The 144,179-nt window shown below is 43.6% G+C and overlaps 1 protein-coding gene across 1 annotated transcript; it reads right to left on the bottom strand.

The window, feature by feature from the left end:
- Nucleotides 1-57,387: 57,387 nt before the first annotated feature.
- On the bottom strand, nt 57,388-139,048 carry LOC147442906 (transmembrane 9 superfamily member 7-like). The gene is made up of 7 exons (XM_086528898.1): nt 138,725-139,048; nt 61,450-61,614; nt 61,047-61,159; nt 60,858-60,966; nt 60,664-60,776; nt 59,855-60,008; nt 57,388-59,492 (listed from the first exon to the last, which is right to left on the bottom strand). Exons 1-7 carry the CDS (start codon nt 138,866-138,868, stop codon nt 58,335-58,337), a joined length of 1,956 nt encoding a protein of 651 aa, XP_086385024.1. The 5' UTR covers nt 138,869-139,048; the 3' UTR covers nt 57,388-58,334.
- Between the last annotated feature and the right edge of the window lie 5,131 nt (nt 139,049-144,179).

Genomic DNA, 144,179 nt, shown 5'->3' with positions numbered 1-144,179 from the left:
GAATCTTCAATCTTAAAGAAGTTAAGGTGCATTTATTTTTGAAAATAAGCAAAAGAGAAGCATGGAAAGTAAAGGGGATCTTGAAAAATTAGCCTATGTGTGTATAAGATTTGTACCTAGGAGAAACATAAAATAATTATTTTTGAAGCCTTTTGGGAAGTTGAACCTTAGAAAGGCTTTAGGCTTGCCAAAGTTGCAAAAAATCTTCAATCGTAGTAAATTAAAGTTTTTGTATACGATCTCAAAGGAGAATCTTTGTGTTTCATTTGTGTGTATACACATACGCAGACATACACACACAAACCGTCAAGAAGGGGACATTGCATGTGTACATAATCTTGGGAGCTTGTGTGTGAGCTTGGGCATTGGTGACTTCACATTGGAGTTTTTGCATCGGTGATTTTGAGCAAGGGAGTGTGTAACACACACACACACACACACACACACACACACACACACACATGCACGTGTGCACATGCACGTGTGCACATGCACACACACATGCACATGTGCACAGGCAGACACACACCACAAAGAGTGTGTAGCACATTCACACAAAGAAGCCCAAGGAAGCTCGGACATTGGTGGGGCAACCATAATACTCTTCCGTCATACTCTCCCTTGGAGGGCCATAATTGGGATTTTGATAGTGTACTCTACAAAGATTTAGATTGTGGCTTTGGTTTATTGAGCATTGGCAAACCTGACCCTACATCTGAAAAATTTTAAGCAATGATAAGTGACATCAACATTTAGGCTTGACACTCTTGTCCGACAATAAAAGACGACATCAACATCTCCTCCCTTGAAATTGGAGATTCACTTCATCAAAGAGAAAGCAGCATTGGCTCTTGATTTCCAGCACAAGCAAGTCCACTCTTGGCATCCTCAACATCAGCTTGTCAACAACACCTCCAAACTGCTCCACATTGATTGTAGTGGAAGCAATTGAGGAGAGGACATCCATATCTCTTCTCACATATCTTAAGAGATATTTTCCTAAGCATGTTGCTCAGAGGTGGAGAGTTGGCATCGAAAACATACGTGGAGAGCATTGTAATTACATTCAAGGATTACTTTCCAACTGTGGTTTTATTGTAGCACTTTTTTTGCTGACAGACATTCTGGCCAATGTTTCTACTGACAAGTTGCGGTTTTTAGTGTGGATTATGATGCACAAATGATGTGCTCAATTATGGGAGTCCGGGTTACTTCAAACATTATTTATTATACAATTTTGTGTAGTTTTTTCTATGTATGCATGTGCAGATACTAAGTGAGCTTGTTACAACTTGCAGTTGGTAAACTCACAAGTTTAATGGATTTTGGACAAATATATTTGTCCATAGATCTGGTCGTTCAAGGGTGAGTAAGATTTTTAGGATGGTGGTAGATTATGTATATCATATGTGGAGTTTCTAATGAGACCTACTTAGGTGGGGTTGGTTTAGGAGTCGAGGAAGACTCCCACTTTGACAGTGATTGAGTTTGTAATACGTTTTGTTAGTTTTGGACATAGATTTGTGTTCTTGTACCCACTCTTGTAGGAGTGAGATTTGTGTATGCTCATAGTGGCTATAGCTTATAAGTAGTCACAAGTTCTAGATGTTACTTGTTGCAGTTGTAGATTGTGCATGTAGCTCTATGGGATGCATATTTGAGCATTGTGTTTGCTCTCTACTTATGCATATTGTTATGCATTTTATGCTCTTTTGAGACTTGCTTATCCTTAGATTGTTTGTGCATGTATTTTGCTTAGTATAGCAGAGATTACTCTGTTGTAGTATGTTGAGTCTTGGATAATGCTACTATACATGCTTTGTTACAGCTACATTGTGCATATGCAAGCATTGGATTGATGTAGTGGTCAAGCAATCTCCCACTTTGATTCCATTTTTGTATGGCTTACGATTGAGATTTTGATTGAAACTTTGCTCAATTTACCATAGGGATACTGTGCTAAATTTCTCCCAGGATTTCTTGCATAGTTTTGGTTTCTTGGCATCCATATATCAAATACGTGTGATATTTAATAATTTTGATAGTGAGGACTCATGAGAGACGATAGTCTCACTATTGTTAATATATGCGATGATGGCATTGTGGTCACACATGGCACATTAGACATTGCTGTTTCAAACATATGAGACAATATAGAAAATGTATGCATCCTGCATGTGAGATTTTGACATAGGCTAGAAAGGTGGCTTCATATGCCATCAATGGAGATGTCATGTTGACATCTAGAATTCCTCTTGCTCATATGTCTTCCAAAGGTGGCACTTCTTCCTATTGGTTGCTAGATGCATTAGGAGAAATATGAACCTTGCATGGGCCTTGTAAGGAATCCTAATTTTTAGGGATTAAGGCTAATGGTGTGTAGGGTTAAGGGGACAAGGGCATTCAAGAAGCTAGTTTTGAGTAGGCTTTTCTAGCCTTTTTTTTAGACACATGTAGGATGTGGACCTAGGAGGTCACCTTCTCTCTCTAGCTTTTTGAAAGTGAAGGGAGTAAAGAGGTGTGGCCACATCATCAAAAACGTGGATCACTAAGAGCCAAAATTTGACTTTTTAAAAAAAAAGTTATTTTTACTTATTTTTGACCTAAAACTCCCCCCCAACATATATCCATATCAAAAAAGTATTTTTTGACATTTTTTTAAACTTACAAGCACTAAAAGTCCAATTTTTCAAAAAAAAAACTCCCCCCCCAAAAAAAAACCTTTCTTCTCTCTTCCTCCTCCCTCCTTTCTCCCTCTCCTCTCCCTCCCTGCCCCTTCTCTCCTCCTCCTCCCCTCTCTCCCTCTCTCCCACTGTCCCCTTCTCTCCTCCCATGTTCCTCCCTCTCCCTCCCTGCCCCCTTCTCTCCTCCTTCTCCACTCTCTCTCTCTCTCTCTCTCTCTCTCTCTCTCTCTCTCTCCCCCACTACCCCCTTGTCTTCTCCCATGTTCCTCTCTCTCCCTCCCCCCTCTCTCTTTTCATCCTTTGCTTCCGAAAGGCTGCAGGTTAGAGAGGCCAAGTGTCACCACTTTTCCTCTAAAACAGTCTTCTTTGTTACATCTTGCAGGTAGGTGCTTCAAATCCATGCTTATTAGGGGTGGTAGTCTCATCCTAATGTATATTTTTATATTGTTTATTCCCAGCTAGATATAAATACTTGCAAATTTGTACAACATATACTTAACAAGTGTCTTCATTATATAGCTTGCAAATGTTGAATTCATACATGTTTTTGTTACAAGGTGACCTCTTGCTATGCTAGTTGAGTGGCGTTGTTTGCAAGAACGGCTCAAGGAACTGGCATAACATGAAGCTTTTACGGTGGCACAAAGCTCTCCTCAGCGGCAATGTGGCTCCCACTACACCAAAACTCATTATACTGACATGAAGAGATCCCTAGTAGGACAATGCAAAACCTTTTCATCAGCAGCAACACACTCTTTCCTAACATGAGGGCACTCCTACCAAAGATATTTTTATGTGATAGGTCACCCCAGGAGCATACCATGTCATGGAATGGATGTAAGAACTATGACCACACTACTCCTTGTAAAGTGTTCACAGATGTATGTTTATCAAAGTTAATGAGAAGAAATTTGGACTTTTTTGTTTGTTGATGTGTAAGAGCACTCTAGGTCTACCATATTTTAGATTGTTTGATAAGTTAAATAAAATTTGTAGTCATTTAAAGTGTAAGTTTGTTTTTGTTTGGTAAGATTGTACATGAGAAGACATAATAAAATATAAGAGATCTTGACGGAATAAGCCTCGATTAGATTCCTACCATGCACTAGTGACACCAGACCTCTCCTTGAACCTTTTGATTTCTATCATTGTGGGAAGTCTAAGGGTGGTCTATTTTCAAATTTTTAGCAATAACTTTTTTTAAAAGGAAATTTTGGTTATTTTAAAGTTTGTACACAGTCTAGGAGTTCATTCTGATTGTTTTCCTTCAGTTTCAATTTTTGATCGAGGGCACTCCTTGGAAGCCACTTTTGAAGGTGTTAGGGTGAGATTTGGAGAAAGTTTTGTATGTAGAAAATGGAGTCCTTAACACAATAAAAAACATTGGTTCTCTGAGTATTTTCAGATTCCATGGTTTTAATGCCCGTTCGAGCCCGTAGATTAAGAAAAAAGTAAGAAATGTCTGTTTTACATCATTTTTTAAGAAATTGCCAACTTGCACGTTGATTTTTGGAAAATCCGAGTAGGATATGATTTTTTTGCATCACACGATAGTCGAAGAGTGCGACGAGATGAACAAATTTATGTGAGACAAGCCCGGACAGATTCAGAGCCAATTGAACACTAGAAGCTCTTGAAAACAGCCTAAAAGTCCAACACTTAAGACCATGCATAAAAATAAATCTTGTACTTGTCATTTTAGGGCCCAAGGGACCCTCAACATGAGGGGCCACAAGGGCGCGCAAATCAGCCATCCAAAATTTTTGGATGGCTGATTTGCGCGCCCTTGTGGCCCCTCATGTTGAGGGTCCCTGGGGCCCTAAAATGACAAGTACATGCTTTTTTTGATGCAGAGCCATGAGATAGAATTGGGCAAATTGATGTATTCATAGCAAACTCCCCCCCCCCCCCCCCACAATGGCAAATAGCTAAACATTGTATCATGCCATGCATTAAAAAAAGCTTGTACTTGTCATTTTAGGGGCCCAGGGACCCTCAACAAGAGGGGCCACAAGGGCGCGCAAACTGGCCATGAGATAGAACTGGGCAGTTTAATGTGTTCATAGCAACCCCTCCCCCCCCCCCCCAAATGGTATATACCTAAACCTTATATCATGCTTATCAACCATATTTTACTTCCTTGTGTCCATCCCCTGTTCTTGGAAATATCTTGGTCCCTATTTGTGCCTGGATGGGCATTCTATGCGCCGTTGTGGTCCCTCTTGTTGAGGGTCTCTGGGGCTTCAAAATGACAAATAGGGGCTTTGTTTTAATGTATGGCCATGAGATAGAGTTGTAGTGTTTGATGTCCGGAGTATTCACTATGTCAAATTTTCCTATATCATGTGCGTTCACCACAATGGATTGAAAGTAGCCCTTATAGGCCTTACCTACACATGTTTCTGTAACTTTACAAGAATATAAATTCCCTTCTGTTGAACACATGTGCTATGTTACATATACTTTAGTGAACTCGCAAGGTCAAAGGCCTCACAAATTTTGTGCACTCAGAACATTTAGCACTAGAAATCAACCAAACAAGGAGCCAATTTTTACTTCCTTGTGTTCACCTCGTGTTCTTGGAAATGTTTTGGTTAAGCCATTTCTTTGGTATTTAAAACCACATGTGACCCCTATTGTTATAGTATCCGACCAAAGGTTTCTTGATTAGCAGTTATAAAGGTTCGAGTGATACATATCTTCTATGTTAACAATGCATGTATCTATAATTTATGTTTACACTTTCTCTATCCAAATGAGCTACATAGTAAAAATCAAATCCGCAATTCAACAATTAAGTTCACAAGGTGATAGCTATTGGTATGATCTTTAACAATACCAAATAAATAGCTACCAATAGCGAATGAATAGGGATATTTAAGAAGGTTTGATACCAAAAACTTGTCAACACTACTCAAAAAGGTGGAAACTCAAAGGCTTTATAATATATATGATGAAACAAGAATCAATAATAATTCACCCCTATATATCTACACCTCCATCTCAAGTTTTCATTTCTCTAAGTCAAGCTTGGCATAGGCATAGTATGGAAACAATAACATTTTGGAAAGCAAGAATTTAGCTTTCTCAACTTTTGAAATGTTGCTATTGATATATATTCAACATCCCCAAATGAGGACATCTTGACAAAGGTTATGATCCACTTAATAAGAATAACCATTAGTGATTAAACTGAAATCAAAATATTGCATGAATTTCTTCATGGTGGAATGATTAAGACTTGAAACTTCAAACATCTTACAGGCAAATCAGAATATCCAAAAAAATCAACAATATTTCTCAAATCTGTATGAAACTCCAGTAATCTAAATAAAATACTCTCACTCAGTGCGGCACCATTTAACAAAAAGAAATATTTATATTGCATTTATAGAGGAATCCAGCCTCATAAAAATAATTACAAATGGAGACAATGTTGTTGCTGTTAGGCTTCTCTTACAAGTATTTGTCTTTCTCATCTAGAGATTCATATACACGAGTATTTGTGTGTCTATGACACTAGGGAAGATAGTAGTACTATAGGGATGGCTTTTCTAAGAGCTCCTAGAGAGTACCTATTGGTTCAAGATTCTACAAGAATCCTACTATTCTTATAAAAATCTTTTAACACGGTAGTGAAAGGTTCCTCACGGAACAAAAATAGGGTGATTTCCATCTCTGCACATGGTTGCTTGCTCATGTCCTCTCAAAACAAGTTGACTCTGTAAGTAAACAACAGATTATGTGAGCACAAAGTTATAAAGTACAAAATGATATCATTCTAATAATCTAATGACAACTATACAAAGAATAAATTATAAGAAAAATCTTTGATGACTCTCCATAGATAACACAACTTACTTACATTGTGAGACTCAATCACATGCTACAAAACTATAGATGGCGCACCAAAGCCATCAACAAAATAGCACCACCCAATGTTATGAGGTGTGAAGCCTAAACATTGAAAGCCATAAAGAGGTTAATTCCCTCCAGCATGATAAACTTAAAGATGGAGATGATCTTAAGCTCTGAATGTAAGCTACAAGGGTAGTTTTCTCACCATTCTATCTTTATGTTGGAGATGAATCCTTGCAATGCCCATGCACTATTCACACCTCCTGTTCTTGTGGTATGCAAGTCATGTGAGTTGATGCTTTTTCCACCTTCGGGAGTAGAGGTTTCCATGTAGTGCGAGTGAATGAAAGTAGAAGGAGGAGAATCTTGTTTCATGTTGTAATGGAGGTGAGAGAAGGGAGAGGAGCTAGCTTGGTGTGGAACTATGTGGTGGGCAAGGGGAAGAGATGGGGAAGAAGCTTGCTTGGTGCTACAATGGAGATGGGAGAAAGATAGTAGAGAGATAATGTTGGACTATAGGGGGTGCATGTGGTTGTTGCAGCCATGGAGAGCTTGGAAAAGGGTTTGTAGAGAGAGAAAATCACTTTTAGCTATAGAATAGGTTTGGAAAGACTTTGGAGGGTGGAGAATGATGTTTTGAAATTTTTTGAAAAAATTTAATTTTTTGGAATTTTTTAGTGCACGTTTTTGACTTTTGGAGATCAAAAATACTTTTTTGACCATGAAATAGGTTAGGGGACCTTTTAAAGAGGGAAAACTTGAAATTTGAAATTTTTTGAAATTTTGAAATTTTTAGTGTATTTTTAAATCCAGGCCAAAAAGTGGGGGAAAAAAGGTCAAAGTGGTTCCCCCCCCTCCCCCCCTTTCCCCTAGTCACCTCCCTTACCTTCTCACTAGGTAAAAGGCCATTAAGAGGTGTAAGGCTACCTTGTCCCCCTACTTTTTTGAGGGTATAGAGTGTGTCCACCACCCTCTTCCTATTGGCTGGCCTCTAATTAACCTTAATCCCAAAGGGCCCCTAAAGGTTTCATATTTTTCCTAATGGAAGGCAACATTTTCCATGTCACACCACATCATGAGTGGTTTAGCACTTTCTCTAATGGGAGCTTTGGTCATGTGAGAGAGAGCGAGACGTAGGGATGTGGGGTGGAGCTCCTAAAGCTCACTGTATGAGCACAATGCGAGAATAATAGAGAGATCCTTATTCTTTGTATGTATAAAGAATAAGGAGATAAATGTGGGCAACTGGACGCTGGCCGGCGAACACGGGCAAAGCACAATGAAGCACACTGCCTTTACCTAGCATTCTCCCACTAAAGGCTAAATGTCAATAACTGGCAAGAAGACTAGCCTACAACTAGTATATACAAGAGGTGAGAAAAGACGAATCTCAACCTATGCCCACTGGCTCACTCCAAACACGTGAGTGCAATGTAATTGTTCTAGAGTAGATGCAACATACATACCATTAGGGCTAGAGCCATGATGACACTCCTGATGCAGGTATTAAGTGATGACTTGCATGGTTCCACAATGCACAATGCCAGTGTTAGTCATCGCACAACTGACAACTCCCACTCCAAATGCACCAGGTTCCAACCACATAAGCAAGATCAGGTCTCGAGACAAAAAAGACAGACATGAGAGAACCAAAAGCCGACAAAGCATGCACTATGTGCGCCAACCTATCCCTATTAGCAACCTAAATTCCATATGAATCCTCATCATCACACCTGACTATGCATCACCATGTCAGCATCGTCTGGCAAAGGCATATCTACTACGAATGATTGCAGAATCAAAATCAGCACCACTACAATCACACACAGCTGTTTGAAGGACACTGTCACCCTCAAATGTATTAGACACATCATAGAACAATGCATTAGTCTCTAGTTCGACTAATGTCACCTCAACTGATAACTGACCAAGCTGTGCATCCCCAGAGATACCGTGTCTGCGTGAACATCACCACAAGAAAAATGCACAACCTGCTCTCTATACATCACATTTGCAAGAGAGACACGCCTTGTCTCTCACTCCAAACATGGCTGCAAAGACACAGAGACTACACCACCTCGTGTGTCAGAAATATGCAAAGGGTACATCAGACCACTCCTTGACTTAAATGAAGATTGAACCTGCAAAAGATATGTGTGGCACATGCCAAAGGAGGATGTGCAGGTTTAGAGGGGGTGGATGTCATGCCGTGACACGTTCATAATGTGAAATTTAAAAATCTACCTTACTCTCAATGCTTTTGTTATGTGGGACCAAATGCTATGATGTACATAGTGTGATATATGGGAAAATGGTTACCATAGTTGTAGGCATATACATACTTTGCCGGGTAGGCGAGGTCGGGAACGTGGAACCATCGCATGTTTTAACACATTAAAGCATGCATAATTATCTTTAGGAATGTACAAATGTCAAGTGTTTCAAAGTGGCACGCTCGTTTTTCCTAGAAAGTTCAATGCTGGCGATGTTGGCCAAAAATAGCAGGTTTCATAGGCAGGCATAAAAGACATGTCCAAAGTGCTTACAAATGAAAAAATGAGGTTCAAAATGAAATTTCCAATGGATTTTTCCATAAATTTAGGAATTTTTTCCAGCTCGTTTGGGATTTTTACGGACAAAAAGGGACATTTTTGGGCTTAAAAATGGCCATAAAATGGTCAAAAATAGCCTAAAATTACCTCAAAATGCCACATCAACCATCTGTGCAATTGGGAGAAGGCTACACCTAATCTTCACACACACAAGAGTTTTGAGTTAATCTTGGTTTCTTTTCAAAGTGGAGCTTTCATGGCTGGAGTTTTGTTCTTTTTTAGTGTGTTTTTAGCTTCAAATCATCTATGCCTTGCTTGATTTTTCTACCAATCCTCACAATCAAAGGCCCGAAGCTTTCCTAGTCGCACTGCACACTTCTTGACATCGTATTCACCGTGGTTTCCAAAAATCCCAAAGGTAGTAGTATATTGTCTCATTGGGCTAGCCATCACCACGTTACCATGTCCAAAAAATTGCCATTGTCATCGAGAACACCAGAGTTCGAACACTACAACATCAATCTACTTGCTCTCAACTTGTTCAACCGATCACCGCTTTTGACCTTGTCCTGGTGGTCCACATTTGGACTGGACGTTATCATCGACCGTCCAGCTAAGTACAAACTATTTTGTTATTTTCCTTATTTTCTCATTAGTTTTGCATACCAAGCATATGCATTTCTATACAGCCATTAAAAAGAGAGAAAAAAAGAAAAAAGAAAAAATAATTTTAAAAAAACAAAAGAAAAGAAAAAAAGAGAGTAAAGCACATATCTTGGCCCATGTGCCACAACCACCCACTGTTAATGAACAACTCGCAAATTTGTACCAATCACTTGCATATGAATGCATGCAAAGTCACGAATTAGAAGATAACCTGGGTTGCCTGCATCGAATCTACATCTGATTCAGAGAGAAATAAAATTAGCAAAAAATCTTTCACATTTAAAGATTTTGATGGCACTAAAGATGCCATCATAGTACTGGAATGGGTTAGTTAACTGGATGACTACTTCCATGATGAAGAATTCCTCGACCATGACATGGCTAAGTGTGCATTGAATCACCTTACCGGTAGCGCCGTGCTATGGTGGAATGCCACCAAACAGCACGGTAGAAGACCTCGCACCTGGCGTACATTCAAAAAGTTTTTACTACCCTGGCCACTTTCTATCCACACAGTACAAAGCTAAAGCATGACGCCGATGGGATTTAATTTGCCAAGGTAGAAATGAAGATATAGACTCTTACACTGATCATTTTTGGAATTATCTTATTTAGCTTCAAGCTATCGAACATGTCAGCCGCAGAAAACTAAAGCATAAGTATATATCTGGGTTAGAAGTGCAAATTGGTGCTGAAGTGGACATGTTCACTGTCAAAGGCCATCAATTTGGCACTCAATGTGGAGAAAAATAAAGGCGGGCATCAACTCCATGTTGATCAAGCTACTAACACTAACTATAACAAGAAAATTCCTTCCTCTTCTAACTTTGACAGGAACAAAAAGTAGACTCCTACTTTCTTCAAGAGACGCTGTTGCTGCATTTTGAGAACTCCGTTTTTTGAAAAAAATTGCACAGGTGTGCTTGAGATAGACTTTCATAAGAGTGTTTATACATGTGTTTTTGGGTTTTTATGATTTCTTTTTCAAGCACATGTACATGTGCAAGGCACATCGCTAGCGTAGCACCAGCTGTCGGGTTACTGTAGGTGCCCATTAGTGAGTTTTTGGAAGTGAGACTTGTATATAACTAAAATCATGTAAAAGATTAAAAGAATTTAGCCAAACTCTAGAAATTTATAGGGTTTAGCTCGTTGTGCCTCCTTGATGGTTTCTGATGCAGTTTTTTGCCTCGCCTTGCCTGCTCTACGTCACAACCTCCACAAGTGATGACTTATGATGCATTAAAGAAATCTTTCCTTGAGAAGTTCAAGAAGGTAGATGACCCAATAGATGTATGGCACTCCATTGAAGGGCTTGTGCAGGGTTATAGCCAAAGCCTGTAGAGGCCTTTGTCAAGGAGTTCAATGCTTTGTGGAGAAAATGGCATGTTGTTTTGGACAGTGATGCTCCTCCTCTTATGCTTAATTAGAAGTGTATGTTTATGAAAATTTTGAGGGCTGATTTGACATTGAAGGTTGAACTTAAACGACCAAAGACTTTTGAGGATGCAGTGAAGGTCGCAAAACATATGGAATGGAAGCTGGAGAGATTGAGAGAGCTTGGACTATAGGGTGATATGGAGCCAAAGGTTTCTCTGTAATATTTTATTATGATGGTTCTCTTGGGGAAGAGAAAAAATCATATAATGAGGAGAAATACGCTAAGATGAATGTACACATCATGCCATCCTTGTTGTTTATGCCACTCAATGGTGTTTCACACGCAAAATATGATTTCTCTACCAATGTGAAAGTTAATGAGAAGGAAAAGGATGCAATTAATGAAGTCCTAAAGAATGATCATGATGAGAATCAAGTTGTGGATGACATTGGTGATGTGTCCAATGTGAAAGATGAGCATGTGGGTGATTGGAAAGTGGATGTTGAGTGTCCCATTCCTTTATGTGAAGTATTTGGGAATGATTTGCAAGTCAATAGGATACTTATATGGAAGTGAATGATGTTAACACTAGAATGGTAACCTAACAGGACATAAAAGTGTCCTTTCAGGGTTTTGGGAAAAAAATCCAAAACCATAGTAGATCCACTCATTTTGAAAAATCCTTTCATGAGCTTATAGTTCAATAACTAATACATATGGAAAAAATGAGAAACTTGTAATTTTTCTCATCCCTTGGTCACTACAAGCCTCCAAAGTTGATGGACCAGTGCATTTTGCCCAAAACAGCAATTTCTTACGGTTGATTGCATATAAATAAGAGTGGGGATTTTTGTAGGACATGAGATAAAATGCCCCGTTAACTTCAATGGGTTGGTGACCAAAATGTATGGTTGATTTTACGTCACTAATCTTTTTTTGGGCAAAAAAAATAGGTACAAAAAAGTTTCATTTTTGCCATTCTGCGGACCTATCATCAAAGTTTCTATAGTCACGCTCAATACAAATACTATATACATGTTTTCTTAGTTCCCTTTGGGCCTTTGGATTCAAAAGGATCCATGGAGCATGTCAAAAGGATAATGAATCTCTTACAATTGAAACCTTGGGGGCAATGATAAAGTGCTAAATATAGCAAACATGAAAAAACAGGGTTTAGCATTATGACCTCTAGAAACCCATAGAAACTACTCAATATCTAGCCAAGTTTGTAGTCTATGATTAGATATGGTTATTACCTACAAAATACACACAATTGGCCTAAGAAACTAGAAATATTGAGAAAGTTATACTTGCTACTCTAAAATGTACCGTATTTTTCAGTAATCAAAAAACTCAACCATCATCAGATACTATGCTATATAGCATATTAGGTCCCCCAAAACTCAAGAAAGATTAGATTTATGCTATACATTACACTTACACAATCAAAATTGAATCTGAATATCAAGAAAGCCACCAAAAAAATCATAAAAGTGCTAATTTTGGCTAAAAAACAGGATTATGCAATTCTTGTAAATTGGTCATAACTTTCAATTTTAACACTTAGCTCTCCCTACAAGCATCAGAAAATGTTGAGAACTATGAAGACCTAACCTCTAGCCATCTAAACCTCACAAACATGAAGTTTAGAGTGGTATAGTTGCCAAAATTTGAAAAAAAAGCCAAAAATAGGACCCGTTTTTTCACACAGTTTAGGTTCAAAAATGTTGTGCAAGAGTAAGGTTAATGGTGAGATCGATACTCAAAAAAAAATGCTAAGTTTTTTTCAGCTCATAAGGCAACTTTGTGGATATATAGCACCTAGAATTCATTTTCATACTCTTCAAATAATTCAAGAAAAATGGTCACTTAACAGGACACAAAAGTGTCCAAGGACATAAAAGTGTCCTGTTACCATTCTAGTGTTAACGAAGAGCTCTCTCAAATGGATGCTATTGTTAAGTATTTTCCAATACATGATGATGCTATTGAGCATGTTGTGGACCTTGTTAGTGAGGAGATTGTCCATGAGGACTCACGTGATTGCATTTTTAGTTGGAGGTATTTGAGGATATGTAAATCCATGAAAATGTAATCTTGATGCCTCATGAGATGGTTGATGCTACTTGCTTGATCCTTATGCTGAGGATAGGAAGCTATGTGTAGAAGATGTCTTATAATCAAGCATGTTGTGGTTGAATTGGTGGATCGATGCTTAACAAAGAGTGGGGAGAGTGAGATGGATATGCATGAGGATATGAGATGCTAAAGGCTTCTTTGCATAATGTAGCAATTAAAGGCTTTGTCTGTGTTGTATCTGTGAGACTACTTTATGCCTAAACAGGATTTGGATTTGACATATGGTTTATGATTTGATATTGGGAGCATTGATATGGTTGACTTTTTACATGAGTTTTGTTCTTTTGTTGTATGGACTTTTGAACCAGGTGGACATGAAGTCTTTTACTACTACTGAGCATGAATGCTCTAGCAGACTAGGGGTTTGACAAACTATGTTGCGCATATTTTGAGAACCTCGTTTTTTGTAAAAATTGCAAATATGGGCTTGGTATATAATTTCATAAGAGTGTTTGGACATCTTTTTTTGGGTTTTTATGATTGCTTTTGCAAGCACATGTACATGCAGGACACGTCTCTAGTGTCGCACCAGTTATCAGGTTACTACAGGTGCCTGTTAGTGAGTTTTTGGAAGTGAGAATTGTATATAACTAAAAATAATGTAGAAAGTTAAAAAATTTCAACCAAACTCAAGAAATGTTTAGTTTCTAGCTCGTTGTGCCTCCTTGATGGTTTCTGATGCAGTGTGTTTTGCCTTGCCTTGCCTGCTCTACATGTAGTTGTGTTGGGACAGCTCTCTGTTTGCGTCAATTTTTCATGTAGCGGCATGTAGATTCAATTTTGGTCATCTTCAGCTTTCTTTCTAGTCATTTTTTAAGATTTTTCCTAAGATTTAAAGTGCCCCAATTGGAGTTGTGCTCTTCAAGTTACAACTAGTTCTCTACAGGGTTATGGCTATGGTGTAGACAGATTGGGAGGACCTCTATCTATGAATTGTGGAATTGATGGTGAAGTTGTGGGTTTGTGATGTTCAATTGTGAAAGGTAAGGCCCTTGTCTTCATGTGAACCAAGACGATTTGTACACACAATTAATCCCAATCACTAGACAAAACATATACATTATGGTAAGCACAAAATTACAATTCCAAAGAACAATTTGTAACATGTTTGGTCGGCAAAGATTGAACGCCATTAACTCATATATTAACCCTTTCATATTACCCATGATACGATACGACCATAGACTTGATGTTTCCATCTTTGTGTTGTTTTGACATTCTCGTTTGTGTTCTTTCTTTGTGTGTGTGAGTGCAAGAGAGAAAGAATGGGCTTGTTTGATTTCTTTTCCTTCCAAACCCTAGACTTCACGGCATCTATGGTATAAATCCTTCAAACAGTTTTTGGAGTTCTCTCACAAAATGTCACAAGCAAAAGCCCGGTGCTTTCCTGGCAAGACCACAAATTCCTCGACATAGTTTTGGTGAACCTGATGCGAATTTTCCAGGGTGAGATTTTGTGGGTAACCATGGGTGATCATGTGGAGCAACAGGGTATGAATTTTGACCCAGCAACAATGAAAATGTTTTAAGCATTTGCAATGTTTATGCAACAAAAACATGCCACTAAAAGAAGGGAGATTTCAGCAACCAAAGCCATACAAGCGGTCGCCAATAGAATGGATCAATTCAATGCCAAAGATGTAACCAAGTACTTGCGCAAGTATGTGAAGGAGATGGAGCTGCATTGCATGTCAGAAGGTGAGATGATTCAAAGCTTTGAGCTAGTTGTTGCTCCAAAAATTAGAGAACATGTTGGGGAAATTAAAGATGGGCATGGGAGAAACTCGGAAGAACTCAAAGTAGCTTTAACACTAGGTTGGTAACCTAACAGGACATAAAAGTGTCCTTTCATGGTTTTGAAAAAAACCTCCAAAACCATAGTAGATACACTCATTTTGTAAAATCCTTTCATGAGGTTATATTTCAAGGCCTACTACACATGTAAAAAATGAGAAACTTGTAAAATTTCTCATCTTTTGGTCACACCAAGCCTCCAAAGTTGATGGACCAGGACATTTTCATCAAAACAGTCATTTCTTACGTTTTGTTGCATAAAAATAAGATTAGGGATTTTTGTAGGACTTGAGATAAATTCCCTAGTTAACTTCATTGGGTTGGTGATTAGAAAATATGATTGCTTCTCACTCACTATTTTTTGTTTTGCCAAAAGAAAAAGGTACAAAAAGTTGAATTTTTACCATTCTGCAAACCTATCATCAAAGTTTCTATAGCCACGCTCAATACAAATAATGTATGCATGTTTTCTTAGTTCCCTATTGTCCTTTAGGTTCATAAGGAGCCATGGAGCATGTCAAAGGAATAATACATCTCTTACCAAGGGGAATCTTGGGGACAAAGATGAAGTGCTAAATACAACAAACATGAAAAAACTAGGTTCAACATTATGAGTTGTAGAATCCCATAGAAACTATTTAATATCTAGCCAAATTTGATCCTTATGACTAGATATGGTTACTACCTACAAAATGCATGTAGTTGTCACAAGAAACTAACAATATTGAAAAAGTTATACTTGATATACTAGAATGTTTCGTTTTCTTCTATAATGAAAAAAATCAACCATCGTTGTCTACTATGCAAAATAGGGTATTAGGTGCCCCAAAACTCAAGGAATATTAGCTTTATGTTACAATATGCGACATATAAAATCAAAACTGCATTTGGATATCATGAAAGCCACCAAAAAAATCATAGAAGAGCTAAAATTGGCTAAAAAACAGGATTTGACAATTTTTGTAATTTGGTCATAACTTACAACTTTAACATTTATTTCTCCCTAGAAGCATCAGGAAATGTTGAGGACTACTAAAGATAGTTCTCTAGCATTATAGACCTCACAAACATGAATTCTAGAGTGGTATAGTTGCAAAAAGTTGAAAAAAGCCAAAAATAGGACCCGTTTTTTCACACAGTTTAGGTTGTGACATGTTGTGCAAGGACAAGGCTAAAGATGGAATTGATATTCCAAAAAAATGTCGAGTTTTTTTCAGCTCATGAGACAACTTTCTAGATATATAGCACTTGAAAATTCATTTTGAAACTCTTGACATAATTCAAGGAAAATGGTCACTTAACAGGACATAAAAGTGTCCCATTACCAATCTAGTGTTAAAGGAGGAATATTTCATGGAGGACTCTGAGAGAGTGACCAAAAGAACATTCTTAGAATGGTAGTCAAGACAAAGCAAGGACTATCAATCATAGAGCTACTTAGGGAATTTGAGCAGTGCTATGCACAACTCACAAGGATAGAAAAGGCCACACTAGATGTAGAGAAGATAGATCTTTTCTTACAAGATGCAAGTAAAGATAAAGATGCTGAGTAAGGACTAAAGACCGATTGGAATGAGGTTGAAGGTGCTGGTCTCACTGCTTGCCAAACGACAACAAAGAAGGGACAAGATGGTAGTAAACACTACAAGTCTTTCAACCTCAACTTCTGACAAAATGGTAAAGCCTACTTTTATAGCTCCTAAGGTTGATGAGTCCATGCTAGATGAGCTTGTGAGGGGAAAGCGGACTTGGAGGTGAAGCTTGCAAAGCTTGAAGAAAAAGACCAACCATCGGGGCCACTTCCTAGGCAAAGACAACAGCTCAAAGAAGGTTTTGTTATTAGATTTATTTGGTATGATAGTACAGACCATGTAAGAAGGGATTGTGGTTTCCTATTCCAGGATTGGATGATCTATTGGAAAAACTCAAACAGACAAACATCTTTAGCAAATTAGACTTTAAATAGAGGCATCACCAAGTTAATTTTTTGAAAAAGATGTTTGCAAAACTGCATTCAAAACACAAACAGAGCACTATGACTTCCTTGTCATGCCACTTGGTCTGACAAATGCACCAGCTACCTTTATTCATATGATGAACCAAATTTTCATTTGCCATCAAGACTTTGTCATTGTATGTTTTGATGGCATTCTAGTGTTTAGTAAATCTGAGTAAGAACATAAGGAGCATTTAACACGTGTCTTTGATCCTCTATCACAAAACCACATATACCTAAATCCCAAAAAGAGTTCATTTTTTCAATCTAAAATAGACTATTTGGGGCATATTGTATTGGATAAGGGAATACATGTAGACCCCAAGAAAATTGGAGTTATACAATCATTGCCTAGACCCAAAAACTTGCATGAAATACGTTCTTTCATTGGTCTATGCAGTTATTACAAGAAGTTTGTTCGTAATTTTTCTTACAAATCACACTAATTGACTCTCTAATTGTTAAAGAAAAACACCCTATATGTATGGAATCATCTATAAGAAAGCTCATTCATTGCAGTAAAAAATGCTCTTACTAGGCTCAAAATGGAATTTCTAAGGATGGGATGGTAGGCAAAGTGGATAGAAGGGCATGTGAATGGGCAAGGGGCATAAAACATTCATTGTCTCTTCAAAATTCTCAAAAGACTAAATCCCTACATTCATACTTTGATACTTTGGACTCTTTCACCACCTTGTAGAAAACATTAGTATTTTTGAAAAGGGAGGAAAAAGTAGTCTTCACTAAATGGGGTATAATTTGCCCATACAAAACCGGATTGAAATACCTTTAACACTAGACTTGTAATGAGCCACAAAACTGGTTGAAGCTACAAAAATGGCTCACATCAGGATTCTAGTAAATGAAACATAACTTTTGTATATGACATCAACATTTCATGAAACTTCTTAATTATGGATTCAAGATATGAATAAGGTTTCTAAATACACACATTACATGAAAAGCTCAAAAAAAAAAAACTTCTTTCAAATTAGTAGATTTTACATAAAACTGCATTTCAACACTTAGCATGGAGAAGTAAAAAATGTCGACAGCCTTTGTATATGGGTTAAAAAAGCTTGGTACATCTATCACATACCTATTGAGGGAATTTTCAAAGAAGTTTGGACCTGCTTAACAATGATTTGATTTACTTTCAAAAGAAAATAGAAAAATTTTGTCCATCCGCACAAAATTAGTTGTACAAGATGGCAATGAAAAGACACCTTTAGACCTTCAATTAACTCTGTACTATTTTTTATCAACTCGTATTGAGTGTTGGTCATAATTCCCTGAAACCATTTTCTATTTAGATAACTAGCATAGCGTTGAGAAGTTTTTTACAAAAGTCTCAAAAAGCCACAAAAGTGGCTGATTTTTTACAGGACTAGTGTTAATGAGAAAATTAGCTCTTTTTCAAGGTCGCCAACTTTGTAGATCTTATTTTGAGAGTATAGAGGTCATTTGATGGGATTATTAGAGAATGTTTCAACTTTTAGGAACCTCCACTAGTATTCTATATTTATATATTACTATGCTATCGAGCTTTTTCTTATCAAGATCATAAATAGCCAAAGCCAAATGAATTCTATTCCATTTATCTATACTTGTATTGATCATGCATTGATGCTTTTAACTAGAAGAGGAGAATGATATATGATGATCAAGGAAGCCACTAAGTTGCTTGGGTCATGGAGATCGTAGCCTCCACACTTCCAGATATCGTCAAGCTTCTCTTTGTTGTAGAGGGTTGCAAGGGCATGAGTAATGAAAAGCCTTTTGATGGGGGGTTGGCTTGATAAAATTTGGCCCTCAATCTTGTATCGTCTCATGTGAGTATTATTTTCATTAATTTTAAATATAAGCATGCTTATTTGAATATGTACATGGAAATGATGGTTGATTATGAACCTAAAAATGTAATATATGCTAAGGTGAGTTTATATCAAAATCAAGGTAAAGCTAATTAACATTTCAACCAAACACCTATCATGAATAGTCAAGCTTGACCATGGTGTTTAATGCGTTAGCTGAGCCCCCGATCCGGACCAAGGACGAACACTCATCGTTTACGGCATGGACTACCAGGGTATCTAATCCTGTTTGAGAGTGCTCCTCGTTGCAAGAAGAGAGAGAGAGAGAGAGAGAGAGAGAGAGAGAGAGAGAGAGAGAGAGAGTGTGTCAAGTGCCTGCATAGAAGGCATAAATAGTATCAACACACACAACCTTGGCAGGCATTGTCTTGTTGCTCCAAGCTCGTTTGCATTCAACCTGTTAGTTATGACACCAACAACTACTTACATAGATCCTTGATTGGATCCACATTGGCATCGATGGCTTCCTTTAATTACAACCACCACTCCTTAGACTTGTTGTGTTTGACTTGCACCCTACTCATCTTCAAGCCAATTCCATTGCCCTTTGATTGTCTGCAAAATTTGCTAACCCTTTTGAATTATGGGCTTGAGGGGGTCACTATGTATAAATTGTTTGCATTCAGCCCATAAGTTATGACACCAACAACTACTTACGTAGATCCTTGATTGGTTCTACATTGGCATCGATGGTTTCCTTTAATTACAACCGCCACTCCTCAGACTTGTTGTTTGACTTGCACCCCTACTCATCTTCAAGCCAATTCCATTTCCCTTTGATTGTTTACAAAATTTGCTAACCCTTTTGAATTATGGGCTTGAGGGGGTCACTATGTATAAATTGTGTATATCGCGTGCATTCAAGAAATATTTATAAAACTCTTTATCTATGAATTTTTGGCAAATAAAATATATCCTTTTTCTATCCAATTTGTAAATTTTTTTCCCAACTCCATTTTATGGTACCCTTCTGTATGTGAAAATGTGAGAAAAAAATAAATTTAAGAACCCCTTCTGCTGCACTTATGTGATAGTCGCATAATTATTAAGTGAACACCCCCCCCCCCCTTGAGATTATGGGTGGTGGTGAAGGAAGAGGGAATAGTAGGCAGGTTCAAAGTGAAAGAAGAAAGATATAGAAGTGGCCTTGCAAGTAGTTTCCAATGAATGGGGATGACTTATCAGGCACTTAATGAGCATGCCCCAAGGTATTCAAATTAATCTTTTTGCTAGTGAAGGGGAACCTAGCTAAAAGAGGTGTGAGAAGGGGACTCCCTAGCAAAAGCTAGCATTTTATGACATATGGTGGTAGCGTGGCACTCACAATGCCCTTATTTTATGTATGTATGTATTGTTACTATATACATGTGGTAGTGATGTGTGTGAACACACTTAGGACCGCCAAGGCAGTTTTTCCCTCACTAGGAGTTTTTTTTCCCGTGCATTGTATACATGCCCATCACTCTAGGTCTATCTGATATTTCCATTGCACACTAAGTAATACACTCTCTGTTGTGTGCCTTGAGCTTCCTTCATCTTCTTCAAGGTGAGTGTAGCTCTAGCATACGCCTGCTCACTTTCTTCAAATTTTTTGAGCTTTGGCGAGCGCTCACAGGTCGACAAATATTTGAGAAAACTCGAAGAGCCTGGTCTGCTCAGAATTTTGATTTGGGCTCATATCGGCCTCCGTTTTCACTACAAGCAGTACTCCACATACCATTTTGTCATTTTGTGTAGAATTTTTGTCATTGCCATTTTTTGCATAACAGGTCCCTTACAGTCTTCTACGGTTTGTGTAATATAGCATGTGTTCTTCCTGCTATGTTTATCCTCTTTTCGAGAAGTTTTCACGTCAGGTGCAGGCATTCGCCATGGCCGACAACAACACAGGTGTGTTCAAGATATTTGCTGTTGAGAAAAATTGGATGGGGACTGTGGGCTTACATGATGCAACATGTTCTTGTGTCAAAGGGTGTCTAGAATATTGTGCAGAGCATTGATGTACATCCTAGTTCTAGGGATGTAGGCGATGTTGAGAATATTGCAAGTCTTGTTACAAGGATTGTTGTCATTAGAGTTGTTTTGCCTATGGCAGAGCAAGCTCGTTGGGATGTAAAAGATGCGCAGGCTCATGCATTGATTGCGTTGTCTGTGAAGCGCACTATTACTCCTCACATTCGTTCAATGAATTCTACAAAACAGGCTTGGGATATTCTGGCTGGTCTTTATGCAAGTCGCAATAAGGCAAAAATTGTGTTGTTGCGTAAAGAGCTAGAGTCAAAGATTATGCATGAGGAAGATGATATGGACACTTTCCTTGCTGGTGTCAAGGATATCAATGAGCAACTTATTTCTACAGGTGAAGTCATTTCAGACAGTTCGCTTGTGCAGACTGTTTTTGATGCCTTGCCAGACTCTTACCAGACTTTTGCTAGTAAAGCCGCAACTACACTCATGTGGAAGGAAGAGACCAAATATTGGAAAAATTCGGCTAGGCACTAGTCTCCTTGGGGACCCATAGTGGTGGGCTTGGGCCTTAACAACCATGGGATTGGAATAGCTAGGAATCTCAACAACAAGGGCTTTGACACCTTGGAGTCGTTTTGGGATTTTTCAAAAGAGGATTGGCAATCCTCGGAACATCTAAAGAAAGACAGTAATCTCTCACTCCAGGAAGATATTCTCATTGGAACTAGAGTACTGGGAAAAGTTTCAAGTTACCCTACCCCCCCAGTCCACTCCATTGGATTGGAAAACTTGGAAGTGGCCTCGAGAAAGGCTTTCTAGCTTGCCCAAAACCGAAACAATTTATGAGATACTTTGCTCTTCAGAGGATTGCGACGAACACCTCAACAAGGTTTGGTCTAGAGAGTGGTTTGCAAGTAAATGGAGACAAGTGGTTGGAAACATCTGGAAGGCCAAATGCGAAGAGAGGGACAAAGTATTCCTATGGAAAGTTCGTTCTGATTTCATGCCAACCGGAGATAAGGCTAAATCGAGAGACTTAGGGGAAGGCACCTGTTTAGATGCAAACACCCGAATGAGACCCTCACACACCTATTTTGGGGTTTTCCAAAGATCAAAATCTTCACACGAATAGTCTGCAAGTGGGTGTACACTCATTTGTTCAGGCAGGACCTTGCAATGGGTTAGCGACGCATCGACAATGAAGATCTCCTAATTGACATATGCATAAAAAGAGCTAAGGTGTTGAGAGCCATTTGGGAATCCATAAATGCGATGCTTTTTCAAACAAAGTATGAACCTATGGACACAACTGTAGTTCTAGAAACATGCTGGTGGAAGCTCCTTAGTAGAAGGAATCGAAATTCCAAGCTTCGGAGCAAGAAAAAGTAATCGGGGAGATGTGACCTTCTTTGATGTTTTTTTCCCCCGAGAACCCTCTCTAAAGGATATGCCCCCGGGATGATTGTAACATTCTACAATTAGTGCAAATCAAGCTCATCTTAGAACTTGAAAGAAAAACACATTTTTTGAATGGCTTTTTACTTTGGAGAGACCTAATACTACTATATACTATTAGGTAGATATTAGTGTAGCATTAGAATTTTGGACTCTGGAGCCATTGAGCCTTTGAGGTAAATGGAAAGTCAAAAGGTTGCTCTCTCAAATGAAAGGACAGAATCGGAAACTGATCGAGAGCTCCTGTTCTTTTTGTGCTAACGGGGTGATCAGTAATGGAAATGGGAGACATCATTGACGAGAATGGGCAGCATTTGGTTCTGCGGCTGCGGGACATGCCAGAACGTTGTCTGCTGCGCGTGTTCAGCTCCCTGGCCAACGTCGAAGACAGGGAAGCCGCCGCCCTCACCTGCCGCCAGTGGGGCGCCCTAGTTTTCTGCAAGCCTGCGACCGGGCTCCACATTCTGCACCCCTTCAGCCCCCGCTACATAACTTACCTGCCAAATCATTCCTTCACCTTAAAACCGACCTCTGTATATCAGGTACGCAGGCTGAGGCGGCTAAGGCGGGACTTACCTGGCCAGCTTTCTGATGCGCTTTCTACATGTCGTACAGCCTCATCGCTCACCATAGAGGGCTTCTTTTGGGCGCCTTCCGACATTCGTATCCCCCTGCCGCAGCCGCAGCCGCCCAGCTTAATGGCGCGCCTCACCACCCTCCACCTCAAATATGTCTCCTTCATCGACCCGCAGTGGGCCACAGCCCTTACTTTAGCTTGCCTGTCTCTCACACATCTCCACCTACACCACCTCCAGCAAGTCGAGCAGCGTGATAGATTGCCAACCATCACTGACACTGACCTCGCCACCCTAGCCCTGGGCTTTCCTCGCCTCCTATCCCTCTCTTTGTTTGATTTCGGATTTTATTACAGGGTCACAGACGCCGGGATAGACTCCATCCTGGCCAACTGCACTGCATTGCGCGAGCTCTCTCTGGATGGTATAAGCATGGTAGGTGTTGGGCTGCGGCGAGGAGCCGCCCTTGCTTCATTGTCTCTCAGGAGTTGCACTTTGCGTGAGGATGGCCTGGAGGAAGGTTTACGAGATGGGTCCGGCGCCAACCTTCGCTGCCTCGCAATCAGATCCGTTTACACGAGAAAAGCGCCGGATGCTGCGCCTGCTCCAGGCGCAGGCTCTGATCATCATGACGGCCAGCGCCCCGCGAGCGGGCTTGTAAGCATCCTTGCCCGGTACTGCAGCGGGATCCAGACGCTTCATGTAGAAAACTATCACGAAGAAAGTGCGCGCGAACTTCGGGAATTTTTGGATTTTGAGCTGCAGCGCATCGACATGCAGCAGACATTTCCATGTTTGCGATCTCTCTCTCTGCGGCAAGTCGAGCGGGACGAGGGGATCGAGGCTGCATGGCATGGCTGGAAGGCTATGGTGGCCTCGTTGCCCTTGCTGGAGGAGCTATGTTTAAGCCCACTTCTGCACAGATCTATGCTTCGAAACATTGCAAGAGGTGAGCTACTGCCCAACCTACGCATCCTCACTATAACCACAAGCGAGTACGAGAGACGCTCCAATATTGTATTAGAGAGGCTGGATCAGCTGCAGCTATTGCGAGCTCAGCGACCAGCCGTCGTGATTAGGCTCTACGACGACGGCCTCTGGTCATGGGCTCAGCACCCTGAAGATCTCTTTCAACAGCTCCCGGGAATGCAGCCCATCTCTATTAACGAGACTTCTGCATCATCATCATCATCGGGCGCAGCAGAAGCCAGTGAAGGTATAAGGAGACGCTGCACATGTCGTCGATATTGTCAGCGTATCAGCATCTCTAATACGGACAAATACAGGGAGGACCCCAACCGGGTTTCTTTCCTACATAACGAACTCTCAAGCTCACTTTGCCAGCGTATGCAACTCGCTTGGAGAGAACCACTGAGAGAGTTCCTTGCCTATTACAGGAAGGATAGGGACGGCAGAGCTTTTTGTGCTTAATTCCAAATTACACCCGCTCAAGAAGAACTTGTTGTTGCCTTAGGTTACTTATTGTTTTGTCACCACTTTTCATTGGTTAATCGTTGAGAGTTTTTTGTGCTTAATTCCAAATTACACCCGCTCAAAAAGAACTTGTTGTTGCTTAGCTTTCTTATTCGGTTGTTTTTATTATTTAAAATTTGAAGGGTGACTCTACTTTTCATTTGGAAAGCCTTAAAGAAACGCTCCTTTATTTGCCAATGCAAGAAGTCTTCATGTAACTCTTTAAAATGAAGGATAACTGTCGCTTATGTGACACTCATTAAAGTTCAATTCTTTCAAAATATAGCATTGTTTTTTTTTATAGCAAAATTATCTCACAATTGTGAGAGAATTATATTAATCAACCCAAATATTACAAGGTCCTGTCATGCTCGTGTTGAGTCATGACATCATCTAGGGACCATAATTACATCGGCTATCAGGGCAACCATCCCAACCAACTCGTTCTCTTATCCTTGATACATAAGGTCCATTAACATGTTCTTCTGAGATCTTTTAATTACTGATAGCCAAGATTTTTCCCCGTTCTAAGCATACCCTCTGCTGACAACAAGGCACAAGTACTCTTAGACCAATCCACCGAGCGTTGCTTGCGTCCGAGCGTCCATATTAGCACTTTGCTTTCTTGTATAATTTCTGCGAATCTTGCCACCTCATGGCCTCCTTCAAACACACGACGGTTTCTTGTCTGCCATACATTATGTAAGAAGAAGTACCTGACGATTTGAGTGCTGATGAGGATGGTAGGACCACCTTAATTCTTCCCTCCCAAGGAATAGATCAGTCTTGTAAAAACCAATTTTCCATGTTCTTTGGACTCACTTGCATATTTTCCTCGCGAGGCCTTTGATAGTTGGGCAATCCATGAAGAGGTGGGCTAGATCTTCACTAGCCAACCTACACCCCAAGCATCGATCTGACCCAATCCCTTTTTCCTGAATCTTTACCCCCGTTGGTAGAGCACCCCAAATTACCTTCCATAAAAATACCTTTATGTGTTGCGGAACCTTTGGCTTCCAGATGTTCTCCATTACTTGCTCCCACCTTTCCTCCAGCCATTGTTTTTTCCATATCTTGTTAAGGGGACTAGACCAATTCTTTTTATGCATCATTGTATGGTAAATGTCTTTAGGATGGGGTTTCCATAAGAGACTACTTCCGGGCCATTTCCAGGCGTTCCAGCCAAACTCCGAATCACAAATAGGCATCACTATATTGTCAAGCTCTTTCCTCACTTTGTGGACCAGCAAGACCTCCAAGCTATTCAGTTGGTACTGGGTAACTAGAAGGTCAATGGTTTTCTAAATCTTGTTGTCACTGTTCTAGAAGTGCCCCAGTCAATTGAGACCCTTATTATTCAGCTTCCTGGCTGTCTCTATCCAATAGGGAATTTGTGGCGGATCGACTACTTTGGAAAGCCAGGGGGACCAATGCAAAATGGAGTTCTTGAAGTATATGGTTTTTCCCCCCACTTTAAGACTCCTGCTGCTCTATTGCATTTTCTTACCAATTCTCCTGAGCTGCACCCAATCTTAGGGTAGTCCACATCGGGGCTAACAGCTTGTCATGAACCTCTATACCTCTCCACTTTCCACCTTTCGAGCCAAGTTTAGCTGCTTCTATCATATCTTTGATCATGATAGCCCAAACTTGATCCTGTTTAGCCAAGGAAACAACAAATTTGGCGCAACAAGCTTCTGCATGGGCCATAGGGTTCAGAATTCCGAGGCCTCCTTGATTCCTCGGTCGAGCAACTGATTCCCGATGGGCCCATTGCCATGGCCTAGAGGATTTCGTGTTGCTTTTCCATAAAAACCTTTTCAATTGTTTTAAGAACTCTTTCCAGTGACACTTAGCCATCTTGAGAAGCGGGCTAGTGAAGGCAATATAAGCAATCATAAAGGCATTTATCACTTTTATCCGACTTGGGAATGGGAGAAGAGCATACTCCCACCTACTCATTTTTGTTTTGGTTTTTTTAAGCACCCACTCAAATCTTTGCTTGTGAGTTACGTCCACCGCCAAGGGGGCTCCCAGATGTTTGAAGATATTCCCTTTTGTGACAATCTCCCCCGATCAGTCAGAAGGTCAAATGAGTCATTTTTCGACAGGGAGATCAGCCTTGACTTCTTTATATTACACTGGGACCCCGAAGTTACTGAGAATATTTGTATAATCTCCAGAGATTTCCTGATGACCTGGGGGCACGCCTCGTCTGCAAAAAGTTTTGGTAGGAGTTGGCTATTTCCTGGCAAAGCTAGGCCTTGCAACTCCCCTCGTTCCACACTAGCTTCGAGCGTCATGATTAGAGGATGTGATCCTATGGCTAAAAGCAGGGGGGCCAAAGGGCATCGCTGCTTAATAGACCTTTTGACCTCAAAAGAGCCCACAATTCTATCGTTGAATAGTAGCTCTGACTGGCTTCAAGCTCCCGGTACACTTACCAGACGACATAGGCACAGTCCAAACCCTAGAGCTTCCATGACGTCTTCTATATATGTCCATGTTATTATGTCATAAGCCTTATCCAGGTCTAGCTGTAATAGTACACACTCTTTCTTTGTGACAGTTGCGTACTCGATGTCCACCATTGCTGCCAAGATGTTATCGTAAATGGACCTTCCTTTGATGAACCCATGCTGATGGGGAGAGATGATCTTGGTTAGTGAGGGGGCTAGTCTGAGGGCTACAACTTTAGCAATAATGTTGTAGGCCACTGACATCATTGTTATAGGGCACCAGCGTTTCAGTTGAGAACAACAAGTCTATTTGGGGATGGGTTTGATAAGCCCTCTCTTTACACTTATCTCCAACGACCCTTCGACAATGGCTTTATTGACCAACCTTGTGATTGGGACCTTGAGATCGTCCAAAAATTCTCTATAGAATTCCACCGTTATCCCATCCCAACCAGGGGACTTTTCCTTGCCAAGGGCTTGCAATGCTAGTGAACATTTGTCTTCGAAAAATGCCCTTTCCAAGAAACTAGCTTCTTACGGTGGGGAATCTTCTTCTTGACACTCTGAAGTAAGGACCCTCTGGCTTCTTCCACTTCTTGGGACTGGATCTCTGGCCATCCAATGATTTGACTAAGATAGCTCAGCATCAGACCAGCCATCTCATCTTGGTTATGAAATGATGTCCCTTTCTCACCATCGAGCGAGCGGACGTGGCCTCGTCTCTTCTTGATTTTTAAAGCCCTAAAAAATGAGCTTGATTAGAGGCTTATGGTTGAAGGGCAGTCTCCCTGGAGAGAAGCCTTGCCTTTTTTATATCTTCTAACTTCTCATTAGCAAGGTTAGATTTGGCTTTGAGCCATCGTTTGTGCTCATCCTCAATAGCAAGCCCATTGGATTTTTTGGAGGTAAGCAACTGTACCTCCGTTGTAAGATGCAGAAGGTGTACCTCCCTAACGTTCTTGATTTGGGGGCCTGAGGTTTTGATTTCTTTCTGTATGCTCTTAGCAAAGAGGTCCCACGCATTGTGTTTATTGAGGTCGACATCTTTTTTGAGCTTACCTAGTGCTTTCTTGATTAGATTCCTGAAAAGAGGGTCTCTGAATAGGTGTGCCCGTGTTATTTACAGTTTTTTCCCACCTCTTGGGGTCTGCTCCTCCCCTGTATTCTTCTTAAAATGTATGTGCAGAGGTATGTGATCCGAAAGGCTTTTTGTTGGGACTACCTTCATCTCCATCAATGACGGTATCCAGTCAGCTTGGTGTGAGCAATAGCATTTGTCGATCCTGGAGGCAGTGCGGGCATACTGGAGGCTTGTATAGGTGAGCCCATGTGCTGTTCCATGGGCTGATTTCCCATAGGTCCATCATCACCCATTTGTTGCACAAACTTTTTCATTTAGACCTTTTCGAGCCAGCCTGGCATACTGGAGGATCCTGTTCTATCCTTGCTCTTTTCTACCATATTGAAGTCGCCAACCTGCAACAACCACTCACCTTCAATAGGAGTATCTCTAAGATGCATCCATAGTTTAGCTCTGTCTTTTGCATTGCAAGGGCCGTACACATTCACAATGGTGAAGGGATACCCTTCCCATCTGATTCTAATCCCCAGGATTCTGTTGGATGGGTGGTTTAGAACCAACTTCGGCTCCAATTCTCTGCCACAATGCTGAGGACGCCACTAAAACGGTTACTTCCTTCTCCATAATATACTAGTTTCTTTCCTAGCGCATGATTTCTCTTGCTATGGGCATCTAAGTGGTGTTCCTGGATGGCCTAGCAATTGGTTGCCTTTTCCTGTTTTATTTCCTCTCAGAATAGGGTACTCTCTTACGGGTTTTCAACCCCTTTATGCTCCAAGATTGGATAGTGAGAGACTCCATCATTAATGAGGGGTTCATTGGGAAAGAGGAACAAATTATTTAGAATCCGATCATTCCCCCCCCCCTCTCCTTGGTCTCAGGAGAATCAGGAGGTTCGAAGTCTGGGGATTTCTTTTCCTGTAGTGCTACAAATGGATTGTGCAGTGGGACAGTGAACCCCCCTCCTTTCAATGGTGTGGAGGACGGACTAGAACCTTTCACCTCAAGTGTTCTCCCGACTTGAAGTACTTTGGAGTCTCTTGCCACTTCCTTCACCCTTTTGGCTCTTTTCAGACCAGGGACTTGAACAGCCGTCACTGTTGTCACTCTCATAAATTTTGGGGTAGCAGCGGGAGTAATGATCTTATTATTATTGCATGAACCTTCGAAAATTCGTTGTATGGGAATCGATTCCTCCAGAGTATTTTCCTGCATTTTTACATCCATCATACCTTCTTTATCCTTCCCTGCATTTTTCCCTTCGTTACTACCTCCTTGCTTCTCCAACCCTTCCATCTAGGTTTCCATTTCACTGGTGGCCTATGCTGTTGGAGCTGCAGTACCATTAGACTTCAAGGGGCAATCCTTGGCAAAGTGTCCAAAGTTGTTGCATTTAAAACATGCTCCAAAGTATGTTCCACAGTTGAGTGGAATAGTAAGAAGCAGCTCCAACATTGATTACCATGCTCTTAGGTGGCGTTTTAGACACATCCCAACCTATACAAACCTTGTTTGAGTTTCTGCCAAAGCCTCTCTTGCTAGGTATAAATAAGGGAGTGCCCAATTGACTAGCAAGCATCGTGAGATTATCCCACAGCCAGCTAGGCAGTCCCACAAACTCAACCAAGACCGGATGAAACCCAAGGCACCACACAAATCGTAGTCCTATTAAATACTAGGGGCCCTTTGTCGAGGATCTTTTCCACATCGGAGGCCTCTTTGAATCTCACTGAACAAAACCCTTTAGCTAGGTAAAAAGTACTTTCAACTACTCCTCCGTTGACCAAGAATTTGAGGGCCCTGAAGCCATTAAATCATCTCAAACCTGTTCGGGATTCTTCCACTGAACCCGCATTAGCTGAGCTTGCCTGGCTAACTGTTTTTTGATAAGTGTTGGTGGAATCGCTACAGTAATAGCCTTGGAAACCTCCACTTGTTGTGGCAAAGAATTTCTTAAAGCAGAATAGGCCCGATCTACCAACCCGTCTTCAACCAGCCCATTGTAAATCTGTTTGGGAGCAAGTAATTTGTTGTTGTTAGGGCTGGCCTCAATCATTTTGTTGACTTCCATGAGCTCTTCTGAAGTCTAGCTCTTGTATTCTGCAGTTTCCTGATATCCCCTTCACCCGACATCCCTTCTGATGAGCATTTTCCATAATCCTTATAGTTAGGCCCCTTGAGTATGCTAGCAAAAAAGATGTATGGCGGCCTGCGAGCTAGAGATTCACTTGACGCTTTATTAACATTCGTACAGAGGGGACCTTGAGGGACCCCGTCTTTGAGGGTTTTTACCTCGAATTTGAACCCTTGAGCTGAGGCCATTTTATCCCTTGTTTCCTCAAAGGGAACTTTTTCGATAGAGACAGTTTTGTCCTTTTTACAATGGGTAAATCTTTTGGCGAATTGGGGCTCGACATTGTCGCATCATCCAACAGGCTCAAGACCAAGCCGTCGCCTTCATCCATCGGCACGGCTAGCTCCATTTCGGGTATTTTACCCGTCGCTAGCATATTTGAAAATTTGACAATATCGGGTTCCGTTATCAAGTGACTTGGTTAACCTCAAGACCCTAGGAGCAACAAGGCTTTAAAGCACTTAAACCAAAATCAATGGAGATAATAATTGATACTGCAAAGACTTTGCAAAAAATACTCCTAAAGTAAAACACCACAAAGCATAGGCCTTTGATAATTATCACGATTATTAACATAAAGCAAATAATCGTGAAGCTTCAGCGATAGAAAGGCACCGAAGATGGCTTGAAAACAACCCTGCATCAAGTTGAAGACGCCAAAGGCAACACTTAATCGCAAGCAAGGAGGGGTGAAGCGAGCAAGTATAGCAATGAAGAGTGCGTTGAAAATGTGAGCCTCAGCACACGAGCAAGTCAAGAAATGCTCATGCGTGTGAAGCTCTCTCACTGTAGGTTGGACGATGTCAGTCTTGGAAACACTTCTTATCTTGCTTTACACTCACCCTCACACAGAATCGAACCCCCTCCTAAGCAAACCCCAACCTTGTATCCTCAGATCTTTCCATCGCTAACCATGAAAACCATCCTACTTAACATCACATGATCGATGTAAAATTTGTGACGTCCTTGTGATGTTCGTAAATTGTAAAACGTCGCATATATGATGCACGTAGAGGCACACACATGCATACATGCATGCACACACGTGCACATACATACACACAGAGTTCAGGACGTCCACTAAGAAATATGTAAGATAGCATGTGCGAACAAAATAAAGAATTTAAAATTAGGTACATTTACAAAAAAAAAAGTATTTACATAAAGGGTTTTTTATTTGAGAAAGTGAAAAATTTCATACATAAGGGCTAGTTTTTCTTTAAAAATGCATACATAAGGGGTACATATAATCCTTGAAAATATACAAGTAAGGGATTATTTAAATACCTCTTGTTCACACATGCCATACACAATTTTTACATAGTGGACTCCTCGCGGGGGGGGGGGGGGGGGGGGGGGAGAGAGAGAGAGAGAGAGAGAGAGAGAGAGAGAGAGAGAGAGAGAGGAGAAGAACCTAGCGTTGAGAGATCAAGAGCAATGGCGAGCTAGGACTTGAGGCCGTCGTAGAGGGGGCAACCCCAGCATGCCATCTCAACACCAGACGACTTGACCACATTCAACCAAGGATTTCATTGTTGTTCGCATCAATATTAGGTCCCTGTTTGATCTCTTAAGCCATGGCTTTGCTTCCACCTCCCTTCCAGCTCGATCCTTGCACCGCCGCACGCCATGCGGTGTTGGGGAAAGGGATTGACGACTACGACCTCAATGTCATGACAAATATTTTGAAAGATGCCCTGAAGCTTGAATCCGAGGTGACAGGAGAACATAAAGTTTGTATAAAGTCTTCTACAATATGGTCAATTGTCTGTCTTTAGAGACAGAGTAGTCATTCTCTTCTTTACTGGTAAGCTTCCCGACCTTGCTGTGATTGCCTCTGAGATGATGAGGATTTCAAAAGGCCAGTGGTAGATAAAATATTTTATTTTGAGCTTCTATTCTTCCAAAAAGAGGACAAAGTGGCTCTGTTGTCTGCTTTGACATTCATCTTATACGGGCAGGGGGTCCATGTGATAGCATGGCAACTAATTAAGTTTATCAAAGAGGAGATGCTAACCAAATGTCCTGTATGGGTTGACTTTGTTGACTTGCCAACTTTCTTATGGCCTTGTATTGGGGAACTTATTGACTCTTTGGGGAAAGTATTATTCTCACCGACCATTCACTACCCTAACCGCAACAAGGCCTGCATCTTATGGCAAACAGATAAAAATTTTTCAGAAACACAGGAAATTGACCTCGACACTCTGGGTAAACTAGTCATCTATTTGAAATGGGGGAAAATTGTAGGCTCGTGTTTCCATTGCAGGCACTTGGGACATTTCTCTAAGAACTACCCAACTGTTAATAGAGCGATGCATTTAATCCCCTCCTACCCCGAGAGTAAAACCTTTGTTCCTCGAGAAAATATCTATGGGAAGACATTTACAGAAGGGGATCAGGTAACGGGAGGCACCACCCCTGCTAAAAATGTTCATATTACCCCCCAATTATGTCAGAACCCCTGGCTCAAGAGTTCCCTCCAATCCAAGACCCTTATTTCAGGGTTATTCTAGTAGGAACCCTGGTGCGCTGATGCTTCTTCATCAGTCCTTAAGACAATTGACAAAGGGAAAAGGGTAGTGGATTATGAAGGATTCACCTCCTCTAGGAAAACCTTGAAATTCAAAGGATTTTTGTCTCGCTATTCTTCTTATAATATCTATGAGGTCCTCATGGAGGGTATGCCCTCTCTAGAGACCATGGCTTCTATTGATGATATTGTACATCAGCATGATTCCAGCAAGAAATCTAAAATATCTTTAGAAGAGGAAAATCCCCCAGGCATCCAGCTTGAAGTGCATATGCACGAGCCGGACAATGAAAAAAGTGATACTCAAGTTGTCCAAAGTATCCCACTATGAAGCTCGCCTCATTCAATGTCAAGGGGTTGAATGATCCCTCTAGGTTGTACTCTTTTAACAAGTGGATGCTAGTTGAGAATTTAGATGTGTGTTTGGTTCAGGAACACAAAAGGCATGATAGATTCGGGCGGGTTCTTCATTATCGTGGGTACCAATGCTTTTATGGGAGGGGCAAAAAGTACTTTGGAGGACAAAACGTACTCTAGAGTCCTTATCTGCATCAAGAAGTCCTCAGTGGATCCTAGATCACCCATCGAGGAGATTCTCCATTTTTCAGATTACCTCTGAATGGGGTTCTAAATTTGTAGTGAACATATATGTGGATAATAACCCCAAGCTTAGATTTGAACTTTGGAATTGGATCTCCATAATTGATTTTCCTAAGGGGATGGCTGGTGGTGAATTTAGCATTGTGTGTAGTAGTCAAAATACCACCTCGGTTGTTCTGTTATCACTCGTTGAGAAGCACAAGCTTGGGAATCCTTAATTGTAGGATGTTGGACCGATTCTTGGCTCTCCACCCATACCCCTAATTTTGGCTTCACATTTCACTCTCATTCTCATATTGCTTCATGGTCTCGCTTGGATAGAATATATTTTTTAGGGAATAATTGGTTGCTTGCCTCTGTGCAAGTTAATGTCGATGTCCAAATGTCAATTTTTTAGCATTTTCATGTTATGCTTCAGTTGTCTTATGCTCGTAATTTAGATGCTTCTAAATTATGTGGAAATGTCAGGTAGTTGATGGTTAATAATTTATTGCTTAAAGTGGTTTCCTTTAAACATGTTGTTCACAACGCTATTGCTACTTCTTTGTCCGCTTATGGATTGCAGCAGCCAATACAATCTTGGCAAAAACTTTTCTCACAAATGCAAGGGTGTATTAGAAATATAGGGAAAATTGTGGCCAGGCATTAAAAAAGCGAGGTGTCTCAAGCTTCTAAATATGTTGCATGTATTGGCCAAGGATTTTGCCACCTTTAGTATGGAGGATATAATGGGGTTGATTGAATCAAAGAGTATGAATCAGAGCTTGCAGCCAGGGCTAGGTTCCTATGTAGACAACATGAGTTGAGAGATGTGCACTATTCTTCCAAACTATTTTTTGATAGGCTCAGAAGCAAGCATGCTAGACAAAGTATTCACAAAATTGTTAAGGATGATGGGGAAGTAGTAACAGATCCTGGAGAGATTATGGGAGAAAGTAAGCAATACTTTCAGGGCATTCTGAACAAGGAGGTAGAGATGTTCTGAAAGGCAGCAGGCTATTGATTTAATGCTTTCAGTGGTGGATCCATGCATTGAGCCAAGCAATGCTAAAAGATTGGAAGCTCCATTTGATGAGAAAAAAATTTTGTGGGCTCTCAAAAAATTGGGAAATGAGAAAACACCTATATATTGCGGACTATCAAAGGAATTCGTTTTGACTTTTTGAAACAAGGTGAGCCATTTGGTAATGGGATCTATCAATCATATATGGCTAACTCAATGCATGGATCCTTCATTGAAGTATGGAATCATTAAACTATTACCCAAGAAGACCTTTTTATCCTCCTAAATAGATTGGAGACCCATCACTAATGATCAATGCATGGATCCTTTGGGGGGAGAGATCCAGCATGGATAACATACTTATAGTGATGCTTGGTATTGAAGCATGTAGAAAAAAAAGTAGAAAATGGTGCTGCTCCAGTTAGACTTTGCAAAAGCATTTGATTCTGTTATTTGGGATTTTTTCTCTAGGGTGATGAGCAAACTTGGCTTTGGAGCTAGGATGTCAGCATGTATCATGTTGATGGGGAGTGAGGCTAAATCAGATATTCTAGTAAATGGTAGATTATATGAGGATGTACCATGGTATCAAGATCGGTTAGATAAGGATGTTCTCTTAGCCCACGATTGTTTGTTGTGGCAACTCATTCTTTGTTCTGTCTTCTTACTGCACAGACTGATGTTGATAATACTAATGGTTTGGCAATAGGGAAAAATAATGTTGTGACACTTGGATTTGCTGATGACACTATTTCTTTTTTGTGTGCTGATAATATAAATATTGGCAAATGTATGAATTATCTTGATGTGTATTCCTTGGCTACTGGTCTCGATCTCAATTTAGAGAAATCTTAGTTATATGATATTTCTGCTAACAATTTTGATAGTCTCATCTAGGGAGGGAAACGCGTCTAAAGGGGTACCATCTTCAGACATCTTAGCTACCCCCTAAAAGTAGATGTTGCTAGTAACTAGCTTACTAGTTGGGTGGAGGAACGGTCTGTAGGAAAAAAGCAAGTTGGCAATGTGATGAATGGTCGTTTCATGTCCGAGTTAGAATTATTCAGTCAATCTTGATTCCCTATATGCTTTATTTTCTCCCTTTGTTGGATTGTTCAGACAAGGCCTTGACTCGGTTTAGGTCTCATATCTTGAGCTTCTTATGGGGTTCACCCTCTAAGGCTTGGCTAGCATGGGATTATGTAGCGGTAGACTAGGGGGTTTGGGTATCTTGAACCTCAAACACCATATGCTAGCTAGGAGAGCCACCTTTATTAAGCATATGCTTGCATCAGACACTTGTTGGTCTCAAATTTTATGGTGGTTGATTGATAAAGAGGTGGTATATTTTCATGGCACGTGGGGTTTGAATCTTTGGGTTGCAATTCCTATCAAATTATGCAGGTCACCTAGAAATATGTTGGTCAAGTCTTGGAAATATATATGTTATATTCTTGTCTTGTTTGGTAGAATTTTCTAGCAAGGAATTCACTGGGTGTTGAGTCATGCTTTTGGAGTTTTGTATTCAAAAAAACCGCCGCTTTGTTATTGGGGGGCTATTGGGGAAGCGAGCCCTTACCCTCTTCAAAAGAGGGATAGGCTTAATTGATCAAATAGTGGACTCTAACAGCGTGTTGGCTGCTTTTCTAATTGTGATGAGGATCTACAGAGCAGGAAATGGACTAAGAATTCCTTGCGGTTGCTATGTGCATGTGTGTCAAAGTTGTCCGTTTCAACCAGACACTCCCATTGCCCAAAGATATAACAAAATTTGGGGGTTTTCTCGTACTACAGATTGGTGGTTGTTGAGATTCGAATTGGTATGGGCCACACACTGCTCGTACAAGCATAATGTTTTCATGTGGAGAATACAATTTGGGGCACTACCCATTGGAGAACTGCTACGCATGGAAAATGTGTAAGATGTAATCACTTAGAATCCATGAAACATCTTTTTATGCATTGTACCCATGTACACTATTGAGGTCAGTCTTGACCACAAAGACCTTCCTCCTTGCCCCAATCAGTAGATGACATAGTTGTAGAGCTGCATTATTGACCCTCTCTAGGAAAAAGAACAAAAAAATACTAGAAGAGCCCTGTCGGGGTCTATCACATATGTACCTCCATGGTCTGCACCAAGTCCCCACCAGAAAATAGCACTACAGCTTTGCTCAAAGACGCCACAAGATCCACAAGGTCAGTCCTGACCATGAAGATCCTCCTCCTCGCCCCAATCGGAAAATGAGAGAGAGAGCAGGATGAGAGGAGAGAGAGAAGAGAGAGAGGAGAGAGAAGAGAGAAGGATGGAGGAAGAGGAGAGTGAGAGAGAGAGAGAGAGAGAGGAGAGAGAGAGAGAGAGAGAGAGCATGGCAATGAGTTGCAAGGCATTTCAATCCTCCTCTCACATCAACAATGGAACTGTCACTGCCCCTCGTCTAAATGCATACTTAATACAAAAACACGAGCAAGGGTGCTCTCTTGTAGACCTTCCCACCTACATACCTATGTTGGCATGTGCCATGAGGACTCTAGAGCCAGCTAACCATAACAATCACATGGGAGCTCCCATTGTTGGAGCTATATATGGCTCATTCTACCTAGCTTGGTATCATCTATATACACGTAACTTGTCCTCAATATGAATAAGTCTTTTGGAGCGTACATGGTGTGTATCTCCTCTCTCTCTCTCTCTCTCTCTCTCTCTCTCTCTCTCTCTCTTCTCTCTCTCTCTCTCTCTCTCTCTCTCTCTCTCATGAAGGAACACAGTATGTGTATATGATTCGTTTGAAAGATTTGCAACTACTGTTAATTTTATTTTGAGAAAGATTCTTGTTAATAGTGATTGTTTTGTGTTAAGAGGAATATAATTAGTGTTATGAGTGGTGTTTATTGCTAATCATTGTGATTAACTTTTGATTATATCTACTTATCAATTTGTGTTTTGACACCCTCAACTTCAAATCAATTTTTGAGGGCCTTTTGCTCAAAATTTGGAAAATAGAAAAGAGCACTTCAATCAAACCCTGTTTGTTTGCTTAATGTGCTCTTTGGTTTGAGTTGCGGTTTGCAAAAATGGAGTTTGTGGCTGTAAGTTATGCTATTTTTAGTATAATTAAATTGGACGCATGTTTCCTCTTCGTGAAACCTCCATCATTTTTTTTCTATTTTTAGCATCAATATTTTTATACAAAAAATCATTTTATGATGCATAGTGTGACTACCAATCTTGAGTCTCACATATCTCTATTTTGAGGACTCTTTTATTTTTTTTGTCTCCTTTAATCTATTGTTTTAGTCATCGTGTCTTGTTCTCTTTTGTCAAGTATCCCTTTCTACTCACGTTGGCAAAGTTCTAATGTGATACTTCTTTCTCGTCCTCAATTGACATCTCTCATCTCTTGCGGCATGTATCATATACGGTGTACAATGATCTCATCTTATATATCTTCTCCCAACTAGATATGGCTATGACTATTCTCGTTAATGGTTTTCTTTTTGGCCAATGTTCTATTCCTCCTTTTCAAGGCTAAGGGTTTTCTCACTAGAAAGTAAATATAATATTAACTCTAATTTCTTGAAGGCGATAAATTCTTAGATGTTATTCTTGGAAAGTATGTATGTCCATCTCAGCTTGTTGATATGAAGTTGGTACTGCTATGATTGTGTTTTTGAAATCTATTATTAATCAACTTGATAGCATGCTGCTATCAATGATTCTTTTCCACAAAACCGGCTAATTACACTTCATTTTTATATAGCAAAGGATTCTTCTTATAACAACATTTTTAAATTTCTTTCTAACAAGGACATCCTAAATTTCCAGCGAACATGCATATCTTTAGTTGAATGCTCTCAACGTCAAGAATAACTTAATGTTGACTTCATGATGCACGTATGGTTTCACAAGAGGAGTCTTCTTCGCAATAGTTGGAATGTGCTTTTTATGTTCAAAGGCGCTCATGTCAATGAGTAAGCCGCAAAGGGGGTCATTGTGGGTGGTAGTCTCAAATTTCTTAGCAAACATTATTCTTATTGCAATAGAAATGGTCATATTGAAGCACGTCAATACAACAAAGAGCACAACATTACCACAAAACCATCACTTTTGTTAGAGATTTTTCTTCTTCTTGTTATGATTATTGTGGAGGCTATGATCATACCTCTCACATGTGCTATAAGTGTGAAATTGATGTAGATCAAAATAGAGCTTATGCTCTTAGGAAACACTATGATTGGAGAGGGGGAATGGAAACATTTTTGGAAACACACAAAAAATGCTTCTTTATAACCCAGGATACTTGCAACCTCTCTCTCTCTCTCTCTCTCTCTCTCTCTCTCTCTCTCTCTCTCTCTCTCTCTCTCTCTCTCTCTCTCTCTCGGTAAATTGGCATGAAACTAAGCACACAGAGAAAAAATGAATGGATGGCACTACGTTAAGACAAAACAGTACATGATGTCTTGCAATAGTTGAAAAAATAGGTTGTGTGTCTCTTCGTTGGTTGTTTTTTATGGGAACCTTACAGGGATTTTTGATCCCTCCCTCTCTCTCTCTCTCTCTCTCTCTCTCTCTCTCTCTCTCTCTCTCTCTCCATGCATATGCGGCTTGTGAGACCAAATAATGAAATGAAATGTGATTGGACTTGTGATTGTATGACATTATTAGCACCTTGACATGTGTGAAATTTTAATTTGATATACTACCGTGCATGGCACAAACGGTCCAATCATTTATTGTGTTGGAGAGAGAGAGAGAGAGAGAGAGAGATTCATAGGGAGAGAGACAGAGAGATTGTGTGTGTGTGTGTGTGTGTGTGTGTGTGAGAGAGAGAGAGAGAGAGAGAGAGAGAGAGAGAGAGAGAGAGAAAGAGAGAGAGAGAAAGAGAAATAGAGAGGCAAGAAAACACTTGTTTATCTGATTTTTAGAGTAGTGTAGAAGAGAGACCATCAAACAATTTACTATATCCAACACCAACTGCATTCAAAAATGCTGAGCCCCATGAAAGGTATTTGTTTTCTAGATTTTGTTCCATATTTCCTTTCAACATGCCATTAGAAGTTTTCTTATGTCCCTGCCAACAACGCGCATAGAGGTCAGCATTTGGAGTGCATGCATGCCCCCGTGCCGTTTGCAGAAAATACTTTACTATGTTTCCTTGTGTGACTTTTCAAAAATAAAGTATTTGTGTGTGTGTGTGTGTGTGTGTGTGTGTGTGTGTGTGTGTGAGAGAGAGAGAGAGAGAGAGAGAGAGAGAGAGAGAGATTGTATTATTGTCCTCGGAGGTCAAATATGACCTATGGGACCAAAATCATGGATTGCAAATCCACATGCATTGACAAATTCAAGCAAGTTTTTCTTTTGAAAACTCAACACAACCTGCCACAACAGAGCAACTAGGTTAGACATTATCAGGTTTTCTTGTTTTTCTATAGTTTAACCTTTAAGTTGGCAAGTATTTCCTATTGTACGAAGCAAATTTCTTTGATAGCATTCATGAGAAGCAAGGCTTTTTACCCATGCCAAGATATTTCCCATTGACTCAAGACTACGGGCATTATTTTGAAACACAATTGTGGGAATCTAGACATTTGGATCAAGGCTCCGTATAAGGATCCTCAAGGACGAGTATCTTTTGGACATGGTCCTCTTTGTGCTATCAAGAAGAGGGAACAAAGCAAGGCTTCCAGGAGCATGGCTCCATATTTACCTATATGCATTGGGTGCTTAATCACTTTAAAGCAAGTACGGCTTGCCAGAGTGCAAGCAAAATAAGTACGCAAAGTACATTCAAAGCACAATCATGTCACAGGATGTTACGAGTTTTGATGCCAAGGGCGGTGGTCACAAAAAATGGTACGTATTTTAAATTTAAGTTTCAAATCTTGTGGAACTACCTTACCATGCCAACATGACATGCAAATGTTGTTTCGGTCAAGTAGAGTTTGGCAGCAAGATGGAATTTGATGGCTAATTTTTTTGAGCTATCTATTTTGACATTGGGTAATCTCCTGATTCTCAATAAGTTGCATGAGTCAACAAGGTCGATTCTCTTTTGCTTTGATGTTCGTGTGTCAATAGGAGTACTTGTTAGCTATGAGCAATCAGGTTGCATTTCTGTCTCACCTTTTGATGCACTTATGCGTCATTTTAGGACGTATTGCAAGCTTCCAAAGTTTGGAATATGTTATTAGCATACGGACTTTGAGAAAATTGGCACCATGTCTATCTGATTTTCTCTTGGGGGTCGGTATGACCCAAGCCACAATGGCATGTAGGGTACATCTCGCAGCTCTAAATTTTTCAGCATACAGGGCTACAAGCCAGCTTCAAAAAAAAGACAACCGCTCTCAGAGAGGCAACAAGGTTAGTACATTTCAAGTTATACTGTTTTTTTGTATAATTTTAACCTTTTATTTGCAAAAGATTTCTCTACTATGCAAAGCAAAGTGCTTTTCTAGCCTTCATGCGAAGCAAGGCTTCTATTATGTACCAAGCTACTATCCATTGACTTCAAATCAAGGATAATGGCACATAAATTTGACACTAAGTGGGTATAAGCTCATAGTTTGAGTTTGGCAATGACGCACTGTGATGTATCCATACTCGTGTAATTGTGCAAAGCACGTATAGTAGTAGCTCACAAGGTTGAGACTATCACTAAAGCCAAGGGCTTAATGATCTCTTTTTTTTTTAATGCATGTCTGGCATGCAAATAAGATGGCAGTATGTCTACTCCATCATTGTTTACACTTCCACAATAACATCAACTACTCTGTCCACGAAACATTGAGATTGGTAGATGGGCTTCTGACCGTTGTATATGTATACAAGGTGCACACTTTCCATCATTGTCTCTATGCACAAGGTGCATCCAATCCAATGATGGTTTCTATGGGCATCAAGTAGGCATGTCCTAGATATCAAGCAACTGATTCATAAGAAGACATGAATACATTAAGCGAGCCTCCACGTAGGTAATCTCTTGTTTACACACCTGAGAAAATCTAGTATGACTATTTTTCTTTGGCGGTATTTGGCATCTTCTTCTCTGTTCATGGAGGGAGAATATTCTATCACAACTTAATTGTGAATAAGATTCCAACTGAAGAAGATCTATTGGTGCTTAATTGCAACACTAATTAGGCCTTTAGGAGTGGCATTTCTAGAGGTAGACATAGGATTTGAGAGTCAAAATTTGAGCTCAGCACAATTGTACTTTCAAGGAAAGAAGTCTGTTATCTACCAAGGGGTAGTGGAAAAATTCAAATTTCTCTACTGAAGAAGATAGTGATAGTAAAGGGGAGTCAAAAAACGGGAACATGAATGTACCATCACAATATCGAAAATTTACTATCCAGGACAGAAAAATCATCATGACACCACCAGTCAGGGAAAGAACCAACCAAGAATCTTTCTTGGTCCTATAAAGACCTCAAAGGAGTTGATCCATTGATATGCCAACATACAATTCCTTTGAAATCGGATGCAAAACCTAGCAAACAACGTCCTTATACATATAATGACACATTTGCTAAACGAATCAAAGAGGAGATTGATAAGCTGATGGAAGTTGAATTCATCTATGAAATCGAACATACAGATTGGGTGCCACCCATTGTGGTAGTTCCCAAAAAGAATGGAAAACTGCGAGTGTGTGTAAACCTCAAAAGGTAAATGCAGCCACCATAAGGGATAATTATCCCTTGCCAATCACAAAACATGTACTTGAGCGAGTGGCCGGGAAACGGGCTTATTCCTTTTTGGATGGGTTTTCAGGATACAACCAACTGGCAATAGCAAGGGAGGATCAACACAAAACAGCATTTGCCACAGAATGGGAAATTTATGCATATCGAGTTATGCCATTTGGCTTAACTAATGCCCCAGCCACTATCCAAAGGTTAATGACTCACGCATTCAAGGAATACCTAAGAATATTCTTAGAAATTTACATGGATGCTCTTTGCGTACACTCTCTTCTACGAGAGGAGCATATTGACCATTTGCAAAAGGTCTTTGAAAAATGCAGGACATATCGAATCTGTCTTAACCCGAAAAAGTGTGTATTCATGGTTAAGCAAGGCCGCATCTTAGGACACATTGTCTCAAGAAATGGCATAACCACAGACCTAGACAAAGTCAAAGTCATTGTAGACCTACCCAGGCCTACTAATGCGAAACAAGTGCAATCCTTCATGGGACACAACGGATATTATCGAAGATTCATATACATGTATGCGGTTATCGCACAACCTCTGTATCGTTTGCTAGTCAATTTTGATTGGACCGAGGAGTGTGAAACTTCATTCCAAAAGCTGAAGGAAAACCTTATATCAGCACCTGTACTGAGGGCACCAGATTGAGAAAAGATATTCCATGTTCACATTGATGCTTCAGCATATGCCATTGGAAGTATTCTAGCTCAACCTGGAGATGGAACAATGGATTTTCCGGTTTGCTATGAGAGCCGGCAGTTAAACAGTGCGGAAAAGAACTACACAACCACCGAGCGGGAAGCGTTAGGAATGATTTATGCTGTAAAGAAATTTCGGCATTATTTTCTTGCAAACAAATTTGTGTTCTTCACAGATCATCAAGCTCTTTTGTATCTGGTAAATAAACCATGCATTACAGGGAGAATCGTACGCTGGTTTATTATATTGCTAGAATTTGACTTCACAGTGGTGGTCAAGAAGGGTAAAACACATCTACGAGCGGATCATCTTTCAAGGATACACGACGGGGAAGCTCCTGAAGGAGTAGATGATGACATACCAGATGCTTATCTTTTCAATATTGAAATGATACCCAAATGGTCTCAGGAAATTGTTAGCATTCTTTCCTTTGGAAGTGAGTTTGATAAAACGGAATGCAGATCCAAACAACAAACAATTCGACAAACAAAAAACTTCCATTTGATAGCAGGATGGCTGTATCATTTTGGATCGGACCTCATCCTACGATTATGTATAAATCCGGAAGAATTCGAGTGCTATCTTGAAGAGGCACATGTCCAGGATTGTGCATTTCATTGTTCAACAGTGAAAACACACCAGAGACTGAAACAGTTAGGGATTTATTGCCAACTATGTATGCGGACACACATTCGTATGTTACCAATTGTACTATATGTAGTGCCAAACGACCAGTGGATCACGCGACTTTGTTTCAGGTAAACATAGAACCTGCATGGAGTCAATATATCATTGACTTCTTAACCACCAGGACGTTCCCTGAGAACATCACAAGAGCACGGAAAAAAGCTATAGAGCTGGAAGCTCGTGACTTCCAGTTAATTGGGAACCAACTCTATAAGCGAGGAAAGGACAATCAACTTAGAATCTGTGCAAGTGAAAGCGAATACCTTCTGATTCTAGAACATGCACGTAGCGGAATAAGTGGAGGCCATTTTTCGGGCGATAAGACAGCAAAAATTGTCTTAACCGCAGGAATTTGGTGGCCTACATTGCACATGGATGCTGAAGAGTTTGTAAAGCGTTGTGACGCATGTCAACGCACCAAGGTGCCAATAAAAAGAGATGAGATGCCTTTACGGCCAATGATGGGAGCAAGAGCATTTGCAAAATGGGGCATTGATTTTGTGGGACCTATATCACCCCCTGCATATCGCACCCATACCCAATATATCATTGTGGCTATGGACTATCTCACAAAATGGGTCGAAGCCAAGGCAACACAAAAAGCTGATGCACGCACCACTGCACAATTTTTGTATGAGAATGTTTTTGTACGATACGGGTTACCAATAGAAATTGTCAGTGATCGTGGGACACATTTTCTCAATGAAGTCATTGAATATCTGCTAGAGGAATTCATGGTCATACATAGGAAATCTGCTCCATACCATCCACAGGCCAATGGACAAGCTGAAGCCACAAATAAAACACTATGCACGGTTCTCACTAAAATAGTGTCAAAATCAAGAACAGATTGGGATCAGCAGCTACACTCAACACTGTGGGCATACAGGGTAGCTTAAAAAACATCAATAGGAACAACACCATATAACATGGTGTTTGGCCTAAATGCTATACTACCCATAGAGTTTTTAATTCCAACTCTACGAGTAGCAAAACTCTTAGAATGGACAGGGCATGAGCTCTCTTCAAGAATAGATGATCTTGAAAAGCTAGATGAACTCCGCTTACGAGTTGTAGCTTCAATCTATGCTAAAAAGATAAGACAAAAAGAATTTTTTGACAAACATGTGCGTACTAAAGAGTTCAAAACAGGTGATTACGTACTTGTTTATACTTTGAAGCAACATGCCAAGAAACTTAAAAAGCGAGGGATGGGACCATTTGTGATTAGTGATCTATGGCAAAGTGGAGCTGTCAAGCTTGCTACATTAGCAGGTGAAGAAATGCCGAACTGGATTAGTGGATGTCGACTGAAGAGATATCATCTACCACTCACACAGGAGATGCTCCAACAAATTCATCAACGAAAACAACGAATGAAGGAAAAACAAAGAGTACGAGAAGAAGCTCAAGCAGAAGCAAAAGAACGCATTACAAAAAGAAGACTTCTGCGACAACAACAGCAAAGTGGACCACCATTGCGAATCAATGCCATTCGACTGACGAAGTTGGATGAAGAAACAGTGGAGCCAATAATTGCGGTCAAATTGGGCAGCACTCAAGTTGAATCGACAGCATTGCTTGATTCGGGAGCTCAAGCAAATTTGATCTCTTACGGATTATACCAACAGCTCAAACTCACAGGTCAACTTCATCCTACTCCTCAAGTGCTGGAAAGTAGCACAACACACCCGTTGAAAACATTGGATGGACTATATTGCATGTACAGATACATTAATATATTTACCCACACAAATTCTATGTGGTGGTGGATGAAAGCACACAACACCCAATGATGTTGGGGCAACCTTAGCAAAAAGAGTACAATGTGCAGATAGATTGGAATGCAAGGGCTGTCAAAATTCAACATGCTCATGAACAACAGGTGATAGCCTTTGCTCAGCAATACCAGAATGATTAACTGCAAGCCATGCAATCACTGGAAAAAAATCCAAAACCTAAAATGCCATCAAAGAACAACCTGATACCCGAGACCAACAATCAGGTAAAAGCCAACCATGCTAATTACAGACATATGAAGTCACCGGCCGCAATGCAAAGATCTAGGTTACCAAAACAAGGGAAACAAGTATGGATGCGGAAGGATAGAAATGACATGGCAGACAAACAACAATGCAACGAAAGAATTCCAATGAAGCAGATGGTTCAACCAAAAACCAAGGGCCTAAAACAGGTATGGATCCCCAAGAAAATGCTTAGCCATAACCCAAATTTCACTTGCATTTGGATACCAAAACAAAAGCAAAAGGAACTCCCTTCAGTATAAGCAACAACGGAAGGCAAACAGCTGCACTTGAAAAAGGAAAACCGACTTATGTGGATGCCAATCAACAACAAATCAGTGGCAAACAAGGAAGTGCCAAAACATCTACAAAAAACGGCAGCAACAAAATACCAATGGAAAGCAAAGGCAATACGGCCCATAGCCATTACGGCCCAACCAATTCTCGACCTAGAAACAACTACGGCTCTATCAACAGTCTCGGCAAAGCAATTTCCTTTTGCAAAAAAGACAATTAAACAGAGAGCAGTAGAGTTACAGCTGTTACTTGCAAAGAAAATAGGAAACCTCGACGGCGAATGCCAATAAGCATCTTGCTTATTCCCTTCTCTTGCACATCATTAATTTTTCCATGCATTGACCGAGTATGCATAAAATAGGGCCACATTAATCGTCCATGCATTAGCACAACTTTTTCAACCTATGCACGGCACATACCCCGAGGCGATACCTTGTCGTCCGGGAGGACTCCGGCTAGGAGGGGGGGAGGCATTCTCAAATGTGGAACCAATAACAGAAACAACAAAAAAGGGCATGATTTTCGACTATTTTAAGGGTTGTTGTTTGATTGCGAAATCTTCTGGAGTAACCTAAGTATAGATGCCCTTATACAGCATGTATCTATAGGTATATGGGCCCAAACTCCAAATCAAGCCCCTAGGTGTGTGTGTATATAAGTAGAAATAGCCATTTTTCGAGCAAAATATTGGTAAAACGGAGAAATCCGGCCATAAAAATTGCATGAGAGTGTATATAATGTTTTGCGGTGATTTTTGTGATTTACTATGATTTTGGGGATTTTTTGGGTTTGATTTGCTATTTTCCTTTTAATTTTGCTAATTTTTGACAGAAAAACTTCAAAAATACAAAAAGCAGGTGAAAAACGATCGTAATGAAAAACAAAAAATATGGGGATGATTAGTGACTATAGGACAACCTATGATACAGTGGGGTGCAATTATGAAACTGGAAAAGCGTGTTTTGGCCAAGTTTTGACCGAAATGCCAAATTTCTAGTAAACAGAGCAAATGGAGTCCAAATCAATAAATTTTTGAGCCTAAACCGCATCTCGCAAGAAGATAGGAGCACATGTCAAATTTCATGAAAAGTGGTTCGGGGACCTCCATTATAAGAAATTTTTACCTCATTTTTAGCTCATTCTCACTATTGACTTTGTGGAGAGAGCTTCTGCCACCTAGAGCGGACCGACCTTCCAGCAGCTTCTACGATGCGCACGACTACCTGACGAGCTCCAGACATGAGAGGTAGGCTCACCACCTTGAGCTTTTCGTGCATATTTGTCATTATGTCACGAAAACTAGCGTAGGGGTCACACACAAAGCGGGCGGTAGAGACCTACAAGTAGAGACGGCGGCCTAACGGCTAACCCGAAAGCAACAAGACTTCATCTGCAGCTTACCCTAGCCTAGGAGACCAGTCCTGGATGTCCAAAGGCAGTAGAAAACCATCGAGAAAAACCCTAATTCCCAGAAACCCGCAAGAGGCCACCAAATGGGAAATCGGCGAAACGGCAACCAAATGCTACCAAAATTCATGGGTAGGAGTATCTCGACATGCTCGACAAGTCTATGTGACCCGCATGACCAAAAAGTGACCCAAGGCGGCACTAAACTTCAGAAACGGCATCAGACACACAAAGCGTCAAATTGCTCTTGCGGCCAAACCGCAAGCCCCAAACTTCACGAGCAGCCTTCCTAGACCATCAACAACCAAATCCTATGGTGATAGACCACCACAAATCATCGAAGGTATGTAAACGCAACCACGGGTGCTTCTAGAGCGACAAATTGCCAAATGAAGCTCCGGTGAATCCAAAGTCGACAAAAACCATACGGCAAAGATCCCCAAGGGATCGGGAAGCTATGGAGACCAACATCAAGAAATTTCATCGCCAAAAAGCACTCCAAAAGTTAGAAAACGGCTCGGAGGCTCTGAAGTCCACACAGGGAGTTATTCTCTATCCATTTGACTTTTTTGTTGAAATTAGGCTCAAAAGGGACTCAGGGGGACCAAGGGCAAGCACTGGAAGCACCATCCATGAAAAAATCACCAAGAGACATACTACACGTAGGATGTCTCAAGGGCACTTCTGGGCACAAACTCCAACAATTTTCATCATGCACATTTTCTGAATGACATTTACAAGCTATCCACCAAGTCTCATCACATTTGGACCAAAATTGACCTCATATGCATGAAAAAACGCAAAGTTAGGGCATAGAGGCAATAATGGGCCATAGACCTACCAAATCTTGTCCAAATCCCATGAAACTTGCACAACACATTCACCAACACATCAACAACCAATCTGTGTGGTCAGAAGCAAAAAATGATGAAATAGACATCCTACACATAGGATGTCTATTTGACTTTTTTGACATGCAGGGGATGTTTGATCATTCCAGATCCAATCACCTCATCATCAGGAGCCCATATATCAAGTTTGAAGCCATTCTAATCATTTTTGACCCCCAACACCTTCAAGATACACTTTTTGAGCCCAAAAACACCACACAGGCCCTTACAAGCATCAATCCTTGTCCAAACCCAAATCCAAGAGCATGGCCATGTTCCATAGGCCAAGGACTACCCACAGGACAAGTTTCATGTCATTTTGATGAAAAAGACATCCTACGCGTAGGATGTCTCCAGCATAAATTTAGTCTTCTATGCAAAGAGTGACATCATGGGAGCCAAAACCATGGTGCAATGAGCCCATATACCAATTTTCAACCCATTTGGATATCAATTGCTACCTATGATGGACTTTCTACTCAAATTGTGACCTAAAGCCTAAATCGGACCAAAAATCCACTTTTTGATATTCAAATCCAAATCCAAGCATATAGCCATGTTCCATGAGCCATACACTACCAGCATGTCAAGTATGAACCAATTCTGATGAAAAAGACATCCTACGCGTAGGATGTCTAGATGAAAACTTTTGGCCAGATTTGCATTGTGAGCACATGCACAGCTTCACAAGTTCCTTTTAAGCTTTATTTTCAATTTTCAAGTCATTTGGATAAGTAAAACTCAATTTCGCAGCTAATATGGAAAAAACTCTAACTTCGGACTACTGAGTGCAACAGGATCTATGGCAGCTGCGAAGTCACCGGCAAAGAAGAAAAGAATGACCATCAAGGATTACCTGGAAGAAGTGAAACCCTTCGTCATTCTAGAAGGAACACTAAAGCCCACCAGCACATGGATACAAGAAGATCTGTTAGAGTCCAACGACCTAAAGATCTACCAAGGAGTGTTCAAAGACACTGAAGGCAATGTTATCGAGCTACCAATGCTGCCGAGAGAACTCAATGAGTTCGTACGAAGCAAGATGGCCGGATACTTGGAGAAGATTGATCTCCGCAACTACTTTGAAGCAATACCAGCAGGGGTGGACATCAAGAGAGTCTAGGAGTTTGTGACAATCATCAAAGAGGATAGAGTGGCCAAAGTAACAGATTTACAAGGCAGGCCAGGAACAGAGATAATCATCACTGAGCAGGTTGTAGCAAATGCACTAGACCTCTCCAACGAGGGGGATAGTGTAACAAAAAGAAGGGATGAGGTCAAGGTGTACCATGAGAAGAAAGGGAATTACACCTTTGAAGATATTGCCAACCCAAGAGTGGCAATCATGAGCCAATTATACAACCAGTACTTCCACATGTGCACGAAGAGGCCACAGAAGTACAGGATGCCGCCAGGTGCAATTGCCACGACATTCACTTGGGCAATGACGAAAGGCACCCCAAAGATAATCTATGCGGCATATATACATGACAACCTAGTAAAGATGGGCAACAAGAAGCCAACCTATATAGTGCCAGGAGAACTAATCACCAAGGTAATTTATGGGGCACTACACGCAAAAGGAAGGTGGCCTGACCGCCCGTCTCAGAACGACTGGCTAAGGCTAAAAGAAGACAAGGAAGATGAGCCTCAAAGAGCACCAAGGGTGGCTACAAGAGTGAAAAGATGGCTAGAGCCAGTTCAAGAGGAGCAGCCCGAGCAAAAGAAAGGGAAGAAGGAATTTGCCCAAGTGCCTGCCAAAGAAACAAGGTCACAGAAAGTGGCAAGACTAGAGAGGCTGATGGAAAGCTTCTGAGCAGAGAAAGCCCTCAAGGGTGATTTAAGTGAACTCTAGAAGCCTTCTTTAGAGTCTATGTCAGGATCGTCCCGAAGAGTGCAAAGGGACCGATTTGAGGACTATATCAAGAATTTTGAGATTCTTGATGCTGCATCATAGAATATACCACATGTCCCTTTCACAGAGGAGGAAGTACAGCAAATACGACAGAAACTGCTAAATGAGCAAGAGAGCCAAGAAAGAGAAAGAAAAACTAAAGCAAACAGGGATTTAAAGGGCAAGCCTGCATCTCTACCGGTCAGCCCTAAACCCAGCCCACAGCCCTCACCACCACCCTCACCACCTCCTAGCAGCCCTCCACCAGAAGATAAGGAGGTTGAGGACAAACAAGAAGAACATCAAGCAGGTGAGCAAGAGCAGAGACAAGAGTCGGAGCCAAAAGAAGAGGCTAAGCCTCGAAGTGAGCAAAAAGAATTAGAAGATTCTTATTACGCATTTTGGACCTGCTAGCTGCAGGATACACGAAGGAAGAAGCCGCCACAGTCGCATTCGACTTGGCGAGGAAAGGGCCTAAAGAACAGATGCAAGGCATCAGGCTAGTGGAACTAAAGGAAATTTCTACAGATACAGTGGACCTGCAACCACCCTCCAACGACTGGGACGTGGTGATGACAAAGCTAACAGGGTTGAGAGCACAATCCATGGCTTCAGAGAAAGAGATGACCGCTCTCAAGGCCACTGAAGTAAAGATTAAAATGGAAGTAGACGCTCTACAAGGACAAAGCCAGAGGCAAAAGGAGAGAGAAGCTGAGCTACAGGCCAACCTAGCAAGGGCACTACAAAGCTGCCAGGCAATGGAGGAAGCCAATCAAGCAGCCGCAAAAAGAATGCAAGCAGTTGAAGAAGAGTGTCAGCAGCTCAGCAAGTCACTGCTAGATGCCGAGAAGGAAAGAGATAACCTGACACTACAGCTGGCAAAAGAATCTAAAGAAGTAGAAGCCATGAGAAACGCCACGGAAAGGGATGAGATAGATCAAGAAGCAAGCCAGGATGAGGTCCTTGAGCTCAAGGACCAACTCAAAGTAAAAGATCAGACCATCCAGAGGCTGCGAGCATCACCTGCCAAAGTCAGAGCTACTAGCTCGACTCAAATCACGACTGAGAGTCAACTCTATGAAGAACAAATGCAAGAACTTCAGAAAGAGCTAACTCTAGAGAAAAAGCAGAGATTGATGATGGCAGAAGGATCTATCGTCATGCAAACGAGAATGGAAGAAGGCCAAAAAGCCCTGCAAGAGGAAGTAGAAAGCATGAAGAGAAAGCTCGAGGAGGCGGAGAGAATAAACGCCGAACTAAATGACCTCCTCGTGAATATGGGCGAAGAAGCAGAAACGGAAAAGCAAAAACTCCTGAGGCAAATTGAGGAGTTAAAAGGACAGCAAGCAGGAGAGCCAGAGAGCACAGGGCCAGCGGCCAATGAGGGCATTGACTTAGAAAATGTGGAAGATCCGGTGGACACGCCTATGCAAGAGGAAATCATAGAAGGATCCTCTCAAGAGCCACAGGATCTAACACAGGAAGAGGAAGAAACATTGTGTAAAGCAATGGAGGTGGAGCTCAGAGAGACCACAAAGGAAGCCTTGGAGTGGGAGCAGAGGGTCTTCAAGTCTATGACCATTCAGAAGATCGTCGCCAGCAACCTCAGGCACGAGTGGCTTCAACCCTCTCTCCCATATCCATTGCTGAAATATGAGGCAGCTACCATAAACAAGCGGATCAGAGAAGAGCCAGCCGTACCCCTTTACAATGCAGATACCTCAAAACCAGAAGGGGTCAAGCTCATTGTTAATTCTCAGCCAAAGTGGAGGAAGGCCCTGGCTTACAAAGTACCCACAATACCTAAACCACTTGGTAGAGGCACCGAAAAATATCAGAGACAACCTCAGCTTTTGTCCTCTACCAAGGATCAGGACGTGGAAAGCGCAGGAAATATTGCAAAGAAGCCAACCCACTTGGCTGAACTACCCTAAGCTGCCAGGCTTGAAGGCAGGTGAGAGAATAAGTGTCCAATACATGGTGAAAACCCTAACGGGCACCATAAAGTTGTTCACTGGCTCACCTGACCTTACATGCATTATGATGAGGAAAATCTGTAGAACCCTCTTAGCAGTGTTCGAGACTTTCAAGCTAGGCCAAGTGACCGACAACATCTTTTTCTTCCAGGATACTTACAGATGCGCTTATGATCTGTCTGGTCAGCCTTCCAAGGAGGTGATACATGCGTTGTATCAAAGGATAATGTTTCTACCATCCTATCACCTCCAGACTTTTGAAGAAGCGTTCTACACAGGCTTCTTCACCATAAACACTGACATTTTTGGCCCGACAATGATGAACCTACACGCAAGATACGAATCTCTGCTAAAGATGCGAGAAACGATACGATGAAGAAGCAGATCAGCGGCCATGTCGGGGACGACATGAGCAAGGAGGGGGGGAGTGTTGGAAGCTGGACATACCCCACGGCAATTAACTACTCGGCGGATTATTATTTTTGTAATTTTTTATTCATTGAGGAAAACCTGATTTTTCACCTTGTAAATATTGGGCCTTACAGAAGTTTCCAGATTGTATCCCAGTTTTGATAGTTAGATTGAGTGGATGGTTGATTTTGGAACTTTAGGGTTTGAGAATTGTAAGGTATATATACCACGTTTTGACCTTAATGAAAGGACCTTTTGTCATTTTGAAAACAAGTTTTGAAGTCTGTGAGTGAGCGTACTATGTACGAGAGAGAGTGTGAGCTTCATCTTGATGCTACGTGTGCTCCGGTGGTCAGAATCGAGTGCGGTGAAGTGCAGCGTGTTACCCCCGACGAGAGCTACGTGCCGATACCTACATTGCGCGCGTACGGTCCGGTTTTGCGAGCTCCTTCTATGAGCTTCATCTGGTGTTTGGGTGAGCATACGTTGTCCGATTTTGCATTGCAGCATATCCACGCGTTCACATTGAGTAGAACTACACAGTAGGTACTTTAGATTTCGAAAACGAAGACCTGCAGATTTCAGCCAGACATCCTACGTGATTTTGCACCGGGTGTTTTGGGTTGGGATTTTGGTTCATAGACCTTAGGGAGAGCGACCTATTGGTATTAGAAGGGTCTCCTTCAAGTTCTATGGTGTTTCGATATTGTTGATGGGTGTTCGGGTCTAGAAAGCGTTGTAGGAAGTTTCCTCTTATCCACTCTTGAAGGCTGTGACTTTGGTAGAGACCTCTGTAGGAATTAGTTAGGAGTCGGTCGAGTGTAGGTTCACACCTTATGCTTGCTTCCATGCGCCTGCGGGTCGAGCTTCGTCCTTAGCTGACATTATATGTTAGATGAGTCCTCGCTGTGCTGACGTCCGTAGCGGCGTATCCGTCCAACACTGACCTTTTTAGTTATGTCGATAGCGTTGAGGTATGTGATACAATATTTAAATAGTTTGTAAGTGGCTACAACATTCAGATAGTTTGTATGAAATATCGTTTGTAAGTGGCTACAACATTTAAATAGTTTATAGCACCTATTAATAGGTCAATAAACAATGAACAAAAATCTTGCTTGAAAGCCTAGTTCTCATGCGTACTATAGAGTAGGGATACGATCACTAGTGTCCTTTTCCCAGAAAAAGGCGACCCTATCATGGCCATCGACGAAGACCAAGAGCCAGTGTTCGAGAAAAATGTGTCTCAGCTCAATATTGTGTCGTTTTCAATTTCAAAAATGTTGGTTGACGGTAAGAGGAAAGGAGAAATTATGCCCCAAAATAGATTAAAATAGTGTAAAAACCTGTAAAAATAAACCTGATTTTCTAAAATTTTCTCTTGGCAAAATTAAGGAAAGGTGTTTTGCATGTTTGGAAAAATGATTTTTCTCGAACACTGTCGAGAGCCATGCGAGGGAACGTTTTTCTGAAAGAAAGGACACTCTTGGTTCTTTCCAAGCTATCAAGTGTCCTTGGGAGGATGGCCAATGATTGACTGGCCAGAGGTCACAAGGAGTACAATTTTCTGATGACTGAGTTGAAAGGAAATGATTGCATCGTTTGGTTCCAAAATTTTGAGTATTGATTTGGCATGCATCCGATGGTTGCTGCCTGCATGCAAAAATTTTGGCTCAAAAAGTCGTGTAGGTGTACGGCTAGCATTCCTTGCCCCCTGACCAAGGACCTTGACCGATTGTAATCACACAAGCCCAATTTTTAAAATATCCATTGGGATTTGGAGACAATCTTTTTCTTCGAAATCTTTCCAAACAATTGATTATGTTTGGGTGCAGGGTCATGATGCAAAGAGAATCTGCAAGTTAAAATCAAGAGCATGTAGTTTTTGGGATTACTAAGCTGCATAATTTGTCTAGCTACAAAATTGACAAACAATCTTGAAGTTTTGCCCATTTTTATCTCTAGCACATTGAAGAATGTGAAAAGTTTTCATTATGATTATAATTATCATCTCACAATGTTATGAGATAAGGTATTCTTAATGGCTTTAAAAAAAAAGAAATTGATTACATAGATAGTGCAAATAGTGCAAGGAAACTCTAAAGAGAACACAATGCTAGCTAAAGGAAATGTAATACAGAAGAACTATAGGAAATGTATCACAATGCAAACTAAACTACCTCCTTATATAGCAATGGAAAGTCTTTTGACCTTTCACTTCCATGGAGCTTTTCATTTTCTAAACTCACCTTTCACTTATGCAATTCATATGTTTTGAAAGGATTTTTATTTTTTTAAGATTGAGGAGACTTAATGGCTTCAAAAAAGTTAAAAGATATTCTTAATTCAAAGATTCCTTCAATAGCAACAAAAACGATGTGTTAATCTATAGCACATAGCAACGGGCAATTACGAAGCAAGTAGAGTTGCAACAATATCATTTGGACGTTAGGACAGATACAACTTTGAGAGAGAGAGAGAGAGAGAGAGAGAGAGAGAGAGAGAGAACACTTTAAAGAGAAGAAAACGCTAAAAGAAAAACAAAGAAAAAGAGAAACACAAATATACAATGTGAAGCCGACCACTTCTTTATATGGACACAAAAAGTCTTTTAACTTTCCACCTTACTATCTTTTTATTTCCTAAACTCGCCCTTTACTTACTCGCTTAATATATTATGAAATATTTTTTATTTTTTCGAGATTGGGGAGACTTAATGAGATATCGTATAAACATATTTATTCATTTTAACATGATGGTACAACTTGGAATTACATAAAGGCCATGTTTTGATCTATGCAAGCCAGTGCATGGAATTTGTGATCACACCCTCACAACATAATCTAAAGGGAAAATTACCAAAATTTCCTGAAAGTTAAGATATTCTCAGAATTGCCAAAAAAAAATCGAACATCACCATTTTGGTAAACTCTAGGCAAATTTCTCATATTACCCTTGAATTTTGTCTAGATTCCCAGTGAGCCCCTTGTCAACATCACAATCATCTCTGCAGACATTAAATTCTACAAATTTTCAATGCACCTAGATACACTTAAATATAGGATGAGATATTACAAACTCACGAGATGAAACAATTCATTATCCAAAGGCGCAAATTTGTATAAGGTACTTAAAGATGGATGTTTATCATTGCATAGGATTAATGCTACAAGTTAGTTTAGGAATTTCCAAACTTTTGTATAAGAGTTTTTGAACTTGCACAAGATAATTTGGAGATTTTATCTCATTTAAAAATATTATATTATAGGTAAAAATAGTGGAAGTGCGTCCACGAGAGTGATTGTTTATAATAATCAAGTCATAGGCCATTTTTCCTTCAATTATTGTATAGGCCAAAATTATTTTTTGGAGTACTTTTCTAGATGCATGTAGCACCTTATATAAAACCTAGAATAAGGGTCCCCAAAGAGTTGGTCTAACGGTAAGGCTTTGGCCTCTCAACCTACGGGTTGTGGGTTCAAATCCCCTGTTGGGTCACACTCTAGAGGGACACCTTGTGCTCACCTGGTGTTCACGTTGCTAGGGCTCTTGCCCTTGGACACTCGAGTGCATCCTCCTCCTGGGGTGGGTCACCCGAGGAGGAGGTTCCTAGCTGGTTGCTACGAGTTCTCTCCGTCGTTCCCAGCATGTGGTGCATCAATTAGGTGGACATGGTGATGCCTACGCGTGGCTCTTGCCCGATGGTACACGGCCCTTGCCCGACCATGTAACATGGCTAATATTTGGAAGGGATAAGCACCTCCCCCTGTGGGCCCTCTGGTGTGTCAAAAAAAAAAACCTAGAATAAGGGACCACTTTCATGCATATGATCATACATTAAGTAATTTATGATTTCAACATAAATTACATAAATTCTTAAGATTACAATAAAGGCACACTACAAATTTTCATTAATAATATGAGAAACATTAGCTATGAAATTGGGCATATCCACAAAACCTTTTGCCACCAGCTATAGTTCCTTGACAAAAACACAATTGAAGTATCCCATAGTATCTCTAATTTCATTTACATGGTTTAGTGAGGAAAAATATATTTTTTCTCCAGATTATGCATGCCAAGCTTTCAAAATGAAATTTTTTGCATACAATTTACACTTGATCTAAGCCCAAAAACATGTGCTTTTTTAGTTTTAGATTCACTTTGAATCTTAACTTTGATCTAATCATAGCAACTAGGATCTAAAGGATAATTTTCCCGATTTGAATGCACCTGCCTAAAAGATTTAGAGAAACGAGAATTTATATGCTTTTATAAAATTATTCAAGAATACAACCATTAGGTCTCCACACTTTGGAAAAATAAAAATGTTTTCAAAACATTTTAAATGCGTTAAGTGAAGGGTTAGTAAAGGAAATGAAAAGCCTCATGATGAAGGTAGAAAGTCAAAAGACTTTGCTTCGATATAAAGAGGAGGTGGAGCATGCATGCAAAATGTGTCATTTTACATTTATAATCTTCTTTTTCTTTACGCAGTTTCTCCTTGCACTATGTGTTTCTTTACGCAGTTTCTCCTTGCACTATATGTAGCTAAACTTATTTTTGTTGAAGCCATTAGAGGATGTGAAAAGCTACTATGTCTTGCAAGTTCCAGACTAGAATTTCTTTTTCTATACTGTTATTTAGGACAAGAAAAAACTTCACTTCATAGCTTAACTACTTTATGACTTCATAACTTCACTACATGATGAACAAGGCCTAAAATGTATTGTTAGCTTCACCACATACATCACAAGCTGGTTGGAGAATGCGATACTCAAGAACCAATGTTACATGCACATAGCATTTCACTCAAAACCTAGCAGAAAGAAAATTGAAGTGTTATATTTCAGTATTACAGTAGCACAAGAAGATTCAAAAGTTTTCTCATGTAGGAAAACAGAGTCTATCAATGTTTTTCATACAATGAATAACATCATGAGCTTCTGCTCAAGAGGCACCGCATACCTAGCTAGGTATGCGGTGCCTCCCTCACAGAAGCTCAACAATGTGGGAAATATTGTGAGAATTTGTGCAAAAGTTCTTGTGTAGTGTTAAGCAAGGAAATCCTTTGTGATGACAGACTTCAAGCATGACCACCCACATGATATGCTGCGTAATGCACAACTTGACTCTCTAGAAATATAGCAAGATTGGTGTATGTAAGTTAAAAGGTAGTTGAAAATCAACCTTCTTAAAACCACGGTTTATCCAGGCCTACATTGGAAACCACAAAGGGCTAGCTTACGTCTGCAGAGACGGACGAATAGTGACAAAATCTCTAGAAACCTCAAGAGAGTAGGGTCTTCAACGCCCGACTTCATGCAAGGTCCAGAACATGCTTTTCAAAGAGAATTGACAAAAACTGTGGTGCTGTCACAAACACTGTCAAAAACAAGAAATTGCACACCCCTGGTTCACTTTCGGCACAACTGTCCATATATCATTTACAAGAAATCTACTCAAGTGCCTACTCAGCTTCAAAAGCTCTGACACCTACTTACTCAACCCACTCGAAATTTCTTTATACCACAAAATTTGAAGTTCGATAAAGCACATAGACATGTATACAAAAGCCCTCCATCTTGATTGTCATGACAGAGCTAAACAAGCTCCGACTAATAATGCCACAAAGGTCGGTAAACCCTAATATTGAACCTATATAGGTACAGATACTATGAGCAGGGGTGATGGTTTAGATGACACACTGCCAATTCACGTTTGCAGTGAAGGAACATACCAAGCAACGTAGCAAAGCCAAAAAGCACTTCCTTAAAAGTCAGCACCTCCAAAATATATAGGTTCTCCCTGATTGCTAGCAGACATAGGACTTAGGATTTACAGCATAGAGCTTAGGCAATCTTGGACAGCTTAAAACCACACTCAGGCGATGCCATACTTCTGCTGGAAATTAAGTTTTTCTCGGTCAAAGACGCAAAAGTTGGTCTTGTTTTCCTCCACGACGATCACGTGCCTTCAAAACAGCACATCAATCTGCACCCCAACTTATCCCATATTGCAAGCTTCATGCCAGAATAGAAGCAACTCCGATACATCACCTTGATTGACAGCACCACCGTGATCCACCATTGCTCATATTCCATGCCGTCAATCAAATTTCACCGAAGCATATATGGTCCTCACAAACCAGAAGCACGCAAGGAAGCCTATTGTGCCAGTTAGCACAAAGAAGGAATATGAAATGATAATCATGTAGCCGAAGTAGAGTATCCCCGATACCACCTTTGTAATGTCCAACTTACTGAAGAAATAGAAAGCAGCATAAAGGAACAGGTAAAATGCTGATGACCCAGATGTAAAATAGGATCGCCACCACCATCTATAATCCTCGCTGCATAGCTGGAAGTAGCAGAGAACAATTGTGATCTCCGCACATGTAACCGCCAAAATCAAGAACACAAGGAACAGGAACCCAAAAATGTAGTAAAACTGTTGTAGCCAGATTGATGTCAATATGAAGAAGAGTTCGATGAAAACCGCACCAAAAGGGAGGATTCCACCTATCAGGACCGTAATGATGGGATGCATGTACCATGCCTGCTCTGGTATCTGCCGAGGAATCTTATTTGTGCGAACCGGATCCTCAAGAGGAGGCTTCTTGAATCCAAAGTAGCTTCCGATAAAGACGAGGGGTACGGATATTCCAAACCATAAGAAAACCAAAGCAAACATAGTTCCAAAAGGAACTGCTCCTGAGGACTTCTCCCCCCAAATTAGACAATTCAAGAAAAAGAACGTGCAGAACACAACTGCTGGGAACAAGAATGCAGTCCTGATCGTGTTCTTTTTCCATTCTGTCCCCTTGAACATCTTGAAGAGTCGAGAAGACGAGTAACCAGCAAGAAGGCCCATAAGCACCCATAAAAACAGCATAGCTGTCATTAAGCCACCTCTATTGGCAGGAGAGAGGAATCCCAAAGCAGCAAACACCATTGTTACGCCTGTCATCCCCAAAAACTGAACCCCACTTCCAACATACACACAGAGGAGGCCTGCATTGGAAGGCGGCCTGAAAACATCTGCATGGACAAGCTTCCAACCTGTCTCTTCTTGGGCCTCTTCCTGAGTCTCTAACTGATTGTACCGGGCTATATCTTGATAAAGTGTTCTCATCATAATCATCGCAACCATCCCAGAGAGAAACAAAACAATCATAAGAGAGTTTAAGATTGAAAACCAATGAATTTGATCATCCGACATCAGCAAGTAAGTGTCCCAACGAGAAGCCCATTTTATGGGACTTGACTGTAAACAATGACAAAGAAAAGTGTTATCAATACAGAATCCATGTAACAAGATGAATCCAGTACAAGCCCTTCTTAGACTAAGGACAGTGCAAGTTACAGATGCACAGGACAATGCAACATCATGCATTAAAGACTAACACCACAGGGTCCCCACTAGCACCATCGGCGCCCACCAGTGGGTAACTAAACATTGATATGTGCTTCCACCCCACCCCCCTCCCCAGAAAAACTCACACAATGGGAGCATACATCAAATGCAAAGGTGAGTACACTGAGTTTCTCTCATGGCTCTCAGACTCATACATGATGAAGCCTAGCACTAAATCCAAAATCCACTCTGAGAGCTTGAGGACTACCAACCTGGAACTTCACATCATATGTGAAAATTATCTCCTCGTTTTCTCTCACTTCTTGCCAAGGCTGAGAACCATCAACTAGGTGCTTGGTGTTTGCATTGCAAGTAAAAAGGTTAGGCTTGTCCTCATTAAAAGGCTTCTCATACTCATGCTTCACACTGCAGTCCAAAAGCTAGAGATTCTCAAACAATCGTACTTCATCTAAAGAGACTGAACAGAAATTTGATAAATAAAAAAGACACTATGAAAGAGCACAAACAAGGCATGAAAACTTCCATAAAAATATTTGACGAATGCATGTTACATGTATTAAAAGAAAGCATTAAAGTTGTCCTCATTATCAGCTACGGCAAGTGAGCGAAAAGCAATCCTTTGAAGCAAACCATGGAAATATCAACGATTATCTAAGTACTGCACTAAACCAAAACTGCACTACAAAGTTGGAAGTTCCTCACCAGTCACCTAAACCAAGTTATTGGCCCTTGGGCACACAAAACAAAAATAAGTCCTCTTTGATACAAACTACAAAGATATCTAATCAATCTGTATACAGTATTATTAACTGATTTTTTTTATCAAAAACTAAATAGAGGAGAAAAGTGGTTGTGTCGCTAAATGCAGAAAACTCATGGCATTACTTGTCACCAGATCCTAGGCCTTGTCCGGCTAAACGTCAAAAAACATTTATTGCATATTATCATGTATAGCACAAGGGGCAAAGCACACAAAAGCACCTTTTACGTGCAGAAGCAACAAAAAGTATGCATTGAAGTCTGAAGAACACGAATGTAAAGTAAAAAGAAATAGGTATACCTGTATGGAGTGACTTCAAAACCAACCACACGAGAGGCCTTACTTTCACCGTCTTTGTGGTAAAAAACTGTGAAAGCAAGATGGTTGAAGATGACATACTTCTGTTCATCTCTCTGTGTTGACAATGGCAAAAGTTTTACACATTAAAGGCAAGCATTTCCAAGAAAGATAAGATAGAATGCCTTTTTACTCACGTCCGCAACAATCTCCTTACTTCCAACAGGGAAACCATGCTCATAGAATTTTGTGACAGTACCGTCAGGACCCACTGTAGACATGGCCACAGGTAGGTTATCCAAAATCCTGGAGCAACAAAATCACAAATCAGACTAACAAATACCTTAACCATCATACTAGCATAGCCACAGCTCCAAAAAAATTACATGTTAACTCTGTACTCTTCATCTATCTTTTCTCTAATGTTCTTTGCGGTTGCAGAATCTAGCTTGTCAATTTTACAAGCCACCAAACATAGCTTATCGTCTCTCATATGGAACTGCCATAACCACATAGTAAGAAGATGAGAACAAAGGCTCCCATGCCAAGAAATTACAAAATATGACTTTACTTGATATAAATTACCTTTTCTCTCTTCAAAAAAGAAGCCACAAAATCTCAGAAGAGAGACAGAGAGAGAGAGAGAGAGAGAGAGAGAGAGAGAGAGAGAGAGAGGGGGGGGGGAGGTTTATCCCCTTTTAACTTCTTGCTCAACCAAACAATGGGCTCCAATAACAATCAAGCCAAAACATGAAAAAGAAGAGCATCGAGCTAAATGCATGTAGTTACCAGGTAGGGAGAATTCTCGATGCGATCACCCCTTAAAACCTCCCCTAGGTTTTCAGCAGAATTTACAACCTTTGGAGGTTTGCAATAACCCAATGAGTAGTACTCGTAAGGAAGCTGCGTCCTTGTGGAGGTTATCTTGTTGACTTTAACTTGAAGTTCATCCCCCTGCAATTTGAATCATAAGCTTTAATAAATGTAAGCAAACAGAATTTATGAGGTCAGATCTGACCTACCAAACTAATAAATCAAGAAACTTGCTTAACTAGAAAGAAGACTCGTATTCAACTTAATAATATACAATAACAAGTCCAGGAAAACAAATCAAGCAAAAGAGGTAAGAAAACAAGACAAGCTTGTGTGAATTAAGTTCATTTGACTTTAACAGAAACTCAACCTTGAAGGCATTCCTGCATAACGCGGATCCCTACTCATGTCATTACTGCTAGAGTTCATCTTGTGTCCGGTTGTGGCTCTCAAGAGCAATTTAGGGAGTAAGGGCTATTTCGTGGCTGTACCCGATCGCATTTGAGGTAGATGTACCTTTTCCGGTGGTACGAGCAACGTATTTCCCCACCCAAGTAGGCTGGCCTCAACCACAAGTGACACGGGCCAATCGAGGGATCAATGGCACTCGGGCAGCTATGAGGCACCTTGGATTGGCGAGAAAAAGGTTAAGACCCCAGCTATATGATGACAAGGTTGAACCCCCGCCCTCCACCTCCAAGGCCACATCCTATCCATCTCACCTATCACAACATCTTGAAAACGATGCGTTTGTAGAACGTACTAAGTCCTGCCCCACTGTGTGGCCCCTGCTGGGGCGATTCAACATCCAAGATCCTCCTGCCCCTCATGCACACCCCTAACCGTTGATTCCTTCACTTATTGCACGTGTCACTTGTAGACATGGTCCCTGTTCCTAGGGTTTCCTGGGGTCAAGAGGACCAAATCTAGTCCCTTGGGCGAGTTTATTACCATGTGTAATTGTTGGAAGTAGAGTTGCAGGGAAACACACACAGCTTGAAGAAGACGAAGAAGCTCAAGGCACACAACAGAGAGTAGTATTACTTAGTGCACAATGGAAAGATAAGGTAGTTGTAACAAAGTTGGACACTCCAAGTCAAGAATCTACCGCGACAGCACCAAATAACCACTTCAAAACAGTTCACAGTTCACAATTGATTCACACTGGCCCGGCGAAGTTCCGTGCCTAGAGATATTGGCCCCAAAGACTGGCGCCCCTTTTGATATTTCTTTTTGTATTAATATGAGTTCAAAGTACAAGAGTGCGGATAGGAGTTCACACTCAGACTCTGCGTCCAGATGCTCTGAGTTGTGAGTGGCTTACCCACTTATTTAAAGAGTACAAGGGATGCCAAAAGCAGAGCCCCAAAAGCTGAAAATCAAAAGCTCAAAAACTTTGCAAAAATAAAGCAGTTTCTCTTTCTCTTGCTAAAATAAAGCAAAGAGGCTTTTTTCTCTTTCTTTCTCTCTTGCATAGTCAAATAAAGCAAAGAGGTTCCCTCTTTCTCTCTCAACAATTGCATGGAAAAAAGCATGGCTCAAAATCTGTCAAAAAGCTGCCAGCGCAAATCACGCAGATCCGTACAACTGCCACGTGTCAACTGCCACATCAGCAAAATTCAGGATTAGGGTTAGGTTAGGGTTAGGGTTTTTGATTTCAGGGTTAAGGTTTCAGCAGAATTAGGGTTTCAGATTTTTAGGGTTAGGGTTTCAGTAGAGCGGACAGCCACGTCATCACTTTGTGACATACCCCCCTCTTGAAAGCATTGTAATCACCCTCGATTACGCATGCAAAACAAACAGAGGCCATAAACCGTCTTAGCAGACACTGGCTGTTAGTACCTACGTACTAAGAGCACACATCTAGCACATGTACCAATCGACAATCACATCACATGACATCACAAGACATCACTCGACATCATAGGACATCACATGACATTCAACATTCGTTCGGATCTTAGACCATGATTTATCAGCAATGTAGCTAGCAATCGCATCTAGAGATCCAGTCGGGACCTCATAGATGTCCGATTGACTAACCCCTATTGCAACCATGTCTATTCGAGATCAATTAGACCAAAATGCTGCAGTCATTTAGTCTATCAGTTCCTGCACTTAAAAACAAGTCAAGAACAAATCAGTTTCATATTCCGGAATTCCATTTCATAAAGTCATACAGTAGAATACTGTCAACTCTCAGTATCTCTGAAGCTCAAAGAAACATTAGTGACTCTAGTATACAAAAATCAAGGCATCTGTTGACAAAGGAGCGGAGTAACTCCCCTCTTGTGCATCCCACTACACCACATCTCTGGCCAAGTTGAATTCTGGGTTCCATTTGGAATAGACTATGCTAAACCAAAAGCTTCGAGGTAAAGTTTCACAATCTGAGGAGTATCTGCTAGGTCCTCCTCCTCCATCCACTTCGCATCCAATGCAGCATAGTTCTTGAATTTAACCAAGAACCGCCTTCGGCCTTTACCTTTATTCTTTGTGTCTTTAATGTGCCAAAATTTGTTCAGGAACAAGAATCTCCTCGTTTTCCTCCACTTCGGGTTGCTCATCGGGCTCCCCATCGTCAGGCACATCACCTTGAAAAGGTTTCAAGAGACTCACATGAAATGCATTGTGAATCCTCCAAGTGTCAGGCAGTTTCAGTCGGAAGGAGACATCATTGATCTTTTCAGAGATCTAGAAAGGTCCGTAGTATCGCATACTAAGCTTTGGAAAAACCATCTCCTTTCCCTTTTTCTTTCTCAGGCATGCCTTCTCAAAACATAAGAGCACCCAATCATCCTCCTTCAATTTCAAATCACAACGATGGCGATCCACTGCCTTTTTCTGTCGTTCTTGAGATTTCTACAAAGCCTCGCGGACCTTGGCAAAAGCCGTGTCTAAGTCGCGCATATACTCATCCGCTTCAAAAATCTTATCTTTCGTGCTTAGGAAGAGTGGAACCTTCGTAGCACCTTCAACAATCTCAAATGGCACCTTCTTCGTCGAAGAGTGTATCGTGTTACTGTAGGCAAATTCCACCAAAGGTGGATACTTTTCCCATTGAGTCTTCTGATCCGAGATATAAGACTTCAATAAATCTAAAACCACTCAATTGGCAATCTCAGATTGCTCGTCAATCTGCCGGTGGAAAGATGACGAGAACTGCAACCTCGTGCCAATGTTCTCCCAAATTGCCTTCTAAAACAAACTCGTAAATCTGGGGTCCCTGTCGGAGACAATCGTCTCAGGCATGCCATGTAATCTGAAAATCTGGGCCACAGACAGTCTCGCTAAGTGATCCGGCTTGACTGTTTTCTTCACTGGAATGAAATGAACCTACTTGCTAAATCTGCCAATAACAGTCCAGATACCATCGTGACCACTCTGTGTTCTCGAGAGATCAAAAATGAAATCCATTGCAATACTTTTCCATGGGCGGGTGGGTATGGGCAAATGCTGTAACAATCCCTGTGCTTTATGTCCGTAAAACTTGACCTTCTGGCATACCAAGCAACTACTCACAACTCTTCCACATCCTTTTTGAGTCTCGACCAAAAGAAGTATCTCTCTACCCCTTTCATGGTGGTAGCAATGCCGCGGTGACCCGTAAAAGGTGGACAGTGGCATTCGGTCATAACCTTTTCCCTCAACGGCTGTGTAATGCACAACATGGTTTTGCTCATCAAGTAGCCATCCCGAATGGAATATCCCGCTACTATCTCTCCATGCCGGATCCGTGTGAAAACGTCTGCAAAATCCGTATCCATGGCATACTGGTCAACCATATCCTCGAAGCTCCTATGATGTATCACGGAAATAGCCAGAACCAACGGCTTTCGAGACAAAGCATATGCCACCACAATCTTTTGTCCCTGAACATGGACAATCTGGAAGTGAAACTGTGACAAGATGTTTGCCCACCGCATCTGCTTTTCAGATAGCTGCTTCTGTGACAAGAAGTACCACAAACTCTAATGGTCTGTAAAGACAGTAAAATCCGCTCCGAGTAGGTAATGTTGCCGCCGCTAATTAGAGCATGGATAACCACCAAAAGCTCTTTCTTATAACTCTATGCTGTCATTTCTGGCCTTGAGAACAATCGGCTCTCGTAAGCAATGACATGGCCTTCTTGCATTAAGACCGCACCCAGACTACGACCACAAGCATCACAATATACTTCAAATGACTTCTGTAAGTCCGCCAAAGTCAAAATTGGTCCCGCGGTCAATTTCTCTTTCAAAGTCTGAAAGGCAATCACCTATGTGGATCCCCACGAGAAAGGGACTCCTTTCTGTGTCAAGAGATGCAAAGGAGAAGCAACCGCTGCAAACTTTCAAATGAACCGCCTGTAGTACAAACACAATCCCTAGAAGCTTCTAACTTCATGGACATTCTTCAAATCGGGCCAATCATGGATAGTCTCTATCTTGGCCGGATCCATTTGCACTCCTGCCTGCCGACACAATGTGTCCCAAAAAGTGTATCTCTGTTAAGAAAAATTCACTTTTCTTCGCATTAATCACTAACTTGTGATCTCGTAATGCATGAAAGACCTGAAGCAAATGATCTCTATGTTCTGCCTCATTCTTGGAGAAAACGATGATATCGTCAAAGGAAGTGCCAACAAATAGCATGTACTCTCAAAAAATCATGTCCATCATCCGGTTAAATGTCGCAGGAGCATTGGTTAAGCCAAAAGGCATCACCAAAAACTTAAATAACCCAAAAGTCGTCCGAAAGGTTGTCTTGTAGACGTCTCCCGGCGCGATTCGGATCTGATGATATCCACTCTTCAAATCAATCCTGCTAAAGCACGAGGATCCCTGTAATCTATTGAGTATATCATCAATCCTAGGAATCGGAAATCTATTCTTGATGGTGATTTTGTAGAGAGCTCTATAATCGATGCACATTCTCCAAGATCCGTCTTTCTTCAAAACCAACAACACTGGAGAGTAATACGGTGAAGTACTAGGCTGGACAACACCCTTTTCCAAGAGGTCTTTCACTTGGTTCATAATCTCTTCGTTTTGTGCTCGGCTCACACGGTAAGGTGGCCGGTTCGGTGTCACTAGGAGGTGTATTTTTCCTGTTGCCTTCCATAAATAAGTATTAGATATATTTATTTTATTTTTACTTGTTTGTCCCGGAACCCTTGAAAAGGTGCAAGTGGACATTGCATGGCCAATGTGAACCGACTGCAGCCAAATGGGTTTCTCACATCGGGGATCTAGGTCGGTCAGACAGGGACTGCCCGGGCCAGCTAGCACTGAATTCTGATGAGTATGGAAGCTCGTGTACGCCAAACTCGAATCTGGGCCACTCGTCAATTCACTGCAACTTTATAAGTTGAAAGGGGCCAGTAAATTAACCCACATTGTAGATGTTGGTCAAATGGTAGTCTTCAATGATGGTCAGGAGACCGATAGGGACGCCATGGAAGCATGTCCTAAAATTTAGGGAACTGCTATTTTTGCCGGAAAATCTGTTCGCATCATTAGCTCTGGAATGACAAGGGGAACATTTTATTGCTCTGCTGCCAAGTCCACTGACGCACCAATTGAGATATTTTTAGCAGGGAAAGCCCAAACTCGGAAATTGGGCGACGTGTCAGCCTGTGAGCGATTCTGCCACTCTGGGAGGCAAAAACGAGCTGCATATCAACAAAGGGGGTGCCATTTTCAGCCTCAGGTGGATTGTAGCAGGTACAGAAGCTATGGAATGCTTACCTTGCCCTCTATGCACAGTATGGTGACGGGAGTGATGCCCCGCACGCTACATATTGCTCTCTTTCTCCCCTACGTACAGTATGTTATGCCCCACTAGTGGGCTTCTCATTTGACCTATGTACAGTTCTGGGGGTTTATGCGCGTTTGCCAAGGCAAGAGCCTTCTGAACAGGAACCGGATTAGCTAATTGCTAATCCCCCACAGGTACGCACAGTTCCATCACGAAAGATTGCGAGTTTGGAGAGTTTTCTCGCGTGAAAACTCGTCCAATTCACAGGGGAACTGTCCCATTGCGTGCGGGAGCCCTTGGGACACGCGTAGGCGTGTTCCCTCCGCTAAAAACGATCCGAAACAGGGAATTACAGCCTGCTGTGTTTTTCTGCAGGTTTAGGGTTTCGCACCTAAACTGCAAGGGAACATCGGGGGAGCCTCGTGAGAGCCTTGGGATGCGTGTACAGGCTTTTGAGCTCCCGGCAGTGAAAAACAGAGAATTACAGCCCGCTGAATTTCTGTGACAGCTCACCAGAAAGCTTCCAGATATCGAGGGAATCCGTCCTAGACAGGTGTTTTTGACTTGCAGGGGTTTTTGCGCCGTTATGCTGTCGAAATCCGGTCGAAAACCTGCGTTTTCAGCCCTCGCCAGGTTTGGACATCTTTGTGAAAGCTTGTGCTAAGTGGTCGGATCGTCTACCTTAATTTGAATAAAGAAATACCGAAAGGGGCGCCAGTCTTTGGGGCCTACAGGGTGTCGGTCTCGTGTGCGCAGTGACATTCTAGTCGCTGGACGCAACTGTGTTCTCTTCCCTTGTCAGTGCTCTGTGTAAAGTTAACAGGTAATTGAAATAGTACCGCCCTCTACGTTGTATAGGCCGGTTATATGGTTCCATCGACGGAATAGTCACTTTTTCTTCAAAAAGTGCAGCGTGGATTGTTGTGGGTGAAAGCAACACAGAGCTTGTCGATATGGCAGAGAAGAGAGACCAAGTACCTGAAGAGGGATCTTCCTCACATGGCACAGAGAAAATTCCTTCAACTCTTCAAGAAGAGGACAGGTTGTTTAGAACTCAACTGCGTTGTTGCATGGACATGTTTCGGCAGTTGGCTAACAACCCAAGGATGCAGGAATTCTTACAGGCTCCGACACAGGGTTTTCAGCCTCCTACACAGGGCATGACTGAGCCGTTGCAGGAAAAGGAGATTTCCAATGCGCAGAGGACTCATGATACTCGAGGGAAAGCCCATGTGGTTGAGCAACTAGCGGTGTCCAATGATCCAAAGCAACTTGCTTTAGCTGGACAGGAACCGTTTGTGAATGTTCAAGGGAGCAATGAACAGGCTATGCGTCAGACCCTTCCATTACCTAATACTTATCCTGGTTATTTTGGAGGTGGTTCAGTGTTTCAAGCTATGGTTGGACCTTCCACAGGTTATATGCCAGGGAATGTGTTCGGGACAATGCAAACACGCATGGGTAACCCTATGTACGCGAACATGGGTGTCCAACCTGGTTTTCAGCGTGCCTATGGCGAGTTTCGAGTGGCTGGAACACAATTTGGTATGGCTGGTTTTTCGCAGCCACACATACAAAATGCAGATATGACAGGGAAAACAGTTGATGCGAGTGCTGGAATGAACACTCATGGAGCACCACTGTTACAGGCACCTGTTTATGATAATGTGGCTCCTTTGAGTCAACCTAAGGATTACAAGGAAGGTGGGCAGGGAGTGAAGTTTGAAACTTTCAGAGGAACTGAGGACCAATTGAAGGCTTTGACCTTCATACAGCAATTCGATGCAGCTTATGCTGGAGGAAACTTCACGGAATCTTCAAAGATACGCAAGGCTGCCACTTTCTTGAAAGGGAATGCGCTCCAATGGTGGACCGCATTGTTGAACCAGGGTCAAGCCCCAACAACGTGGGTCCAATTCAAACAGCTTTTTGCGCCTGCATAGTTGACAAACACTTTTGAAGTGGATGTGATGACAGAATGGCACGAGTTGAATGCTAAACAGTGTGCGAATCTGGAAGAGTACAATAAAAAGTTTTGGGTTGCACTGTTGCCAGTCACCTCTTACAGGTTTGTGCCTTTGTCAGAACAAATTGAGAAGTACTGTTGCGGATTGCCCAAGAAAATCAGGGACTACTGCACAAAGACTACTGTCATGAATATGTTTCAATTGATAGAGAATGCAAGAGTGGCAGACAATCTGTCGAAGGGAGGTTTCGATGGATTTAATAGCCACAAGAAAGGGGCCCAGGGCAAACAGTTTTCAGCCAAGGGCAATGTTGAAGCAAAGCCTTCTGAATCTCTTGCAAAGAAGCCCTCCACTGAAGAAGCTGATACGTCCAAGAAGCAGTCTAAATCTTCTTCGGAACGAGGACAAGGACAAAAAAGGCATTTTTCTGGCAAAACTTTTCAAGAAAGGAAAGCTCTTAGGGAGGCCAAGAAATGCTACATTTGTGAACAGGAAGGACACTTTGCAAATGAGTGCCCACAGAAGAAGTCACAGGATAAGGATGACCAGTCAGACCATAAAGGGAAGAAGCCAAAGCCGAGTGCAAGACTTGTTTTAGATTTGGTTGGAGATCAACCAAACACAGATGCCACGGAGCTGTGTAGAGCTTGGGGCAAAGTTAGAGACCAGACAGTACTGGTTTTCTTTGATCCAGGAGCCCATGCAAATTTCATATCACCAGAATTGGCATCAAAGTTGGGCATTCGTGCAGAGGAGATGGGTATGACAAGGGAAGCAGGTTTGGCATGCCCAGGACATTCAGAGCCTGTTACTCCCATTCTGGGAAAGCTTCGTCTGCACATTCAGAGCTATGTGGATGTGGAAGAATTTCATATTATGCCGCTTGAGGGCTGTGATGTGTTATTGGGTATCCCATGGTGTTACAGGTTGCATGCTATGGTGGATACTTACAACAAAAAGATTACCCTTGTACATAGAGGAAAGACTCATGCCATTGATGTAAAGCTTAGAGGCGAGTCTGTTCCAGTTGTTTCTGCTTTTGCTATTTCATCTGTAATAAAGAATCATCTTTCTGCGTACTTGATCTTTGCAAAAGAAGTACCTCAAGTTGTATCTAATTTGTCTACCTTAGATAAAGACAGGTCAACTTTTTTGAGTGGTTTCAGTGATTGTTTTTCGGACTCTTTGCCAGGGGAGTTACCTCCTGAGAGACCTGAGGATCATACTATAGATCTTGTGCCAGGTTCTAGTCCACCGAATAGACCACCATACAGGGTTAGTGCAGCCCAGCAGAAAGAGATTATGGGTCAGGTCAACGAGCTTTTAGAGAAGGGGATGATTCAGCCCAGTTCATCCCCTTTTTGTTCGCCTGTACTCTTAGTGCAGAAGAAGGATGGTTCATGGCGCATGTGCATTGACTATCGCGCCTTGAATAAGAATACTATCAAGAACAGGTTCCCCATACCGAGGATAGATGACATTCTTGATCGGCTTGAGGGAGCGTCATTGTTTACAAGAATAGACGGTATCATCAGATACGCATTAGACCAAAAGATGTCCATAAGACTGCGTTCAGGACAACATTTGGTCTCTATGAGTTTCTTGTCATGCCATTTGGTCTCACAAATGCTCCTGCCACATTTAATAGAATGATGGACATAATTTTTAGACCACATAGAAACTTCGTGGGTACCTTCTTTGATGACATGATTGTCTACTCAAAGTCTGAAGAGGAGCATAGGGATCACTTGACCGCAGTTTTCAATGAGCTACGCAAGAATAGGCTACTCATCAATGCGAAGAAAAGTGAGTTCTTTTTGCAAGAAATTCACTTCCTTGGGCACATTGTTTCAAAGGATGGGGTACGCATGGATCCCGCTAAAGTGGAAGCAATTAGGTCATGGCCAGACTTGAACTCCGTACATGACATTCGAAGCTTTCTAGGCTTATGTTCCTATTACAGGAGGTTCATCCGAAATTTTGCTGAGATTGCTTCTCCACTCCATGCACTACAAGGAAAAGGAGTTACTTTCAAGTGGAAAGCCAAGGAAATTTTAGCGTTCAAACACTTGAAAGAGAAGCTGACTTCAGATCCGGTAATTATTTTGCCAGATCTTTCTAAACCTTTTGTGGTTCAATGTGATGCGTGTGGCCATAGTCTTGGTGCAGTTTTAATGCAGAATGGCCGAGTAGTCGCATATGAGAGCAGAATTCTTTTGAAGACTGAAAGGAAGTTGCAAGTCTATGAGAAAGAATTGCTGGCAGTAATTCATGCTCTCACTAGTTGGAAACACTACTTGCTAGGGGCTGATTTTGTTGTCCAAACAGATCATCAAACCTTGCGATATTTTCTTACACAGACGAAGTTGTCTGAGAAGCACATGCGATGGGCAAACATCTTGTCAATGTTCCATTTTCAGATTGTGCATGTGCAAGGGAAAAAGAACGTGGTGGCTGATGCGTTGTCACGAAAGCCCCAAATTTCAACAGTGTCAATTCCGTACCATTGTGAACTAGACGAAATGAAGACACAATATGCTGAAGATTCAGATTTTGCAAGGATCTATGACCAGCTTGTTGATGGGCAACATCATGAGCACTATATGCTTAAGAATGACTTTCTCATGATGCATGGAAAGTTATGCGTTACTAAACAGTTACGGCCAAAGATTTTGATGGAAAGTCATGCTCCACCTTATGCTGGGCATCGTGGAATTGATGCGACAGTGAAAGGGGTTGAGGCATTCTTCTATTGGCCAGCTTTGCGTCAAGATGTTGACACATTTGTAAGATCATGCTTAGTATGCCAAAAAGTCAAATTTGACAGACAAAAGCAACCGGGATTGTTGCAGCCATTGCCGATCCCTGATAGGCCATGGGAAAGTATAGCAATGGACTTTATCTTTGATCTTCCAAGGACGCAAACAGGAAATGATGGGATTTGGACTATCATTTGTAGGTTCAGTAAGCAGGCCCATTTCATTCCTGTTAGGAAGAAGATAAAGCCACAACACATGGTCAAGATATTCATGAGCAATATCTTTAAATATCATGGGATGCCTCAGTCAATTGTCAGTGACAAGGATCCACGTATGACGAGTCTTTTCTGGAAGGCATTGTTTGAGAACATGGGCACTACGCTCAAGTTCTCTTCTTCGTTTCATCCGCAAACTGATGGACAGTCAGAAGAGGCAAATTCTACTGTCTTGGACCTACTCAAATGTTATGTCTCAGAGCACAAGGCAATTTGGGAACACCATCTCCCATTGGTTGAATATGCTTACAATAACACTGTGCATACATCAACAGGTAAGGCACCATTTGAGATAGTGGAAGGAGGAAAGAAAGTCCCACCCATTTTGCAGACTAAGCACAAGATATTTGAGGCAGACAAGTATGTGCAAGATATGGATGAAACATACAGGAAGATAAAGATTGCTCTTGAGAAGACTCAGGCTAAGCAAAAGAAAGCTGCTGATCGTCAACGTCGTGAACTTGTATTTTCACTTGGTGATTGGGTACTTTTGCGCTTTGAAAAGGCCAGGTTAAGGAAAAGGAAAGGCAAGGAACGCTTGTTTCCTGAGCTCACTATGCGATATTATGGTCCTTTTCAGATTTCAGAAAAGATCAGTGATGTAGCTTACAGGTTAAAGCTACCAGAAGGCTGGAAAATACATAATGCTTTTCATGTCAGTCTTCTAAGACCCTTTGTTGGTGATGTGCCAGAGAATATGCTTGATGAGGAACAACCCGAAGTGGAAGAATTGGATGAAATCCTTGTTCCTGAACAGATATTGGCACATAAAGAAAGAAAGGTTAGAGGAAAAGTTGCAAGACGCTATTTGGTGAAGTTCAAGAACTATCCATCATTAGATGCCAAATGGATGGAAGAGTCTCAATTGCTTGATTCACCTCAGCTATTGCAATTGTGTCTTGAAGCCTTTCAAATGGAACCCACAGTGACTTGATGCAACCTTTTTGGAGCAAGGCAAGAGCATGGTTCATGATGCTCAAGAGTGTAGTTAAGCAATTGTATCTACTCTTTCCATACAGAATTTAGCTAGAGAAGTTTGCGCTCAAGAGTACACTAGAAGACTTCTATGCTTGATATATGTGTCGTAGCCAGGTTGGTGGGATTGTTTGATCGTCCAACGCTACATTTCCGGAAGCATGTATATCTTGGATTCCCATCATAGAATATATGTGATATCAGGAGATATCTGCATGTATTATTGGCATGCAAGCGAGGTCGCTTGCAGTATTTCAAGGGTGGGGTGTGTCACCAGGAGGTGTATTTTTCCTGTTGCCTTCCGTAAATAAGTATTAAATATATTTATTTTATTTTTACTTGTTTGTCTCGCAACCCTTGAAAAGGTGCAAGTGGACATTGCATGGCCAGTGTGAAACGGCTGCAGCCAAATGGGTTTCTCACATCGGGGATCTAGGTCGGTCAGACAGGGACTGCCCGGGCCAGTTAGCACTGAATTCTGATGAGTATGGAAGCTCGTGTGCGCCAAACTGGAATCTGGGCCACTCGTCAAGTCATTGCAACTTTACAAGTTGAAAGGGGCCAGTAAATTAACCCACATTGTAGATGTTGGTCAAATGGTAGTCTTCAATGATGGTCAGGAGACCGATAGGGACGCCATGGAAGCATGTCCTAAAATTTAGGGAACTGCTATTTTTGACCGGAAAATGTGTTCGCGTCATTAGCTCTGGAATGACAAGGGGAACATTTTATTGCTCTGCTGCCAAGTCAACTGACGCACCAGTTGAGATATTTTTAGCAAGGAAAGCCCAAACTCGAAAAATGGGCGACGTGTCGGCCTGTGAGCGATTCTGCCACTCTGGGAGGCAAAAACGAGCTGCATATCAACAAAGGGGGCGCCATTTTCAGCCTCAGGTGGATTGTAGCAGGTACAGAAGCTATGGAATGCTTACCTTGCCCTCTATGCACAGTATGGTGACGGGAGTGATGCCCCGCACGCTACATATTGCTCTCTTTCTCCCCTACGTACAGTATGTTATGCCCCACTAGTGGGCTTCTCATTTGACCTATGTACAGTTCTGGGGGTTTATGCGCGTTTGCCAAGGCAAGAGCCTTCTGAACAGGAACCGGATTAGCTAATTGCTAATCCCCCACAGGTACGCACAGTTCCATCACGAAAGATTGCGAGTTTGGAGAGTTTTCGCGCGTGAAAACTCGTCCAATTCACAGGGGAACTGTCCCATTGCGTGCGGGAGCCCTTGGGACACGCGTAGGCGTGTTCGCTCCGCTAAAAACGATCCGAAACAGGGAATTACAGCCTGCTGTGTTTTTTTGCAGGTTTAGGGTTTCGCACCTAAACTGCAAGGGAACATCGGGGGAGCCTCGTGAGAGCCTTGGGATGCGTGTACAGGCTTTTGGGCTCCCGGCAATGAAAAACAGAGAATTACAGCCCGCTGAATTTCTGTGACAGCTCACCAGAAAGCTTCCAGATATCGAGGGAATCTGTCCTAGACAGGTGTTTTTGACCTGTAGGGGTTTTTGCACCGTTATGCTGTCGAAATCCGGTCAAAAACCTGCGTTTTCAGCCCTCGCCAAGTTTGGACATCTTTGTGAAAGCTTGTGCTAAGTGGTCGGATCGTCTACCTTAATTTGAATAAAGAAATACCGAAAGGGGTGCCAGTCTTTGGGGCCTACAGGGTGTCGGTCTCGTGTGCGCAGTGACATTCTAGTCGTTGGACGCAACTGTGTTCTCTTCCCTTCTCAATGCTCTGTGTAAAGTTAACAGGTAATTGAAATAGTACCGCCCTCTACGTTGTATAGGCCGGTTATATTCGGTGGTGTGCTTCCAAGTATCAGATCAATAGTATGATCTTCAGGACGAGCAGGCGGTAACTCGCCTGACAGGCCCTCTAAAAAGCAATCGGCATGAGTGCGGAGAAAATCTTGGCGTTCTTTTGTTCAGGTCAAAACATATTCGATCTTTATCCATCGTTCAGTTCTCTCCCAAAAAGAAATGAATAAAGAAACTCAAGTTCATCAAGTACAATCTCTGAGCCCTTCATTTGTCAAAGTCGCTTTCTCGGCCCAGTAGTCAACCACGGCGTTGTTGTTGTGGTACCAAGGGATTTCGAGTAGAACGTCACAACCTTCCAAGGAAAATGCATAAAACTCCTCGTGCCCTAAACACGCTTGTCATTGCAAACGAAGTTTGCCAATGCTCGGTGTAATGGCAACATCCCGTCCGGGTGCCACTCGAACTACCTCCGCCTGTGGCCTCAGCCTATCAGGCGTAATTCCCAAATCGAAACGCCAATTCCAAGAGAAAAGTTGGCCTTGGCTCCTTCAAAAGAGCTTCTTGATCATTCACTTTGCCCCAAAAGCGGCAAAGTTTGTACTTTCATCCATTTGATTCGGTTCAGGCCCCACGCAATGTGGTACTAGTTCTGCTTTTTATCTACCTTTTCTGCCACGTTCCTCAACTGCTCTGAACTCTCAGGCCTTTCGTCGTCCTTGTCGTTTTGTCGTTTCTGTGCCTTTTTAGGAAACTTCGCGGAGATATGTCCAGTTTCCAAGCACTTCCCTTCCCTGATGTAGTGAGCTCTCTCCTATGGATCATAAAGCCAAGGTGGGTCACCAAAGGAAAGTACCAGACAGTTGGGCCACATTGCATTTTTGGATGCGGTCCCAATGGGGATAGATGGTCAGAAAACCAGTGGGAGCCCAACGGAAGCATCTACTAAAAATAAGGGAACTGCTATTTGGGCCATGAAATTTGCGTCATTATCTCCTGAATGACAAGGGAAACATTTTAGAACTCTGCCGCAAAGTCAACTAGACAACCAGTCGGGAGATTTTTAGGCAGCAACCCCGAAACGGGAAATTGCTTATAAACGTGCCAAGTGGCACAATTTGGTGCACTTTCCTCTTGCAGAAAAATGGGCGCTGATTTTTAAGTTGGGAAAGGGCTCATTTGTTGCCTGCCACAGGTTAACAGCTATTGATTGCAAGATTTCCCTCTTATGTACAGTGTGGTGCAAGAAGTCATGTCCTGCACACCTCACACTGCTCTCTCTCTCTATTTCCCAACGTGCAGTAATGTGATGCCCCACAAGAGGGCTCTTCATTTGACTCATGTACAGTTGTGTGGTTACATGCGTTTTTGCTGAGGCAAGAGCCTCTCTAAGCAGGAACAAGAGTAGCTAACTGCTACTCCAAAAGCAGGCATCGGTGAGGGTGATAACCTCACCAGATAGGTGCGATTTCAGCGCTGGTTATGCGCTGTATTTTGACTGTTTTTCAGCCATACGGACGCCATAACCATTGGGAACAGTGCCACACTGATAGAGGACAGTTCGGGGACTGTTTAGGGCTGAAAACAGGGCAAAAACCAGTAAATACAGCGTGATGAATTTACTGTTTTTGAGCAGAAATCAGAGGGTTTATGCCAGTGGTAGTGAGTTCCAGCAGGGGAATTGGTTTTTGGCAAGTTTTGGGGTTGTTATGCTGCCGAAATTTTGCCAAAACAGGTGGTATCTAGCTGGATACAGATAAAGAATTCCCAGGACTCTACTTTGTAGTTTACCCTCTTAAAGTATAAAGAAATACCGAAAGTGGTGCCAATTTTGGGGCCTACAGGTTGTCGGCGTCTACTCGGAGCATTCTAGCTTCCGAGCCGTGTGTATGCTTAAGTGTTAATTCGTGTCACAAGTTCCCTTTGCAAAGTACTCTCTCTCTCTCTCTGTGTGTCTAAAATAAAGTATAGAGTTTCGGGTGAAAGCCAAAGCCTACCGCCCCACGGGCCGGTTTCAAGGTTTCTTTGTCGGGACTTCAATCACTTTTTCCTCAAGAAGTGAGCCTCGGTTGTTTTGGGTAAAGACACAGAGTACAGGAACACGGGATTACACTATGGCCGACAAAGGGAAGGGCATTATGGAGGAGGGTTCCTCTTCGAAGGACAGACAGGAAATTCCTATGGTGTTCGAGATTGGCGAGAGCTCACGGCCACGTCAATTTGTACCTCCTGTTGATGTGAATGTCCCTCCAATACAGGCCTTTATGATTGGGCAACTCGAGGATGATGCATTCAAGACTCAGTTAGTTGCAACGGTGAATGTGTTTTCACAACCGGTGCAGAACCCAAGTTTTATGGAGTTCTTGCAGGCGCCACCACTGCCACAGCAAAATAGGCAACCTACACCGCGAACGGAGCTTGTTGAGGCTCAAGTCCAAGTACTACATCCGTCTCATCGGGATAGGAAACACTCGCATGTTGCGGAGTCAGGGGCTCCAAAACAGATTCCTCCCGTCCTTGAACAGGTAGTTAGGACGCCTATTCCACAGGTTATGCCAATTCAGCCCGCCACCTTTCTGAGCCCGCATGCTGTCTTGAATGGATAGGGAACTGGTTACCAGGCAATGCATCCAATTTTTCCACCACCCACGGTACATCCTGGGTATTTCAGGGCTGGATCTGTGTTCCAGAGCATGGCTGGTTATGCACCTGGAAGTCAGCCGTACATGCCAGAAACAGTGTTTGGGGGTATGCAAGGCATGATGCCAAACCCCATGTATGGTAGCATCGGCATACAGCAAGGGTATTCATAGCAACCAAGGCCAGTTTAGGGTGCCACAGGGTCATTTTGGCATGGCTGGTATTTCTGGACAGCAGCCAGATATGGCACCTCTGACGCAAAATGTTAATGGCCAAGATGTGCCGATGATGCCTACTACAATGCCATGTTGCAGACTATTCCTTATGACACTAGAAAAGCCGAAATCTTACAAAGAAGGTGGTGCAGCTATAAAGTTTAGCACTTTCAGCGGCTTTGAGGATAAAGCAAAGCCTCTCACTTTCCTCCAGCAGTTTGATATAGCTTATGCAGGAGGGAATTTTACAGAGGCCTCTAAGGTCAGGAAAGTTGCCACTTTCTTGAAGGACAATGCGGCTTACATGGTGGACGACATTGTTAATGCAAGGACACGCACTTGCCACTTGGGTCTACTTCAAACAGATGTTTGCATCTGCTTGGCTGTCAAATGAATTTGAAGCCAACATCATGACAGATTGGCACCAGCTTACTTCGGCTACATGCAAGAGCTTGCTGGAGTACAATCGGAGGTTTTGTAAAGCATTACTCTCAGTGACCTCCTACAGATTTGTGCCATTGACAGAGCAGATAGAGAAATATTGTTGTGGGCTGCCTAGAGGGCCTCGGGACTACTATACCAAGAACAAAGTGGCTACCCTCACCCAGCTCATGGAAGTTGCTAATACTGGTCTTGCCTTGTTGAAAGGAGAGGACAGTGGGTTTCCGAGCAACGAGAAAGGAGGGCAGCAAAAGAAAAATTCAGCAACGAAGCCCTTTGTGAAAACGGCTCCTGAAGCATCACAAGGGTCAAAAAAGGCCACCAAAGACAAGGATTCAGCCGGGACTTCTGGTCCCTCGAGCAGCCTGATCAATTTGCTACCAATTTTCCACAAAGGAAAAGACCAGCTGACTTGGATGATAAAGAAGACCAGAAAGGCAAGAAGCCTAAACCCACAGCAGGTTTGGTGCCAGACATGGAGGGTGATAGGCCTAGTACAAATGCCAGTGAGTTATGCAAAGCATTGGGAAAAGTTAGAGATCAGACGGCACTCATCTTCTTTGATCCAGGTGCCAAAGCAAACTTTATCTCACTAGAGTTAGCTATGAAGCTGGGTATCAGAGCTGAAGAGATGGGGTACACAGCAGAGGCAAGGTTGGCATGTCCTGGCCACTCAGAGTGTGTTACTCCCATTATTGGAAAGTTGCGTCTGCATATTCAGTCATACGTAGACACAAAAGAGTTCTATATCATGCCATTGGAAGGGTGCGATACCCTACTTGGAATTCCGTGAATGTTCAAAGCATGGCGTGCTGGATATCTTCGGCAAGACGATCACCCTTCAACATAGGGGCAAAACTCATGTTTTGGATGTAAAGCTCAAAGGGGAATCTGTCCCTATTGTATCTGCTTCCGCTATCACTTCTGTAATAAAGAATCATCTTTCTGTGTACTTGATTTTTGCAGGTGATGTCTCGGATAATTGTCAGTCAAATTTATTTGTGTTAGATAAAGAAAGGTCAGCATTTTTGCAAGAGTTTAGTGACTGTTTTTTGATTCATTACCGTCGCAATTACCGCCAGAGAGACCTGAGGACCGTCGGATAGATTTGGTGCCAAGGTGTAGCCCACCAAATAGACCTCCCTACAGGGTTAGCACGGCGCAGCAGAAAGAGATTATGGGCCAGGTTGAGGAGTTATTAAAGAAGGGGCTGATTCAGCCTAGTTCCTCACCCTTTTGCTCCCCAGTGCTCCTAGTGCAGAAAAAGGATGGCTCATGGCGCATGTGTATTGATTACCGTGCGTTGAATAAGAATATCATCAAGAATAGGTTTCCTATTCCTAGAATTGATGATATTCTCGATCGTTTAGAGGGTGCTGCAATTTTCAGCAGGATAGACCTTAAGAGTGGGTACCATCAAATTCGTATAAGGCCAGAGGATGTGCACAAGACTGCGTTTAGAACGACATTTGGTCTTTATGAGTTTCTAGTGATGCCGTTTGGGCTAATAAATGCTCTTGCCACGTTCATTAAAATGATGGACCGGATTTTCCGCTTGCATCAACAGCTTGTTGGGACGTTCTGCGATGACATGATAGTCTATTCGAAGAATGAAGAGGAGCATAGGTGTCACTTGACCATTGTGTTCGAAGAGCTGCACAGTCACAGGCTACTTGTCAATCCTAAGAAAAGTGAATTCTTCCTGGAAGAGATCCACTTTCTTGGCCACATAGTTAGTCTCAAAGGATGGTGTCAGAATGGATCCCGCAAAGGTCGAAGCTATTAAGACATGGCCAAACTTGAAGACTGTGCATGATGTCAGAAACTTCTTGGGATTGTGTCCTACTATAGAAGGTTTATAGGGAATTTTGCAGAGATAGCATCACCTCTTCACGCTTTGCAAAAGAAAGAGGTCACTTTCAGATGGACCCAAAAAGAGATTTCAGCTTTTAGTCTCTTAAAGAAAAAGTTGACTTCAGATCCAGTAATTGTTTTGCCAGATCTCAAGAAGTCATTTGTGGTCCAGTGTGACGCGTGTGGCAGTAGCATCGGGGCAGTGCTAATGCAAGAAGGACGGGTAGTAGCTTATGAAAGCCGAATTTTGCAAGGGCCAGAGAAGACTATGCAAGTCTATGAGAAAGAGCTCTTGATCGTGATTCATGCACTTTCTAGCTGGAAGCACTACCTCTTAGGAGTTGATTTTGTTGTCCAAACAGACCATCAGACCTTTGCGATACTTCTTGACACTGTCAAAGTTATCCGAAAAGCATATGCGATGGGCTAACATTCTTTCTATGTTCCACTTCCAGATTATGCATGTGGAAGGCAAGAAGAATGTTGTGGCTGAAGCGTTATCAAGGAAGCCACAAATTTCAGCTGTGTCAATTCCTTATCATCATGAGTTAGATGACATGAAGGAACAATATGCTACTGATGAAGATTTTGCAAGGATCTTCGAACAGTTGCAAGAGGGGCAACATCATGAGCACTACCTCTTCAGAGATGGTTTTATGATGATGCATGGCAGACTTTGTGTCACTAGGCCATTGCGACATAAGGTCATGGAAGAGAGTCGTGTCCCACCGTATGCAGGGCATCCCGGTATTGATACGACAGTTAAAGCGGTAGAGACATTCTTCTATTAGCCTACCTTGAGGAGAGATGTGGATGCCTTTGTGAGAGTATGCCTGATTTGCCAAAAGTTCAAGTTTGACAGGCAAAAGGCAGCAGGGTTGTTACAACCACTACCGATTCCCGATAAGCCATGGAAAAGCATTGCTATGGACTTTATCTTTGATCTTCCAAGAACCCCAACAGGGAATGATGGTATATGGACCATTATCTGCACGTTCAGCAACCAGGGCCATTTTATCCCTGTCAAGAAGAAGATAAAATCTGACCAGATGGCACACTTGTTCATGTACAATGTCTTTTTAAGTACCATGGTATGCCACAATCGATTGTCAATGACCGTGATGCTCGTATGACCAATTTGTTCTGGAGAGGATTGTTTGAGAACATGGGCACTACGCTCAAGTTCTCGTCTTCGTTTCATCCACAAACTGAGGACTGTCAAAAAAGGCTAATTTTACTGTCTTATATCTGCTGAAATGCTATGTGTCAGATAATAAGGGCAAGTGGGAACAGTATTTTCCTATGCTTGAGTTTGCGTACAATAATACGGTGCATTTTTCAACTAGCAAAGCACCTTTTGAGATTGTTGAAGGCGGTAAAAAAGTTCCTCCTATTTTGCATACAAAGGACAAGATCTTTGAGGTAGATCGATATGTTGAAAACATGGATGAAATGTATAAGAAAATTAAAGTTGCCTTGGAGAAGACTCAGGCAAAGCAGAAAAAGGTTGATGATCGTCACCGTTGTGAATTGCTGTTATCACTTGGTGATTGGGTTCTGTTAAGGTTCGAGAAGGCAAGGTTAAAGAAGTTGAAGGGCAAGAAACGATTGTTTCCTAAGCTCAGCATGCGTTACTATTGGCCTTTTCAATTGCTTGACAAGATCAGCGATGTGGCTTACAGGCTGAAATTGCCTAATGCGTGGAAGATTCATAATGCGTTTTACATGAGTCTTCTAAGACCCTTCGTGGGTGATGTGCCAAAAGATATGCCACATGAGGATCAACCAGAAGTTAAGAACTTAATGAGATCCTGGTACCTGAGCAAGTTTTGGCACATAAGGACAAAAAAGACAGGTTGAAAGACGCTACTTGGTGAAGTTCAAGAACTATCCGCCTATGGATGCAAAGTGGATGGAAGAGCATGAACTGTCAGAGTCACCAAATGTATTGCAGCGTTACCTTGAAGCCTTTGGGTTACAGCCTACCTATGCCCCAACCCAACGTGTGCAAAGGAGGGGTAATGATAGAGCTAGCACATCAAATGTACATATGAATTCGGTGTAATAGATGGAAATGACAAAAGTATGAAGGTCTCATTAAGTCATTTGTATCTATGTGTTACGACCTTTCTTGCGGATACATGCGATGATAAAAGAGTGCTAACGACACAAGATCATCAGTGGCGTGTATTTATGGTATGCAATCGAGGACCTTTGCGATTTCAAGAGGGGGGTATGTCACGAGGACGTAGCAGCTGTTAACTATGTCACGAGGACGTGGCAATGCTAACTTTGGTTGTTGGTTTCTTTCCAATGATTTTTGTTTTATTTATGAAACCCTCTTTTTGAAGTTGCAAATGGTCGGACATTGTATGGCCAATGTGAACGGTAGTTTCACCCGCAAACGGGAAGTGGGTCGGCACTGGAATTCGTATAGTAAGAGGATGTCTAAGCTCAGTTCAAGATCATGTAGGTCCCCCCGTCGCACTTAGCAAGTTGGTGGATACTAGGAAGTGAACTCAATAAAGGCATAAAGCCAAGGTGGGTCACCAAAGGAAAGTACCCGACAATTGGACAATTGGGCCACATTGCATTTTTGGATGCGGTCCCAATGGGGATAGATGGTCAGAAGACCAGTGGGAGCCCAACGGAAGCATCTCCTAAAAATTACGGAGCTGCTATTTTGGGCCATGAAATCTGTTCGCGTCATTATCTCCAGAATGACAAGGGGAACATTTTAGAACTCTACCGCAAAGTCAACTGGGTAACCAGTCGGGAGATTTTTTGGTGGCAACCCCGAAACGGGAAATTGCTTATAAAAAGGACACAATTTGGTGCACTTTCCTCTTGCAGAAAAATGGGTGCTGATTTTTAAGCTAAGAGAGGGCTCATTTGTTGCCTGCCACAGGTTAAGAGCTATTGACTGCAAGCTTTCCCTCTCATGTACAGTGTGGTGCAAGAAGTCATGTCCCGCACACCTCACACTGCTCTCTCTCTTCCCTACGTGCAGTAATGTGATGCCCCACAAGAGGGCTCTTCATTTGACTCATGTACAGTTGTGTGGTTACATGCGTTTTTGCTGAAGCAAGAGCCTCTTTAAGCACGAACACGAGCAGCTAACTGCTACTCCAAAAGCAGGTACCGGTGAGGGTGATAACCTCACCGTACAGGTGCGATTTCAGTGCTGGTTATGCGCTGTATTTTGACTGTTTTTCAGCCATACGAACGCCAGAACCACTGGAAACAGTGCCCCATTGAGAGACGACAGTTCGGGGACTGTTTAGGGCTGAAAACAGGGAAAAACCAGTAAATACAGAGTGCTGAATTTACTGTTTTTGGGCAGAAATCAGAGGGTTATGCCAGTGGAAGTGACTTCCAACAGGGGAATTGGTTTCGGGCAAGTTTTGGGGTTGTTATGCTGCCGAAATTTTGCAAAAACAGGTGGTATCTAGCTAGATACAGATAAAGAATTCCCAGGACTCTACTTTGTAATTTATCCTCTTAAAGTATAAAAAAATACCGAAAGGGGCACCAATTTTGGGGCCTACATGTTGTCGACGTCTGCTCGGAGCATTCTAGCTTCCGAGCCGTGTGTGTGCTTAAGTGTTAATCCCGTCGCAGGTTCCCTTTGCAAAGTACTCTCTCTCTCTCTCTCTCTCTCTCTCTCTCTCTCTCTCTCTCTCTAAAATAAAGTAAAGAATTTCGGGTGAAAGCCAAAGCCTACCGCCCCACGGGGCCAGTTTCAAGTACGCAACCTTCTGCAAGCCCGCCTTTTAGTAGAGGTGGGGAAGATCATTGAGATCCAGCTTCTCGGGCGAAGATACTATCAAATAGATTTTGAGACTCCCTAGATGGCTGCCAAGGTCATCTCGATGAGCCCGTTGGCGATCCGAGTGATGAGAGCTTTTCCGAAAGTGGCTCCATGGATTCGATCTAGCATCGGATGTTCTTGTCGAAGAGGCAGACTTGCCTATTTCGGTTTGCTTTCCTAGCCTGCGGAGGGAGTACTTACTGATTCTTTCCAAGATTGGTTCTGAGATCGGGACAATCTTGGAGACCCCACACACGGCACCTTCAATTGTAGCCAAGGCTGTCGGTGTGCCTTCAGTACGCGTTCTAGTTCGTGACACTTGTCACAAACTGATGACGTGTCAAAGCCCTCAAGAAGGGAGCCAACTTGCAGATGTGGTCCGAGGGGCCTAAACCCTAAGTGAAGAGCCTGAGCAGCAAGAAATAGAGCAGGGCTTACACACACACAAGCACTTGCGAAGCAGACTGATGATGTGGCAGCTTTTCGAAAATCACGATGACTAATGACGTGGCAGAACTGTACGGATTTCCGCTTTTCACGCTGGCAGTGCTGACGTGGCAGGACTGTACGGATTTATATAAATTGCGCTGGCAGCTTTTTAGCTTTGCTTTTGGACCAGATACTTTTGAGTTTGAAGGCTTTTCACTGTAATTGCTTTTTAGGCCAAGGGCCTTTAAATATGTCACGTGACACATCCAACCCTATGTGTCCGTGGACAAGCTATAGAATAACAGGGTTCAGTAAGTCCAGTCAGTCTGGATTAGAAGTGATATGGCACCTTTGTGAGTCTATTCGTAGACCGTGCATGCCCAGTCACTTAGCATAGATGCATATCCTCTGGTTGCACACAGAATGATCATCAATATTCCCATCAGAATCCATTAGAATCAGTTAGGGAATTTTTCCGGTGATTTAGCCTATTTTCCCTATTTTTGACATTTTTCACTTATTAATTTAAGTGACTTCCCAACAAAAGTAGGTAGGGCAATTTGGGTAAGAAAATAAATAAGCAAACCAAAGCTAGCACTCTTGGGCAGATGAGCAAGGAGCACAACAAGCCCCAGGCAGCAGGTACTCCCCTCTCTCAACAAGACATCTCCAAGTCCCTTGGCGATTCCACCAACCCTACAAGCTAGCATTTTTTATCATCGCCATCATCCCCTGGCCCCTACAAGCTGGCGTTTTCAACATACCTCTCATCGCCAACATCACCCTAGCACCTAGCGTTTTCACTAACGCCAACAAAGCTGCAAGCACTTGTGTTTTCAGCCCTCATTTGAAGCAAATAGTCCAGCGTTTTCATCATTAAGAACAGCAGCAAATTCAGCCCTAGACATCGGCAAATTCACACCCTTTCAGCCTCCCAGGATAAGCCCAGATTCACCCTTAAAGGAAAGTGCAAGGTATAGACCCATGGTAGTCACCCACAAGACAATATAACCATCAGCTCCATCATGCATAGTATTGACTAAATACCACGACATCCCCACTAACGTCGTCAATGCCCAATAGTGGGTGTAGAACTAGGTACTAACATATGCTCCCAAACACAACACACACCACACGCACACACACATGAGCATACATAAACACAAAGTTCAGCGTACTGAGTTTCTGTCATGACTCCGGAGATCAAGGGCAGACTCAGCCATAATGAAGCCTAGCACTTAAAGGAGCATTAAATCGAAAAAATTAGCACAAAAATGAGGTAGTTGATAGGGCATACGCACCACAAAAGATAGAAAGAATTAGCACAATATCAACTGGTCGTAACTCGGACGAAAACATCACAATGTGAAGTCTGCATGTCCGCTATACGACTAAAAAATATACCTAGATGAATCCAGGATAAGCCCAGATTCACCCTTAAAGGAAAGTGCAAGGTATAGACCCATGGTGGTCACCCACAAGACAATATAACCATCAGCTCCATCATGCATAGTATTGACTAAATACCACGACATCCCCACTAACGTCGTTCATGCCCAATAGTGGGTGTAGAACTAGGTACTAACATATGCTCCCAAACACAACACACCACACGCACACACACATGAGCTTACATAAACACAAAGTTCAACGTACTGAGTTTCTGTCATGACTCCGGAGATCAAGGGCAGACTCAGCCATAATGAAGCCTAGCACTAAAAGAAGCATTAAATCGAAAAAATTAGCACAAAAATGAGGTAGTTGATAGGGCATACGCACCACAAAAGATAGAAAGAATTAGCACAATATCAACTGGTCGTAACTCAGACGAAAACTTCACAATGTGAAGTCTGCATGTCCGCTATACGACTAAAAGAAGATGATGTGATTGTTCACAAGGATGATGTGTTAGTGGATGCTTTTTCTAGCGAATCTGACCTCGTTGTAGATTCGATCACTCACGAAGAACCAATCTTGGCTTTCGAGTCGAGGTCCAAAGAACCCCCACAGGGCGATTCAATCATTCAGGAAGAAGCGATCGCCATCATCCCCTGGCCCCTACAAGCTGGCGTTTTCAACATACCTCTCATCGCCAACATCACCCTAGCACCTAGCGTTTTCACTAACGCCAACAAAGCTGCAAGCACTTGTGTTTTCAGCCCTCATTTGAAGCAAATAGTCCAGCGTTTTCATCATTAAGAACAGCAGCAAATTCAGCCCTAGACATCGGCAAATTCACACCCTTTCAGCCTCCCAGGATAAGCCCAGATTCACCCTTAAAGGAAAGTGCAAGGTATAGACCCATGGTAGTCACCCACAAGACAATATAACCATCAGCTCCATCATGCATAGTATTGACTAAATACCACGACATCCCCACTAACGTCGTCAATGCCCAATAGTGGGTGTAGAACTAGGTACTAACATATGCTCCCAAACACAACACACACCACACGCGCACACACATGAGCATACATAAACACAAAGTTCAGCGTACTGAGTTTCTGTCATGACTCCGGAGATCAAGGGCAGACTCAGCCATAATGAAGCCTAGCACTTAAAGGAGCATTAAATCGAAAAAATTAGCACAAAAATGAGGTAGTTGATAGGGCATACGCACCACAAAAGATAGAAAGAATTAGCACAATATCAACTAGTCGTAACTCGGACGAAAACATCACAATGTGAAGTCTGCATGTCCGCTATACGACTAAAAAATATACCTAGATGAATCCAGGATAAGCCCAGATTCACCCTTAAAGGAAAGTGCAAGGTATAGACCCATGGTAGTCACCCACAAGACAATATAACCATCAGCTCCATCATGCATAGTATTGACTAAATACCACGACATCCCCACTAACGTCGTCAATGCCCAATAGTGGGTGTAGAACTAGGTACTAACATATGCTCCCAAACACAACACACACCACACGCACACACACATGAGCATACATAAACACAAAGTTCAGCGTACTGAGTTTCTGTCATGACTCCGGAGATCAAGGGCAGACTCAGCCATAATGAAGCCTAGCACTTAAAGGAGCATTAAATCGAAAAAATTAGCACAAAAATGAGGTAGTTGATAGGGCATACGCACCACAAAAGATAGAAAGAATTAGCACAATATCAACTGGTCGTAACTCGGACGAAAACATCACAATGTGAAGTCTGCATGTCCGCTATACGACTAAAAAATATACCTAGATGAATCCAGGATAAGCCCAGATTCACCCTTAAAGGAAAGTGCAAGGTATAGACCCATGGTGGTCACCCACAAGACAATATAACCATCAGCTCCATCATGCATAGTATTGACTAAATACCACGACATTCCCACTAACGTCGTTAATGCCCAATAGTGGGTGTAGAACTAGGTACTAACATATGCTCCCAAACACAACACACCACACGCACACACAAATGAGCTTACATAAACACAAAGTTCAACGTACTGAGTTTCTGTCATGACTCCGGAGATCAAGGGCAGACTCAGCCATAATGAAGCCTAGCACTAAAAGAAGCATTAAATCGAAAAAATTAGCACAAAAATGAGGTAGTTGATAGGGCATACGCACCACAAAAGATAGAAAGAATTAGCACAATATCAACTGGTCGTAACTCAGACGAAAACTTCACAATGTGAAGTCTGCATGTCCGCTATACGACTAAAAGAAGATGATGTGATTGTTCACAAGGATGATGTGTTAGTGGATGCTTTTTCTAGCGAATCTGACCTCGTTGTAGATTCGATCACTCACGAAGAACCAATCTTGGCTTTCGAGTCGAGGTCCAAAGAACCCCCACAGGGCGATTCAATCATTCAGGAAGAAGCGATCTTGGCTCTCGAGCCTAGGTCTCAAGAATCCTCACAGGAAGTATTATGTGTCCGCATGATTGATACGCACGCATTGTTCGAGTGTTTCATTCGTGATCGTTTCCTGTATTTTAGTCAGCGTCTTTATGTGCTCCCTTTTATTAGGCATGACATATTGTACGTTGAGCACATTTCACTAATGAGTGAGCACGAATGTATGCGGATTTTTCATGAAAAGCTGAAAAGTATGTATGTAAGGAAGTCACATTCCATGTCTCTTCCTTGGCATGACACATTCATAGAACGAGCATATGAAAGTATGAGCACCAAGCATGGGCATTTCCGTTGTGAATTGCCACAGTTGATTGCTCTAGATCATAAGAGAAAGATTCGATCTCATTGTTTGCATGTGTATGGTGAACGGTTTATCACTCCGTCTCTATGTTCATCTACATTGCATACACAGTCTTTAGAGAAGACAAGATTTTTTCCACTCACTTTACATGGAATAGGTATGTTCATGGTTTTGTGTTGGAAGTGGTTTCAGAAATTTTCAGCCACGGAGATTCTTGAAGAAGAAAGAAGCATGACACTCGACGAAGTTGAAGCATCGAAGGAGCCACAAGAGACTTTGTGTCGCTTTCGGCGCGGCCCAAAGAAGCAAGCGTTGCAGACCTTTATGAAGTTCAAGTACCGTACGACCCACACATCAGAGTGGACTGGCGAAGAGTCCCTTCCAGGATTTCGGATACTATTGGCGATCTCCCTCGACGCCATAGAGTTCGGTACCAGTACCTCACTTTGAAAAGGAGGGGATGTCACGTGACACATCCAACCCTATGTGTCCGTGGACAAGCTATAGCATAACAGGGTTCAGTCAGTCCAGTCAGTCTAGATTAGAAGTGATATGGCACTTTTGTGAGTCTATTCGTAGACCGTGCATGCCCAGTCACTTAGCATAGATGCATATCCTCTGGTTGCATACAACATGATCATCAGTATTCCCATCAGAATCCATTAGAATCAGTTAGGGAATTTTTCCAATGATTTTAGCCTATTTTCCCTATTTTTGACATTTTTCACTTATTAATTTAAGTGACTTCCCAACAAAAGTAGGTAGGGCAATTTGGGTAAGAAAATAAATTAGCAAACCAAAGCTAGCACTCTTGGGCAGATGAGCAAGGAGCACAACAGGCCCCAGGCAGCAGGTACTCCCCTCTCTCAGCAAGACATCTCCAAGTCCCTTGGCGATTCCACCAACCCTACAAGCTAGCGTTTTTTATCATCGCCATCATCCCCTGCAAGCTGCCGTTTTCAGCATACCTCTCATCGCCAACATCACCCTAGCACCTAGCGTTTTCACTAATGCCAGCAAAGCTGCAAGCACTTGTGTTTTCAGCCCTCATTTGAAGTAGATATTCCAGCGTTTTCAGCATTAAGGACAGCAGCAAATTCAGCCCTAGACATCGGCAGATTCACACCCTTTCAGCCTTCCAAAAACGCAGCCAGATCAGCGTTTTCAGCAGCCCCGAATCAGCCCCAGATTTTCAGCCATAGCGTTTTTATGGACAGCAGTTAGAAGGTTGCAGATTTCATCCCTTAGGTCGTCGTCGCCGTCCCCGTCGTCGTCACCGACACAGTCCCAAGTTGCATCAATTTCCATGCATCATTGTACCACTTTGTGCAATCAATAGTAGACCACTCTCGCCGGCGAGAGTGGGGCCTTCGGAGGAGGGTTTTACAACATCTCTGGTGTCATATCTCTCTTCTCTCTCTATCTCTCAGTCTCATACACTTGCCAGTACAATGTCCATTCACTTTGTTTGTGATCATAGCATTCTCTCATTAAGAACGGAAGGCTCTACCTTCCATAAGAACAAAAGGAACCTTGAGCACAATCCGGAGCACTCATCTTGAGCAAAGCGCAAACATTCATTCCGCGGCACCTAACAAAATATGAGGTTAGAGCTCATTCTGTGACATGCTTCCTGGCCTCTCTCTCTCAGTTCAATTGTTAATGAAGTTTTTTTGTTTTGTTTTCGGAGTCGGGTAGGGCACGCCCAGCCGCTCCCGTCATACACCAAAAAAGTATACAAGAAGAACGACCAGGACTATGCACCCACAAACCTAAGGCAGACGCTTTTGTGACTAGTTTCCTCTGGACTACGAGAGTCCAGAATTATCTACACTCTTAGGGCCATGACTAATCCCTTGAGAGACCCGCCAACTTGATTTGGGCATGACAGTGACCAAGTACCTCTGTTGAGAGGCCCAGGTACTGCGGGACTTGCTACGGTCTTCCCTTTGAAGTTGCATCCTCTAGGTAACTTATCGCTCACCTCACTAAACTGCCTTTGAAACCCGACGGTTTTCCCCTAGGAAATGCCATACCCGCTTGGAAGGGCGTCGACTCACAGGTGGCGTCCGCTGAGGTTGGTGGTGTCTCCCGTTTGCACCTCCCAACCCCTTTTTAGGTGAAGTTGACCCCCCGGGGGGGGAATGGCACTTGGGCGCTCTTGTAGCTCATCTAGCTTCGCTTGTTAATAAAGTGCTAAAAATCTGTTCAGTTTGTTCTTTTCTATTGGCACGTGGTGCCCGTCTTGTGACAGTGGTATCAGAGCATCAGGCGGTATGCTTTCAGAAAAGCATACCGGTCCCACAAAAGAGCAGATAGGGCAAACCAGAGACTTTTGGAATTTATTCGAGGTATATTCATGCTCCGACCCCGAAGTTATTAGCCACTCGCACCCTTAGTTCATCACGCATCGGGTGCGCTCCCGTCTTCACCGCTCATGTCTTACAAGGCATAAGCCATAAAGATCACTTGCAAGAGAAGGATCCAGATTTGTTTCAAGTCACTGTTTTTCTCAAAAGCAGTGCCATGCAGATGTTGATGTCTACAGCTACCAAGCAACACTCCAAGGACTTGGCAAGCTTTCAAGAACATTTTTTTGTCCGAAGTTATATGATTTCTGATATCTTCCTTCAGAGTGCAACTTCCGCCAGAGTGGAGTATCCTGAAATGCTTGCCATGGAAACCCTTGCAGATAATAACTTGAAATTTCTCGACATCTCTCAGTAGATGTCTCTTCACGAGCAGATTACCTTGGAGGTCCAGTGCGATTGCTATCGTAGGACTACCATCACCACAGAGGAACATTGTCTATTCAAGAGCTGATGGACCATGCTGTCGTCGGCTACGACCTTATGCAAGGAACCTAACCCTAATTTTTTTAGTGCAGATTTCAGAATGGAAAGTCAATCGACTTTTCGAGCTTGGCTGATGTTGAGATTGCTTTTCAAGTTTGCAGATATGCTGTAATCGCGGACGATTACTCTCGTTCAAGAAGGGGAGATGTCACAAACTGATGACGTGTCAAAGCCCTAAAGAAGGGAGCCATCTTGCAGATGTGGGCCGAGGGGCCTAAACCATAAGTGAAGAGGCAAAGCAGCAAGAAATAAAGCAGGGCTCACACACACACAAGAACTTGCGAAGCAGGCTGATGACGTGGCAGATTTCCGAAAATCACGTTGGCTAATGGTGTGGCAAAACCGTACGGATTTTCGCTTTTCACGTTGGCGGTGCTGACGTGGCAGGACTATACGGATTTCCGTAAATTGCGTTGGCAGCCTTTTGGCTTTGCTTTTGGACCAGATGCTTTTGAGTTTGAAGGCTTTTCACTGTAATTGCTTTTTAGGCCAAGGGCCTTTAAATATGAGGTTAGGGCTCATTCTCTGGCATGCTTCCTGGCGAAGGTGCAGAGTCTCGAATACCGGCTTGTGTTGATGCAATATAAAGAAATACCAAAAGGGGCGCCAAGGTTTGGGGCCAATACTCTCTGGGGCGGAATTCCGCCACTCCGTGTCGCGTGTCGTCTCTCTCTCTCTCAGTTCAGTTGTTAATGAAGTGCTAAAAGTCTGTTCAGTCTGTTCTTTCTATTGGCACGTGGTGCCCGTCTTGTGACAACACTCATACTCTCCCGAAGGTAGTCCTTCTACCTAGGGTGAGTGAGGAATGGTTACGCCAGAGGGTGGAGTATTAGGGACTCCCGAACTAGTGCTTCATTTCCAGGCAGATGGGCCACTTAGCCAAGGCTTGTCCTCGCAAGAGATCTCGATCCACATCGAATGTGCAACCTCCCAAGGCCGAGCATGCCCAGCAGACAGGTACCTAGGACACACAGGTTGGTACCTCGACAGAGACCAGATGATGGCTAGCGGCAAGTGCTCGTCCATCGTCGATAGGGACGGTCTCGCCACACAACCCCCCTTGGTGGCCGACCTCATGCAGCTCAATAGCATTGGGTTCCGACATGGAACCGTTTTGACCCCCTTCGACAAGAGTCCACTGAGAAGCCCCCTTCCACCTCAGTTCCACCACCTTCCCCCCCTCCACCTTCAGACTCCTCTATTCCTCCCCCACCTCCCACTCCTTCCCTTTCCCCGGTGGGGCCGTCAGCCTCATCACCCGACCCATCCCACACTACTACTCAAACAGAAGGGACTGGGCACACATCCACAACAAGACGCTCTCTTGGTAGTGCTTTCGCTACAAGTCGCATGGCTCGAGAGAGACAGCCCCACTTGAGGACGCCACTTCTGGCTCAAACCTCCCCTTTTGCAACAGTCCCTCGTCGCTTGACCACTTTTGATATTGGCAAACGATGGGACTTCTTCAACTACAGTTTCACACGTTTCCTTGGTGACCCTTCTCCCAACCTTGAGGCAACTTGCTTTCGATTTCACGTCCTCTTTCTAGCAGCCCGAGGCTCTAGATATAGCGGTAGGTTTCTCCTTTCCGATGTGCGGCAGGGATCACAGGAGAGTGGACCTTGGACACAGTTCTTGACTGGCTCCAGGTTTAGGCTATTGAGTTCTCACACCACACAAGGGACCTTGGGATGACAAATTTGGTACAGACACTTTGCCATTTGACCTTTAGCCAAGTTCAGTGTGACGCCGCCGGACGCAGCAAGATGTAGGCATATTGTGGTGCACTTGTTTGCTGACACTCAAAGCCCCCCTTGCTCTATATTTGTACATGAGGATTCTTGGACAAAGGATGTAGCCCTATGGATTGCACGCTCTGCTTGGGCCTGAGTAGGACAATCACTTCATATATGTTTGTCTAGAGGTCGCTCGGATGCAGATTACTCCCCATCCAAACCAGCCTCGAAGATAGCGAGATTGGTTGTTGTTACAGTATTTGTCTTTTCCCATTGATCCCATGATTTAGGTGAGCCCCAGTTTCAGCGCCAGAGGGGCAGCTTGCGCCAGGAGCTTCAAAGATGCCTTGTGGGTGGTATATTTGATATTCTTATGCTTCAGGAGCATCATCTCTGTGATAGCCGCATTCGGCGATGTGGTCAGATTCTGCGTGGCCACTGTAAGACTTTTTGGTCAGCTGCTTTTGGGCCTAGAGGCATTCAGGGAGGGGTATGTATGACTATTGCAGACTCATGGCAACACACCATTGTGGGCAGAGGTATTATTATGCTAGGTAGGGCCCAATGGATTACTATGTAGGTTCACAGTTGCCTCAAAGGCTTCCTGAACATCTATGTGCCTGAGCTGAGTTTTCGTCACATATTGTAGTCTTTGCCACATGCAGAGCAGTGGTGTGTTGGGGGAGAATTCAACATACTGGAAGAGGACCCCTCAGACAAGGTTGGAGGTAGTCATGCTACTGTGCACGGGGCTCAGTTGGCAGCTTGAGAGCGGTTATGTATGACCTTGAGGATTTCAGATGTATGGCAACATGCAGGCTTTGTGCGGCCTCCAGACAGCTTAGCTTTCTCTCGCTCTAACCGCAGAGTAGGAGGAGTAAATCTATCTCGGATAGATCGCTTCTACACGAGTGACCATCTCTGTGATAAGGGAGGATCTGTTTGCATTCTCTTGGAGACCTATCTTAGATCATGCACCAGTGATTCTTACTCTGACAGGCAGACAGAGGAGTGGGAGTGTGATGTTGCACACAAGCAGGCTCGACAGGAGCTGATTACCATTGAGGAGCGACGCCACCAGTTTGCCCTACACCGACAGGCATCTTAGTGGACCCAGGTGGACGACAGTTACTGCTCCTGTGTTAACCAATTGAGGAGACCTGATGGGTCAATTGCTTCAGAGCCTGAGGATATACGTCCGGTTGCTATTGACTTCTACCATGGATTGCTTTCAGTTGAGCCTCAGTGAGAGCGTCAGACCATAGCACAGGTTTGGGCACAGATCCCTTGCCTAGTTACTGAGGAGATGCGTCAAAGACTAGAGATGTCTCTCCAGCTAGAGCTACATGAGGCCCTCTGAGAACTTCTCCGAGGTAGCTGCCCTAGGGAAGATTGTTTGACAGCCAATTTTTTCTTGGAGTACATGGAGCTGCTTGATTCGAACCTATGCAGCACCTATCACCACATCTTGGCATCTTGCGCACTGGAGAGATGCTTGACAGCTTGAGCCAAGGGCTGATTTACCTTATTCACAAGGAGGGAGGCTCCTTGGATGAGATTCGGCACTGGCGACCCAACACTATTCTCAACTCAGCCTACAAAATCTTAGCGAAGGCTCTAAGTCTAAGAATTCAGCCACTACTTGAGAGCATTATACATGAGACTCAACAAGTTTTCTCAAGGAGCGCAGGATCATTGACAACATCTTTACCTTCTAGGAGGCGTCAACCCTCGCGTGCCTCCAAGGAGAGGATTTCGTGATACTCCTTCTCGACTTTGAGAAGGCCTACGACCATAGTTACAGGGGACGGGGGGAACGGGCCCTAGGGCCGGGGGACGGCCGTAACCGGGCCGGGGACGGAAGGGGACGCCTTGGGACGGCCGGATCTCTGGCCGGACGGACGGGTCGTAGGGGGACGGACCGGGGACGGCCAGATCGGACGGGGTCGAACGGGGACGGCTGGGAACGGCAGCTGTCAAGCGGGGTAAAAGTAGCCGTTTATGACCGTTTTAAACGGCTGTTTGCAGCCCAACTGCCACATTTTGGGGGGCCTTGGCCCTTGGGAGGCTATAAAAGGCTCCCTTGGGCCTCTTAATACTCATTCCAATTTCCCTCAAGCTCAAGCTTTTCTCTCTACTCAATGCTCAAGCCTCATAGCCTCATTGAGTCATTGCTCAAGGCTCAAGCATGACCATTGACTACTCTACACTCTAGTATCTACCCTTGAAAGTTGAGTCTCCACTCTCAAGTCTCTCCCTCTTCTACCCACTTTGAAGTTTGAAGCTCTCCTCTCCCTCTTCTACCCACTTTGAAGCTCTCCTTTACTCTCTCCACACAAGCTCTCCTCTAACTCCTCTAACTTCTAAGCTCTACTCTCTCGAGTCTCTCCACCATCATGTCATCTCAAGCCAACTCCACTTCTCAAGCCGGTTCTTCTCGAAGGAGGCCCGCCGTGCAAATGTGGTCGTGGTGGGATGAAGTCGACTTTAGCACGCGTGGCAAAGGTGGCGGTGCAAGACCATGGACATGCAAGCTATGCCCATACAAGAGAACGGGTGGTTCAAACAAAGTGCGAGCCCATCTTCTTCATGAACCCCGTCAAGGTTGAAGTTTTGCCCTCATGTAGCTCCCAAGAAGAGGTTGGATCTTCTTGAGAAGCTCACGGTGTATGAGGTTGCGGAAGCGGTCAAGAGGGGCAGTTTTGTTGCCGTTGATCCCTCCGCCACGGCGACACCGCGAGAGCAAAGGGAAGCCAACCTTGACGACATCTCTCGAAGCTTCAAGAGCCATGCATCTACACCGTCCTTTTCCGTTCCGCATCGCCAAAGCACTCTCAACGAAAATTGGAATCCTAAATTGAAGGAAGATGTGGATAGGTCGGTTGCCCGATTCTTCTTCCACGACCACATTGTCTTCCATGCTTTGCGGTGAGTTTCCCTTGGCATATGCACATTGCAATCTTCCATTTTGTATTCATAATGGGTTATAACTTCTCGACTCTCGACTCTCCATACTAACACAACATGCTCTATTTTGTGTGGATAGGTCTCCATACTTTCGAACCATGGTTACGAAAATAGGAGAATATGGCTCCTCTTATGTGCCACCTTCATCGGAGAGGCTTCGCACCACCCTCCTTGACAAAGAGAAGCTTGCCGTGGAGCAAGCGGCCCAAGCAACAAAGGATTTGTGGGAGACCAATGGCGTCTCTCTCCTTGTAGATGGATGGAGCGACACCCGCAAGCGGTCCATCCACGGGGTGGTGGCCTACTCTCGGGGGGAGATGTACTTTGTGGAGTCACATGATACATCCGATAGTGGCAAGGCCGCCGAGATGCTTGCTACGGAGTGGACAAGCACCATAGAGATCACCGGCTCGGAGAATGTCCTTTGTATGGTTGCAGATGGAAAGGCGTCAAATAGGGCAAGCGGAGCTATCATTGAGGGCATGTATCCCAGCATCCATGTCACATTTTGCATGGCGCATTGCCTCAATAACCTCCTCAAGGACATAGGGAACTTGTCATGGATTTCACCCACCATTGGTGACGCCTCTCGAATTGTCTCCTTTGTGCTCAACCATCAAAAAGTGCGCCATGAATTCTCAAAGAGGAGCCACTTGTCCTTGCTCAAATATTCAGAGACAAGATTTGCATTCAATTGGCTTATGCTAGGCCGCTTGTCTACATGTGGTGGAGCCTTAAGGGGCCTCTTTCTCAGTGATGAGTTCCAGGCCATGCCGGAGTCTACATCAGCAGTAGGATTGAAATGCCGAGAATGGGCCGACGACGCCGCTTGGTGGGAGGAGGTGAAGACTCTTGACGCCATGGTCAAGCCTATTCTACACCTACTTCGAGTGGCGGATGGCTTGCAGCCATGCATTGGCAAAGTCCACGAAGCCATGGATCGGATGATAGAGACACTTGAGAAGCTTGTGCCTGACCCTGTTCAATATGCGGAGATTCATGGCTTGTGTGAGCCGAGGTGGAATGGATACTACTCTCCACTTCATGCGGCAGCTTATGTGCTTGATCTTGAGTTTTAGGGAAGGTGTCAAGAGACCGACAAGGAGGTGAGCAAAGGATGGCGGCTTGCATTGGAGCGCCTTGAGCCTAGCAGTGACATTAGGCGCAAGATTAGAGACGAGCTACTCAACTACAGGCAAAAGAAGGGCTCCTATGGATGTGTAGATGCACAGCTTGATCGCAACAAGATTGGCTCGGTTTTGTGGTGGGAGGACTATGGAGGAGATGGCCCACATTTGCAGCGCTTGGTTGTTCGTGTCCTTAGCCAAGCATGTACCACTAGTTGCTTGGAGCAACTATGGAGTGTGTACAGCCACATTGCCTCTAAGAAGAGGAATCGCCTTGGGGTTCAGAGGGCCAATTGGTGTTTGTGAGCGCTAACTTGCGCATGATTGCCAAGAGCGTCACACACAAGGCAGATCCTTTCACTGAGTGGGAGATGGCACAAGAGAATCCATCTATGGCCGATACTCTTTTGGAGGAGCTAGAGGAGGACTTTGAGCCTCAATGCGAGCCTCTCAAGCCCTCAAACGTCGCTGACGACCTCGACGACGATATGGAGATTCAGTAGGCGAGCACTTCTTGAGTTTGATGATCATTGATCACTCGACTCTCGAGTCTAGACTCTTGAGTCTACGACTCTACCTACTACATAGCCCTTTGTACTTTTTGTTATCCTTGAGGCCTCAGGCTTGTCCTAAGTCCTTTAGGCTTTTTGACTCTTGAGCCCTTGTGGCATGCACTTCTCATTTTGCATCCATAGATCATCGATGTTTTATTAGCACATTTCAGCCTATATGACTCGTGTTCTTTGGTCTATTTAGTGTAAATTTATGGTCAAAGTGATGCTCTATGTGTGTGGCATGTGTGTAGGTCAAAAAATGCCAAAAAAACTCTCTTTTTTTTTTGCTGTTCCGACCCCCGTCCCCGTTTCCTGACTTTTGCCGTCCCGTCCCCGTTCTCGACCCCGACCCGCCGTCCCATGTAACTATGCCTACGACAGAGTTGACTAGGATTTCTTGGAGGGCACTTTTTGTAGGAATCTCTTCTCAAATGCTTGGATCAAAGGGGTGCCAGCTCTCTACAGATGTGCGCACAGTCAGGTGCTTTTGGCAAGGGGAAGAGGGGAACACTTCATGCTCACGCGTTTGGTTAGACAAGGTTTCCCTCTTGCCCCCTTCCTCTTTCTCTTCTATGCTCAGGCGATGAGCAGATTTTTGACTTCAGAGGAGGCTGGTTTGCGTGGTCTAGAGCTCCTTATTAGGGGAGACGAGTTGCTTGATGTTGAGTTTGCCGACGACTCAGGCTTATACTTGGAGGGCCATGAGGCCAATTTGCACAGGTGAGCAAGCTCTTGAGGTGTTTTGTTGTGCATCAAGGGCATTGATCAGCTGGAGAAAGATTGTGGCTTTCTGGCTTGGCAGTGCTGCCGCGCCTGACTAGTCGCCAGGTGAGGGCTTCAGGTGGATACCCCCAAGGACTATTGTACGTTATTTGGTTGTCAGGTCGGCTTGGATTTGTCTCCAGAACAGCAGACTGCTCCCCTCCTCTCCATAAGGAGGAAGCTACTACATCGGAGTTCTGCACGGCTCTCTTTGGCTGGTAGAGTGGTAGTGGTCAACCAGGTGTTGTTGGCTACTATGTGGTACATCACGTCCTGCTGGATCTTCTCGAGTTCCTGTATCAGCACCTTTGTGAGCCTGTGCGCAGGACGTGCATGTCCAAGCACTTAAGGTAGTTGCATATCCTTTGATTGCACAACCTAGTACCGCCCAGCACTTGCATTGTCCAAGGCAGTACATCCAAATCTCCATGGCATTTTTTGGGTATTCAATTGCAGGCATTTTATTATTTATTTAATATTTATGCCACTTTTCCAAGGTCGTGGGCTATAGGGAAGCTTGCTCGGCCTAGCTTGAGATTCCTATATAAGGAGAGGTGGGGCGCTCGGTTTCCGGTAGAAGAGAAGGAGGAGTTCCAGCAAGTTGCAGTGCATCTTCTCAACAAGACCGGCAAAGAGCCCTAGCGTTTTCAGCAGCAAGACCTGCTAGCGTTTTCTCCAACAGATCCACCTAGCGTTTGTAGTTTTCCACCGCCAGATTCAGCCAGATCAGGTAGCATTTTCAATTTTCAGCCCTTAGCCTGTAAGGTGCAGCGGAAGTGAATGTTGAACTTTGCTCAAGATGAGTGCTCTAAACTATGCTCAAGGTTCCTTTTACTTAGGGGAGGGAGAGCCTTCTGTTCTTTAATGAGAGAGTGCAATGGACACAAACAAAGTGAATGGACACTGTGCGTGAAGGTGCTGAGACTGAGAGAGAGAGAGAGAGAAAAGAATATGACACCGGAAAGTTGTAAACCCTCCTCCAAAGGCCCCACTCTCGATGGCGAGAGTGGTCTACTATTGATTGCACAATCTGGTACAAGATGCTGATGCAAATCTAAATGGGACTATGTCGAGATCGACAGTGGTGCCAACGATGACGAGACTAGGGCTGAAAACTGCAAGCTGTGATGACGACGGCGACGACGACGACGCTATCTGCTACTGTGACTCTGTGGGCAACAAACGCTGTCTTTCGTGCTTGGAATCGTTTGATCTACTGCTCTTCTGTCTGCTGAATTTTCTGCCCTAAAACGCTGATGTTGTCCTTGTCAAAGACGCTGGTCCATGCTGATATATGGCTGTTTCAAACGTTGATCATAGGCTGCAAAAACGCTATGATGCAGGTGCTGAAAAGTTAGTGGAAAACGCTAGGCTACTGGCTGAAATGCTGGTGCAGGAACCGCCAACTGCAGGGCTGGAAAAATGCTAAGTAGGCTGGCTGAAAAACGCTAATTGGCTGGTTCAAAAACACTGAAATGCTGAGTCTTTTGCTTGCTGAAATCTCTTGCTGAAAACGCTGGCCTGAGGGGTCCAAAACGCTAGCATGCATGAGGATTTGTGGCTGAAATCGCCAGGGCTTCCTGAGGTTGGTCTTGCTTGAGAAGGTGCCTGTTGAGCAATGCTCCTGTTGCCTCTTCTGCCAGAAAGTGCTAACTCTGGTTTGCTTTTATATTATCTTAGCAAAATTGACCTACCTAGTTCCCAACAAAAGTCACTAAATAAATAAGTGAAAAATGTCAAAAAATAGGGAAAATAGGTTTTAATGCACTGGAAAATTCCCCTGATGGATTTGATGGATTCTGATGGGAATGCTGATGATCATTGTTATGTCCCGCTCACGGGAGAGGGGATCTAGCCCAGATGCCGTCAGGATGGGCGTCCAGTGTCCGGGCAGACGTAGTGTGAACACGGCTAGTGTGGCCGGCCATTATTATAAAAAGGAGGGCAAGGCCTCATTTGCAGTTATCGACCCCCACTTGCAGAGTGCCAGTGGTTAGCCCACAAGGCTAGGAGTGCGCGAGGTCACCTCGAGGAGGTGAGGCTGGGTGGTATGGGACGCTCGGTCTTGAGGTGCATGCCTACGTCCTCGGACACTGGCCCCAGCACGGGGGAGCTTTCGGATGGTGGCTATGGTCGGATGGTTCATCCGACGCGTATCTGTAGGCGATCTATGTAGCTGGGAGATCCTTCTCCTCGTTCGTTTCATGGTATCAGAGCCGGCTTGGCTACACGAAGGACTATGTGCACACCTACGGGCTGGTCAGAGTTGGATAATTACCATTTCATGCAATTTTTGATGAATTAACTGTTTATTCGATTGTTTTCTTCTCTTGAGCATGTTTGCAGGTGAAATTTAATAAGCTGCTCGCTGATTTTTTATAAAATTCAGCAATTTAAAAGGGGGAAGTGCTGAAAATCAAAAGATTTTTTACTGAATTTACTGGTTTTCAATGAAAATCAGTGTAATTATCCTTAATTTGCTGGTTTTAGATTAAAATTCAGCATATTGTAACTTTTCCAATCTCTCTGTAATCTCCTTCTCTGTGAAAAGCGTAGAGAGAGAGAGAGAGAGAGAGAGAGAGAGAGAGAGAGAGAGAGAGAGAGTTACCTCTCTCCTGGAGGGTCTGCAGGGAAGCGTGAGGAAAGGGCTAGGAGAGAGAGTAGCGCAAGGTTGTTTTCGCTGCATCTGAGGGTGCTGGGTTTTTCCAACGTGGAGGGTTTCTTGCGCTGGCTCCTATGTGGCATCTCCTTCGCCTGCTAGGCACAAGCAGGCACGCGCATGCTTGCTGCCCCTTTCTCTCCACGCGTCACCCCAAGGCTACGGCTGAATTTCTCAGCGCTGGATTTTTTTTACACGACCCTTCTCTCTCTTCATTGCTTTTTATTGAGTGGCCTCATTTTAAAACTTGGCCAAGTGAGTTTTAAGTGTGGCCTGGACACTTTTATTTTTTTTTAAATAAGTACGAAACCTGCAGACTATTAAAAAACTCTTACACAGAGTGAGTTTTTGCCAGAAGAACTCTGTTTTCAGCCCTCTGCTTCTCTCCCACCACTCCTCTCTCTCACCTGCTCGCGCTCCCGCCATCACCTGCTCGCCTTCAGACACTCACGCCGACGCGTAGAGCTCCTCGAACTTCAACTTTTCGCGAACGAAAAGTGCAGAAAAGGCCGACTTTCGCATGAAATTTCCAATTTTTCACGCACTTCGCCATGGATTCCTCCAGCTCAGATGTGCAACGTGACGACGCGCCAGGTAATATCCAAATTCCATTCACGCATGCTCTCTACACATGGATTACAAATACTTTCCAGAGTTTCGACCAGTGTGTTACCACTCTGGAAAACGCGAATGTTCAGACGAACCTTCGCTTGGCCTCTCTCGAAGGGGTCGTGCAGGGGCTCAGTTCCCAACTCTCTACTCTCGAAAATATGGCTCAGTCGACGACTGCGCGTATTTCCGAGGGCGAAACCCATCTCCAGCAATTGCGGATGCAGATTGCTGCTTTTGGGCGTTCACAGGGTGGTCCGACTGCCACGATTCCGTACAAAACTACAAATTTCTCAGGTGAAGAGAAGGAGTGTACGGAACTGGCCGTAAATAACTTGTTGCACCAGTGGACCATATACTTTGATCTCCATGGGGAGCATGATGAACGGAGGATTCAGACGATTCCTCTCTATCTGCACAGTAAGGTGCTTACCTGGTGGCGCGACATGACAGAGAAGCCTACGACATGGGCTGATTTTTGTGTGAAATTCAAGAGGGATTTCGCTAAAATGGACCCTTTGAAAGCTTATGCCAAACTGCAGAGTCTTTTGATGAAAACTCTTCTTTTGATAAATATACGACAGCTTTCAAAGAGGCGCTCACCTTCTGCAAGGTGGATTCTACGCACGCTGTGCACATGTACCTGCTGGGATTACATGAGGATTACCGTTGGGCCTTAATCAAGGACAAAGCCTCAACTGATGTCGAGGATGTAGTGGCAAAGGCCAGGACGTTCCATTTGATAAATGGAGCGAACTATGAGAAGAAAAGAACTGCAGACCATCAATCCGGTGAGGGTGCTTCGAGGAAGCGACCCCGATTCCAGCATAAGTGCAAATCACCGCTGAGATCTTCTCAAGAGAAGAAGAAAGCCAAAAATGCTTCAGTTGCTGATGCAGTGAAGAAGGGGGCTTGCTTCGGATGTGGCCAGACGGGTCACCAAATCAAGGATTGCCCCAAGAAGAAGAAGACGCAGAAACCGCAAGGCCGTCCTTCGGTTCAGATTCACGAGATCTCAGGTAACTCTGATGTCATTCAAGTTGAAATCCATCATTTAGCGCACAGTTCATGCACTAATTGTACTTTTAGCACCAAAGTGTTTGATAAGCACGATCTTCTCCGTTTCCCCGGGAAGATCAATGGTCACGACGTGACCGTACTCCTTGATAATGGAAGCTTACACAATTTTGTGGATGCAAAATTGGTGCAGAAACTGAGCCTACGGACGCGGGACAGTGACCATGAGTATCACGTGAAGATGGCTCGTGGCGTGGATACGGATGTATGGAATCGGATGGTTCCAGACTCGTCGCTCGAGCTAGCTGATTACATAGAGAACCTTGATTTCCACATCACGCGCCTAGACAGAGCAGATGTTATTTTAAGAATTCCATGGTTTTATGATAAACAAGACTCATTATATATAGACTATGTACATCACTCTCTTGTTTTTGTTAAGCAGAACATGCCTCATGTATCTGTGTCGCTTTGTAATCAGAAGTCTGTAACTAATGGTTTTGCAATACCATTTGTTACTGCTTTGGAAATGTATAAAGAAATAAAGTCTTTTGATGTTGACTTTTATCAATGTGTACCGTCTGCTTGGTTTGATTCATTAGTGCTTGGTACTTCTGTCACTGAATTTCGTAAAAATGTTTCACATTCTTCTATTGAACTTGGGGATTCCAACGAATCCAACCTTATCCGAGAAATCATGACTGATTTCAAGGATGTTTTATTTGATGATCTACCTCCTCGCTTGCCGCCTTCGAGAGGAGTCGATCATGGCATTGACTTGGTGGCTGGTAGTCAGCCCTTCTCAAAGCAAACCTATCGGTTTATAAAACCGAAGAGGACGAGATTCAGCAACTGAAAGATTATCTCGACAGGGGTTTTGTTCGGCCAAGTGAATCTCCGTGGGAAGCACTAGTGTTGTAACAGACTTGGACACTCCAAGTCAAGAATCAACCGCGACAGCACCAAATAACCACTTCAAAACAATTCACAGATCACAATAGATTTGCACTGGCCCGGCGGAGTTCCGTGCCTAGAGATATTGGCCCCAAAGACCGGCGCCCCTTTCGGTATTTCTTTTTGTATTAATCAATCATCAAAGTACAAGAGAGCGGTTAGGGTTTCACTCTCAGACTCTGAGTCCAGATGCTCTGAGAAGTGAGGCCCTCACCACTAATTTAAAGGTTACAAGGGATGCCCAAAAGCAGAGCCCCAAAAGCTTTTAAAATCAAAAGCATCAGTTCTCTCTCTCTCTTAGAGAGTCTTTTCTCTTTTATTTATAAAAAAAAAAGCAAAAGCAAAATTCGCGTCGCTCATCATTTTCCAAAAAATAATAATAATAATAATAATCCGCCTCCGCGATTTCCGGAATTTAGGGTTTTTGGCAAAAATTAGGGTTTGCAGGAATTTTAGGGTTTCTGGCAGAAATTAGGGTTTCTGCTGTCCACCACGTCATCACTTTGTGACATACCCCCCTCTTGAAAGCATTGTAATCGACCGCGATTACGCCTGCAAAACCAACAAAAGCCATAAACCGTCTTAGTAGACACTGACTGTTAGTACCTACGTACTAGGAACGCACATCTAGCACATGTACAAAATCGACAATCACATCACACGACATCACAGGACATCACCAGACATCACAGGACATCACATGACATTCAACATTCATTCGGATCTTAGACCATGATTTATCGGCAATGTAGCTAGCAATCACATCTAGGTCCAATCGGGACCTCATCGATGTCCGATTAACTAACCCCTATTGCAACCATATCTATTCGAGATCAATCAGACCATAATGCTGCAGTCATTTCGGCTATCAGTTCCTGCACTCACAAGAAGTCAAGAACAAATCAGTATCATAATCAGGAATTCCATTTCATAAAGTCATCTAGCAGAATACTGTCAGCTCTCAGTATCCCTGAAGCTCAAAGAGACATCAGTGACTTTAGTATCAAAATCGAGGCATCTGTTGACAAAGGAGTGGAGTAACTCCCCTCTTGTGCATCCCACTGCACCAGATCTTCGGCCAAGCTGAATTCTGGGTTCCATTTGGAGTAGACTATGCTAAACCAAAAGCATCGAGGTAAAGTTTCACAATCTGAGGAGTATCTGCTAGGTCCTCCTCCTCCATCCACTTCGCATCAAGTGCAGGATAATTCTTGAACTTAACCAAGAACCGCCTTCGGACTTTACCCTTATTCTTAGTATCGTTATGTGCCAAAATATGTTCAGGAACAAGGATCTCCTCGTTTTCTTCCACTTCGGGTTGCTCATCAGGCTCCCCATCATCAAGCACATCACCCTTAACAGGGTTCAAGAGACTCACATGCAATGCATTATGAATCCTCCAAGTATCTGGCAGTTCCAATCGGAAGGAGACATCATTTATCTTGTCAATAATCTGGAAAGGTCCGTAGTATCACATACTAAGCTTTGGAAAAAGCCTCTCCTTTCCCTTTTTCTTTCTTAGGCATGCCTTCTCAAAAGTAAGAGCACCCAATCATCCTCCTTCAGTTTCCAGTCGCGACGATGGCGATCCGCTGCCTTTTTCTGTCGTTCTTGAGACTTCTGTAAAGTCTCGCGAACCTTGGCAGAAGCCGTATCCAAATCTCGCGAATATTCATCCGCTTCAAATTTCTAATCTTTCGTGCTCAGGAAGGATGGAACCTTCGCAGCAGTTTCAACAATCTCTCATGGCGTCTTCCCCATCGAAGAGTGTATCGTGTTATTGTAGGCAAATTCCACCAAAGGTAAGTTCTTTTCCCATTGAGTCTTCTGATGCGAGATACAAGACTTCAATAAATCTAAAATCACTGAATTGGCAATCTCAGATTGCCCGTCAGTCTGCAAGTGGAACGATGACGAGAACTGCAACCGCGTGCCAATGTTCTCCCAAATTTCCTTCCAAAACAAACTCATAAATCTGGGGTCTCTGTCGGAGACAAACGTCTCAGGCATGCCATGTAATCGGAAAATCATCGTGATCATTCTGTATTCTCGGGAGATCAAAAAAAATGAAATCCATTTCAATATTTTCCCAAGGGCGGGTGGGTATGGGTAAAGGCTGTAACAATCCCTGTGCCTTATGCCTGTCAAACTTGACCTTCTGGCATACCAAGCAACTGTGCACAAACTCTTCCACATCCTTCTTCAGTCTCCGCCAAAAGAAATCTCTCTCTACCCCTTTCATGGTGGTAGCAATGCCGCGGTGACCCGTAAAAGGTGGACAGTGGCAATCAGTCATAACCTTTTCCCTCAACGGGTGTGTAACTCACAACATAGTCTTTTTCATCAAGTAGCCTTCCCGAAGGGAGTATCCAGCTACTGTCTCCCCATCCCGTATCCGTGTGAAAATATCTGCAAAACCTGTATCTGTGGCATACTGATCGACCATATCCTCGAAGCTCCTATGATGTATCGCGGAAATAGCCAGAACCAACGGTTTCCGAGACAAAGCATCTGCCACCACATTCTTCTGTCCCTGCACATGGACAATCTGGAAGTGGAACTGTGACAAGATGTTCACCCACCGCATCTGCTTTTCCGAAAGCTGCTTCTGTGACAAGAAGTAGCGCAAACTCTGATGGTCTGTAAAGACAGTAAAATCCGCTCCGAGTAGGTAATGCCTCCACTGAGTAAGAGCATGGATAACCGCCAAAAGCTCTTTCCCATAGATCTGTGTTGTCATCTCCGGCCTAGAGAACAAACGGCTCTCGTAAGCTATGACATGGCCTTCTTGCAGCAAGACCGCACCCAGACTATGACCACAAGCATCACAATATACTTCAAATGACTTCTGCAATTCCGGCAAAGTCAAAATAGGTCTCGTAGTCAATTTCTCTTTCAATGTCCGAAAGGCAGTCACCTCTGTGGGTCCCCACGAAAAAGGTACTCCTTTCTGTGTCAAGGTATGCAAAGGGGAAGCAACCTCTGCAAACTTTCGTATGAACCGCCTGTAGTACGAACACAGTCCCAAGAAGCTTCTAACTTCATGGATATTCCTCAAATCGGGCCAATCACGGATAGTCTCTATCTTGGCCGGGTCCATTCACACTCCTGCTGCTGACACAATGTGTCCCAAAAAGTGTATCTCTAGTAGGAAAAATTCACTTTTCTTTGCATTAATCACTAACGTGTGATCTCGTAATGCCTGAAAGACTTGAAGCAGATGATCTCTGTGTTCTGCCTCATTCTTGGAGAAAACAATGATGTCGTCAAAGAAAGTGCCAACAAATAGCCTGTACTCTCGAAAACTCCTGTCCATCATCCGGTTAAATGTCGCAGGAGCATTGGTTAAGCCAAAAGGCATCACCAAAAACTCAAATAACCCAAAAGTCGTCCGAAAAGCTGTCTTGTAGACATCTCTTGGTGCTATCCTGATCTGATGATATCCACTCTTCAAGTCAATCTTGCTAAAGCACGAGGATCCCTGTAACCTGTCGAGTATATCATCGATCCTAGGAATCGGAAATCTGTTCTTGATGGTGATTTCGTTGAGAGTGCTATAATCGATGCACATTCTCCAAGATCCGTCTTTCTTCAAAACCAACAACACTGGAGAGCAATACGGTGAAGTACTAGGCTGGACAAGACCCTTTTCCAAGAGGTCTTTCACTGAGTTTATAATCTTTTCATTCTGTACTCGGCTCACACGATAAGGTGGCCGATTCGGTGGTGTGCTTCTAGATATCAGATCAATGGTATGATCTTCAGGCCCTCTCAAAAGCAATCGGCATGAGCGTGGAGAAAAAAAAATCTTGGCGTTCTTTTCTTCAAGTCAAAACATATTCAACCTTTATCCATCATTCAGTTCTCCCAAAAGAATGAGTAAGAAAACTGAAGTTCATCAAGTACAATCTCTAAGCCCTTCATTTATCAAAGTCGCTTTCTCGGCCCGGTAGTCAACCACGGCGTAGTTCTTGTGGTACCAAGGGACCCCGAGTAGAACGTCACTCACGTGCCCTGAACACCCCTGTCATTGCAAACGAAGTTTGCCAATGCTAAGTGTAAGGGCAACATCCCATCCGGGTGCCAGTCGAACTACCTCCGCCTGTGGCGTCAGTCTGTCGGGCGTAGTTCCAAATCGAGCCGCCAATTCCAAGTGAAAAGAAGTTGGCCTTGGCTCCTTCAAAAGAGCTTCCTGATCCTTTGCTTTGCCCTGAAAGCGGCAAAGTTTGTACTTTCATTCATTAGATTCGGTGCAAGTCCCACGCCATGTGGTACCAGTTCTGCTTTTCTATCTGCCTTTTCTGCCACATTCCTCAGCTGCTCTCGAACTCTCAGACCTGTCGTCGTTTTTATCATGCTGTTCTTTCTGTGCCGTATCAGAGCACTTCGCGGAAATATGTCCATGTTCCCTGCATCCAAAGCACTTCCCCTCTCTGATGAAGCGAGCTCTCTCCTCAGGAGTAAGCTTGGGTCGTGCATCCTTTTTTTTTCTCTGGGTTGCTCTTTTTCATTCTACTTTCATTCCCAGAAGTCTGTTCGGCTCGTTGTGTCATGGCCTCATCTGTGGGGTAGGTCAGACTACCAGAGTGAATGGCAAAGCCCCGCTTTGCATGACTCATCAACTCCTGAATAGAAGCCGACTTCTGTTCCAAGCAGTGATCTCGGATCTCTGTAGGTAGACCCAAGGTAAACCGCTCAATCTGTTCTCTGAACGAGATCTTCTTGAATGAAGAGGCGGGTAGAAAAGAGCTCCAGAATCTTTCACAATAAGAATTCACTGTATCGCTCTTGGTCATCCGGAGATGGTTCCAAGCAGCTCGTATATCTCGCTCAAACTCTTGAGTCAACCAAGAAGAAATAAAAAGCCTCTTGAATTTCAGCCATGTAACTGGCACAGTCTTGCTTAATAGAAACGTGGACCACCAAGTACGAGCATTCCCCTTAAAGTAAGAGGCAGCTCTCCGAATCTTGGAGTGCTCTAAATAGCGTCCTCCCGCGAAAGCGATGTCAAACTGTTGTATAAAAGACAAAGCCTTCGAAGCATCTGAGTATCCTGAAAAGTATCAAACTTGATCGAGTGGCCACCTTCCTTAAACTCTCGGACTTTCTTGCTTTTATCTTCGAGAAAGTCATATTGGTTGGCTTTGTAAAAACTCTTCTTGTTCGCATAAAACTTTCCGTCATCGGAATCTGAGCTGTCTGTAGACGAGTCCTCAGTAGAACTGTCAGTCTCTGGGCGAGATGTAGCCTTCTTTGCCTTTTTCTTGCCCGTTCCGAAGCTTTGTGTCTTGCTTCGCTTTTTGCTTTTTTCTGTCTTCTTCGCTCTAATCCGAGGAGCTAGAAGAACTGTCAAAAGAAGAAGAACTGGGTACTCCTTCAAATCGAACACGCTTCTTCCGTTTCTTTGCCTTGTCAAATGTCAACCGACGACCCAAATATCCCGGGAAGTCAGTGCCTTTCTTCTGCTTTTTGCCGTGCTTTTTGGCTTTCTTTTGCGTGTCAAAAAGCTAAGCAATCCGTGCATCAACCACGTTCTCCAGTTCCTTCTCCGTATATTTCTTGGAGGCAGAAGGTTTCTTGAGAGCAGGTTTCGGGAGTGGTGTTGTGGTTCTCTGCCACTCCATCTGTACCTCTTTCAAAGAGGTCTGGTTCATATATTTTGCCATCTTCGGGTCCTTGGCAAAATTGAGCATCATCTTTGTTGCATCGCTGATCAACTGGCGACGCTCTATCTCTCGCCGCTCCGCCTAAGTAGGCCAAGGCGGGCCATACTCTCTGCCTGAATCTTCGTTGTGATCCCAGCCCGCATCTCCAAATGCAGAGGGAGTCGACTGATCATTGCCTGAAGCCATAGGTGCCGCGGAAAAAAAATTCGGGGATCGGATTTCCCGTAGAAGAGAAATCGGCCGGGCTCTGATACCACTGTAACAGACTTGGACACTCCAAGTCAAGAATCAACCGCGACAGCACCAAATAACCACTTCAAAACAATTCACACATCACAATAGATTTGCACTGGCCCGGCGGAGTTCCGTGCCTAGAGATATTGGCCCCAAAGACTAGCGCCCATTTCGGTATTTCTTTTTGTATTAATCAATCATCAAAGTACAAGAGAGCGGTTAGGGTTTCACTCTCAGACTCTGCGTCCAGATGCTCTGAGAAGTGAGGCCCTCACCACTAATTTAAAGGTTACAAGGGATGCCCAAAAGCAGAGCCCCAAAAGCTTTTAAAATCAAAAGCATCAGTTCTCTCTCTCTTAGAGAGTCTTTTCTCTTTTTTTTATAAAAAAAAAAGCAAAAGCAAAATTCGCGTCGCTCATCATTTTCCAAAAAAAAAAATAATAATAATAATAATAATAATCCGCCTTCGCGATTTCCGGAATTTAGGGTTTTTGGCAAAACTTAGGGTTTGCAGGAATTTTAGGGTTTCTGGCAGAAATTAGGGTTTTTGCTGTCCGCCACGTCATCACTTTGTGACAAGTGTTACTTTCTCAAAAGAAGGATAACACTATGCACTTCTGCGTGGATTACAAGGGGCTGAATAAGCTCACTGTCAAGAACAAGTATCCGCTCCCGCGCATGGACGATCTGATAGATCGGCTCCATGGAGCGTTGTATTTTACGAAGATAGACCTGCGATCAGGCTATCATCAGATACGGATCAAACTGGAAGATATTCCTAAGACAGGCTTCCATACGCGTTATGGTCACTACGAGTTTTTGGTCTTGCCTTTTGGTTTGACCAATGCTCCAGCTACGTTCCAGCAAATGATGAATGATCTGCTGAGACCATTTTTAGGCAACTTCGTTGTTGTATTTCTCGATGATATCTTGATCTACAGCCGAAGTTTGCCTGAGCACATAGTGCATATACGCACTGTTCTCGAAGTACTGAGGACTGAGAAGCTTTACGCTAAAGCTTCTAAGTGTGAATTCTTTAGGAAAGAGCTTTTGTACTTGGGTCATATCATTACTCACGATGGGATTCACGTTGACCCTGAAAAGTTGGATAAATTGCGAAATTGGCCCATTCTGAAGAATTTACGCCAAAGTAAAGTCCTTTTTAGGCTTTACTGGATTCTTTCGCAAGTTTATCAAGGATTACTCTAAAGTTGTTGCTCTGCTTACGCAACTTTTAGAAGGAGGGGTGAAAGGGCCAAAGACGTCGGATCCTCATAGTAAAGGTAATCCCCCTGTTGTCTGGAATGAGCGTCTCGACGAGAGCTTTCGGACACTAAAGCACTTGGTGACTACTGCGCCAATATTGCACATTGTGGATCCTAGCAAACCGTTTCTGGTTGAAACGAATGCTAGTGATTATGCTATTGGTGCGGCATTATACCAGGATGGACGTCCTGTTGCGTTTGAAAGTAAGAAGCTTTCTGACGCTGAAATGCGTTATCCAACGTATGAGAAGGAGCTTTGGAGGAAATGGCGGCACTACTTGTATGGCTCTACGTTTGTTGCATGGACAGATCATCACTCCTTGCGCTATATTTGTGATCAAGGTGATCTCAGGGGCCGGAAGGCTAGATGGGTTGAGCTTATGCAAGAGTTTGACTTTGAGATCTGTTATAGAAAAGGATCCAGCAATCGAGTTGCCGATGCGCTTAACAGGATTCCTGAGGTTAATGCCTTGTCTATGGCTGAAATTTCGATGGATTTCTATCTCTCTCTCCGAGGGCTATGTCGTTCTGATGGCCATTTTGGCAAGATATGGAACGAGGTCGAAGCGGGGCATGACTCGCATACAGGCTTGGGTGATCCGGAGACCCAAGTGAGTCGTGCTGGAGAGACGAGACAGCGACAATATTCCATTAGAGGTGGACTATTGTTCAGGAATGGTAAAGTCTGCGTGCCGAAAATCAATGAGATTCGACAAAGGATTTTGTGCGAATGCCATGATGTTCCTAGCGCTGGGCACCCAGGCATCCAGAGAACTTTGACTTTGGTCAAGCGATATTTCTATTGGCCAAGAATGTGCTCTAACATAGAGAGCTATGTGAAGAGATGCGCCCAGTATCAGGTCAATAAGGCAAAGCGCCTTAGGAAAGCTTGCCTGCTACACCCATTGGGAATCCTAGATGCCAAGTGGCAAAGTATTTCCATGGACTTCATCATTGGTTTGCCAAATACTAGTCGGGGCAATGACGCTATTTGGGTTGTGGTCGATAGACTCACAAAAATGGCGAAGTTTATACCAACGAAGTCGACGGTAAAAAGCCATGAGTTGGCGGTTTTATTTGTTGATAAGCTTTATAAGCTATATGGTTTGCCAGAGGATATCGTCAGTGATCTAGATACTAAGTTCAGTGGCCGATTTTGGCGAGATGTGTTCGCTCATCTTCAGACGAAGTTGAGTATGTCGTCTTCTGACCATCCTGAGTCCGACGAACAAACTAAGAGGATGAATCAAACATTAGAGGACATGTTGAGAGTCTATGTCTCTCACAGGCAGTCTAATTGGGAAAGGTATCTTCCACAATTAGAATTTGCCTATAACAGTAGCAAGCATTCTGCTATTGGATTTAGCCCATTCATATTGATGTATGGATTTGAGCCTAAATCCCCAATTGCTCTTAGAGAAAGTCAAGGAACGTCAAGCTCGTGATTTCGTGTATGACATGCAGGAAATGCTCGAATTGGCTAAGGATAGTATAAGAACGGCTCGTGATTGAGTCACTACTTATGCTAATCAAAAGAGATCTCCAAGGACTCTAGATGTGGGACAATGGGTCTATCTGAAGATACCCAAGGATTCCAAGACTATGCGAACAGGAAAGCATTATAAGCTTTCAGCTAGATATTGTGGTCCATTCTTGATCACAAAGCAAATTGGCCAAGTTGCCTACAAGCTGGCTCTTCCTTCGGATGTTAGTGTACATCCCGTGTTTCATGTTAGCCGCCTCAAAGTGAAATTGGGCGAAGCGTTGTTGTGCCTATCGAGGAAAATGTATGGCAAGATATACAAACTGAGTATATTCCTCGAGAACCAGAAGCAGTTCTAGATCATCGTACCCGTCATTCACATCGAAAGGCTTATGACGAGTACTTAATTAAATGGAAGGGTCAATCTGAAAGGTTTGCTACTTGGGAATCTGTTAGAGCTTTGAAGGCTCAATATCCCCACTTCATTGATGAGGAAATCAATGGTTCTTAAGGGAGGAAGTATGTTATGTCCCGCTCACGGGAGAGGGGATCTAGCCCAGATGCCGTCGGGATGGGCATCCAATGTCCGGGCGGACGTAGTGTGAACACGGCAAGTGTGGCCGGCCATTATTATAAAAAGAAGGCCAAGGCCTCATTTGTAGTTATCGACCCCCACTGGCAGAGTGCCAGTGGTTAGCCCGCGAGGCTAGGAGTGCGCGAGGTCACCTCGAGGAGGTAAGGCCGAGTGGTATGGGACGCTCAGTCTTACAGGTGCACGCCTACGTCCTCGGACCCTGGCCCCAACACGGGGGAGCTGCCGGATGGTGCCTATGGTCGGATGGTTCGTCCGATGCATATCTGTAGGCGGTCTGTGTAGCCGGGAGATCCTTCTCCTCGTTCGTTTCAATCATGCTATGTGCAACCGGAGGATATGCATCTACTCTACGTGACTGGTCATGCACGATCTGCGAACAGACTCACAAAAGTGCCAGATCCCTTTCCATTCTAGATTGACTTGACTGACTCAACCCTGTTCATGCTGTAGCTTGTCCACGGACACATAGCGTTAGATGTGTCACGTGACATCCCCTCCTTTTCAAATTGAGGTACTGGTAGCGAACTGTATGGCGTCGAGGGAGATCGCCAATAACATCCGGAATCCTGGAAAGGACTCTTCGCCGGCCCACTCTGATGTGTGGGTCGTGCCATACTTGAACTTCATAAAGGTCTACAACGCTTGCTTCTTTGGGCCGTGCCGAAAGCGACACAAAGTCTTTTGTGGCTCCTTCGATGCTTCAACTTCGTCGAGAGTCATGCGTCTACCTTCTTCAAGAATCTCTGAGGCTGAAAATTCCTGAAACCGCTTCCAACACAAAAACATGAACATACCCATTCCATCTAAAGTGACTGGAAAAAATCTCGTCTTCTCTAAAGACTGTGCATGCAATGTAGATGAACAAATAGACGGAGTGCCAACCCGTTCACCACACACACGCAAACAATGAGATCGAATCTTGTGTTTCTGATCTAAATCAATCAACTGTGGCAATTCGCAACGGTGCAACGATTCTAGGTACTAATCCTTAATTAAGTACTTAAACTCATGATTAAGACTTAAGAAACTTGAACTGAACTCAGAAACAAGACTTAGAAGATTCTGTGTTTGATTGATTGAATGTGTGATACAAGGGCTCCTTATATAGGAGACGAAAAGACACAAATGAAAAGACACGTCTCTTGGTGAAGAGACATGACTTTAGACGTAAAGACACATCCTTTCGGTGAAGAGCTGCAACCATTGGGCGAAGAGTCGCACCCGTAGAGCGAAGGGGTGTGACCAGTCGTCAAGGAGTGTGGCTTTTGGCGAAGAGACGTCCTTTGGGCGAAGGGGTGTGACCATCCAAGCGCAGGGGTCCTCCTTGGCATGGCACTTCGCGTATCTGCAACTAGGAGTAGATGCATTGTTGTTAACATAGTCACAATCGTGACATTCCCTCCCATTTAAAATGAGAGCCCGTGTCAAAGAAATGACTTCTGATGTTGATAGAACTCTGGAAAAGCATTGAATCTTCGAAAATCTTTAGTCTTTGAGTTATCAGAAACCTTTGTCTTGAACCTTTGCTTCTTGCGAAACCTTTTTGCTTTGACTCCTAATCCCATGTCATTGCATTATTCAAAGACTTTTTAGAGGCATCTGGCATAATCAGGTTGACTGTAACAAGAGGTTGATCTTCAAAATCCTTTATGCAATGTAAGATTTCTGGTTCAAAATCTTCTAGTAACTGCGAAATATTTGGGGAAGAGGAAATCTTCTCAAGGTACTCTTCAGATGAGGTGACTTCAACTTATCAGAATCATCTTCAAAAACTGTCACTTTATGACGTGCAATAGGCATATCATCATCCAGTAAAGAATCAAAGAAAGCATAGTCGTCTTCAGACTCAGAATCTGCAACTATCTCCTTATCTTTGTCTGGTAACGAAGTAACACTTGGAAAAACTTCTTGCTTGAAATCATCTTTGTCTTCCGCAATTGATTCAAGAGAAGTTAATGGATTCAAAAATTCATCCATAATAATATCTGCATCTGCATCGGAAATTATATTCTCTTCATAATCTACTATATCATGCCGTTTGACTAGTACACGTGAGGCTTGAATCACTCTTTCCGCATGAGAAAGCCCGTGTAAAGTCAATTCACGTCCATCTTTGAACAAATTAATAGTATGTCCTCGAAAGCTAATTGCTGAATCATATTGGAATAACCAATGCTGACCAAGAATCGTGTCGTAATAAGATAAAGGCATGACTTCAAAATCCAGTTGATCTGCATAAGTTTGAATCTCGAACTGCAACTGTCGAACTGTCTGATCACAAGTCAAAATTGATCCATCTGCTAATTCCAGATCATATAAGTGAGATGTCGTCTGAGTTGGTAAGCCAAGCTGTTGAACTATCTGAGTGCTGACGAAATTATTAGAACATCCGCTGTCCACCAAAACATTGATGGAGCGACCATTGAGTGTTCCAAGAAGGCTCAAAATTTGCTTTGAGAGAGGCTCCAAAACTGAAGAATTGCACTGAGCATGCTTCATAAGAATAGTCGTATCCTTTGAGACACGAATCGTATTGACCACAGATTTTCCTTTATCCTTAACACAATCTGGTTGTTCAAAATTCGATGATGTTTTCGGGTTGGAATTTCTTTTCGAATTAGACAGATTTGGTTTCTTTGGACATTAATACCATCTATGGTCACCATCGCAGCATTTGACGAAGAGCCTTGCTGAGTATTGGAATGCCAATCTTGAGAAAAATCAAGTCCTTTACCACGATCAAGTGGAGGAACATGTGAAGAAGATCTACTTTCAGATTGTCGATCTTGAGAATAGAACCTTGAAGTTGAATAAGGTTGCGTTGCTTGCTGTCTGAACTGAGACTGATGTTGTTGAATTTGGCTATAATTGTCTTTGCGATCGCGTTGTGAAAATCGAGCGCTGTTTGAAGATCAGTTATCAGGGAGAAAATTCCATGCAGGACGCCGATTATCGCCAAGACGCTCCACATAGGCAATTGCGGCATCCAAGGTGGTAGGGTTGTATTTGTGCACATTGTCCTTCACGTTGGGTTCGAGTCCATCGATAAAACTGTGAATTTATCAGAGGGACTAAGGGTCTCTATCTCCAAAGTTAGCCTTTGGAACTGTGTGATGTACGTGGCCAAGGAACCTGTCTGGCTCAGGCGGCGAAGAGAGGACCGGGCATGAAAATCCCCATTGGCAGGTTCGAACGCCTTGCGAATAGCACGCCGGAATTTATCCCAAGAAGGTGTGTGTTTACCATCAGCAACCCGTCGTTGCCACCAAAGAAATGTTGTGTCCTTGAGCAGAGAACTAGCAAGTGCAACTTTTTTACTCTCAACCAAGTCTGTGTTCGACAAGTAGACCTCCATTTTGAATAGCCATTGGTCCAGCACGCGCTTGTCGCGGCGACCAGTGTATGGTTCCGGCAGTTTAACATCAAGCTTCTTCTTCTGTGCAGCATTAAAAATTTTGTAAAGTAATTGAAGTTTGCTATTGTCTACCTCTTCAGTTGGATCTGGTTCGTTTGGTTCGTCCACTGAAGCTTCGGAAGAAGGTGTTGAAGATGTTGATTAGTAGTTCGAGAAACAGCAGGACGACTTCGAGAAGTGTTTTGCGTCTTCATCTCATCCAAGCGAGTGTGAAGCGATACGAGGCTTATGGAAAGTGTTGCCATTTGCTCCTTGATAAGAGCAAGGGCGTCTTCAAATTGTCCTCCTTTCTGAGAATTTGGCATGGTTACGCCTCAAAGGAACTCAAATAGGTGCAAGTTCTGGGTCGAGAACAGGTTCTGGAACGGGTGCTTCGTGAGCGGAAACTGCGTCTGGAATAAGTTGGCGCTCTGAAGTCGGGGAAACGGGAATAATTATCACTGCCAGTTCTGAGTACGGAAATTTACCCGCAAAATTTCGTTGAGAAATCTCGTGTATTGGTTCGCGTCGGCCATGTGTGCGAAACGTCTTGCGCAGAGGTGCACACAAAGCAGAGCAAGGGAGAGGCAGCGTACGTTTTTCTTTTTTCTTTTTTTAATGTAAGCTCATGGGAGGTTTTTTTTAAGTTATAAGTGAATTCACATTGGCTTTAAAAATTTGGGTGTTTTCACATGGGGTTTATTATGTGAGGGCTGACCGGCCACTTGAAAAATAAAACCTTATGACTGATTTTTTAATTAATACGTTGCTGGTGGCTTGGCGTAAAAAAAAAAAAGAAACTCCAGCGATCGTTTATTGCCGACGAAGGGGCAGCCAGCGATGTGAAAAGGCGCACGCAGCCCAACGCAATGGTTCAGCCCATGGAACGGCAGCCAAGCAGTACAACGCTTTGGAAAAGAGGGTGTGTGAAGGTACATGTTGCCGGGTAGGTGCTTGTTCGTGGGAAGGACTGCGAGGGCCTTCGCAGAGCTACTACCCAAGGGATGGGTTACGCACTGTGAAGGGGCATCAGCCAATGAAGGGGTGCAAGTGAAAAGGTGCGGTGTTAATAGGCTGCGAGTAAAGAGGCACCAAATATACACCGATGCCAAGAGGCACGAACCAAGGGTGGTGTGTGTTCACATGAAGGGACATGGGCCAGCTACAAAAGGACACATCCTAAAGAAGAGGTTCGCAAATCAGACTCCACCAAAGGGAGCGCCACACCCGCAAAGAGGTACTCCTTTATGCGAAAGGGTGCCAGCAAGGTGAAGAGGTGCTACCTTTTCACATGAATAGGTGTGAGCGCAATCCTGAAGGAACACCACCCGATGAAGAGGCACACGAAAGGTCACCAGTAGAGGTTTGACCGAAATTCACCGGGTATGTGGCACGCCGCACACACATCTGTGATTCTGTCCGTTATTTACGTGCTTGAACCCGAAGGATTTATGTTACCTTGTACGCGTATGCATGTGTGCACCACCTTTCTTCTGCTTCTATACAACTCCGGGAAATGGGTAGAGTGTAGCGGCGAGGGTGAGAGGCTCACAACCTTCGGGTCCTGATAAAAAATTTTGCTCTGATACCACTGTAAGGGTTCTAGGTATTAATCCTTAATTAAGTACTTAAACTCATGATTAAGACTTAACAAATTTGAACTGAACTCAGAAACAAAACTTAGAAGACTCTGAGTTTGATTGATTGAATGTGTGATACAAGGGCTCCTTATATAGGAGACGAAAAGACACAAATAAAAAGACACATCTCTTGGTGAAGAGACATGACTTTAGACGTAAAGACATCCTTTCGGCGAAGAGCTGCAACCATTGGGCGAAGAGTCGCACCCGTAGAGCGAAGGGGTGTGACCAGTCGTCGAAGGAGTGTGGCTTTTGGCGAAGAGACACGTCCTTTGGGCAAAGGGGTGTGACCATCCAAGCGCAGGGGTCCTCCTTGGCATGGCACTTCGCGTATCTGCAACTAGGAGTAGATGTATTGTTGTTAACATAGTCACAATCGTGACAAACGGAAATGCCCATGCTTGGTGCTCATACTTGCATGTGCTCTTTCTACAACTATGTTGTGCCAAGGAAGAGACATGGAATGTGACTTCCTTGAATGCATACTTTTCAGCTTTTCATGAACAATCCACATACATCCATGCTCATTCATGAGGGAAACGTGCTCAACGTACAATATGTCATGCCTAGAAAAAGGGATCACGTAAAGACCTTGACTAAAATACAGGAAACGATCACGAATGAAACACTCGAACAATGCGTGCTGACGAATCATTCGAACACATAGTACTTCCTGTAAGGGTTCTTTGGACCTAGGCTCAAGAGCCAAGATCGATTCGTCGTGTTTGATCGAATCTGCCTAGGGGGGTGCCGTGGACCTCGACTCAGAAGCCAAGATCGATTCTTCGTGATTGATCGAATTTGCAACGAGGTTAGCTTCGCTAGAAAAAGCATCAACTAAACCATCATCCTTGTGAACGATCAAGTCTTGATCATACAAATCATCCTGCTTGTGAGAAAACACATCTTGATCATCATGCAAATCATCATGCTTGTCATTGTCATTCAAATCATCATGCGTATCATTATCATTCAATTCATCATGCTTATCATCATGCAAATCCTATGTATCATGCTTTGGAGAAGAAGAGACTGAGAGAGTCTCATTTTCCCGAATCTCTTCAATCTTCGCCTGCACATTAGAAATGAGAGAGGAAGAATGAACAATCTTGCGATCCAATTCTGCTTTCTTTCTGCGTACTTGTGATCAAATTCTTTGGCCTCCAAGCGTAATTGTTCGCGCTCACGCTCCATGGCTTTGTGCCACGTTGTCATCATGTCCATCATCGTCTTGACCAAAGCCTCCATAGGATTCGGTGCAAACCGTGGCGTAGATGGGAAAAGGGGAGGGTCAGAAAAACCTCCTGGTGGGGAAAATTCTTCTTCGCCTCTCTCATGCTCATCACCTCCAAGCGAAGTATCCATTCCGCTTCGAGTGATGACCATCCACTGAAGTCGTGGGTTCTTGTGGTCTTGGGTTCTTAAGTTCACGAGGAACTTGGGTTCTTGTGGGTTTGGGGTTCTTGAGGGTCTTGAGGTTCTTGAGGTTCTTCTTTCGCTTGCAATCTGTGTCAGAGAAAGATCTTCTCTTCACCCGAGTTTTGCTTTTTTCTGTGGGCGCACCCCTTAGCAGCCTTGCGCTCACACCAAGGTTGCTTTTTCCCACCTCACGTCAATTGACCGGTCGCTAAGTGCACGGTCCGCTCTCAATGAGTGAAAAGAGGCACAAGGGGAGGCTGGACAAGCCCTTCTTTCTTGGGTTTCCTGTCACTCTTCAAAAACACGATTAGGAATCAACACGCCCAAGTGAACTTGGATTTGTGCGACCTCAACAAGCAAAAAAATTTATGTAGTTCTTGTGCTTCTTTCCTTGAGTGATATAGAACATTGTCAAAGCTCTGATACCAATGTAAGGTGCAGCAGAAGTGAATGTTGAACTTTGCTCAAGATGAGTGCTCCGAACTGTGCTCAAGGTTCCTTTTACTTAGGGAAGGGAGAGCCTTCCGTTCTTTAATGAGAGTGTGCAATGGACACAAACAAAGTGAATGGACACTGTGCGTGAAGGTGCTGAGACTGAGAGAGAGAGAGAGAGAGAGAGAGAGAGAGAAGAGAATACGACACCGGAAAGTTGTAAACCCTCCTCCAAAGGCCCCACTCTCGAAATCGAGAGTGGTCTACTATTGATTGCACAATCTAGTACAAGATGCTGATACAAATCTAAATGGGACTATGTCGAGATCGACAATGGTGCCAATGATGACGAGACTAGGGCTGAAAACTACAAGCTGCGATGACGACGGCAACGACGACGACGACGCTATCTGCTACTGTGACTCTGTGGCCAACAAACGCTGTCTTTCTTGCTTGGAATCGTTGGATCTGCTGCTCTTCTATCTGCTGAATTTGCTGCCCTAAAACGTTGATGTTGTCCTTGTCAAAAACTCTGGTCCATGCTGATCTATGGATGTTTCAAACGTTGATCATAGGCTGCAAAAACGCTATGATACAGGTGCTGAAAAGCTGGTAGAAAACGCTAGGCTGCTGGCTGAAATGCTGGTGCAAGAAACGCCAACTGCATGGCTGGAAAAACTGGCTGAAAAACGCTAATTGGCTGGTTCAAAAACGCTGAAATGCTAAGTCTTTTGCTTGCTGAAATCTCTTGCTGAAAACGCTAGCCTGAGGGGTCCAAAACGCTAGCATGCATGAGGATTTGTGGCTGAAATCGCTAGGGCTTCCTGAGGTTGGTCTTGCTTGAGAAGATGTCTGTTGAGCAATGCTCCTGTTGCCTCTCCTGCCAGAAAGTGCTAACTCTGGTTTGCTTTTATATTATCTTAGCAAAACTGCCCTACCTGGTTCCCAACAAAAGTCACTTAATAAATAAGTGAAAAATGTCAAAAAATAGCGAAAATAGGTTGTAATGCACTGGAAAATTCCCCTGATGGATTCTGATGGGAATGTTGATGATCACGATGTGTGCAACCGGAGGATATGCATCTACTCTACGTGACTAGTCATGCACGGTCTACGAACAGACTCACATCATCTGCTTGACCATTGTTTCCATAGGGTTTGGTACACTTTGTGGCGTAGATGGCGAAGGGGAGGGTCAGAAAAATCTCTTGGTGGGGAAAATTCTTCGTCGCCTCTCTCATGCTCATCACCTGTATGCGAAGTATCCAGCCCGCTTCGGGTGACGACCATGCACTATGATCTTTGGTTCTTAAGTCCACGAGGGACTTGGGTTCTTGAGGGTCTTGGGTTCTTGGGATTCTTGAGAGTCTTGAGGTTCTTGAAGTTCTTGAGGTTTCCTTTCGCCCAAGTTCTACTCCTTTCTGCGAGCGCACCCCTTGGCGGCCTTGTGCTCACACCAAGGTTGCTATTTTTCCACCTCACGTCGATTGGTTGCACGCTAAGTGCACGGTCCGCTCTCAATGAGTGAAAAGAGACACAAGGGGAGGCTGGACAAGCCCTCTTTCCTGGGATTCCTGTCGCTCTTCAAAAACACGATTAGGAATCGACACGCCCAAGCGAACTTGGGTTCGTGCGACCTGAACAAGCAAAAAAAATTATGTGGTTCTTGTGGTTCTTTCCTTCAGTGATACAGAACACTGCCAAAGCTCTGATACCAATGTAGGTGCAACGGAATGAATGTTTGCGCTTTGCTCAAGATGAGTGCTCCGAACTGTGCTCAAGGTTCCTTTTTGTTCTTATGGAAGGTAGAGCCTTCCGTTCATTATGAGAGAGTGCTATGATCACAAACAAAGTGAATGGACATTGTGCGTGCAAGTGTATGAGACTGAGAGATAGAGAGAGAAGAGAGATAGGACACCAGAGACGTTGTAAAACCCTCCTCCAAAGGCCCCACTCTCGTCGGCGAGAGTGGTCTACTTATGATTGCACAATCTGGTACAAATGGTATGCATGAGACTGATGCAAGTCTAGGCTGTGTCGATGATGACGACGGAGATGGCGACACCGACCTAAGGGCTGAAATCTGCAATCTTCTATCTGCTGTCCAAACGCTATGGGCTGAAATCTGCGACTAGTCCAAATCGCTGATTTGGGGGCTGTTTTCTATGGGTCTTTATCGCGGAAAATTTGCAGGTTTAGGGCTGAAAACTGAGGTTTCTTTAGGCTGAAAACTGATGGTCTTTCCGGGCTGAATCTGCTACTTTTTATGGTTGAATCTACAAGTTGTTCATTGCTGAAAAACGCTGCAGGCTGAGGTCGTAAATGCTGCAAATCTGCAGTCGTTGGGACATTCAAAAACGCTAGGCTGATGTGTTCCAAAAACGCTAGGGAAGGTCTTCAGAAAACGCTAGCTGATGGGGGTTCCTGTGGCGATGGATGCTGATGCAAAAACGCCAAGCTTGGGCTTACTTGCGGTGAGGATCTACTGATGCAAAAAAACGCTAGCTTGTTGTGGATGAAGGAAATGCTAGGGGATGTTGCTTCTTGCTTGGTGGGGGAAACCGCCAAGGTCTTGTTGAGAAGTTGTCTGCTGAGCTTGGCTCCTGTTGCCTCTTCTGCCAAATAGTGCTAGCTCTAGTTTGCTTATATACAAACTTAGCAAAATTGCCCTACCTACTTTCCAACAAAAGTCGCTTAAAAATAATAAGTGAAAAATGTCAAAATTAGGTAAAATAGGTTAAACGCACTGAAAAATTCCCCTGAAGGATTCTGATGGATTCTGATGGGAATGCTTACGACCATGCTGTGTGCAACCAGAGGATATGCATCTACACTAAGTGTCTGGGTATGCACGGTCTGCGAACAGACTCACAAAGGTGCCAGATCACTTCTAAATCTAGACTGACTCGACTGACTGAACCCTGATCATGTTGTAGCTTGTCCACGGACACATAGGGTTGGATGTGTCACGTGACATCCCCTCCTTTTCAAAGTGAGGTACCGGTACCGAACTGTATGGCGTCGAGGGAGATCGCCAATAGCATCCGGAATCCTGGAAGGGACTCTTCGCCGGCCCACTCTGATCTGTGGGTCGTACGGTACTTGAACTTCATAAAGGTCTGCAACGCTTGCTTCTTTGGGCCGCGCCGAAAGCGACACAAAGTCTTTTGTGGGTCCTTCGATGCTTCAACTTCGTCGAGAGTCATGCTTCTTTCTTTTTCAAGAATCTCCATGGCTGAAAATTCCTGAAACCACTTCCAACACAAAACCATGAACATACCTATTACATATAAAGTGAAAGGAAAAAACCTCGTCTTTCTCAAAGACTGTGCATACAATGTAGATGAACCAATAGACGGAGTGTCAAACCGTTCACCACACACACGCAAACAATGAGATAGAATCTTTCTCTTAGGATCTAGAGCAATCAACTGTGGCAATTCGCAACGGAAATGCGCATGCTTGGTGCTCATACTTTCATGTGCTCTATCTACAACCGTGTCATGCCAAGGAAGAGACATGGAATGTGACGTCCTTGAATGCATACTTTTCAGCTTTTCATGAACAATCCGCATACATTCGTGCTCATTCATGAGTGAAACATGCTCAACGTACAATATGTCATGCCTAGGAAAAGGGATCACATAAAAATGCGGACGAAAATACAGGAACCGATCACGAATGAAACACTCGAAAAATGCGTGCGTATGAATCATGCGAACACATAATACTTCCTGTACGGGTACATTGGACCTAGGCTCGAGAGCCAAGATCGGTTCTTCTTGAGTGATCGAATCGTCCTGTGGGGGTTCTTTGGACCTCAACTCGAAAGCCAAGATCAGTTCTTCGTGATTGATCGAATCTACAACGAGGTTAGCTTCGCTAGAAAAAGCATCAACTAACACATCATCTTTCTTGTGAACAATGATATCCTTTTCATGCAACTCATCATGCTTGTGAGAAATCACATCTTGATCATGCAAATCATCATGCTTGTGAGAAATCACATCTTGATTATGCAAATCATCATGCTTGTCATTGTCAATCGAATCATCATCATGCTTCTCATAATCATGCAAATCCTGTGTGTCATGCTTTGGAGAAGAAGAGACTGAGCGAGTCTCCTTCTCCTGAATCCTTTCAATCTTGTCCTGCATATTAGCAATGAGAGAGGGAGAATGAACAATATCCTCTCCACGAATGACAATGGGAGAATCACTTTTGGCATGGAGAGTGAGAGTATTAGCCTCCCAATCAATGAGAGGGTTAAGATCACGAAACCATCAAATGTCCAAAATCATATCACATCTTGAGAGAGGAGAGACAACAAATCTTCTAGTGAAGGCAGCTTGTTGAATTGCAAACAACACACCAAGACACTCCTGCGTGATGAGAGAGTCCATACCGAGAACAAAGCCAGAAACCTCGAGAGGAGATTTCTGACTAACTTCTAGGCCAACTCTCTCAACAAGAGAGGGACTGATCACATCATGCATACTACCTGAGTCAAACAATATGACAAAACGCTGCCCCGACACCTGACCATAACATTTAATGAGAGAATCATGAATGGGAGGGTCAAGAGAAACTTGGGGCACACTCCTACTATCATTAATTGCATTGACAGAGGAAGTGGGGTCTGTGGATTCTTTAGATTCATTCGATTCAAGCTTAGGACATGTTCTTTTTATGTGACCCTTAATGTGACAATGAAAACAACGACCTTCCTTAGAATAAGTGCTTTGCTCTTCCGACGTGATGTATCCTTCTACAATTCCTTGTGCTACCTTTTCATCTGGAGTAAGCTTAGGTTTAGCAATTGTGTTAGCCTTACCCTTAGATTCAATGGAAGAATTCTTTTCTGAGAGACTGTTGGAAGATTGGTTAGAAGAGTTACCGTTCTTACCGTACTGAGAGTTCTAAGAAGTCTGCGAGGGACTTGTGGAAGTCTTGTTCTCCTTAGGCTTTCCCTTGTTGTGCTTCATCTCCTGTGCGAGAGCAATCGCTACCGCCTTGTTGAGATCGATTGGATCGAAGACTTCTACATCAAACTTGATATAGTCGTCTAACCCAAAAAGGAATGTCTCTTTGTGTTCATCATCCGACTTGCGTAATTGGGTACCTAGCGGCAAAACACGATTAGAAAAAGACATAACCGACATACCATTTTGCTTGAGAGCGCGCCAATCGTCCTTCAATCGTGCGAGATATTGAGGTGGCATAAACCGCGCCTTGAGTTTGTCTTGGAAATCAGCCCAATTGAAGGAAAGGGGCGTGAATTCGTCGGCTTCCTCTAGGTGCGCGGCTAACTGTGTGTCTTGCCATGCATGGTACCAATTAATGGCATCACCGGCAAGGTACATGGTTGCCGTCAAAACTTTGCTATTTCCTGTCTTCTTAGTTGTCGCAAAAAAAGCATTAAATTGATGCAACCAAAAATGAATAACCGTAGCATCCATCTTACCATCATACTTACTGAAAGTCAACTTCTCTGTGACTGGATGGTTGGAATCCGCATCGTGGCTTGCGCCACTTGAGGAACTCCCACAATCTTTGGCTGGTTCGGACATCGAGGCAAGTACTTGTCGAATCAATTCTTGAGTGCGTAGTTCTCGTTGAGCCTCACGCTCGACCTCCAAGGCCACTCTTTGAGCTTCACACTTGGCCTCCGAGGCCGCGCGTCGTACTGCCTCTACTTCCTTTCTTTGTTCTTTTCTTTCTTTTCGTTCATCGTGTTCGCGTTCCAGAGCAATGCGAGTCTCTTCTTGTTTGGCCATCATGTCCATCATCTGCTTGACCATTGCTTCCATAGGGTTTGGTACGCTTTGTGGCGTAGATGGCGAAGGGGGAGGGTCGGAAAAATCTCTTGGTGGGGAAAATTCTTGGTCGCCTCTTTCATGCTCATCACCTGTATGCGAAGTATCCAGTCCGCTTCGGGTGACGACCATGCACTATGATCTTTGGTTCTTAGGTCCACGAGGAACTTGGGTTCTTGAGGGTCTTGGGTTCTTGGGGTTCTTCAGGGTCTTGAGGTTCTTGAGGTTTCCTTTTGCTTGCAATCTGTGTTTGAGAAGGATCTTCTCTTCACCCAAGTTCTACTCCTTTCCGCGGGCGCACCCCTTGGCGGCCTTGTGCTCACACCAAGGTTGCTTTTTCCCACCTCACGTCGATTGGCCGCCCGCTAAGTGCACGGTCCGCTCTCAATGAGTGAAAAGAGACACAAGGGGATGTTGGACAAGCCCTTCTTCCCGGGGATTCCTGTCACTCTTCAAAAACACGATTAGGAATCGACACGCCCAAGCGAACTTGGGTTCATGCGACCTCAACAAGCAAAAAAAATTATGTGCTTCTTGTGGTTCTTTCCTTCAGTGATACATAACACTGCCAAAGCTCTAATACCAATGTTAGGTGCAGCGGAATGAATGTTTGCGCTTTGCTCGAGATGAGTGCTCCAAACCGTGCTCAAGGTTCCTTTTTGTTCTTATGGAAGGTAGAGCCTTCCGTTCTTAATGAGAGAGTGCTATGATCACAAACAAAGTGAATGGACACTGTGCGTGCAAGTGTATGAGACTGAGAGATAGAGAGAGAGAAGAGAGATACGACACCAGAGACATAAAACCCTCCTCCGAAGGCCCCACTCTCGTAGGCGAGAGTGGTCTACTTATGATTGCACAATCTGGTACAAATGGTATGCATGAGACTGATGCAAGTCTAGGCTATGTCGATGATGACGACGGGGGCTGAAATCTGCAATCTTCTATCTGCTGTCCAAAAACGCTATGGGCTGAAGTCTGCGACTAGTCCAAAACGCTGATTTGGGGGGCTGTTTTCTGTGGGTCCTTGTCGCTGAAAATTTGCAGGTTTAGGGCTGAAAACTGAGGTTTCTTTAGGATGAAAACTGATGGTCTTTCCGGGCTGAATCTGCTACTTTTTATGGCTGAATCTGCAAGTTGTTCATTGCTGAAAAACGCTGCAGGCTGAGGTCCTAAATGCTACAAATCTGCAATCGTTGGGACATTCAAAAACGCTAGGCTGAGGTGTTCCAAAAACGCTAGGGAAGGTCTTCAGAAAACGCTAGCTGATGGAGGTTCCTATGGTGATGGATGCTGATGCAAAAACGCCAGGCTTGATCACCAAACAAGATCAAACAGAACTCAAACTTAAAAAGCAATCTCGACATTAGTCGAGCTCGAAAAGTCGACCGACTTTCCATCCTGGAACCTGCACCAAAAATTAGGGTTAGGTTCATTCCGTAAGGTCGTAGCCGAGCATAGCATGGTCCATCAGCTCTTGGACAAACAGTGTTTTCGTTGGCGGCGATGGTAGTCCCAAGATAGCAATCGCACTAGATCTCCAAGGTCATCTGCTCGTGAAGAGACATCTACTGAGAGATGTCGAGAAACTTCAAGTTATAATCTGCTAGAGTTTCCATGGCAAGCATTTCAGGATACCCCCCTCAGCCAGAAGTTGCACTCCGAAGGAAGATGTCAGAAACCATATAACTTCGGGCAAAAAATTTCTTGAAAGCTTGGCAAGTCCTTGGAGTATGTTGCTTGGTAGTTGTAGACATCAACTTCCGCATGGCACTGCTTCTGAGAAAAACAGTGACTTGAAACAAATCTGGATCCTTCTCTTGCAAGTGATCTTAATTGGCTTATGCCCTGTAAGACATGAGCGGTGAAGACGGGAGCGCGCCCGATGCACGATGAAGTAAGGGTGGGAGTGGCTAATAAGTCCGGGTTGGAGGGCGAAGATACCTCGAAGAAAATTCCAATAGCTCTGTCTGCTCTTTGGTAGGACCGGTATGCTTTCAGAAAAGCACACGCCTGATGCTCTGATACCACTGTCACAAGACAGGCACCATGTGCCAATAGAAAAGAACAAACTGAATAGACTTTTAGCACTTCAATAGCAACTGGCTGAAAGAGAGAAGAGAGACGACACGCGACATGGAGTGGCGAAATTCCACCCCAGAGAGTATTTGCCCCAAACCTTGGCGCCCCTTTCAGTATTTATTTATATTGCATCAACACAGTACAAGCAGGTACTCCAGACTCTACACCTTCTCCAAGAAGCATGCCAGAGAATGAGCCGAAACCTCATATTTAAAGGCCTTTGGCCTAAAAAGCAATTACAGTGAAAAGCCTTCAAAACTCAAAAGCATCTGGTCCAAAAGCAATGCTCAAAAGCTGCCAACGTAAATCATGGAAATCCGTACAGCCTGCCACGTCATCATGCCAACGCAATTTTTGAAAATCTGCCACGTCATCAGTTTTTGTGTGTGTGCGGGTCCTGCTTTATTTTAATCCTTTGTCACTTGGGGCCCCATCGAACGGGGTCCCCATAAGTTGGTAGGACTTCTTCTGTTAGTTGTTCTTCTTAGGGTTTAGTCCCCTCGGCCACATCTGTAAGTTGGCTCCATTCTTTAGGCTTTGACACGTCAACAATTTGTTACAGAAGTCGGTGTTTTCCACAAATTCAGCAGATCAGCCCGTGTTTTCAGTTTTCAGCCCGTCATCGTCCTCGTCATCATTGTCGTCGACATCATCGGCAAGTCCATCACATCTAGACCATCGTACCAGATTTGTGCAATCTATAGCATAGACCTCTCTCGCCATAGAGAGGGGAGCCCTTGGAGGAGGGTTTGAGAACCTTCTCGTGTCGTATTTTTCTCTCTCTCTCAGTCTCCACACTTTCATTCACAGTAGCACTCACTTTGTTTGTGATCATTGCACTCTCTCTCTAAAGGGAACGGAAGGCTCTCCCTTTGTAACAAACTGCTGACGTGTCAAAGCCTAAAGAATGGAGCCAACTTACAGATGCCGGCCGAGGGGCCTAAACCCTAAGAGAACAAGTAACAGAAGTAGAAGTCCTACCAACTTACAGGAACCCCGTCCGATGGGGCCCCAAGTGACATAAAGGATTAAAATAAAGCAGGACCCGCACACACACGCAAATTGATGACGTGGAAGATTTTTGAAAATTGCGCTAGCATGGTGACGTGGCAGGTTGTACGGATTTCCACGTTTTGCGTTGGTTGATGACGTGGCAGATTGTACGGATTTCCGTAAATTACCCTAGCAACTTTTAGCATTGCTTTTTGGACCAGATGCTTTTGAGTTTGAAGGCTTTTCACTGTAATTGCTTTTTAGGCCAAGGGCCTTTAAATATGAGGTTAGGGCTCATTCTCTCGCATGCTTCTTGGAGAAGGTGCAGAGTCTGGAGTACCGGCTTGTACTTTGATGATGCAATATAACGAAATACCGAAAGGGGCGCCAAGGTTTGGGGCCAATACTCTTTGGGGTGGAATTTCACCACTCCGTGTCGCGTGTCGTCTCTCTTTCAATTCAGTTGTTATTGAAGTGCTAAAAGTCTGTTCAGTCTGCTCTTTTCTATTGGCACATGGTTCCCGTCTTGTGACACCCTTCCGTAAGTAAAAGGAACCCTTGAGCACAGTTCAGAGCACTCATCTTGATCAATTTCAACACACTTCCGTTGCACCTTACCTTGGTGATCAGGTCGGCCTGAGCAAGAGTTGGGAGGACCGCTTTGCCACGAGTCTACGTAGGTCCTAGGAGCAGCTGAGGAGAGGCCTGGAGCAACACCAACCCACTTGCATGGAGGAGCGCTTAAGACAGCCACTTGTTTGAAACCCAATGGTTAGCACACAGAGAGACCAGCAAGACTCATGTTGCTTGGGGTCCCATGGCAGAGGGTCCACATTGCACGTTCGGTGACTGGCTACAGTTTTTAGACCTTCCCGAGGAGGTCCAAAGCACCCATTTACGAGGCATGAGGGGAGTGCAGAGCATGTGTCAGGATATCACAGCGGCCATCCTAGCTGAGAGGCACACCTCTCTTGGAGACCGCAGCTCCCAGGTGGATGGGGGCCTTCACGCGCTTGGAGATCCTCATTGCAGTTAGGGCTTCTTTGGAGAAGTACCCCCCATGTTTTTCGAGATTTAAGGGGAGGGCCGTCTTCACACAGTCTCAGTAGAGGCGCCGCAGGTTGCAGAGTGTTGTTTTCAGAGGATTAGAGTTGTGGGCATCTGTGGGAGGACTTGTGTCATCGATCCTAACCGAGCAGATCTTGAGTCGGGACACTGGCAGCTTTGGGCGTGGGAGAGCCGCCCTCCAGCACGAGTGCAGTGGGACCTAGGTGAGTGGTTCTTGCAGGATCCTTTCTCTTCAGTCGACCACCCAAGGACTCCCTTTTTCTAGTACATTGCTCATTTGAGGCAACACATACTGATAGCACACAGAGAGGCTCGCCCAGCTGCTACACTTCATTGGCAAGAAAGGGATCTCACGTGTTAGACTTACACCACTCCGCTGCTTCACAGGTCTAGGGCATACTTGTACGGCTAGTATGTCTCCATGCTAGCCACCCATAGTCTAGGTTGCTCCTAGTCCGCCGGCCGCCCAAGTTGGGGCCGACCGCCCACTTTTGTCCGGGCGCCCACATATATTTCCATATATCATTTTTCTGTTGGGTCGTGGGGACTTTTCATCAGGCCTTGCTCTACCTCCCCTTGGGCACCTATTTATGGGGGCAAGGGATACCCACTTCCACGTCTCACAGAGATCACACATCTCATTGTACAGACAGGGTCTTTTGCTCATGGTAGTCATGGGGGGCTGATCGCCCCCTCTTCACCATCTCTGGCGTTTGTGTCTACTCTCTCTCTCTCTCTCTCTCTCTCTCTCTCTCTCTCTCTCTCTCTCTCTCTCTCTCTCTCTCTCTCTCATTTTTTCCATTTCTTCCATCTTTGTTTCACACACTGTTACATCCAGTTTACCGGGTACCTATTGTATCAGCTGCTACACCCACGTAGTTTTAGATTGTAGTAGTAGTAGTAGTATTTTGTTCCACTTCTAGTTCTTTTCTAGTTCTTTTGTACCCAGACATGGTATTAGATTCACTATTTTGTAACTGATTGGTCTCATAGGTCATTTTGGCCTTTTGAAGACGTTAATATAACATTTCATTTCATTTCATTTCTCTCTCACACTTCGGCACACGTGCACTCTCACATGGTATCAGTTGCCAGCACATGGTATCAGCAGCTTCAACTTTCCATTGCCTTGGACAGTGCTTCATCAACATCAGGTACCCCTCCCAAGAAGCAGATCAGCTTGCATTTTTGCAAATCAGGCTGCTAGCGCTTCACTTCTGGGATCATTTCATCACCAAAAACCTCCTCTGCTCCATCTGCGTTTTTTAGCCAGAACTACGTTTTTGGGTTTTCAGCCCATTTTCGGCGGTTTTATTGGTCACTTTGTGTTGTTGACACCTTCCACAAGTTGCTAAGGTACCCATCAAGCCTTTGTTTTTTCAACAAACAGAAGGTTTTTGGTGCCAAAAAGTGCAGCAAAAGTGGGCTGCAAATTGACTTGCGTTTTTGCAGCAGGAGGGCAACGCTCAGCTTCTGAACCCCGGATCTCGCCACCACCTACCCGGCTTTGCATCTGGTGCATTGCCGGCGAGTATCCTCTCCGTCTTCATCAGATTTCAGCCATTATCCCTTGCTGTTTTCTCTGTTTTCAGCCCATCTGGGGCAATGACAGTGATTCACTACCCTTCCCTACACCCTTTGCACCGCTCTAGACCATGCCGGGAGCGTACAAGCACACTGAAAATCGCTGGACAGCAGCGTTTTCATCACCTCGCAGTTGTGTTTTTGGGTGGACAGCAGACACTTGGCTTGTGTTTTTCACAGAGGATGAAGTTACCTCCTACCAGGACACCATCCAATGGTGGTCCGTGCAGTCTCTCAGTGACTTCTCCAGTACATGGTAGCTTCGACATCGGCTTAATCATCTACGGGCGTACGATCCTTGGGAGATCCATTCATTCCAGCCATCAATCGGCGGTTGCGCACTCCAGAGGGGGTGGTGACTTGTGGTTTGCTATGGACACGTGTACCTTTGCACTCATCAGAGGAGTTCACACGAGATATGGCCATGCTCATGGCATATGGGATTCCGACATTCCCAGAGAAGACACCACCATCTTGGGTGGAAAGACACTTACCACTTGACCTTGACACGTCAGATCACTTGCTTACACCGGAGCATCTAAATGGACTTAGGGAGATGATCTTGGATCTCTTCTTGGACAGGTTCATTGCTTGGATCTACAAACTGGAGTGGGACTTCTGTGCTTTGGCCTCTCTTGGAGAGTTTACCGCGAGATGCGGGAGATCGAGCATCATCCCGCGACATCCGCAGTCACCCAAAGCTTGGCTTGGATGGTAGTGCAGTTGCTCTTCTACACTCCTGATCATTTGGATTGCTACCTTTAGAGTTGCTTACACTCACCTCGGTAACCTTACAGCAGACTTATCCCCCGACCTGGGCAGTAGGCCACTCCCAGCTCATTCACATTGAGAGTCACATCGAGTTGCGATTTGGTGGCGTTGTTGGCGCGGATTTTGTTTTGGTTGACACCGGAGGATTGGAGGCAGGAGATACAGGCAAGACGGCCCAGACAATTGGTCTGGCCTTTCCTCTTCTCAGAGGCCCTTCACAGCGCAGACTGTTGAGTCTGGCTTTCCCCTTATGTTGGATTACCCTACCTACTGACAAGACACCATTCGGTGGTGGTCCGTGCGGTCTCTCGGTGACTGCTGCAGCTTATGGTAGCTTCTACAGTGCAGACTGTTGAGTCTGGCTTTCCTTGATTCGGATGACGTTTACGGACAGATTACTACATCTAGCCTTCCTGGAGTCTTACACACCTTAGCCACCTGGCCACCCTGGGTTTCAGGTTCATGCATTGACATGCTTCCGGTCATTCTCATGACAGTTCGTGGGCTTCCCCATTTTCTCCAGACGGTTTGACTACAGACACCACAGATCGTATTGGACAGGACACTTGCAGGTCTATTGGCACTTCTTTCACGACAAGGAGTTGTTTTCACACTCAATTCGGGACCTTCAAGCAGTATCTTCACCCTATATCGGCGGAGTACAACAGCTTATTACACTGCTCGTCACAGCACTTTACCATGGAGATTTCTTGGCGGTCATGACACCCCAGACTGCTGCTACATGTTGGGTTGAAGGCCTAAATAACCCCTTTTTGTACATTTCTATACTTTGTCCAGGCCACATTTTTTTAAAGTCACTTTTAATAAAAATGAAAAAACCCAAAACTCAATTATTGAGTTTTCCCCAAAACGTGAGCTCTCTCTCTCTCCCTACTTCGATCTCTAGCGCTAGCTCTCTGCTGCTCTGTGCCTCCTGCTTCTTACCCCAATCCTACACTACATCGCGACGCGCACCTACCGATACCGTCTGCTTCGCGCTTTCAACTGGTATCAAAGCCCTAGGGTTTCAAAATAGCCCTGCGCAGTCTGCTGGACAGCAAGTAAATATTGCTCTCCCGCGTTCAATTTCGCTTCCATTGCGAAGCCCCTTACTTCCGGGGTCAAAAAGGTCACCGAAATTGTCAAAACTACCCAAAACAGGCTGTTTTTAAGTCAAAACAGGTGACTTACAGGTTATTACACGTCAAAACAGCAATACGCAGGTGTACCAAAGTTGTGGGATCACATGTATTGATGTTTGTCGTGACAAATTGAGTGAAAAGCTGAGTACATGTGCTTGAAATTACACATTTCAGCTGAAATTTCAGATTTGGACTGTTTCATGTAAAGAAATTGTGGCTCTTTGTATGCAAAGTCTTCTGGTTGCTACTATTTGCTGAAATTTTCAGCCTATTGCATCTCCCTTGTATACAAACTTGTGGTTGAATTAAGATGGCTTCTTCCTCTTCCACATCTGACACTAAAAGTTTGATGGAAATCAAACGGTTCGATGATCAAGGCTTCGATCTGTGCGCAAGAACGCATGCAAGGTATCCTTTTCTTAAAGGATTGTGAAGATGCATTGAAACAAAATAAGCCACCAGGTTTGTCTGACGAAGAGTGGGCCAGGTTAAATAAGAAGGCTACGGCCTACATCAAAATGGCTATCAATGATGACATTTTGACGGAGATCAAGCATTTGGACTCTGCTTATGCAATATGGCAAAAGCTAAGTCCAATTATGAAAACACCACGCCTATGAACCAAGTGCATTTGATGCGAAAGTTGGTGAATATGAAGCTTGATGACTCGAAGTCAGCTTCTGAGCATTTGAGTGCTTTTACAGGTGTGTTGAGTCAGTTGCAGGACAGTGGGCTTCAGCAATTCGATGATAAGCTAAAAGCTATTTTCTTGCTTATGACATTGCCAGATACTTGGAAAACTTTGGTTGTCTCCTTGAGCAACAGTCCCACCCTCACTTATGAGGTGTGAGAGTGTCTATTCTCAAAGAAGAGATTAGACGCAAGTCTAGTGGGGAAGGTGGCGGTTCTGCCTACAATGCAAGAGGTAGAAATCAAAAGCGTAATGCGGGCAACAGGACTCATAAACGAAGTAAGAGCAAAACAAAAGATAAGGATGTCACTTGTTATCAATGTGGCAGAAAGGGTCACAAGAAACCCGATTTTGCAAGTATTTCAAGAAAGAGAAGGAAAGGAAGAAGGAAACACAAGAAAAGAAGAAGAAAGATGAAAAGAAAGGAAAAATCACCAGGTGATTCCTCCAGGGATGCTGAGAATGCAAATGTATTCTCTAGTGTGGTCATTGAGGAGTTGTCAGACGTTGAGGAAATCTTGGTTGCGGCTTCATGCCCCTCAGATTTGGTGATAGCTAATGCAGAAGACATGCTTATCTCGAAGAAAGATGTCATTGATGCATTGCTCAGTGCTAATGATGGCCTATCCCTGTCATGGATAGTGGATTATGGTGCTTCATTCCATGTGACTCCATCTTTGGAGTGTTTTGCTACATATGCTGCAAGCAATTTAAGTCATTTCTTTCTCCAGGAGTCTTTGGCTCGCCTGGCTACAGCGAGAGAGGAGGAGCAGCGTCTAAGACGGGGCGGTGCTTCCTTGCAGAGGATGCAGGAGCGGCATCCAGACAGTCCTTGGTTGGAGGAGCAATTACAGCAGGCTCGCCAGGAGCTTGTTAGCACAGAGGAGCGGCGCCATGAGTTTGCTTTCCATCGACAGGCATCTCAGTGGACACAGGTGGATAACAGAGTGACTGGTGCTTTCTTCGAGGCAATGGGACCTCGGCATGCGCATGCCAAGGTCAGTCAGTTGAGGAGGCCCAACGGGTCAGTTGCTTCTGAGCCAGAGGACATGCGTGCAGTTGCTACTGACTTTTACCGTGAGTTACTGTTAGCAGAGCCTCAGTCAGAGTGTCAGGATGCATGCAGGGAGCAAGTGTGGGCACAGATGTCTTGCCTTGTGACTGAGGAGATGCGTCAGAGGCTTGAGTTGCCACTTCAGCTTGAGGAGTTGCACACGGCTCTTAGTGCGATGGCTTGACTCCCAGTTTTTTCTTGGAGTACTAAGACTTGCTTGGCCCAGATCTCTGTAGTGCTTTCCAGTACATCTTGCACACGGAGAGATGCCTAACAGCTTGAGTGAGGGTCTGATTTACCTCATTCCCAAGGAGGGTGGCTCCTTGGATGAGATTCGACAGTGGCGCCCCATCACCATCCTCAACTCAGCCTACAAAATTCTTGCCAAGGCTCTGAGTTTGAGGATCCAGCCACTTCTAGAGAGCCTTATAAATGGGACTCAGACAGGTTTTGTCAAGGAGCGCAGTATCCTTGACAACATCTTTACTTTTTGGGAGGCTTCTGCCTTAGCGCGGCTCAGTGGTGAGGATCTGGTGATTCTTGCTTACGACAGAGTTGACTGGGACTTTCTGGAGGGCACTCTACGCAAGATGGGCTTCTCGGATGCTTGGATCAGAGGGGTGTCAGCTTTGTACAGACGGGCACACAGTCAGGTACTTTTGTCAGGAGGTAGAGGTGATCGTTTCATGCTCACACGTTAGGTCAGACAGGGCTGCCCTCTTGCCCCCTTCCTCTTTCTGTTCTATGCTGAGGCGATGAGCAGGTTTTTGGTGTCGCAGCAGGTTGGTTTACGGGGCTTAGCACTCCCTATTCGGGGGGATGAGCTACTGGACGTTGAGTTTGCTGACGGCTCAGCCTTGTACTTGGATGGCCAGGAGGCCAACCTTCACAAGTGTGAGCAGGCTTTTGAGACCTTCTATTGTGCATCTGTCGCACTGATCAACTGGAGAAAGACAGTGGCTTTCTCGGTTGGTAGTGCTCCTATGCCCGATTGGATGCCAAGTGAGGGTTTCAGGTGGATTCCCCCAGGGACTGCAGTTCGGTACTTGAGCTGTCAGGTTGGTTTGGACTTGTCTCCCGAGCAGCAGATTGCTCCCCTCCTCCTGTCTATCAGGAGGAAGTTGTTACATTGGAGCTCCGCACGACTTTCATTGGCTAGCAAAGTTGTAGTGGCCAACCAAGTGCTGTTGGCTACTATGTGGCACATCACTTCTTGTTGGATCTTCTCGAGTTCTTGTATCAGCCAGGTAGAGCGGCTGATCTGGAATTTCCTTTGGTCGAGGCAAGACACACTGACAGCCTGGGCCAAAGTGGCTTGGCAGGTCATCACTCTTCCTCGTTCACAGGGAGGCCTAGGGATCATAGACCCAGCACAGCAGAGCAGAGCCCTTCTGGGGAAGTTCATCGTCCGAGGTCCTCTTCCAGGTGAGGAGCCCTGAAAGGAGTTATTGTTACAGCGGCTTCATGCAAGGGTGCCTCAGGCAGGAGGCCCCTAGCAACCTTCGACCATATGGATCTTCACAGAGATGCGCAGAGTTGGTTTGAGCAGGAGACTCGAGGATCGCTTCGCTGTGGGGTTGCTTCAATCTTGGGAGCACCTACGGCGAGGCCTGGAGCAGCGTCAGCCTACTTGCACGGAGGAGCGCCTGCGACAGCCCCTTGTTTGGAACCCCATGGTTTGCACTCAGAGAGGTCACTTGGTTGGTAGTCGGCCTCATGTTTTCCTGGGGTTCCATGGCAGCGGGTCCAGCACGCTCTTTAGGTGACTGGTTACAGTTTTCAGGCCTGTCAGAGGAGCTACAGGGCTTTCAGCTACAAGGCATGAGAGGGGTGCAGAGCATGTGCCAGGACATCTCAGAGGCAGTACCAGCTGAGTGGCTCACGCCTCTCGAGTCAACAGCGCCCAGATGGATGGGAGCCTTCACACGAATGGAAGTTCTCATCTCTGTTCGGGCTTGCTCAGAGACTGTTCCTTCCCTGTTTTTCGAGCTACAGGGTGAGGGACGCTTACAACGAGTTGCAGTAGAGGCCCCGCAGGTGGCAGAGTGCTGTTTTCAGAGGATCCGAGTGGTGGGCATCTATGGGAGGACTTGTGTCATCGATCCTGACCCAGCTGCTCTTGAGAGTGGACATTGGAGACTGTGGGCTTGGGAGTGCTGTCCACTGGCACGAGTACAGTGGGATCCTCGAGAGTGCCTTTGGAGGGACCCCGTCTCTTCTACAGACCACCCAGGTGTCCCTTTCTTTCAGTACACTGTCCAACTGGGACGTCACATACTGGCAGCACAGATAGAGGCTCGCCCTGCTGCAGCACCTCATTGGCAGGAGGAGGGTCTCACAGCTGAGTTCTTGGCAGCTTTTTGGGAGAGGTTGTGGGACTCCAAACTGCCGAGGCGAGTCACTTTGTTTCAGTGGCTGGTCGCACACAGAGCTACAGCAGTTGGGAGCTGGCTTGTGCATAGTGGTCTCTCGTCCGCATGCACAGCCTGTGACCATCTTGTGGAAAGTCAACACCACTATCTTTGGGACTGTCCCTTGGCACAGCAGGTGTGGTTGCAAGTTCTTCGGCTGATGCCCGCTCTTTCCACGGCTCGGGAGTACACTTGGGGGCAGCTGCTTGGTCCACTCTCACGGGCCCGGCACTTCAGTTTGAGCTATCATCCACCAGCAGGATGATAGTGATGCAGGGGGGGCGACCTACACTCCAGCCTACCACAGAACTTACTCCACAGGAGTGGTGCAGTGAGAGAGAGGTGTGTTGGGAGCTCATCAATGGCCTGACACTCTGGTTCATCTGGCGGACCCGTTGCTTCCGTATCTTCGAGGCTCGCTCTGTACCACCAGCAGAGACTGTTCGGGACCTTTGGCTTGAGCTAGTCCATACTCTCAGAGGACAGTTTGAGAGACTCCAGGGCAGTTCCGACCGCATGAGGGAGCACAGAGAGGCTTTCCTTCGACTTTGGCGTCCTGGGCCATTTTTCACCATGGTCCAAGGTGTGCTCAGATGGCACTACCGTCCACCTGTGTGGCTCTTCCCTCCTCCCATCCCTTGATCGAGCCTCATTGTACATATGTTGTTTTTCATTGGGAGAGTCCCCCCAGCATGATTGTTGTAGTCCTCTCTTGTAGAGGAGGTTGTAGCCCCATGGGCAGTTTCATTAACTAAAAGAAGGATCTTTTTCTCGGAAAAAAAAAAGGTTTTAGATTCTAGACGCATCGAGCTGACGCGTGGTACAATCGCTCCAAATGTGTGCTCTCAAAATCTACTTCACAGAAAATGACCATGAACTGAAATGCTCAAAAGCAAGCTTCGTTGAAGGTGTTAAAAGGCATGAGTCTGTCCCAAGCTCCAAACTCAGTGCAACCCATCATTCACTGATGGATTCAGCACTTCTAATGGAGTAATCTAAAAGAAAAAGTAGCATGCTTTTGCAGTAAACAGACAAAGGCACGATTAAAAAGCTTATTCGCGAAAATTCAGGAATTAACAGAGCTACAAAAAGATGGTTCGAACAAGACAATGCAAAGACTCATTTGAGCCTAGAGATCCTCTCTCTCTCTCTCTCTCTCTCTCTCTCTCTCTCTCTCTCTCTCTGAGCTGATCACAAAGCATGAGGTCTAATAAAGAAAAGCTCACATCATTGAAGTCCAGAGGGGCAACGCCAGGGAGGTAGAAGCAGTGACCACGAGACGCGAAGAGGAACAGGATGCCGCTGACGATGCTCAAGGCCATGGTAAAGAGGTACTGCAGGCAGGCAGACCTCAAAGGAACCCTGCACATTCCTCCGCTCCTCTCGTTGATTGAGGAATCTGAAACATCTGTTGTAGGTAGGCTACGTGCTTGCCTTGTACTTCTACGTGCTTGTAAGAGGAGTGAGCATGTAGTTGGGGTGGACCGTGGGTCACACGAGGTGTATACAACGAAAACTAGAGTGCTTCGTTAGCTGCATTCGTTAGAGTTGGAGAGGGTGAGAGAGTTGGTAAGAGGTAGAAGTCTACAATATACTTTGTAAAAAAGAAACCATGAGGAAGAGATTTACAATTGAAACTCTGATAGAGAAAGTTGAGAGGGAAAGAGAAACAGTATAAAATATCTTACTTATGCAAATATAAATTTTAGGAATACAAGGTAGTATTGAAATTGAATTGCTAGAGGAATTAATGTATAAGAGTAGGGGTACAATAAGTAGAAGTCATCGACAAGATTTGACGACCATCTAATCTAGATAACGTGAAAATAGTTTCTGGCATTTCAATGAAAACGAGAATAGAATGAGGCCAGTCAATGAATGACCTTGAATTGTATAACATAGTGGACCTTTTATATTACAATGGACATAATTTGGCTTGAAATGAAAGACACATTACTGAAATTATATTTTGATATTTATGATGTGGTTGTGGATGTAAAAACATATGGTGATGTCAGTTAAATGGTTAGCAATTTTGTATGTGTGCACAGTTCGAACACAAGAAAGTAGTGGGATATAAATGCTTTTATTGGCTAAAGATAGCCGAGAATCACATTAGACTTATTTATTTATAGTCTCAATTAGTTCAAGTTTGTATGTGATATGTATGAACAACAATGGTGTTTTGTGGAGCATGTTATGTAACACGGCAACGCTTATGATAATAAGTTGAGATAATGGGCTCCAAGTTATGTAATGGGGATGCCATTGTGTAGATAGTTGAACGGACCATGGAATGAACTCTCTCCAATTATGCATGTAGTGCATGAGTACCCTTTCTTGCAAAACTATGTAAAGATAATATTACAATTTATACAATGTAATCTCAAATTTAGTGGGATGCGCAATGAGATCAGATCGAACAAGCTTACCTATTCTGAAAGAAAAAAATAAAAAGAATATAAACTAAAGTTCTTGAGAAGTTTCTATTTCCAAAGTCACTTGAATAGTGAGGAAAGAAAAGAAGTGTATGGCAATGCAAATTAAATGTTGTCTTCGACTAGAAATATATATATACAAATTGGTAGTTATATATGAGTAGAAGGACTAAAAATAGAAAAAATTGGAATGAAGAGATTAAGAGATATATTAAAATAGAGACGCAAAATGGTCACAACTATAATTTTTGTGCTCTTTTGAAATTTAATATGTTTCCACTTTGGTGGATGTCCAAAATAAGTGATTTGACTTAATCTAGTTGTTGTTTTGTTGTTTTTTATAGAATTGTCGTAAGTTTCTAGCCTTATGCAAATTGTCGAGCCGGTAATTTCAAAATTATTCTCAAAAGAACTATATGTTTGTATACTTGCTCACATTTTTTGGAGGGAATGGCATAATGCATTTCTAGATTTTGTTTGTAACTTCTACAAATTTCTTATCTTTTGCTTGCATCGTATGCAATAGACCATGCATTCCTTGTGCACCATAGCTTTTTTTGGAGCGGAGTGTCACAGTTTGTCTCTAGCTTGTGTCAAGTGCCTTCCTCAACAATGCATGCACATTGGTTAGGTTAGCATAAAAGTGATGATGCAAGGAAATAAATTAATATAATTTTATGATATGCCTTTTTCACATTGGTCATTCGGGGCTGACTCGTATGGCGAGGTTGGTTATCCATATCTAGTTTCCTTGCATTTGTTATAGTGCCACACTACCTTTTGGGTTGTGATAAATAGATTACATGCATTGTGTGCGTGATTTGTTGCGATCATGAAATTTTGTAGGATATTTGCACAGTTTTCTTGGCTAGCTTTTATGAGTTCATCTAGACTGATGTTGTAGCCGTATTGCAGCTACTTGTATACAACGTAATGCCTTCAATCTTTCCTTGTCTTCTTTGCACTCAATGTCAAGCGCTTCCAATATTTTCTCATATGGCTTGCAACATAGATCATAGGGAAATTGGTTATAAATTAAAAATTTATTCTTAACAGATACTAGCTAATAAATTGTTTTGTTGTTGTATTACCTATTGTCATCTTGTCCCTCTTTGGTGTGGCCATTTTTTGGTTTAGATTCTTATATCTTGTGTTGCACTTGTTCATGAAGTCTTGACATTCTTGAAAAGTTTAGAATCCCTCAATGTATGATTCTCGTTTCTCGCTTGTTGAGCTAGCTAGCCTCGTTTGCTTTGTCATGAGGTAGAACCTTGACATTCTTGAAAAGTTTAGAATCCCTCAATGTATGATTCTCGTTTCTCGCTCGTTGAGCTAGCTAGCCTCGTTTGCTTTGTCATGAGGTAGAACCTTTTGCATGCTACCATGGGCTGAGTTTGCTTTGCATTTCTTGTGAATTGCTTAAAGAGTTGTATATTAAGTCAAGTGAGTGAAAAGCATATAATTAGACACAAATGCAAGAATAACAAGTTTGCTACATATATCATCAAGTGGTCCATTTTTGTAGGTAGTGGCTTGTACGTAGAAACAATTATTTTGTTAATCTGTCTTAACACACCATCATAATAATAGTTGGTGGAGGAAATGTCAATTACTTGAATAAAATTATGTTTTATATATAAGAATATTTACAAGGTATAGTAGATGTAATCGTGTTACTTTTCTTAGTAGCATGCGATAACATCATGTACATTACGCCTAAAACAAAAACTGCATTTACAATGAGATAGGACATTTGTATTGATTTTGGCCCCTTGGGACTTGTGTTGAGTCATAGCATAAGGGAGCGTGATAGGGAAAGTGGACTTACGAGAAAGATGTACATCTCCTCACATAGTCAATCATATTAGCATAGCATAGCTTAGTAATTAGCATGGTAGAGGAGATGAGGACAAAAGGGCTGAAAATGAGCAGGCTAGAGGTATGACAAAATGGCTGGTGCACACTTTGCGTGATAGTAAATCGGATGCACCTTTGTCTAGTCGTACTCGTTCAGGCTCTCGCTATGCATCTTATGCATCAGATTGTTATGCTTTGGCTGTGTCTAGCTTACATGATGTTGAGGAGCCTCTGTCTTTTGATGAAGCACAGAATTCAGAAAATTGGATGGCTGCCATGCAATCAGAATATGATGCACTTATAGAAAATGACACATGGACTTTTATTGCGTTCACACTCTCATCTTCATGTTGGATTATATCATTCAGAAAATGACTTTTATTGCGTTCACACTCTCATCTTCATGTTGGATTATATCATTCACCCAACATATCAATACACTAGCTGCTCCAATTGTCAAGCTATGTACTCCATTCTAATCACCTCTTCTCCTTTAGCTATTCTATCAATTTTGTGGAAGTCAAGATCCTAGATCCATGTTTGGAGCTCGGGAAGTTTGCGTGCACTTGTGTTGACTAATTCGGATGATGCAGGTTGCCCTTGGGACAATGCAAGCATAACGTTATTTGAATACCAAACACCTCTCGTGTGTACCAATTGTGAGGCCAAGGGTAGTGTGAAGTGGCAAGGGCTTAGGGGTTGCCTATAAGTAGGCACATGGCTAGGTGGAGAGCCATGCTTCACATCCCCTGACCTCACACTGGTATCAAAGCTATTTAGACCTATTGGGGCAAAGGAAGGTCGGGTTGCCTATAAGTAGGCACATGGCTAGGTGGAGAGCCATGCTTCACATCCCCTGACCTCACACTGGTATCAAAGCTATTTAGACCTATTGGGGCAAAGGAAGGTCGTGGAGCTCCTCTCCTTTGCATGGAATTGCATGATCATGCATGGACTCTCTCTCTCTCTCTCTCTCTCTCTCTCTCTCTCTCTCTCTCTCTCTCTCTCTCTCTCTCTCTCTAACATTTAATGGCCTAGTAACTTGTGTGTAGCGGAAAATAGCATGAACATAGTGAGAATTTCATTAGAATAGATTCCTAATGAGAATAACAAAAGTGCTTGGGTAGAGAGAGCAAGAAAAAGCATAACACCTAGTTAGATAGCAGGAACAATACTTCAAAAGAGAGAGAAATTAAGCTATTGACAACAATTGAGGACCGGATTTACATGGAGCCGGTCCCCCCTCCAAAAGACTTTGTATTACGGTTTCTCCCATCAAGAGAGACATTTTACAATACAATTCTTTGTGTTCCTTCAATACTAGCTAGTGCAGTGAAGAGGGAAACTTCAAGCACTAAGCAAAACACTTATTAAACATAACATCAATTCCCTCACGGTCTCAAACCCAAGGCCTTACACACCTTCGAAGATGGTGAGAGCTAGCGGGGTATGAGAGTAGACTGAGAGGAAGAAGGAGTAAGACAAAAATCATGTACAGGGAAATAGAGCTCTTTATTGACTTGTTAAAAGCTTGCGTATGTACAATGGGTATGGTGTTACCCATTTGCTTAGCATCTATGTACATATCTTTTTCCTTGAACCTAAAGTAGATTCTCCTTTCAAGGAATTTAACATTGGCAGCCATGCGATCAAACCATGGTGCCCCTATGATTACATCCTCATGCTTGAGAGGAGAGATAAAGAAGTCCTCTTTGTCCACACAGCTTTGGACATGGAGCCTCAATTTCCCAATTAAGGGAGTGACTGAAGCTTCTTGCCCCTTGAAAGCACCATCTGCGGGTAAGACATCTCCCATCTCATAGGCTTGGATTCCTAGCTTGGTGCCAACTCTGTGGATATGAAATTTTGAGTAGAATCAGGGTCAAAGCGAATAAAAGCATCATGTTCCCTTACCTTTCCCCAAGCATGGCATAGAGGAGATCCTTTGTGGTGAGTTTCCTCCTCTTGGATTTTGACCAAGGTAGCTCTAGGAGGCTCATGGTGGGTGTTCTTTTGGGGACAAGCGTGGTACACATGCCCTTGCTCGCCGCACTTGAAACAGGGTTATCCTTGCGATAACGCTCAAGCTCTTCAGGAGAGAGTTTGTTTTTTCCTTTGTAAACTCCCTTCTCCTTAGCTTTGTTGGAATTGCCCTTAGGAGACTTTTGGACATTGTCCTTCGCCTTAGGCTCATTGGAACCCTTGTTTTCCGTGGGCTTAAAATTTCTTTTAGCCCCTGTTTGGAAATTGATTCGAGAAGCCGCCATACTATGGTGTATAACTGCCGATATGGTGCATGGCCTTTGGGAGTTGACATACTCCGCCATTCTTCAGTTAAGCCCACACACAATTGTTGCTTTTGCTCTCCAAAATCCAAATTTTTGAA

This window comes from Adiantum capillus-veneris, chromosome 14 (genome assembly GCF_014529385.1).
Source record: "Adiantum capillus-veneris isolate H3 chromosome 14, ASM1452938v2, whole genome shotgun sequence".
Classification (NCBI taxonomy): Eukaryota; Viridiplantae; Streptophyta; class Polypodiopsida; order Polypodiales; family Pteridaceae; genus Adiantum; species Adiantum capillus-veneris.
Note: the sequence above shows the minus strand (reverse complement) of the source record. Positions and strands in the feature narration are given on the sequence as shown.

What these genes read in the sequence shown, in the direction of transcription:
- LOC147442906 (XM_086528898.1), bottom strand. Translation starts at nt 138,868, where the DNA reads ATGTGCAGGGTTCCTTTGAGGTCTGCCTGCCTGCAGTACCTCTTTACC. An exon ending in GTAAGGAGATTGTTGCGGAC is followed by an intron (nt 60,777 to 60,857) that starts GTGAGTAAAAAG and finishes TTGTCAACACAG; the next exon opens with AGAGATGAACAGAAGTATGT. An exon ending in CATATGATGTGAAGTTCCAG is followed by an intron (nt 59,493 to 59,854) that starts GTTGGTAGTCCT and finishes CATTGTTTACAG; the next exon opens with TCAAGTCCCATAAAATGGGC.